At 35.7% G+C, this 141,638-nt stretch overlaps 15 protein-coding genes, 1 long non-coding RNA gene and 1 pseudogene across 22 annotated transcripts in view; 7 read left to right on the top strand and 10 right to left on the bottom strand.

Moving 5' to 3' along the window:
- The first annotated feature begins 2,459 nt into the window (after positions 1-2,459).
- Positions 2,460-3,778, top strand: LOC133866657 (uncharacterized). The gene has a single exon (XM_062303257.1). The coding sequence runs from the start codon at positions 2,513-2,515 to the stop codon at positions 3,662-3,664; it is 1,152 nt and encodes a 383-aa protein (XP_062159241.1). The 5' UTR covers positions 2,460-2,512; the 3' UTR covers positions 3,665-3,778.
- A 2,505-nt stretch (positions 3,779-6,283) lies between these two features.
- LOC133865988 (uncharacterized) lies at positions 6,284-14,632 on the bottom strand. Its single transcript, XM_062302533.1, has 19 exons — positions 14,253-14,632; positions 13,787-13,974; positions 13,143-13,247; positions 12,986-13,057; positions 12,610-12,757; positions 11,919-12,001; positions 11,060-11,115; positions 10,577-10,713; positions 10,392-10,482; positions 10,232-10,298; positions 9,863-10,084; positions 9,055-9,156; positions 8,715-8,800; positions 8,505-8,627; positions 7,284-7,353; positions 7,104-7,195; positions 6,816-6,920; positions 6,601-6,729; positions 6,284-6,531 (listed from the first exon to the last, which is right to left on the bottom strand). Exons 1-18 carry the CDS (start codon positions 14,591-14,593, stop codon positions 6,616-6,618), a joined length of 2,202 nt encoding a protein of 733 aa, XP_062158517.1. The 5' UTR covers positions 14,594-14,632; the 3' UTR covers positions 6,284-6,531; positions 6,601-6,615.
- Positions 14,633-22,404: 7,772 nt separating this feature from the next.
- On the top strand, positions 22,405-23,464 carry LOC133867044 (protein MIZU-KUSSEI 1). Its single transcript, XM_062303718.1, has one exon. The coding sequence runs from the start codon at positions 22,508-22,510 to the stop codon at positions 23,204-23,206; it is 699 nt and encodes a 232-aa protein (XP_062159702.1). The 5' UTR covers positions 22,405-22,507; the 3' UTR covers positions 23,207-23,464.
- A 9,815-nt stretch (positions 23,465-33,279) lies between these two features.
- Positions 33,280-34,459, top strand: LOC133866413 (transcription factor MYB73-like). The gene has a single exon (XM_062302928.1). The coding sequence runs from the start codon at positions 33,448-33,450 to the stop codon at positions 34,141-34,143; it is 696 nt and encodes a 231-aa protein (XP_062158912.1). The 5' UTR covers positions 33,280-33,447; the 3' UTR covers positions 34,144-34,459.
- A 2,849-nt stretch (positions 34,460-37,308) lies between these two features.
- LOC133866674 (uncharacterized) lies at positions 37,309-40,731 on the top strand. Its single transcript, XM_062303281.1, has 3 exons — positions 37,309-37,435; positions 38,368-38,938; positions 40,401-40,731. The coding sequence occupies exons 2-3, from the start codon at positions 38,426-38,428 to the stop codon at positions 40,557-40,559; spliced, it is 672 nt and encodes a 223-aa protein (XP_062159265.1). The 5' UTR covers positions 37,309-37,435; positions 38,368-38,425; the 3' UTR covers positions 40,560-40,731.
- A 951-nt stretch (positions 40,732-41,682) lies between these two features.
- Positions 41,683-53,198, bottom strand: LOC133865333 (CST complex subunit CTC1). Of its 2 annotated transcripts, XM_062301725.1 has the most exons (17): positions 52,012-53,198; positions 51,767-51,885; positions 51,359-51,433; positions 51,170-51,248; positions 50,991-51,053; positions 50,822-50,899; positions 50,504-50,701; positions 47,643-47,747; positions 47,225-47,503; positions 46,840-47,060; positions 46,581-46,719; positions 45,847-46,452; positions 45,665-45,756; positions 44,730-44,937; positions 44,464-44,581; positions 42,908-43,242; positions 41,683-42,369 (listed from the first exon to the last, which is right to left on the bottom strand). In XM_062301725.1, the coding sequence occupies exons 1-17, from the start codon at positions 53,125-53,127 to the stop codon at positions 42,184-42,186; spliced, it is 4,017 nt and encodes a 1,338-aa protein (XP_062157709.1). In that variant the 5' UTR covers positions 53,128-53,198; the 3' UTR covers positions 41,683-42,183. The 2 variants fall into 2 exon arrangements, with proteins under 2 accessions (XP_062157709.1, XP_062157708.1); XM_062301724.1 differs by having other exon boundaries at positions 46,581-47,060.
- Positions 53,199-55,294: 2,096 nt separating this feature from the next.
- LOC133866426 (uncharacterized) lies at positions 55,295-66,684 on the bottom strand. 4 transcript variants are annotated; one of them, XM_062302948.1, is made up of 18 exons: positions 65,278-66,684; positions 64,055-64,282; positions 63,189-63,355; positions 62,835-63,098; positions 62,637-62,734; positions 61,925-62,087; positions 61,719-61,829; positions 60,269-61,309; positions 60,017-60,169; positions 59,818-59,917; positions 59,633-59,727; positions 58,451-58,642; positions 58,305-58,361; positions 58,156-58,227; positions 57,842-57,940; positions 56,484-56,615; positions 56,190-56,363; positions 55,295-55,980 (listed from the first exon to the last, which is right to left on the bottom strand). In XM_062302948.1, exons 2-18 carry the CDS (start codon positions 64,074-64,076, stop codon positions 55,810-55,812), a joined length of 3,111 nt encoding a protein of 1,036 aa, XP_062158932.1. In that variant the 5' UTR covers positions 64,077-64,282; positions 65,278-66,684; the 3' UTR covers positions 55,295-55,809. The 4 variants fall into 4 exon arrangements, with proteins under 4 accessions (XP_062158932.1, XP_062158935.1, XP_062158934.1 ...); XM_062302951.1 differs by lacking the exon at positions 65,278-66,684 and having other exon boundaries at positions 63,189-63,304; positions 64,055-64,320; XM_062302950.1 differs by lacking the exon at positions 65,278-66,684 and having other exon boundaries at positions 63,189-63,307; positions 64,055-64,320.
- Positions 66,685-66,851: 167 nt separating this feature from the next.
- LOC133866428 (mitogen-activated protein kinase kinase kinase 5-like) lies at positions 66,852-77,421 on the bottom strand. Of its 2 annotated transcripts, none has more exons than XM_062302954.1 (11): positions 76,716-77,421; positions 75,463-76,164; positions 75,293-75,380; positions 74,604-74,666; positions 74,340-74,503; positions 73,896-73,971; positions 69,148-69,207; positions 68,934-69,059; positions 67,788-67,997; positions 67,558-67,655; positions 66,852-67,451 (listed from the first exon to the last, which is right to left on the bottom strand). In XM_062302954.1, exons 1-11 carry the CDS (start codon positions 77,060-77,062, stop codon positions 67,253-67,255), a joined length of 2,133 nt encoding a protein of 710 aa, XP_062158938.1. In that variant the 5' UTR covers positions 77,063-77,421; the 3' UTR covers positions 66,852-67,252. The 2 variants fall into 2 exon arrangements, with proteins under 2 accessions (XP_062158938.1, XP_062158936.1); XM_062302952.1 differs by having other exon boundaries at positions 75,463-76,224; positions 76,716-77,420.
- Positions 77,422-80,432: 3,011 nt separating this feature from the next.
- Positions 80,433-82,722, top strand: LOC133866801 (uncharacterized). Its single transcript, XR_009899923.1, has 4 exons — positions 80,433-80,590; positions 80,689-80,750; positions 81,479-81,563; positions 82,170-82,722. It is a non-coding gene; the product is annotated as an uncharacterized LOC133866801 (long non-coding RNA).
- Positions 82,723-84,000: 1,278 nt separating this feature from the next.
- Positions 84,001-85,675, top strand: LOC133866429 (putative F-box protein At5g55150). The gene has a single exon (XM_062302955.1). It carries the CDS (start codon positions 84,362-84,364, stop codon positions 85,466-85,468), a length of 1,107 nt encoding a protein of 368 aa, XP_062158939.1. The 5' UTR covers positions 84,001-84,361; the 3' UTR covers positions 85,469-85,675.
- Positions 85,676-95,093: 9,418 nt separating this feature from the next.
- On the top strand, positions 95,094-98,386 carry LOC133865984 (probable disease resistance protein At4g33300). Its single transcript, XM_062302527.1, has 5 exons — positions 95,094-95,895; positions 96,189-96,577; positions 96,729-97,084; positions 97,181-97,383; positions 97,475-98,386. The coding sequence occupies exons 1-5, from the start codon at positions 95,211-95,213 to the stop codon at positions 98,305-98,307; spliced, it is 2,466 nt and encodes an 821-aa protein (XP_062158511.1). The 5' UTR covers positions 95,094-95,210; the 3' UTR covers positions 98,308-98,386.
- Positions 98,387-102,042: 3,656 nt separating this feature from the next.
- LOC133865789 (nucleobase-ascorbate transporter 3) lies at positions 102,043-108,749 on the bottom strand. 2 transcript variants are annotated; one of them, XM_062302263.1, is made up of 15 exons: positions 108,596-108,749; positions 108,192-108,441; positions 107,301-107,398; positions 106,969-107,145; positions 106,405-106,505; positions 106,163-106,238; positions 106,013-106,072; positions 105,740-105,930; positions 105,541-105,637; positions 105,224-105,310; positions 105,035-105,093; positions 104,213-104,304; positions 104,016-104,093; positions 103,759-103,922; positions 102,043-102,652 (listed from the first exon to the last, which is right to left on the bottom strand). In XM_062302263.1, the coding sequence occupies exons 2-15, from the start codon at positions 108,343-108,345 to the stop codon at positions 102,434-102,436; spliced, it is 1,653 nt and encodes a 550-aa protein (XP_062158247.1). In that variant the 5' UTR covers positions 108,346-108,441; positions 108,596-108,749; the 3' UTR covers positions 102,043-102,433. The 2 variants fall into 2 exon arrangements, with proteins under 2 accessions (XP_062158247.1, XP_062158246.1); XM_062302262.1 differs by lacking the exon at positions 108,596-108,749 and having other exon boundaries at positions 108,192-108,551.
- Positions 108,750-113,566: 4,817 nt separating this feature from the next.
- Positions 113,567-118,469, bottom strand: LOC133866762 (serpin-ZX-like). Its single transcript, XM_062303393.1, has 2 exons — positions 117,955-118,469; positions 113,567-114,604 (listed from the first exon to the last, which is right to left on the bottom strand). The coding sequence occupies exons 1-2, from the start codon at positions 118,342-118,344 to the stop codon at positions 113,822-113,824; spliced, it is 1,173 nt and encodes a 390-aa protein (XP_062159377.1). The 5' UTR covers positions 118,345-118,469; the 3' UTR covers positions 113,567-113,821.
- Positions 118,470-119,883: 1,414 nt separating this feature from the next.
- Positions 119,884-121,999, bottom strand: LOC133866961 (serpin-ZX-like). The gene is made up of 2 exons (XM_062303628.1): positions 121,520-121,999; positions 119,884-120,844 (listed from the first exon to the last, which is right to left on the bottom strand). The coding sequence occupies exons 1-2, from the start codon at positions 121,910-121,912 to the stop codon at positions 119,963-119,965; spliced, it is 1,275 nt and encodes a 424-aa protein (XP_062159612.1). The 5' UTR covers positions 121,913-121,999; the 3' UTR covers positions 119,884-119,962.
- A 3,933-nt stretch (positions 122,000-125,932) lies between these two features.
- On the bottom strand, positions 125,933-128,582 carry LOC133867153 (serpin-ZX-like; annotated as a pseudogene).
- Positions 128,583-133,413: 4,831 nt separating this feature from the next.
- LOC133867397 (serpin-ZX-like) lies at positions 133,414-135,881 on the bottom strand. Its single transcript, XM_062304144.1, has 2 exons — positions 135,342-135,881; positions 133,414-134,397 (listed from the first exon to the last, which is right to left on the bottom strand). Exons 1-2 carry the CDS (start codon positions 135,732-135,734, stop codon positions 133,582-133,584), a joined length of 1,209 nt encoding a protein of 402 aa, XP_062160128.1. The 5' UTR covers positions 135,735-135,881; the 3' UTR covers positions 133,414-133,581.
- Positions 135,882-140,258: 4,377 nt separating this feature from the next.
- The window catches only part of LOC133867127 (serpin-ZX-like), a 2,456-nt gene continuing 1,076 nt past the window's right edge, over positions 140,259-141,638 (bottom strand). Inside the window, exon 2 of the mRNA XM_062303817.1 lies at positions 140,259-141,240. Within this exon, the coding sequence (XP_062159801.1) occupies positions 140,368-141,240 (873 nt within the window). The 3' untranslated portion in view covers positions 140,259-140,367. The remainder of the gene's footprint in view (positions 141,241-141,638) is intronic.

Genomic DNA, 141,638 nt, shown 5'->3' on the forward strand with positions numbered 1-141,638 from the left:
TAATTAAATGGTCAAATCTATTAGTTGTCCTAAAAAATTAAACTATAGAAAAAATTAATTTTAATTATTTAATTAATATTTTAATAATATTTAATTTATGAAAGAAAATAGATCTGAATAGAAGAAAAGTTACTCAATTGTATAGAGTTATGGGTGACCATCACGTTTGCCACGTCTTTCATGACCATCACATTCTAGAAGTGTTCCCATGTTTCTCTTGTGCTATGCTCCCAAACAAAAAATTACTATTAGGGTGAATTTTTTTATTTTATTTTTTTATTTTGGTTAGTTTTAAAATCCATCTGATCCGATGATTTTGTAACTTATGCTCCGTTTGTTTTGATGTAAAATGATTTTCGTCATAAAATGATTTCGACGAAATTATTTTCAGAAAAAAAAAAAAATGATTTTCTCGAAAATATTTTTCAGTGTTTGGTTCGCACGAAAAAAATTACGAAATGCAAAAAACAGAGTTTGGCAAATGTCGCCGGAATCCGACAACGTTCGGTCGCAGTTGCCAAATTCCGACGAGAAAGTTTGACCAGATCCAACCAAAATGGCCAGATCAAGTCATATCCAGCCGGATCAATGGCTGGATCCTGTCATATCCGGCCGGATCCTGGCCGTTTTGGGTGACCATCACGTTTGTCATGTCTTTCATGACCATCACATTCTAAAAGTGTTCCCATGTTTCTCTTGTGCTATGCTCCCAAACAAAAAATTATTATTAGGGTGAATTTTTTATTTTTATTTTTATTTTTTAATTTTGGTTAGTTTTAAAATCCATCTGATTCGATGATTTTGTAACTTATGCTCCGTTTGTTTCGACGTAAAATGATTTTCGTCATAAAATGATTTCGACGAAATTATTTTCAGAAAAAAAAAAATGATTTTCTCGAAAATATTTTTCAGTGTTTGGTTCGCACGAAAAAAATTACGAAATGCAAAAAACAGAATTTGGCAAATGTCGCCGAAATCCGGCAACGTTCGGTCGCAGTTGTCAGATTCCGACGAGAAAGTTTGACCAGATCCAACTAAAATGGCCGGATCAAGTCATATCCAGCCGGAATCTTCGGGATCCGGCTAGATCAATGGCCGGATCCTGGCCGTTTTGGGTGACCATCACGTTTGCCACGTCTTTCATGACCATCACATTCTAGAAGTGTTCCCATGTTTCTCTTGTGCTATGCTCCCAAACAAAAAATTATTATTAGGGTGATTTTTTATTTTTATTTTTTGGTTAGTTTTAGAATCCGTCTGATCCCATGATTTTGTAACTTAAACCGTTAAACGCACGTTTTTAATGTATGTGAGATTTTTATTTTTATTTTTTATAATCGTTCAAATAATGTGAAAGTGACAATTTTCATGTATATATTACTCACGAATTTTGCTTGTTAGGTAAATTTTATTTCCTCTCCCACGGATCAGATGGCCTCTAGGCTCTAGCCATCACCTCGCACCCCGTCACCTCTATATAAAAAGGACAGCTCCTATCTCTATACTTTACCGTTCTCAATACTCTTCACATCATTCTCAATTAGTTATTGGATAACCCTTTCATTACAGACAATTTGCATGAAAGAGAGATAAACCCTTTGAACAATATTTTCTGTTAGGGGTATACATCTATGCGGATGTAGATGGATAGTTATTAACCGCATCTGCATACCAATTATATATATAATATATTTAATAAATTCCTCAAAACGATATCATTTTTTTATTAAGTATAAGTTATGTTTACATTCATTTGGTTGGCAGCGTTGTTTTTTTTGTTTAACACTTGGGCAAAAAGTTAAATGTAATGTGAAATCAATATATTTTCAAAATATTAGACTTTAAAAAATTTTAAACAAGTGAAAACACTAAGAATTAGCTTAAATTATTTAAAAAAAATTGTGCCCAACAAGGGCTTAAAAGACTAAATATGTTCGTTACCCAATATGTAAATCGCGGATAATAACCGTGCAAATACAATCAATAAAAATAAAACGCAGATGCCTTATGCACACCCATATTTGCTGTCATCAAATATCGTTTGCCAAGAAAATCAATATTATTCCTCTATTAAAATCAAGTGTGGTGGCGAAGGAAAGGTGATGAAACCCTTTTAACGTATCTATCATTTTCAAACTTATATCCTTTATAATTCCACGTCTACCCTCTACTTCATTGAAAACTTGTATATTAGTGGGACCCCATAACCCATTCTCATCACCAACATTGTTTTTGTTTTGGTGGATAGTGCCAACAAAATTAGGGATGCCCCATGTGAAATAAGAATCAAAAAAGGATTATATATATATATATATATATATATATATATCTAATATACATCACTCTCACCCAAAAAGGACAACTATCTTGAAGAAAGTATGAAAGGGCGGCTGTCTATTGAAAGGTTTATATGGCTCAAATGGTCAACAATCTCAGCCTCTCTCTCTCTCTCTCTCTTTCTCTGCCCCCCTTCCCACCTCCTTCCTACCAGCCTAAATAGGCCTCTCTATAAATGCGCAGCTCCCACGCCATCTTCAAGCTGTCACTGCTTCCAAGAAGGAGAAAGGGAAAAGAAAATAAAAACATTGGCAAGGTGACGGAGATGGCCGAGGTGGTGGTACCAGGGTCTGCCATGGATTTCGACTTCAACAGTTCACGATCTTATTCACCATTCTTGAGCACTCCATCTTCGCCTAGACGTTTCGGTGAACACTTCTACAGTGCTCCCACGAGTCCAACACGTGTCTCCAAGTTCTACAAAGACTTCGACGAGTTCTTGGTGATGAATGATCGCTATGAAAGAGAAGAGAGGGAAGAAATAAGGCCAGGTGCACCCAAATCATCCAAGGTGAGGACCATTAGGGAGGAGGATGATTTCGCGTTTGATGTTGGTAAAGAATTAGAGAGGGCTTCGCTCTCAGCTGAAGAACTCTTTGATGGTGGCAAAATCCGGCCTTTGAAGCCTCCGCCGAGGCTGCAACTTGGAGGAAAACTGGATGCATACACAACCCCAAACAGCCCGCTTTTGTCTCCCAAATCGGCACTATCACGAGGGAAGAAGACGATTCTGGGGGCTTTTTCGCCTAGACTAAAGAAAGAGGAAGAGAAAACAGAGCATAAAAGAGGAAGAGAAAGAACTCCAGCCTTGTTATCTTCAAATTCAGGCCGCAGAGCCACAAGGTCACTCTCTCCTTTCAGGGCTTCCGAGTCTGCATCGGAAGAAGAAGAAGAAGAAGAAGAAGAAAACACCAGACAACTGCAGGTGAATTCAAAGACTGCGTTTTCATCTACTACTTCGTCTTCGTCGTCCTCTTCAAAGAGTTCTAAGAAATGGAGTCTGAAGGACTTTCTGTTGTTCCGGAGCGCATCAGAAGGGCGAGCAACAGACAGAGATCCTCTCCAGAAGTACTCACCCTTGTACAAGAAGCATGAAGACAAGAACTCGAGCATCCGGTCCACTGAAAGCTCCCGTTCAGCGACAACAAGCTCGAGAAGGGGACCAGTTTCGGCTCACGAGTTGCATTACACCAAGAACAAAGCGGTGTCAGATGACTTGAAGAAGAAAACGTTCTTGCCATACAAACAGGGGCTTCTGGGAAGACTGGCCTTCAATCCGGCCGTCCATGCTCTGGCTAATGGCTTTGGCTCACTTGCACGTTCATGAATCTAGATAGATTCTTGAGAAAAATCTCTATTTTTTTGTTGATGTAAAAACAGTTGTTTAATTCCAACAAGTGTAGAATCTCATACGAAGAAAGCAATTTGTGGTTCATATTAATTCTTTTTTTCTTTTTCTTTTTTATAAATATTACTTTTTATTAAGAGGATAAGCCAAGCTCACATACATCAAAATATACAAGAGAAGCATCATCCTAATGTGGTCGAAAATCTAAAACTGGTTCATATTAATTCTAGTGTGCATTGAAAAAAAATAGCAGATTCATGAAAATATCAAGCTTACTAATGTTCTATTTCCTTACTTATCGGGAAACTTCACTTAACCCCTTGAATCGTTACCATTTTTGTAATTACTCGCTTAAATTTCAAAAATCTCACTTTATTGTATCAATCTTTCAAAAATAAAAATTCAATTTCATCAATCCGTTAGGATTTTCCGTTAAATCCTATTAAAATTCTTAAAATACCCCATGTTTTTATATATATATATATATATATAAATTTATAAGATTTAGGTATAGATGTTTTTATAAATTTCGTTAAATCTTAATCAACGCCAAAATCTTTCTCTTTTTTTTTTTCCTAAAAAAATTAAAGGTATTTTAGAAATTTTGACACCCCTCCATTAAAATCTAACAGAAAATCCTAACCGATGGATAAAATTGAAAAGAATTGAAAGATATATACTAAATTAAGAGATTTTAAAGTTTACAAGAATAATTATAAATGTGATGAAAGTTTAAGAAGTTAAGTAAAATTTCTCCTTATTTCCTTTAAGTGCACGACGGATTGTCATTCCATAGGTACTGTAGCAGAGGTAACAAATCACCTTTTACCCCGACTTTGTGGCATCCATGCCTCGAGTCAAAGGGTACGCAGGTATCTATTAAAAAAAAAAAAAAAGTCTGTTTATGTTTCTGTTTCTTCTAAACAGTATAAATTTTTTGGAATATCAAGAGAGGAATTATTGGAAACATACATGATTAAATGTTCTATCAATCTCCAGCTCGATCATGTTTACAATTTACCAGCAGCCTGTTATTAGCAACCCCCCCAACAAGTATCGCCTATAATTTTACTTCAAACAAAACTCCAGAGTTTTAGGTCAATGCATGGGCATCACGTACTGCGACAAAATTGGAGACTTACCGGCGAAACCAGCGATGAAATTGTCCGGTAAAATAAAATAAATGATGCTATATTATAAAATATTATGCAAATGGGTGGAAAATGAATTCTATATAACGTTGTATCTTATGGACTTTTACGTGCTCAGGCTGCTTCAAACCATCTAGAATGCCAGATAAGTCCTAACATTAAACATTATAATAGATACCGCCCAGGAAAAGAAAAAAAAATGAAATAACAACTATAAAAAAGAAGTCGGTCGAAGAAAGACATTGTCAAAGTTCTAGAAAAGGGGAGGCTACATCTGCAAAGCCCAGTTTGGATGAAGGAATGCCACACCACAAACCCCAAGCTAATCCAAATAGATCGTTCAGCCACCCTCAAAGTCAAACTTCCCTTAACTCATTCCCCAGCCCCTCCCGCATAGCAATTCAATGGTGAGCGAGCCTAGTGGACCCAATATGAGACAGCCAGACAGGCCTTCTTAACACACACCCCTCCCCTGCTCAACAAAAAAGATGGGAATATCTATGGGTTTTTTTTTTTTTTTTTTAATAAGGTCAATTGCTGTGGATCCATAAATGGATCTGCAGCCTAAATCCACTATGGTTGTTGCTGCATAGGTTGCAGAGTATGAGATTCTTGGGTACTAATTTGGAGTGGGGCGGATCAGGGAAAATTTGCTCACACCTAATGGCAGCCAAATGGATAGTGTTTAAGGCTGCCTCAAATATCTTAAAATTTGCTTATAGCAAAACTAAGCAAGCATATATGCCCCAAAAAATAAAAAAGCACTTACGGATCTAGAGTATTGATGCGGAATCAAATGTGACCCTTACTACTACTCCAGTTGTGTCTCAGAAAAACATGCCAAACAGCATGGCTTGAAGTTGCAACTCTATGGTCGGGGAATTTCAAGAGTAGAGGTCTCTATGGTTCGGAAGTTAAAATAAAAAGAGAGAAGTGGCGGCTCAGAGGAGAGGCCACTCCTTATCTAGTGAGGCATGGCCGGCCACTCCTATGTGAGGGCAGGCCTCCCTCGCACATGTCATTCCAATAATTTTTCCTCTTTTATTGAGGGTAAATTTGTAATTTAAGATATATTTGACATGTGGGACATACCGTTAGCACATGGGGTGTCAAACACGAGCCATACATCATTGAGTTCGTAATCTAACATGGCACGCATTCAATTAATTGGACAGCAGATTGATGGAAAGACCTATTTAAAACTGAGATAAAACCTAAGGACCTAATCGTCAAAATTGAAAACTCAATTACTAAATTGAAATCACAAGAAAACCAAGAGACTAATTTTGATTTTTCTCATATATAATTTCAATTCCACGACCTAAAACATCCTAGAAAATGCCTTTGCTGTATCTGGAAGGCAGTTATAAGGTTCTGCAGAATTGCACTTCTAGCAATTTGACACTGAGCTGTCCTTTCTAATAGCATGTAATTTACTGAAAGCAAGTTAACATAAATTCAAACCATGCATTATAATTCAAATATATATGCCACATAATTGACAAGGAACAATAATCTCCATCTGCTCAATTTTCAGGCTTTCAGAATTAATAGATATCAAGATAAAGGTATTGCAAATGCGTGTAGCCACTTCATCGATGCCTGAAGTTTCAAACTGGTTTATTGTAGTCAGAACTTAAAGCAGATCCACAAGCTTATTGAAATCAACAGATTGATTGCTCTTGTCAGATGGCACTACACGCACACAGCCAGTAAAGTTATGACATATTAAAGCAAATGCAAAAATACTCTGGAATAGGGTACCTTTTCACTAAGAGCTTAGTCAAAGTTATCAATTTTGATTGGAGTAATCTTGTCTGCAACATCGAAGTGTCCAACCAATCGTGCAAAGAAAACCATTTGTTGTTCCAGCGTGAACTTAATGTTCTCAGCCTGTGTACAATATCAGATCAAAAATCTTACTGTTTCCCTCACATACAAATCCCTTATTAGATAATATATGATATTCTTATACATACCTTACGGAAACCATGTTGTTCACCTTCATACTCTACCAGAGCAACTGGTAGACCCTTTTCTTTCACTGCCCGGTAAATTTTACGAGCTTGATCAGGGGCTACAACCTGCAAGAATAGAAAATAAATTCAAAAACTCAACCTTGAAAATTAGTTTTATAGTCAGAACTACAATAATTTATCAAGAGGACTTTGAACGCCATTAAACTCAATTACTCTATCCCATGTTCTGTCATTCTTACAGACAAAAAATATCAAGAAAAAGAAAAGGAAAGGCCAGTATCAGTTTACCTTGTCATCCAATCCTTGGAACAAAATTATAGGGCAGGAAAAGTTATCAACAAAATTGATTGGAGACCTCTCGAAGTAATCCTTTTCACTTCCTGCAATCAATTAAGAACTGCCTCAACATATATTAGGTAAATAAATCAATGAACAAAACAAGGTGTCAAATGTCACCTTTTAACTTACCGACAAGATTATCAATATAATGAGATTCAAACTTGTGAGTTTCTGCTCTCAACATACTTAAGTCAGCTACCTGTTCATAGAGCAAGTTGACATTAAAAACCATCGGTTTTCTGTTTTATGCAGAGCAAGTTCACACTTTTATCATTGTATTCCACCATATAAACCAATTAATTCATTTTCAAATTTAAAATAATAAACTAAGTTCTTTTTAATGGAAAGTTACACACATATCTAGTAGGTGTTGGACTTACTATCTCACCCTCTACCCATTCCTATGGGGGGAGATGGTGCCTTTTGAGGGAAAGCTCATTGGCCAAAGCAAAAAGGGAAAGACCATTTGGAAAAAATTGAAGATTTAAATATATTCACCGAAGAACAACCAAAGGGACTCGAAACAAATTCTTAAAGCACAGCATACTTGTAAATACTTCAAATTGTTTACCCTTACAGATAAATTACAGATAGTAACATAACCAACAACCCAAATTGCTTACAGTGTGCTTCAACCCAAGACTATTATCTGTTTCAACATCACATTCTGCCCTTCAACACAGTTTGGTGCTCTGATTAGAAGAATACACCTAACCCCTAATAAGACCTAAATAAGATAATGGCTCAAATGTCGCATTCATATCCAAAAATCCTTGGAACAGCAGCAGTTTGGGTACTTGGTCAGAAATAATAAACATTTTAAATATGAGGTTCATTTGATATATAAATAAGTGTTCTTGAAATCACAAAAAATTGAGGAGGAATTCCCCATCCTTCCTGAGCAAGGCTAGGTGAGGTTCTCTACCTCAACCTATGCCTTCTTTCTGAGAAGAATGTGACCCAGTTACCCATGGAGAATGAACCCAGCTCCTTAATCAGACAATATTAGCATAATAAGCAAACAAATCTTGTTATACTCTGTATTTCATTGAAAGGGGACACAGCTACAACTCCGGCAGGCAACATAGTCATTTCCTTCAACGGAAACACTATTTGTTCACCAATGTAACACCTCATAAGCACATCATGAACAGAAATACATTCTGCTACTTGTAAGAAATAAGAAACACAATATAGACAGCATCCTTCAGTAGAAACTCATAGCAACGCATCATAGTAAACCAAAGAGGTGATTCATGATCTGTCTTAACCAGTGGCACAATCTTGCTAATGGCTGCTTTCAAAAACTACAGAAAGAACCATATCCCAATTAAATAATATAACACTTACACCATATAAGGAAGCTCCAGCCTTAAAAGTTTCTTTAAAAGCAAGAGCAGCTAAGGTTGTATATCCACCAGCAGAGCCCCCAGTTATACATAGGCGTTCACCATCTACCTTTCCAGAGTCCACCTAAACAAAAAATGTATATTACCATGGGTTGGCAGGGTATACATAGATCACAACCTGAGAGGAAACTAACGCATAGAACATAATTACCAAAAATCTAGCACAACTACAACAGTCATTGACATCAACAATTCCCCAGCGCCCCAAAAGCCGATCTCGATATTCCCTGCCATAACCTTCAAAAAAACGTCCATGCAGCAACAGGATAAACAAATGTAAATCAAAATGCATTTTTTTAATAGTTCAAACTAACTGCTAAAAAGGCTACACGTGTGAAACAACAAAAATTTTAACATCGAGCAGGATCAATTACAACTTGGTGTTAGAATCAATGATATTACTATGTGAATAACCAATCCCATCAAGATTTAGTAGTGTTATCTTTTAAATAAGGAATTCAAAATTATGATATATAAGGTTAAGGACAAACCAGTGCTTCCACCATAATTGACATCAACAAATGCCCAACCTCGACTAGTCCAGTACTGAATACTCAGATTTAACATTCCACGTGTTTCAGCTGTGGGACCTCCTGCAATATTTCACGACATTTTTGCTATTACAAAATCTACTTGATGAAATTTCGAGACTACATTTCTCAAGAATTTTCTACTACCTTATTATTACGAAAGAATCTACTGCAGTTCCATTTGCACACACATTTAATTGCAAACAATAAAAGCAATATTAATATATGAAATTTTCCTAATACCTAATCACCATACCACAGTGTTACCATGATAAGATCAAAATTTTATAACTAGCTTAAACATGTCTCTACGTATGTAATTCCAAATACAAAGCTTTGAAACAAGCATACGTCTAAAAACATTATTCATAAGGCCTATTTCATACTCTCTCAAGCTGCTTTATCTCCTATATATATGAATTGTTTTATCAAATCCACAGTTGATTACATGATCTCACCATGTCAACTCTCCAAATATCAAGATGAATGAGTCTCTTATATTTTAAAATTAAGTATATGAGTTCCATATTGAATAAAACATGGAATCGGATTGATATCAAGTTTGACATGTATTGTGTATGGGGGATATGTAATCCAACAGTGGCCTTGCGAAAACATTAATTGAATGAAAATAGTATAACATTGCAAAGAGTTACACAAGGTATAACTTAAACATAAGTCTATACATGTGTTTAATATGGGGGGGGGGGGGAGAGGATTGATTCGTCAATAAAGGCAATCCTAGTATGAAAAGATTAAAACAACATACCATGACTTTTCAGTAGCAATGGGGGCTTTTCTCCCTGACTACCTTGGTACACGGGATTAGTTGGTGGATAAAAGTAGGCATAGGCATTTTGACCAGGCACTTCTGTTGGGAATTCAATTATCTCAGGCAAACTGAAGTAGGACTTGTACTTTAAACTATCAGGAGAAGAGCACCAAATAATCTCAAATTCAACTGCTTTTGATTTATGTTCATCTAAAGTAACCTGAAAGACAAAAAGTTAATGTCACAAGATGTTAGACAAAATAGATGATTTTAATCTCTCAACAATAGCCTTTGCCAATATTTCTAGCTATTAAATAGCTGAATTTACAATAAATGGAAAATCATGAGTAAAAGGAGGAGGCAGTTCCTTAGCTACTGATGATGGATGAACTGCGGATGCACCCTCCACATACAAGCAATGATTCCCTGAAGTCTGCATATAGATATAGGCACATCTTACAAAACCGTTATCAAGTTACCTTCTTAACAAATTTGCAGCATAGTTAGGATAGGATTTAGAAAGTACAATATTATCTATATCTGTGAAAGGAATATCAAGCAGAGATAACGAACTCTGAACATCATCCAGAATTGCAAGATATGACCTCCCATTCTGCCTGCATGCACAATATTTTGATTACAATTACCAAAAAAAAAAAAAAGAAGAAGAAGAAGAAGAAGCATGTTAACCAGTAGCTATGTTGAGGCTACCTATAGCTACAAGCAATTAAATTTTTCTGCTCATTGCTTTGAATGAATTCATAAGAATTCATGCCGAATATCCATAATGGTCTGGCAAACTCAGCATCCAAAGAATAAACTGCTACTACCTCATTCTCAGACTCAATCTGTCACCAACAACAAAAACGATAAAAGATAATCAGCTCTGCATGATGTGCAATATATGATGTCTGACCTGATTGCAACTAGCTATCCTTCAACACATTTAACAAAATATAATATGCTAATAAATTCCAAATATAAAAAACAAGCTCCCATAACATCCAGTGAACGATAGTAAAAACTATGACTAAAAACAACTAAGTTGTTTACTTACAAATCCCCAATGGTAATGCCAAATTTACCAACTATTTGGCCATGCATAACAAACTGGAATATCATCATTCTGTGTACATAAAGAAGATATGATATAAAAACGTTGGATACATGTACTATTCAACATAAGTACTTTACCCATTTGTAGATGTTCCAAAACCCACTTTTTCTATCAGTAATAAAAAATAGTTCCCCTGCAAAATTTCAAACAAAACGGATTATCTAAGCAATAAAAGCCACTAAAAGTTTAGAACTTCTACCTATATAAATTAGTTAAATTATAACATATTTAGTAGCAACCATTGAGTGTGTATTTATGAATTATTATGTTCTATAAAACCAACATAGGACTCCAGAAAAAATAATGGATTAATTAATGATTCTAGAATCCAAGAAAGCATAATAAAATCTTGGAGAGTATTTTATAGCACAAAGCTCTTTTTCCAAGAAGTTATTCCATTAAAAAAATGCACAAAAAAAGGGGTGTAACCCTGGTACACAGAAAGTAGATAAGAGAAACATCCAAAGAAATTATACAGCACAAATTAAGAACCAGGAATTGGTCTTAGAGTGAAGGATTAAATATTGATATCATAGGTTTGATTACAAGGTTGAATGAGCTTATCCTCAGCAATCCAAATGTGAAATTTGACCATTATTGTCCATGCATGCAGTTAGATCCCATATGGACCTACATGCTTCCACATCATGAATGGTCCAAAACCATAGAATTCCTCAAATGGATGGTAGGCGATACCTTCACAAGATTATTGATCCCACAACTATATTCAGAAAAAGGATTCACTTTTCTCCGGGGAAGAAGAAATGGATGCAAATACAACCCCCCCCCCCCCCCCCCCCCCCCCCCCCACGGCGCAGTAATAGAGAATTTGAGGAATTTGTCTGTTACATGTTCAATTTTTTCACTAGAATGAGAACTTCACCAAGGAGTTTTGCGTATAAGTTTGTTCATCGACCAAGAAGATTAATACAGTACCACTAGGGGACCACTTCGGTTCAGTTGGAGACTCCACAAGCATAGAATCAGTGCCAGCAACACAGATGCGTTTGTAGACCTCTCTACATGACAGCATAAGGAAAGTTAACGCTATTAACCAAATGATAATAACATTTCCGTTAATATGATAAAAAAAATAATTAAAAAAAAGAAACCTTCAACACATAGAGGTGTCAGCAAAACTTCTACATTGAGGTGCCAATAAAACAAGGAAAGCAAAGAGTACAGCAGAAGGGACTAATATGTACAAAAAAAGTCTAGCATGCCTATACACAGCTCAAAAAAAAGGTGCTTGTCTACCTATATATGCAATGTTTATGTCACATATGCAAAGATTTGACAATAACCATAGAGCCTCATTCTCTTTAAACAAACTTAATGATTAAAATGCATAAACATAATCAACATAGAATGAGAAATTGAAACCACTTCCAATGATTTCCAAGAATGGCTCTTGATGCCATTTATTTTTGCCTTATGGATTTCATGCCTTCTACATGCCAACAAACCTTCCTACCGCAACAGGGTTAGCAGGAACTTCCTGTTCCCCTGCCAGCAGATAACAGTTCTTGGAAAGAACATTTGATACCTAATACAAAGACACTTCTTGGAAAGAGATTGATACTTAACATTGAGCTAGCTATTATCTCATAAAAGGAATTCTGCTCACCCATTTTCAGAAATATAGCCAACCCAGATTTCTGCTTTATCCCATGGCATGTGAGGGTGACGCCATTCAATCCATGCCATTTTTTCACCTTTGGAGTCCAAACGTGGGAAAGCATAGAAGTCATTCCCACCTACTAATACTTCTGGCTCTGTGTATATTATGATCCAAGTGGGAGGAAATGAACATCAAGTATTGACAACAATAGATAGTAAAAAGATAAAATGACAATATGAAAACCTAAAACCAAACCCCTTGCAGACACAATAAAAAAAAAAAACACATAATCTGCAGTATCTTAATTGTTCTCAACATATACACAAACTTGAATAAATATAAACCATTAGTTGTGCCACTGCTGGTGCATTTTGCATCTTACCTTGAATATCCTTGTTGCCAATCTCTATTGCTACAATTGTAGTGGTTGGATTCAAACTATTTTCACGATGATCTGCCATGTAATAAACAAGTATATAGATGATGAAATAGAGAGTTTTGTATATAGAAAAGTTAGCAACAGTATCTCAAAAATTTACCTTCCTTTACGGTGACATAACGATTAAAGCGTGCATCAAAGACTCCGTCCGCATAACAGACTAGTGGTCCACCATAATCCGGAGTAAGTGGTAGAGGAGAAGAATCTGTTTGGCACAAAATAGTTATATTAGCAGTTTGCAATGAAACACTTTTTAGCAGAATGCTTCACATAAATCTCTAAGAACACAGAACCCCGGGTTTAGCACCCTCCCAAAAGATAAACTAGTCTTTGTGGGTTCAATTAGGCGTTAAAATTAATTCCTCTTCAAAACTAGCATTAGAATTCTCCGCTTGATTTCCACAAAAACATAAACAAAATTTTTTTAAAATCCCATTAAAGGTTGATTTTCGAGCTAAAATTCCCCCTCTTCTTATTCTTTTTTTTTTTATTATTATTATTTTAGATGAATCAAACTTTATAGAACAAGAACAACAACAAACAACATGCCAGAAACAAATCTGGACCACGTCCAAAGAACAAGACTCACAGGGAAGCAACAAGCAAAGCAAACACCTACTGCATCAAAGCTAGCAGATTACAACAGACAACAACCAAACAGAAACCGAACTGACATGAGAGATTTATCTACCAAGCTTGACAGAATACTACACTTCTGCAGAGCATAAGCATGACCAGACATACCTTTAGAATTCAAAGACTGCTTGTACAGCCTTTGGTCCTTGTAATTTGAAAATATGACTGTATCATCATAGACCCTGAAAGCGCCACCTCCATATTCTTGTGCAACTGTCCGCACCCCAAACTCCTTCGGCGTGATGTCAACAGGCTCATCCCCTGCTCTCTCTGGCTCTTTCACAAGAACCCCGCGTCTGAATCCATTACAACAATCTCCAATAACTCAATTTAGACAAAAAGAAAGGATCCCGGGGTGTATGAATGAATTGAATGAAAAATTAACACTTATCAAAAAGCTTAGGCTGATCCATGGTGAATTTAATCGGTTAACTCTTATTCTAATACTCCCACTATGACTAAGCCTAGACTGATAAAAAACAGTGAATTCAACCATTTAACCATTATTCTGAAAATTGAAAGATATAGGAAGCATATATTCAAATAGATAGTGTTATATTTCGTATCTACGGACCCTGATTCAGCGGGGCGTGATTCGAGCCAGATGAGGCGGCCGTGGGAGTCAGCGGCGGTGCCGCCGAGCCGCTTGGAGGCGCCGGAAACGACGTCGGCGGTGATCGGGGAGTTCCAAGAGCCGTACGGAGCAGTGAGCTTGTTTTCCTTGGTTGGAACCTCTTTCTCGAGTGAAGAAGAAGAAGAAGCCATTCTCTTACAGCTCCAGTGCTGCCTTCTAGCGGAGACAGCAGCGACGAGTCTTCGACTGATGTGGTTGAAGCGGAAAATGGAGTAAGGAGAAGTGGACGAACTAGTAGAAACGTAGAAGCGAGTGAGGCTGACTATAGACGAGGCAGCCATTATTTGGAGAGCTTACGTTGGGGAAGTTGACGTGGCATGAATAAGTTAACCAGGTTGGTCTGGGTTTAAAAAAATAATAATAATAAAATTGAAATCCAGTGCGTGTGAATCGGCGTGATAATATTTAGGCTTAAATAATCTCATCAAGAGAAATGCTAGACATGAAACTTTCTTCCGTCTCATGTCCGTCCCTTTCCAGCGTGGCACAGCTAATTTATTAAAAAAATGAGAACATTTGGGAAAGAGAAATACGGAGACAGGAGAAATGGAAACGAGGCTTCAAGACATTTCTCCCCATTTCTCCCAATTTTCAGTTTCCCTCCATTTCTCCCCATTATCGGCGCCGACCACCGCCCCCCTCACCCACCGTCCGGCTCCCCCACCAAACGGCCGACACCGTCCAGCCCTCTCAAACCACCGTCCGACCCTCCCCTCTCAGACCAAAAAACTCGACCCGCGACCCATTTCTCTCTCCCTCCCCACCGAACAGAGCGTCAGCCACCAACCCACCGACCGAGCACCGCCCATCTTCGACCTGGTCTCTCTCTCTCTCTCTCTCTGGTTCCTCTCTCACCTTTCCTCTCTCGTTGGTCTGAGAGGGGAGGGTCGGACGATGGTCTGAGAGGGCAGGACGGTGTTGGCCGTTTGGTGGGGAAGCCGGACGGTGGGGGAGGGGGGCGGTGGTCGGCGCCGATAATGGGGAGGAATGGAGGGAAACTGAAAATTGGGAGAAATGGGAGGAAATGTCTTGAAGCCTCGTTTCTATTTATCCTGTCTCCGTATTTCTCTTTCCCAAATGTTCTCATTTTTTTAATAAATTGGTTGTGCCACGCCGGAAAGGGACGGACATGAGACGGAAGAAAGTCTCATGTCTAGCATTTCTCAATAATCAATAGGGTATTGGTTTATGTGGTTTAAAGGTTTTTTTTTTTTTTTTATGTACTTTAATTTATATCCCAGATGGTATATAAGTTTTGAAAAAAAGACAGAAATGATATATTCGTTAATTTTTTTGTCAAAAAATTAACGGTTGTCCACGTGTCTACTATCATGTATTGACATGTGTCTTATGCATTAAAACATTTTAAAAACTAAAATTAAAAAGCTTTAAAAATTAATTAAAAAAAAATTAAAAAGGCATAAAAAAAAATATCATCTCCGTCTTTTCCCTAAACACATGTATCATCTGTGATACGAATTGAAGCACAGGAGGAAAAAAATAAAATTTTAAACCACAAGTACCAAAAAGGTGTTTGACCCTAATATTTAAAAAAAAAATTAAAAAAAAAATTGCACTATTAGTCTTTGTAGTTAGCCTAAATTATAAATCATTTTCTGTGATACAAAAAATAATTGTAAGGTCCTTGTGATAGGCAAAAATTACAAATTACTCTTTGAAATTGTTTTCCATCTACAAACTTAACAAAAACCGATAGATGTCACGTCAGTCCAAAAAACATACAACAAATGTCACTCTTAATTAAAATATATATATATATATATATAAATTAAAAATTAAAAACCAACAAAAAAAAAAAAATTGGGCGGAGGCCAAAGGGGAAGTAAAGGGGGAGGGAACAACATTACAACGTGGGAGAGAAAGAGAGGAGGAAAATCAGGGGGAATTTGAAAAAAAAAAAATGAAATGAAACCTAAATCATGCGTGCTTTCAATATTTTTTTATTAAATACCTCACATGCACATATGGAAAGAGCCAAAATCAAACTGCTATCTCGGTTTAAAAAAGTATCATATTTAGTACCAGTCATTAATGAAAATGCACACTTGATACTTCTGTCTACGCCCTGTTCATAAAAATAAAAAAATGTTTAGATAATTTTTTAATATTTTTTTCATCCTACATGATAATAAAAGCATAAGTATCACATGTGATACACGGCTACGTAGAATGATAATTTGAGTTGGCTTAAAATATGTGGCAACCAGAGTGTATAAGTGCCACCACTTTAAGGGGGGGTGACGTAGGCTGTAGGCAGCTATCAAAAAAAATGAAGGAAATTATACGAAAGTACCAAGTATGTATTTCTATTAACTATAGCTGACAGATACCACATTTAATGCTTTTTGAAACCGAGAAGGCTATTTGATTTTGGCCCTTACCGCAGCTAAAAAAAAAAAAAAAAAAAAAAAAAAAAATACCAATCTGGGTTAACTTACCAATGCCACATTAACTTTCTGTATGCTTTAGGCCTTTTATTAATTTTCCTATCCTGTTTGTCCAAGCAAAAGCTTTTTTTCGCACAGCCTCACCGTTCCGCTTGTCTTCGTTTCAGCTGCTCAGGGAGGAGGGAAGGACCCCATCTCTTCCCTCCTCTCTTCCTCCTCCTTTCTCTATGAATATTTTTGCTTTGTTGCTTTTAACCTAGAGGTTTCTCTAACCCTTTTCACATCTCATAAGGTTTTATCTGTCATTTCGGACGACTTTTTCCGCCCAGCTATGAAACCTCATGGTCTTGGTTTCTCCATCGGGCTGGTCTCTTCCTCCTCCATGTTTGCTGGTTTCTCCCTTGCTTTGGTGACCAGTTTCAAAGATCTTAGATTTAATTTTTTCAAAGCTAGATCTACATTCTTCCATTGGTCCCGGCATTCCACACGCCACTCCACCGCTCTCACCGGCGATCCAACTTCCCGATGCTACCAACCACGTCTTCTTCTGCCATCCACACGCCAATGCGTGGACCTCTTGCACCAATGTGTGGATCTCATGAGCCAGAGCTCTTCGCCCTGCCAATCCCTATTGTTGCAATGTTTTGAGTTTTTTCTTTTTGCAGCTTGTATGTTATTTTATTTTACTTGGGTTATTGTCTTATTTTAGGAAAAACTTTTGTATTTGAATTTGTGTTGGTGCCTCTATTTTCAATCCTAGATTTGAACTTTAATAGTACTTTTACCACTTCAGTCTCATTCGGGTGGTTGTTATTCTCAAGTGGGGGTACATATAAGTTTGTCTTAATCTGTAGCTTATGTAACTACCTTGTGCAGCCATTTGAGAGGACTAGGTCATTTGTTTGACCAATTTCTTACAATTTGTAATTATTTTTGCAATTTTTTTGGTCTGTTTTGAGTTTATTGTTGGGAAGCCCACTACTTTTTCGTTTATAGGATCGTCCACTTCTTCTTCATTTTGGATCAGGAGTGGAAATGATCCTCCTATGTAACATTTTCCCTTAATCAATTAAAAGAAGAAAAAAAAAATCTGTATGCTTTACGAAAGAAGAAATTGTCCGTAGCATTACTCCAAGATCCTCACCGCTAGTTTACTATTATATATATATATATAATTATTTTTTTTCCTTAAGTCAAAACATTTGCTAGGACCGTAAATGAACATAATTGCTAGCAAACAATTTTGGGCTTAGCTCATTTATTATATAAACATAGGCTTGAACAATAATTTATACTCATTTGTTAAACGAGGTGAAATTGTATAAGTTTGTATAACTTCATTTTTATTATTTTAATAATATTAGTTTTTACTTTATAATGAGAATATGTTAAGTATTTAAAATGATAAATAATAATTATTATTATTTATAATATAATAGATATAACTTGAATTTTTATAATTGTGAGCTTGGATATATATGTTGTGTATTAGTGTGTATATGTGTGGGTTTATGTGTATGTATATATATATATATATATATATATGTGTGTGTGTGTGTATGTAATGAATATATATACATACTATAACTCTATAAGATAAACATATAAACTCAATATTAGATTGTTTAAAATTTGAGTAAACTTTTATAATTACTCAAATAATAAATTTTAACTATAATTAAATAACTACTCATTAATAGGATTTAAAAATAAAAAAAATAAAAAACAAAACAACAACAATTACAGTTTTATCTTTATATATGAAATAAATAAGCTAATTGAGCTTGTTCGAACTTAAACAAATTATTTAGCATAAGTTTGCATGGGTTAAACATGTCAGTCATTCATTTCATTGCATTCAATAAAATTCAATTCATTATGAATCTAGATTTGTAGGCCCAGAACTGGCCTACTAAAGCCTTGGGCCGCACTTGGGCCTAAAATAACAAGAATTGATTGGGCCTCTTTATATGGTTGCTTATTTTGTGTGTAGCAGCTCTTGTTTGTTGCTCTATCTGAAATCCATGTTAAAGATCATTCTCTTCGATTAGCTTCCCTAGCCTTGCTAGTTCATGACAACGATTTTATTGCTGTTAACTTTTATGTACCCTTCGAACTGACAACGTCCCGTTCAAATACAATTTTCTCAAAAAGTCTACAAAAATTTGCCAATGTCCTATATAATAAAAATTGTGAAAATAAAAACTATATATTGAATTACACTGAGAATTGCAGAGGAAACACCTAATATATAGAGGCCAACTAATCTAGTAGTAACTAAGGGTGAAAATTTGGTTACAGTTATTGGTTATTGGTTAAAATCGGTAACTGTAAGCAGGGTAGCCGGTTGGCCAAAATCGCTAACCAGCTCCGGTAAATGAGTAGCCGGTTAATCGGATATTTAATAACCAACAGTTACCGGTTGATATATACCCAGTTATCGGTTATAATTAGTTTCACTATTTTTTAAAATCGACAACTGCTCCGGTAGAGGCCACTTACTGATTATTTTCAACTGAATATCAAATTAGTTGATCGGTTATCCGGTTATCGGCCAGTTATAATCGGCCGGCTTTATACTCTTAGCTGCAACCTAATAATATACTCAGATAGTACAACAGTACAATGTAGAAGTACCACAGAACACTAGGCTTGGGCCAATATAGTCTAACATATAATATAACAAAAATACTGTATATCCATTAAAATCCATGAAGCATATCATTACAATGAAGCCCAATAGCAATTCCAACATGAGTCCATGATATTTTTTTTTTTTAATTTAAAACAAAAAAAAAAAAAAAAAGAAGAATGAAACCTGTTGGACCCATGGACCCAAGACGCCACCCTTTAAAAGAGGCCCTTCGGTTTAAGGCCCAATGACCCGAGAGCACCCTGGTGATACCACACCGAATTCGCTCCTCCACCACCGAATAGGCTCATAACCCATTTGCATTTTGCACTGTCTACAAAATAAAGGAGAATTTTCAGGAGAATTTAACGCATACTTAAATCAATTATTTAGCATTTCTTCATTTTCATTTTTCTCATGCTAAGAAGATTATTTGTACATGTCGATTAGGTGTTTAGGATAAAATATTTAATTAAAATGTGAGGTAAATTACGAAAAAGATTTGAACTCAAAATCGCTGCTAGTAAAGTATATTAAATCACCATTCATTTAAAAAATTTAAGTTGATTAAAAGAACGAATTTAATAACTTTATTAATTAATATTATAACTATTGAGTATGTACGTGTAAATATAAAAAGATTTGAATCCCAGGTCAAAACTTTCCAAAGTTAGAATTTAGGTTCCTAAAACTAACAAAAACTCTTAAGCAAACCTTTAAACTCATCACAACTCACATTAATCATTGCGTGAGAATTAAGTTAGAAGCTTTCTTAATTAAAGAGTATGTTGGTCTTTTCATCTATCAATATACAGGGGTTTTTCTTTCCAAAACTGGACTGTCATTCAATTCCAAATAAACCAATAACATTTAATAAATGAAGTGGGATTCACAATAATTGTAAGGCAACGACAAATGCAGCTTATCTTGGAGAATTATTTTAGGTCACTTTTGTCAGTACAAGCTCCTTTTTTCCTGCTTTAAATAATTCCAAACCTTAAAAAGTAACTTCTAGGGCAGGGATTAGCTAGAGATGATGAGCACCAAACCAGCGGGACGAATGGGAACGTACAGTGAGAATGAGAGAGTAGAATCGACCATTTTTAACACGATTATCAAATTAGTAAGTTATAATTTAGGAGTTTTATACCGTTAAATTAAATTGGTCGAATTAGGTTGATTTATATAATATTGTACTTATGTTTCGATAATTAAAATCTGACACATGACATTTATGATTGACGAATTTTGTCCTCGTAGGATCAAATATACACACGTATAACCGATGCCGAGGCAAAATACATTATCATGAAAAATGTATGACTTCGTATACTAATACCTTTTCTCTCTCTCTCTCTTTTTTTTTTTTAAGTGTTTAAATTTTTTGTTTCGTATTATGATATATTATTTTATGTGCTAACAAATTAAAAGACCAAGTTAAGGCAATAATATCTTTTTTTTTTAAGTACAATCCCGCGCGAACTGAACCAAACCAAAAAAGAGGGGGGGAGGGGGTCGTAATTACCTCTACGAATAGGGAAGGATGGAAAGGGGTGGTTGCGGCCTAATAAACCATACGATGAGAACATATGAGAACATACAATAAGTTATATTGATCAGATGGAAGAATGGCAGGGAAAGCCGCGGCCAATAAATCACATGATGAGCCCAATAAGCTATATTTTTATCTTTCTTTCGGTCTTCTGTTACAGTAAACATGTAGAAACTGAGCTTTCCATTATGCAACTAGAGATGAAAGAGGTTGGCAACTCTTAAAAGGTACCTACCTAACACAGTAAATATTGTTCGATCAATCAATCAATCTAATGCTCATGATACACCGTACCGTGGTGGTGATGCCAACTTCTTCTTCTTTTTTATCAGTCATGTCAAAGTAAGATGACATGCATAGACCCCTTTTGGTTGGATTGTTTTTTTGGTCAGTCAATAATTGCAGGCTAAGCAAGAAAGGACTCCTTCCAAATCCTCCCCCCCCACAAGACCTCTCCCTTGGGGGATGGTTTTGAACATGCTTGTTAAAGATGCACGGAATCCTTTGAGCAATTAATTTTATTAGCCTTTAATTAGGATTTACTGTAGGGATAACTAACGTTTAATTTTAGTGTGTTGAGAAAAGAATATTATCGGCTTCTGTTTACATTTGTTAGAACATTTATTCTCTTCTCAAACAAAGACCAATTCATAACTATAAAAGAGATAATAAGTCAGCAATGTTGGATCAGAAGTAACTCTGATGCTTAAGTTAGTAATATGTTTAAAGGAGATCGAAATGGAAGAAAGAGAGACCCTAAAAGACTAAGCAACAAGAGCATTAATAATAAAAGAGAATTTCCCACATGATTATAATGTACCCTATGTATAGATTCTCTTGATATCGATCTATTGCGCGCCTAACGTGCCTCTGTCCAGCGCTGAATAAGCCTATGCTGTGTCTGACGTATAAGAAAGGGGGCAACTAAAAAGCGCCACAAGAATGAGAGAGTCACTTACAAGCAAAAGAAAATTCCATGGATAAACAGAAGATATGTTTGGGGAAAGATGAGCTGCACCTCAATAATTAGTTAGTGAGGGGTTTGGAAAAGCATAAAGCAATTGATGTTGATGCCCTTTTTAATGATCAGAGAGGCACATGCGAAACCAACATTGCCAGAGTCCTTTTTTCCTTCTTTTTTCAAATTTCTTCCTCCCATTCCCCACTTCTTGTGGTCCGACCTCCCTTATCCTATCACATTCAACCCCTTCTCTTTTCATCACTAAACTTGATCACATCAAGCTTTAGTCCCCATTTTTCTTTCTCCCATCAACCAACTTGATATGTTTTTCTCTTCCCATCCCCACCTCAAAGATTCCAAGGACGATCCAACCTAGTAGTGACCAACCGCTCTTGTCCTTATCGTCGTTTGCCTCTCATTTAAATTAAATATTTTATGTGTGGCTTCCCAACGACACGCTTGCGTGAAGGGTATTGTTGAAATATTCACATCAGATGACACTTTAACACCCATTCTCCTTCCCTTTATAGATCCCAGCCCAGTCCACTCTTTATAATTATCCTACCTTCCTGACACCCGTATATCTCCAACAAAAGCCTCTCGTGGTTTCCTTGAACCAATACCTTAAACAGAAGTCCAATAATGCCTCCTGTACACTCCAGCCCGTTTTACCGAATGGAGAATCCGGCAATACTGTCTTTCCTCCGGCATAGTGCTCCGGGTCCGGGTGGTGAGAAACGCACAAAGTCCACCGGCGGGCTCCTAAAAATGTTCAAGCTCTTCCCCATGTTGACCTCAGGGTGCAAGATGGTGGCACTTCTGGGAAGACCCAGAAAGCCTTTACTCAAGGACAATGCGACGACGGGGACCATTTTCGGTTATCGGAAAGGGAGAGTAAGCCTAGCCATACAGGAGGACCCTCATTGCATGCCGATCTTTGTCATAGAGCTACCGATACACAGCAGTGCTTTTCATAAGGAAATGTCGTCGGATGTAGTCAGAATCGCGCTAGAGAGTGAAACAAAATCTCACAAGAAGAAACTGTTGGAGGAGTTTGTCTGGGCGGTTTATTGTAATGGGAGAAAGATAGGTTACTGTATTAGGAGGAAGCAGATGTCCGATGATGAGCTTTATGTCATGCAGCATTTGCGAGGGGTCTCAATGGGTGCCGGGGTTCTTCCATCCCCGTCGGAGAAAGAAACAGCCGATGGGGAATTGACGTACATAAGAGCCAGATTCGAGAGAGTTGTTGGATCAAAGGATTCGGAATCTTTGTACATGATAAATCCAGATGGTGCAGCAGGGCCAGAATTGAGTATTTTCTTTGTAAGGGCTCATTAATTAGAGTATTATGTTCCTTTCTGCGTCGGATTTTCGGCAATTTGCTGCTCATTAATAGCAATTTCAACAGCAAATGTGAGAGAATTTTTATAAAGTTTACTTACTAGCTCTCAACAAGTAGGCGGACTATTTGAAACCTTTGGACAAATAGAGCCGTAAAATCTCTCTCACCTTTGCAATTCGCAGCAAAATTGTTGTCCTTCCTTTCTATGTTTATATATATATTTTAAAGAAAGCTTTTTAAAAGTTACATAAAAATCATTTTTTCAAGCTTTTTGCTTGTTCAATGTGATTAGTGGAAATATTTCGCCACGGGTTTGTGGTCTCGCCTGTATATATATGGTTAATTAGTCGTTGCCGCTTGCATGGCCGAGTGTGAAATTAAACGCCCGGCTTGTTTAATTGGAATTGATTTCCAGAAGCATATATATGACTGAATTTTCTTCAGAATTTACAGTTTGTTCAGTGATCTTCGGGCTACCATATATACCTTCCCTGCAATTGAAAATTTGTTCATTGCAAGTATAAGTGTCATGTATCTTGATTGAATCAGTTTAGGGTTTAGTCCGGGTCCGTTTGGTTTAATAGTTTCAAAAATAGAAATTTCAAAACGTAATTAATAAAAATTAATGCAGATAAATATTTGATAAAATTGTGTATTTTGTTTAAAAATACAATTAAACCTTTAAAATCATGGGTTTTTAAAAATGTACATCTTACTTAGCACAAAAACATGAGTTTTAATTTTCTCATTTTCAAACAGTTCTCTATTTTTTTAATTTTATTTTTCAAACAAGACAATTTCTGCAATTTCATAATTAATATAATGATGTGTGTTTGGCCAGTGAGATAGCTAGCGGGGCCAAAGGCACAGTCTCTGAAATTAAACATGGGGTCTTTGAAAGGAACAACAGCATGTGATTGAGTAGAGCTAGCTCTCATCTCTCATCTATATATGTAGAACTGTATGGATTATTCCGCGCAGAAATTGAGGTAAGTGAAAGCTTAAATATTGTATGTGAGCACTAATCTAACACTTTTTTAAGTAGCCGTAAAGACGATTAATGATTGATAATGCATTTTCTTTGCACAGTCAAACTGGATTGTGATCGAGTACATGCAAAACAAGGAGAGAATCACCGGAGTGGTGCCGGCACGAGGGACAGCAGAGAAACCTCATTAAGCGAGTAGAATATTTTGAGAGGAAATGTATGAGCATTCACGATGGTTTCTTCAAATTTTAATTTCTCTAAATTTAATTCTAAAAAACTACTAATTTAGCAACTTTTCAAATCTACTAAACATCAAACTCTCTAAATATTTTTCTACTTTAACTAAATATTATTTTTTTTATTAGTGAAACTAACTAACATAATTTAATTTTTTAACCCAACTACAACTTTAATTCAAACCCTAGCTGTGCATAGGGAAGAAATAATATTAATTAATATTAAGAAAAGTTAACTTTTATTTTTTAAGCTCTTTACATTTAAAGAGGAATTATGACCGGTATTAAATATAACATTGGCTAAAGAGCATGTTATATGATTTTTTTTAGGGATAAATACCCCATTGGTACCTGAGTTTTACGTGTTTTTAAATTTAGTACCTCAGTTTTGTTTTGTATCATAGGTGATACCTGAATTAAGGGTAAAAACCCATTTGGTACCTCTGTTAGATTTTCTGTCCAAATTTTAACGCAACGCCTCGCCACGTGTCAACCGCTGAGGTTGACACGTGGCACTACATAAAAAAAATTAAAAATTAAAAATTAAAAATTAAAAATTAAAAATTAAAATCTTTAGAAAATGATTAAAAATAATAAAATTTTAAAAAAGAAAATTAAAAAAAGAAAAAAGAAGAGGGGTGGCTGAGCCACCCCCCTTGGCCACCATGGGGGTGGCCGGCCACCCCATTTTGGCCAAGGAGGTGGCCCAGCCACCCCCTTGGCCGGTCTGACCGGTCTGGGGTGGCCGAACCACCCCATAGGGGGTGGTTCGGCCACCCCACAGTTGAAAAAAAAAAAAATAATAAAAAAAAATTGAAGGGTTTTGGCCCTAGGGGGTGGCCGAACCACCCCCTAGGGCCAAAACCCATCAAAAAAAAATTGAGGGTTTGCCCTTGGGGGTGGCCGAACCACCCCCGTGGCCCTAGGGGGTGGTTCGGCCACCCCCTAGGGCCAAAACCCTTCAAAATTTTTTTTTTTTTTTTTTTTTTTCAACTGTGGGGTGGCCGAACCACCCCATAGGGGATGGTTCGGCCACCCCAGACCGGCCAGACCGGCCAAGGGGGTGGCTCAGCCACCCCTCTTCTTTTTTCTTTTTTAATTTTTTTTTTTTAATTTTTTTTTTAATCATTTTCTAAATATTTTAATTTTTAATTTTTAATTTTTTTTTATGTAGTGCCACGTGTCAACCTCAGCGGTTGACACGTGGCGAGGCGTTAAAATTTGGACGGAAAATCTAACAGAGGTACCAAATGGGTTTTTACCCTTAATTCAGGTACCACCTGTGATACAAAACAAAACTGAGGTACTAAATTTAAAAACACGTAAAACTCAGGTGCCAATGGGGTATTTATCCTTTTTTTTTTTTTTGTTGTCAAATTAGAGTAAAAATCAAATGTAGAGAGCCCATTAAGAATACTTTAATGCAATGGTACTGGTACTAAAAGCATTTAAAGTCGACAGTTTGGATTTGTAAGGTAAGATTTTATTCATTGATTAAGAGTTGAACATAATTTTCAGTAAGGTCACATCTAATTTTTTAAGAGTAGATGTAAAGGTGCGACTGATGTTACTGAGATGACTATTATCGCTTTAGGAAAGGCCTTCAATAAAGTTCTTACTAGTTCCTTTTTGATGCATTATTATGTGCCAATTTCTAGTTATAAAGTTGAGAATTGAGATATAACACCTCAATATATTCTTGTGAGTGAATTTAATCATTTAATATTTTTAACTTTTCTTTTCACATGTGGGTTCATTTCCTCTCTCTCAATAATTGAGATACAAATTTGCTTAAATCACCAATTATTTCAAAAATTTAAGTTAATAAAAAAAGTATGAATTTAATCGTTTAATTTCTATTTGAAGTTAATACTTTTCTTAATTTTATGTAACCTTTTGAAACTCATGAGTTTGAGGCTTCGAAATAATAATTCACAGGGGAACAAGAGTTGTGATTGCTGAGAACCTTATACTTCTGCTTAAATCACCGATTATCTCAAAAATAAAAATTAATATAAAAAGAGTAATCCAAAAAACAAATTGTTGAAATTCAGATCCGCAGTCTCCTTGCCATGTATTGAAACAGGCCCTTTTTTTTTTTTTTTTTTTTAAACCAAGAAAAAATTCCTATAGAAATCTTCAAAAACTACAAATCAGGATCCCACAACAAGAGATCTAGGGACAAAACTCTTTTCCCTAAGCACCAAATTAGAAATACATACAGGTATCTCTTCAAACCAACAACAATCTAGATTATACAAAGCTGCTACCTTGGCTAGAACGTGTGCCACGCCATTCAACTCTCTGGGTACATGAACAAAATCTGTAAATTAAAAACTTTTTAGCTCCAATGATACACTCTCTGTTATATGCCCAGCCTTGGAGAAATGTGGAGGAGGAGAATTAATATCAGAAATAACTTGGGCAGCATCTCCTTCAAGATGACTTCACTAAGGCCCAGCTCTTTACAAAACAAAACTGCCATTAAAGCAGCAAAGGACTCTGCAATTCTGGAGTCAGTTTCAATATTCTGCATGATACTACTTCCACCCACAAAATCCCCCAAACTATTTCTAGCCACAATGCCCACCCCTATGCATTTTTTCTTAAAATTTATAGAGGCATCCCAATTAACTTTTACTCGTCCATGGGGGGAGGACTCCATCTATCCATCCTGGAGGAGGAAACACTTTCTGACTGCAGAACATTAGATTCCTCCAAGCTGTTCCATTTTCTAAAATCCTCCAACGATAGGATAGCTTCTTCTAACACCTCTTTTGGATGTCTTAACACCCCTTCAAAAACCAAAGAGTTTCTACGAAGCCAAACTTTCCTCGCCACAACTGCCAAAAGCTCCACTTGATCCTTGCTGAACCTTTGCAAACTATATTCCAGTAAATGCACAAAGCTCGACAGATGGGTATTACATTTTTGGAAACAAGAGAACTTTTCACCCCACACGTCTTGGGCAGCAAGACATGACCACACAGCGTGTATGGTTGTTTATTCTTCTGAGCCACAGCAGGGACAGGAACAATCATCCACCACCTTGCGCTGAAGCTGAAACTGATTAACCCTTGAAACAGGCCTAATTATTTGGTCGATCCAGCATTCCAGAATTATTCATTATCAGATTGGGCCTATATTTGAGTACAGAGACACAGAGAGAGAGAGTAGCATCGATCCTGACAAGAATGTCCTGCTGAGCCATATCATATGACTTTCAGACTATATATATTCCCATTGTTCTTTTCTCGCCATTGTATGTTCAAACGCATTGTAAAAAGGTCTACAGGAATCGGAGCAAGGCCATTCTTATCCTGCATGAGGCTAAGAATGTTCAGCCAAATGGGCCTCATCAGGATCTCTCACCATTCTAGTCAAGATAACAGCAATCTGAACAGAATATTGTAGCCAATTAATCCCGATTCTTAATTGGTAGATATACGAGGTACATAACGGTAAAGAAATCTTCTCATTTTTATCTTTTGAGCAAGTGTTAAAATGTAAATTAGCATGTGCCTGTAGGCTTTTAACTCAATTTCTCGTTGAAATACCACGTGTACTCTTCAGTACATGCACACTTGGTCACCTCTTGGTCAGATAAAAATAAACTGGTATTCGGTCCTGGACCAAAAGAACAAGCTTATGGTTGTAGGAATTATAGCCCGAGACCACAATGGCCATGTGCGGGCTTCCATGTGCACCATCGCACCTTATGTATTAGACTCAACAGTAGCAAAGGCTCTCGCAGCGTGGCAAGGAGTGGAATTTTGTCACGATTTTGGGATCCAATTTATCGTGCTGGAAGGTGACGCAAAGGAAATAGTTCTTGTCCTGAAAATTGGAGGTGACTATTTAGGAAGGTATGCAAGTATATCTGCAAATGCCTGTCACCTCCTAACATCATTACAGTCATGGGCAGTCACTAATTTGTAAAGAGAGATGGGAACGGTGCTGCACATAAACTTCGAGAATGACTGTTTTTCAGCGCCTACACCATTTAGTTGGGTGACCACCCAATAAAAAAATTTAGTTTCCAAATGATGTGTCATAATTGCATAAGATGGTGACATATTTTTCAAAATAATTAATCACATGAGATTAATTGTGACACTTTTTTTTTAATTTTGTCGTATTTCTCTGACTTATGTGCAGAAAAATAGATTTAAAAAGAGTATCGGACATGCTAGCCTAGCCCAAATTAATCTGTGGCAACTACCCAAGTACTGTTTTTGGACCAATGGAATTGCCACTCTGAACCTGCCCCAGAAACATATATTTTCTCCAATTTCGTTTTGGAAGGTTACATTTATTCCCGATCACCTTACTGCAAAGATTTTCGCTTTTTCTTTCCTTTTTATTTATTTTTTGGTTGAAAGCGAGAGCTTGAGACAGCTCGATCTTGAAACTTGACAAGATTTTAGTTGTTTATAGTAGCATAATGCATGGTACCATGGCTTAATTGGATCAGTATCTTTAGTCTTCAAAATATGAGCACTTGGCGACATACATTCCAAGCAATACAACCAAAGCAAGAATATCACACCGACAACTTTTTTAAGATTCTTACAGTTCACATATATATATATATATATATATATATATATATATATATATATAGAAATTATCATCAAAAATGGTAGAGGTGTCAAATCTTTTATCAATTGATAGGTACCAAGATGATGTAGAGCTTATTTATTAGAAACTATATTATTTCTTTTTATTAATTGTTTCGATCTCTTCCAATAAATAAGTTTCACATTATCTTGATACTCTTGATAAAAGATTTGGTACTCTTCGGCTCTTAGCATTTCTCAATTATCACGGTCCGGTCAGCAGTTGTCACTCTAAACAAAGAGTCGAAAAAATTATTATAATTCAGTATATTAAATTAATGTTTGTTCTTAGAGCATGTGATTTTTCCATACTAATATATGTAAGTAAATGACACACACACACACACACACACACACATATATATATATATATATATATATATATATATATATATATATGTTACATGTTCTATTATTCTTATTAAAAATAAATGTAAAATTTACATACTCTAAAATTAAATATTATATCAATTTAATAGAATAAATCAAAGAAACATAAAGTCAATTTAATACCAAGGTGAACGAAAACTTTGTACTTTCTTATCAGTGTTCTGGAACAAACAAGCAGCAAGCGAAAACAGGCAGAAGAAAACAAACAATGAATCAACAACCATGAACCAGTAGTTTGAGTCGTCTGACCGGGACGAGAAGGACAAATTACCCGTTCCCACGCGGTATTGGGCAGTGCTTCAGTGAATCCAGTACTCAGTAGGACCAAACCAACCGGCAAACGGGTTGGAAGGGAGCAGCATGGGCCCCACTGATCACTGCTGATCCAACGGCTCAGCCTTTTTTAACAAAGATATTTGTTTCATACTAATCATTTAAAATTTTAGAGTATATTACACATGAGTTATTAACATGACAGAGTTTTATCATTCAATTCAATTTATTAAAATAATCTTTCTTTAAAGCATGTAAAAATAAATAAATTTTAATAAAAATTATTGTAGTATTTGATTTTCACATGTTCTACGACAAATGTTAATGTAAAGAAAAATTCTGGCCTTATCAGTTATCACAATGACCATATTTTAGAAAACAATAAATATTGATGCAATAAAATATTAGTTTATTTAATTTAAAAATAATTATTAAAATGAAAATATGCGTAATACGTACAAATTTTGTAAGAAGGTCCTACCATATATATAACCACTTGTTGAGAATAATTGGCGTCCAAGTCTCTGAGGGCGGCCTGTCCTTCTACTGATCTTTGAAAACTTTGAAACAAGTCGGTGAGTTAGGGTTTGGTGCCAGCTGTAGTATCAACTGCTCAACTGCTTCTCGCTAAAGCTGCATCTCAGGGCAACCATAAGACTCCAAAATTCCATAAATAATGCCACGTGGGCCGCTAAGATGCAATGATGGATTCCACTCCCTGTTCACATTGTGGTAAAGCCCGTACTGTACAAGCTCCGAGACATGATGAAGCTCACATCGCTAGAATGTCACAACAGGTTAGGCAAACAAACAACCCAGTTTAAGATAAATATTCACATGGTATGGAGCTATTTATGGGAATAAAAGAAAAAGAAGAAAGATTGCATTGCTATATTTATTTTATTATAAAAGAAAAGGTACACATAATTCCCTTAAATTACTATCCCATTGTCAATGTCTTTTTCAAACTACTAATTGTGTTAAGAAAAATGTTAAAAATACTAGTAGTGCCCCCATTGTATCAATTTCACATAAAAAAATGTCATTGTCCTTCCCTAATGACAAAAATGTCATTTATAAATTTTTTAATTTTTTTTTTTAAAAAATATAAAATAACAAAAAGTTATAAAAAAATAATAAATTAAAAATATAAACGGGTTTTTCTCCTTTTATTTATTTTTTTATTTTTTATTTTTTTATTTTTTAGTTATTTTTTCATTTATATATATATATATATATATATATATATATATATATATATATATATATATATATATATATATATATATATATATAATTTTTTGTACTTTTTGTTGGTCTTAAAAAGATGTTGACATGTTTTGATAATTTGATTAAGTGGTAATTTGAGAGAATATATGTATTTTTTCCTATTATAAACAATAATGTAAATTTATGATTAGTATTTTTAGCATATTATATTTATAATGTAAACAATCTCAAAAGGATAAAGATTTTTTATAAACAAATGAATGTCAAATTTACTTGTTCAAAACACGAATGTCAATTTAATAAAATAAATTAGTAAAAAACTGCCCGACTGAATTATTTTACTAATACTAATCTTATTGTTCTAGTGCTCTCACCTTTACGTTGATGGTAAAGTGTCAAGTTCTCGGTACGCTTAAAAAAAAAACAAAAAAAAATGATTGTAATACTATAAATTCCGTATAAACTTGATGAAATGATTAAGCTACTATATATACCCATTTGAAGAGTGAAAAAGTTAAACCATTTCACAAATTATGAATTGACACATTAAGTTTATAAGAAATTTATAATAAAAGTTATATTATCGTTAACAACACATAAAAAAAAAAGAGTATAAAAAGATAAAATAAAATCTTTTTTATTTTATTTGAAATAGAGAAGAACTGATTAAGTAAAAAAAAGTTCAACAAAATTGTCTCGACCTTAAAGTCGGACTAATTAAACTTGGACAAAATTGGACGTCCTCTTTTAAGGTTGAGACAATTTTGTCCAACTTTTTGGCCTAACCAACTCGTCTTCATATCAATCCTATTTCCAGATGGAATATTAACCTATTTCATTTGGAATTATGAGACGAATATTATTGGTCTCATAATTTATTTTATTTTAAAAAAAATAAAAATTGTCACCTCCCTGACCAAAAATTTTAATCTGGCCAGTGGCCACTGCCATCAAGTTCAAACTTCAAACGACGAAAATAACGAGGGGAAATGCTTTAGTTCCCAACTTTTTATCCCAAAAAGTGGTTCCCAAATGATGTGTCATCATCCCATGAGATGATGACACATATCCCAAAATGATAAATCACATGAGATTGTGACACATCATTTAGAAACCAAATTTTAGAAAAAAAATATGGGATGTGTAGCACTCCTCAATAACGAGTGTCCAATAATTGTGGAATGTGTGTGTGACGCTCCAGGAGGACGAGTGTGGTGAGTAGCTTTCTTAGATTGCACAAAAAAGTCAAAGGGATTCAAACTCGAATCACGTGAGATTCTTACAGGCTGTTAGTGGGGCCTTCCTACGTGGAAGACGTTGAAGTCATCTTCAAACTAGTTATTTTAAGGGCTTACTTTTAACAGAGCTACTTTCCGTTGGTTGATTGTGGCCGTCGATTTGGGTGACCCTGGCTATGGATTTGGGACTTACAGCTGTGGGAGTTCGGCAAAGTAGTCAAAAAGGTTGCGGTCCCACATGCCGTTTTATAACGTTTATTTATGTGTTAAACAGCTCTTCCTCTCCTGTCATGTTTTAAACGCTCCCGATAAGTACTCCCCAAATCAGAGTACGATTAACATTTTTATTCACTAATTTTATCTAACTGATTTCGTTATAATCTCATTTTTGCCCCCCCTCCCCCATCACTTCACCATTTTTTTTTTGTTTGACATTTTTGCAAATTTTTTTCAGAAGTAAATAAAAAATATGCAAAGATAATAAAATTAAATATATCTTTTTACCTATATTATTATTTTCAAATTTAATGATTTAGATCGGAACAAGATTTTCTCAATTTAAAAAAAAATAAAAATGAGCCATTTTATTATTTAAATTATATTTACAATATTTAATGTATATAGGTTGTTTACATTGTTACATTATTTAAAATTTATTGATATTTTATATCATGTATATCTATTAACAGTGATTGCACACACCAGTGACACCACTTAACTTTGTTTAGCTAAATTGGACTTTATCATTTTGGTGTCTGTCACTAATGTGAAAGTATTGATGAAACTAAATAGGAAGAGAAGGAAAATATTCGTTAAGAGAAGAAGAAGAAAAAAAAAAAAAAAAAAAACAGAGAAAGAAATGATTACCAGATCTTAATGAATCTCGCGGCGGGCTAAAATCGTCAAATCCAGCATTCCAGACAAAGCAGAAGCAGAACTGCGACAAGATTTGCTCGCCGAAAGAAAAACTAAAATAAAAAAACGAGGTGCGTAGATAATCAGAACCCCCTAACCACTTTAAAACAATAGCCAATTTCCTAGAAGTATCCACTTGTGCTCTAGAGAGTCCCATTGGCGCCCAAGAAGTTCATGCACCTCTCTCTCTCTCTCTCTCTCTCTCTCTCTTTCTATGTGCGTGTCAGCGTGTGTGTATAAAACTGAATCACTTCCTTTCCTATTTCTGTACATGCGCCTTGCTTCTGAGAAGCTCGCTTGAAATCGAAATCCCACATTCAATTGCTCTCTCTTTCTGTGCTTTCTTAGATGGAAGGCATGCACAGGTGCTCTTCTACTGCTACTACTACGACTACGTCTGAGTCTTCCTCTTCAGACTCTTCTTTGTCCAGTAAGACACCAAGGGATTGTAATAAACCAGAGAGAATCAAAGGTCCATGGAGCGCCGAAGAAGACCAGATTTTGAAGCGTCTTGTCGAACGATATGGCCCCAGAAACTGGTCCCTGATAAGCCGTTACATAAAGGGTCGGTCGGGCAAGTCGTGCAGGCTCAGGTGGTGTAATCAGCTGAGCCCCAGCGTGGAGCGCCGGCCCTTCTCGCCGGCCGAGGATGAGACCATCTTGGCTGCCCATGCGCGGTTCGGGAACAGGTGGGCCACCATAGCCCGGTTGCTCCCGGGCCGGACCGACAATGCGGTGAAGAATCACTGGAACTCCACGCTGAAGAGGAGGATCGGAGAACAGCCAGTGGACGGTGGTGGTGGTGGTGGCGGCGATGGGGGCGCCTCGGGATCTGTGCAGTGCATGGGACTTGAGGAGGATGACCCATTGACTGCGTTGACCCTTGCGCCGCCGGGTATCGGTGGTGGTGGTGAAGGTGCGGTGGCGGAGCCGAGGCCGGAGCATTTGCCTTCGGGGTTTTGGGATTTCATGAAGGACGTCATTGCGAGGGAGGTGAGAGATTATGTGACCTCCACCTCGTACGAAAATTCGGGTTTTCATTAATGATGTCTTTTGATCGTGTATCGGTTGGTCTCAGTTGGGCTTGGATTAGTTTGGTGTTAAATTGTTAATATAATTTTAATTCGCAAATGGAAAATGTACCATTTCCATTGCCTAGGCTCCGATTTAAGCATTTTAAGGAATTTTCTCTGACAGCTATGGTGAACTGAAGCCGAAGGAGACAACTGCAGTGCTTTGTCATTGATCAAAGGAACGAAAAAACAAGCATGACATCTCAGTTGCTTTGCCACCAAGAAACCGTTCTAAACGTGTCAATAATTCATTGCCATATGAATGGAATCCGTATTATTTGTGCACAGATTACTCATAAAAGAGTGATTCTTCACTGTACTTTTGTTTTTTTTTTTCCTAACCTTTGATGATCAAGATTTCTCATCTCTAGATCCGAAAACATGGAAAACAAAATAAGTAATGCTTATTATGTAAGCGTAGAAATATATGTAAAATATAAAAATAAGGGAATAATAACTTAACCAAATAAAGAAAGTGAACACAAATTAGAGAAATTAAGGTGTGGTAATCAAGGTAAGGTAGGCCAAATAAGGTAGGTCGTCAATTAAATCAACCCTAAGAAAATAGTAATTTTATAAATTATATTTTTATTAAATAATTATTACACAAAACTGGCGTGGCAGTTTCAACCAACTCATACAGTGTCCAATAACAAAATGAATAAATAAATACCATTTTTAGGTTTTAAAAAATTGCCATTGTTAATTAAGAACTCCCCCCTTACCTTTTTACTTTACATTAATTGTTCAATGTGCATATTACCTAAGCATCTATAGACTATATATATAATAAATTAGACTATCAGAGCAATGCTATATACAAATCACATTTTTATTCTAAAGCTATTTGTAAAAGTGTTGAAATAAAAATCTTTGTAGTTATTTTTTTAAGTGTTTTGTATTTTATTTTTTGAGAAATGTCTTGTGAAAAGCGTTTTTTTTTTTAAAAAAAAAAAAAAAATTAAATTAAATTAGTGATTTGTTTTTAAAATAGTTTTTTACGAGGGGACGGCATACAAAACGTGTTAATTTGAGAAGATTTTTCAGTATTTGAAAGCTGAAACAGTTTTTATAATTTTTCCAAACAAAATTGATCATTTTATTTTGTTTCTGAATTTTTATTTATTTTTTAAAATTTAATTTCAGTATACAAATTTAAGGTTGTGAAAACAATATTAAAATCCAACCACAATGACCACTCATTATAGAAGGAGCTTTACTCAAAGATGTGTCCCACTTTACATAGACACTTTTGAATTTTATATTCCATCATGTCATGCATGTTTTAAATGTGCAACATTCAATTAAGCAACCCTGGGAATCAATTACACTACATCCAGTACTCCTTTACATTTCTTAAGCCAAATTCATGGTATGAGCTCGTTGGTTGACAAGCACATTTAAGGTTTCAATTTGTAATTTTAAAAGCTGCGATTTAAAAAAATGCAATTAATTGTTTAGTAATATTACAGTTTAATTTTTAAAATTGTGCGTTTTTTTTTAAAAAAAAATCATTTACTTGCGTCCTGAAAAAATAGATTTTCTATGTTTTCAAATTTCAATTTTTTAAAAACACAATTCCAAACAATTTATTTTTTATAATTTAATTTAAAATCTCACTTTTTATCTATAAAATTGCTATGCCCAAACGTCAAAATTTCGTTAAGTGTCCATTTATGAAATTAATTAATTAATTAATTTTTTTTTTTTTGACATGCATTCATGAAAAGAAGTTGGTGTTAATGGCAATGATTAGTGAGGCATTATTAAGGTCATCCAAAAAAAAATTTGGGGGGTGGGGGGTTGGTGGGCCTTTGTAACGCTTAACACAAGGTTCTCCGGTCAACCAAGGGGAATTTCCTTACCACACTTGCGGGCCGGCCCAAAGTTCTCCAGTCCATGTTATGCTCCAGCCCAAACTATCTTTAGGCCCAAAATCACCTAAAGCCCACCAATATACAGCAACAACAAGGCTTAAAATATGAACAAAGTTTTCACTTTCTTTCTACTTAATTTATTAAATGAGAAAAATTAAATTTAGTCCTTAAATTTTTAATTTTAACAATTAAGTCATTAGATTTTCGTTTAGTTTTAAATAAGTCCCTCCATCAACCTCATGTCTAATTAATTTAGGATATGCTGTGTCAGACCAATCAATTAATGTCACATAAGTGTTATTCGACAAGTCATCTTGTGAGAGGTGGCCCTCTCACCAATAAGCGGATGTCAACCACTATTTTTTTTAAAATTATTTTTTATTTAGGATATATTATGATCCGTTTGGGTGTTGAATTCGAATATTATTCGAATTCATTGTGTGAATTACGAGGTTTGATTTTGTGAGATAAAATTTTAAAAAATATGATTTTATTTTTGAAAAAAAGTAGAATATCATTTAGAATAATATTCAAAACAAACACACCTTTAGTAATTTAAAATAATGATGTCAAACGTACAGTTGGCATCTGACATGTCAAACAAGAGCGTTGTGACATTGTTTGATTGGTATGACGTAATATATCATTAATAAATTAGACATATACGGATAGAGGGACCTATTTGAAATTAACGGAAAACTTAATTGTCAAAATTAAAAACTTAAAAGATTAATGCTTCGTTTGTTTCAGTGTAAAATGTTTTTTGAAAAATATCAACAGAAATTATTTTCAATTTGACTATTAAAGCCTATTTAATTTTTGGAAAACGATTTACGATTTTGTGTATTTAAACTCTTCATTATTGTACACACATTTGTGGGAATCCATCACCGCGGGGTACTGGAGTTTGTTGTTAACCCGACTCTATCGTTGAAGATTCTAGAATTTTAGTACCCAATTGTCGGAATTCAGTGACACTGGTCGGAACTCAGTGACGTCGCCAGCTTTCGGCCATAATCTGGAAATTTATTCCGGAATTTGACCAGTATAGCTGGAATTCGGCGACGGTTGCTGGATTCAATTTTACATCGTTGGTGATTTTTTTGTACGAGCAAAACGACGAAAAATATTTTTCAAAAAATTAATTTTTTCTGAAAAGTAATTTTGTCGAAAATAGTTTATGACGGAAAATATTTTACGTTAAAACAAAAAGAGTATAAATTAAAATAGTGTAAAAACTGAATGACTAAATTTAATTTTTCTCAACATTCGGACATACAAAAGAAGTAAAATAACAGCAAGGCCCTTCTGCCTAAAACCTCTCTGTGTTTCTTAGTGGCCGTACAGTTCTCTTCGTTCGAAGGCCAAGGACTGGAATTGTAGAAGGTACGTGTATATACGTTCTTTGAAGCGTCATTATATTCTTCACTGATTTTTCCTTTGATTTGTATTGTATTCTACAAGTGGTTCTCAAAGTTCTTGATTCAATTTTGGGGTTTGTTTGGTTTTCTGGGTTCATAAACGTTAAACCCATTAAGATATTTCAGTTGGAAAGTAGTGAAGGCACTTGAATCTTCGGTATGTAAAGTAACTAATTAAACTTGAATTTTGAAGATTGGCAAATTGGGGTTGTGTTGAGCTCTAAATTGAATCATTCTATTTCCTTTTGAAACCAAATGATGCGTTTGATTTTCCCCTTCATGCTTTGATATTGTTCCATATTGAACTGTTTTGATTTGGGTTCCCTTTACTGCTTCTTATGAATGATTAACAGAGCAGAGATACAATGTTTGTTGTTGATTACACTTTCAAGTTTGTAAATTTGAACCGTCGGTCGGTCGGTTAGAACTTATGGGGTTTTATTTAGTTTTTTCATCAACTTACATCAAAGCAAAAGGCTCATTTGTCAAGCTATAAGGTTTGTACGTATTATTGATGTGCTTGACAAATGGGGCTTCAGGTTCCAAAAAGCTTTTGAAATCCCTATTATGCAAAGTATCCTCCAGAAGTAGATCAAATTTGCTTGTTTTTGTAGTCAATGATACCTTAACCAGCTTTTAGTCACGTTTTTTGGCCATTATGCTCTTAAAAGAAATTTGATCTGCTCCACTGAGTCTTAGCTCAAATGTCACCTCCTCCAATTTTAAGATCAAGGTGGAGGATGATGTCGTAGATTCAAACTCATTAGGTGCTTGTATTACTTGTGATTTTTTTTTTTTTAAAAAAAGAACTATTTGCTTCAAAAAGATGTTGTTATCATTAATATTATTTTTGAAGTGCTGTGCATTTCTCTTACTTATTTTTCTTGTTCGATGCAGACCATTGTCTCCCCTTACTGTATTTTTCATTTCGGCTTTTGTCTACATGGGATAACAGATGAAGGATCTTGAGGTCCCACAATCCATGAAAGGAAAATTTGAGAAAATGGGTCCATTTCCCAAACAACCTTTGTTTTGCCTGAAATGGCCATGGGACATCCATCAAAATCCTAGAAATTCCAACACTTGCAGCTTTGAGGGTCCTTGGATATTCAAATCCTTGCAAAATCTTGGATCTGTTGCTTTCAACTTCGCCAACTCTGTTTCAAAATCCTCGTATCCTTGGATCAGTACCTTTAAACCCTTCCAATTGGATGCTGGAACCAACCAAAGTCAGAGTTTGAAGTCAAAAAAGAAGATCTTGACTCCTGAAGAGCAAGGAGAGGCGGAGCACAGAGCATTTGCCTCAGCTTTGGCAACTGGGAAAGAGGCTACGGTGATTGAGTTCTACTCACCAAAATGCAGGCTGTGCAATTCTTTAGTTAATTTTATTACGGAGGTAGAGGGTAGAAACTCAGATTGGCTCAGCATTGTCATGGCAGATGCAGAAAATGAGAAATGGCTACCTGAGGTACTCGTCATTCCTCTGATTTTACATTTGCACATGGATATAGTCTCAAGGCTAGCTTTTAGCTTGCTTGTTGTATATTGTTGTCTGGCATCAATGGACGGAACTCTGGAGTTTCTCTAGATATTATTTTGAACAGATTGTCTATTTAGGTTTTTATGTCTTGGCTAACGCTGTTCGAGTTGAGCTGTTACTGGTAGTCATAGTTACCAAGTAGTTTGTCCTCACTGTGTATGATGCACTGCAATTTTGAACTGCAACAGTAACTGAAGTTTTTCCTAATGAGGAGGCACCAAGAATATACATCTTGAAACCATGTTGTTGGCAGATCTGAGACAGATGAAAAAGTATTGAGAGAAATATCTGGTATCATTCCTGTGATTCACTTTTGTGTAGTGAACTCTTCCAATTCTTGAGAGGCGAATGATCACATCTGATATTATTGCAGTATTTCCCTTCTCCATCATGGCCAAGACCTATTTGGTTTAGGTTTAACATATGACCACATCTTTTTTGGATTTTACTCTTATTTACCGGGTTGAAGTCTTTGTGTCAGGATCTTGCTATTTGAAACTGATATAACTAGTTCAGTATGGCTTGCTCTTTACTACATCTTATCTCGTTTCCAGATGAAGACACTGCTGATAATATGAGATAGTTATTGAAAATGTTTGCAAAATTTGGAACAAGAGAAACTTATGTATGTTGGGGACAATTTTTTCTTTGTGATGAAAATGCGATTTTTGTTCTTGTACTACAGGATTCTTGAGGAAACTGGGTATTAATCTCTCAACCACTTTTGTAGTTAGGGCTCTATCCTCGATGATATTGGCTCCATTCTAGAGGGTGGCAATGCTATAGAAATCAAATGACTTGATTTAGTTTCCATGTGATGCCCAAAAATGTTTTTGGTTACGAGGCTCATGTTTTGCTGGTTAAATTATTAGTTCGGATGTTTAGCATGAAACGCAAAGCAGCTTTAATTTATGAATTAGGAACATTTAGCTTGCATGTTCAGCATAAACACGTGTTGGCAGAATGACAGTCTATATGAGGGTACCATGGCTGGTAGAGGTTTATTTTATGAATTACATTTAACATCGGTTATATTGATCTGAAATCCCAACTGTCTTCATTTAAGTGGACAAAAATTGCTCTATTGGATATAATTGAAGGTGTGTAGGTCAATTAAGGTCATTAGTTGCAATGTAGGTTGAAAATTAGATCGAGCTCCGATCTTATGTACTAGGATAGTTGAATTATGTTGTAGTATATGAAAAATACACGGTATATCTATTGCTCGACTCCATCATGTATTTTGCAGTACAATTCTTCTTCTTTAAGCTTCATTCGGTATCATAGCGGGATCATAGCTTACATGTTTGGCTTCCTGCATCCTCTGTATTATATTAAGTGATTAGTATAAAGCTCTAGCTGATCTCTCCATATTCATTTGTCAATGCAGCTTCTTCATTATGGTATTACATATGTACCTTGCTTTGTGCTGCTGGACCAAAAAGGGAGGGCACTAGCAAAGACAGGCGTTCCAAGCAGTCGGCTACATGTAATAGCAGGTCTCTCTCATCTTCTTAAAATGAAGCGTCCCCAGAAACATAATCGCTAGACTGATACAATGATATTGTGCCAACTCGAACAACAACTATTAAGTTTGTATTCATCATGTTTTTAGTCACAACGCATTAGATTTAAGTTTAATGGATGTTTCGAAGTCAGCAAGCATGTTTTGCACATAAAAAGTATTATTGCAGGAATTTAATTCTGCTAGTGTTAGCTCATATTCTTGATGGACTTCTCATTTCGATGCACATAATGCAAGTTTACTTGTATAAAATCAGGAGTAATGTTAGAAATTATCCCACCGCTATCTCACCCTAGTAACGTGGCATTGTCAATCAACCCTTGTTAAAAAGGAAATTGTCTGATGGAGTTCTTATTATTGATGGATTCGAGTTATCTCTTTTTAGTTTCAAATGGAGAGATTTAATAGAAGAATTATAATATAGTCAAACGTTGTCTCATCTCTCACAACAAAGCAATCAGTAATTCGTTCATTTTTTGTTTATTTTTTAAAAAATATACAATTACCATACTTGTATAAAATTGATTCTATGACTCCATTTGTGCCCGAGAAATTATATAAATACATCTATTTGCACCCTATTTTTTACAATGATGAAATGACATTCAATTCAAAAGCCATTAGTCTTATCATCAAGACCCTTTACTCCGTTATTTTCTTTCATTTTTTTATTTTTGGACAACCCACGTGTTCATTTATTCCTTTGACTTTATTATACTTCTTACTTTTAAGAAGTAAATGTCAGCCGAGAGTACGATAGCTGTACAGTAAAAGTATAGTTTCTAGTGTTAACTTTAAAATTAAATGACTTGGCCATTGCTCTTTAGCTCAAATGGTACTTCTTCCTTTTTGTAACAAGGTGGAGGGTGAGGTCGTGGTTAAGTCCCATCAAATTCGCGTTAACTTACCAATAAAATATATACAGATATATATATATAAATCAAATGGCTTGAGAGGCTGGGGGGTGTTTAGTAACCAAAACTCTATTTCCTTTTCTTTATTTTTACTTTTTTTCAAAAATAATCAACTTCAAAACATTCTAATTTTTTTTACTTTTTATCTCACATCAATAATTTTTTATTACTATTCAAATAAAAAAAATTCATTATAATACAAAATTTTTTCACTTTTCCATAAAAATTATTTGTACTTTATATGACATTTATTACTTCTTACAATTATCCAAAATAAAAAATAAAAAAAAAATCAACTTTACAATCTTTAGACTTGACATGTGGGGATGGTTATATGATAAAGTCAGGCACTACATATCAGTATGTCTTGTTAAATGCATGCAACTTATAGAAACCTGTACGTTTCTACTAGGGGTGAGCAACTTATCCGACTACCGCATACCGACCGCTTATCGAATCGCAACCAAATCGACATCGACCGCCTACTGACTCTACCGACAAAGTTAACAAACTTAACCGAACCGACTTTACCGACTTAACTACCTACCGAACATTTTGTGGGCAAATTATCAAACTACCGCCTACCGACCGCTTACCGAACCGATATCAACCGCCTATAGACTCTACCGACAAAGTTTACTTAACCAACTTAACCAAACCGACTTAACCGCCTACCAAACTGATGCCTACCCCTAATTTCTATCTCGTTAAATGTATGTTAATGTTCGCATGCACTATATAGTGTATTGACCATTAAGCAGTTCTTGGATCATTTTCCTTCCATCAGCAAGCGGGTTCGGGTAACAAACTTCCGAAGCCCATATGTTTGGGATGGCATGCCCAGGCATCTCCATTTCTGTAAGGTGTTCTTTCCCCAATTGCCAACAAGTACTTGAATCCATCATACCAGCAACAACCGTCTGCCAAGATGAAAGAACACGGATCAGAAGATTACAGAAAAGTCAAGATAATAAATTCAACGGGCCTGATCAAAGGAATGAGCACGGGCAACTCAGACTACATAGAAATGCCAGGCCAACAAGAAGAAGATCAATCCTGAGTTTCCAAGCAAAGTAAATAATCTACACTAATCAACACGCGCCAAAATTAAAAATTGCATAAAGGGAATTCACACAGAGCACCAGTATGTGAAATCAACGTGCTTTGTTTTTCAAGAAACAATTTATAAGCATATAATTCCCACAACTCTTTGGAAGAGTTGGCTTCAATTTTTTATACGGTACATTCATGTCACTTTATTTATTTATTTTTTTTTATTTTTTATTTTTTTTATCATTTTATGTAAACATTCTGCAATGGGTGACTGACTAGCAGGTTCAAACTTAAATTTCCAAGCCATTAGAACTGAACAAGTCCATAAATCAGATTATCATTCCATCTGTGAGGAGGTAGCATCAGTTTATTCTTTAAGCTGTTTCAAATTGGATGTAAACTCACCCAAAATGTGTTGAAGGAAGCATTGAAAATTATGGACTTAAGGAGGTTCTCATCCGAGATGCTGAGTGCATTATCTGGACTGTAAGAAACAACAAGCTCTTGATAAGAAGAATCAAACATCGATCCATAGTTCTTCACTGTAATTCTATCATGGTTTTTGAAAATTCTCTCAAGATAATAAGTACTGGTGCTGCAGGCATTGTCATCTGTCCCAGCCGACTTCAGTGTCCAGCTACTTGTTTCAAAAGCTCTCCGTGGGAGTTTTTCATGCAGCCTCAGCAAGGTTGCTGCTCTTTCAGCATTAGCCCAGCAACAACATGAGGATGACCCATCATCTGCAAGGGGAAAGGAAAGAAAAGATATGTACACCAAAACGATTCAAAATCACACCAAAGAGTATGCTGGCAAATGCAGACGAATTACTTGCAAAGCTGGGAACTCATGGAAAGTGGAGACTGACTTGTTAGGAATTGGAAATTTTGGTCATTTACTAATCATAGGAAACAAAAGATTGCTTCTGCATGTTGCCCAGAGATCAGTGTAAACGCTACAATTTAAGTGTCATAACTAGCACAAACATCATGCAGCTCTGCTTCTGTATTCGAATACATACACTATGTTTTCTGCTAGGTAGTGTGTGATGCAGTAAATTTGACCATGCTTGTCCATAAAATTACAAGACTCATAGCAATCACGCATTTTGAAATCCCAATTAGATTACAGCTGCTACAAAACATAGCAGAAGCTCAGAGAAGAACTTAGGAATAACTACATTCAATAAGAGACTGTTTCGAGGGTATGGGGTACAGTGTGAGACTTCATGCATGAAGATGTATTGCTCATTGAGAGATATCCCTTTTTCTTAAAATAGATGAGAGAACCCTAATATAGATTTGATTAAAGCTGTTTTGTGACAATAGATAAAAATTCCTTCAAATAGTGCTGCGCTAGTCTAAAAATGGAAAAAAATAAAAAGGAAGGAAAAAAAAAATTCAATTTGATATGTGCTTAGATGAACTGAAATGTAAACAAGATACTATTAGCACATACCCAAAATTCCCGTGATTGGAAAACTCCCACAAAATGTAAACACAGAATGAGAAGAACAATACTAACACAGATGAAGAGAAGCCTAACTGTAGAAATCACCGAAACTAGAAGCTGCACAGAACCCAATGCAGGCTCTTGTCCGGCCTACGAGAAGTGGTGTCAAGTAGCCACTGCTTTCATATCACAGACTACACCTAACCCTCCACAATTCCATCATCTTAAAAATCTTTGAAAATAGACACATAACTTACCCAATGCAGGCTCTTGTCCTGCCTATGAGAAGTGGTGTCAAGTAGCCACTGCTTTCATATCACAGACTACGCCTAACCCTCCACAATTCCATCATCTTAAAAATCTTTGAAAATAGACACATAACTTACCCAATGCAGGCTCTTGTCCTGCCTATGAGAAGTGGTGTCAAGTAGCCACTGCTTTCATATCACAGACTACACTCCCTCCACAATTCCATCATCTTAAAAATCTTCGAAAATAGACACATAACTTACCCAACACAAAACAAGCTAGGGGAATGTCAATGTGGGGTGGCCTGGCAGGAACCTTTGATTGTAAATCATCATATTTTACTTTCTTCTTCTCCAAAACCAGTATACGGACAGCAACAACCTGTAACAACCAACAGGTATGTCCAATATGGACACAAATGAATAGGCTTCATTCATGTGGGAACAAGAAGCAATTGGAGAAAGTTTGAAAAGGAGACAAACTATAACCTGCATAAAAATCATGAGTACATAGATATAAAGAAACTTACCCTGCAGTGAAACCGCATTGGCTTGCAATCCAAGCACTGAGACAAGTCAAAAAACAGACCAGAAGAAACAGAATCTAGAGAACCTTTATTGTAAGCATCTGATGCAGGCCAAGACTTGAAATAGGTGTCTCTGTAGGGTTCACTGACTACATGGATGGACTTGATTGCAATAAATGTTACAGGTGTCAACATAAAGATATTATTTCCCCTGGAAAGACGAGGAATAAAGTTAAATTAGGACATACACCAATGCAAAATTGGAAGTATGGGAGTACAGAGAATTTCAAAGGTTAGATCTGGCCGCCACAGCTCAAAATTTTGCAATTATTAGAGACAACAGCTCACCTCTCTCAAACACATGCACCACAACTAAGGAAGAAATATAGAAAGATCTTAGAGCCACGACTCAAAAAGTATACAAAGGGTACGAGGCAACCTTGGATGCATAAATGTGGGCAATTGTTCCTGTTGTAGCAAAAAGTGGTCCTTAATGTCAAATTTGGAGTGACTAAATTATCATCCCAATATACATTCAACATCTGCATGCCATGTTTTGAAGTCAAAATCCATCTCAAGCTTCATGTGATTTAATAACTATTAACACAACCCTTTTCTCACCCCACCGACTCATGTCGTTTTTGAGTTCTGATTCAGTGTGAATTTCCCATACTTGATTGTTTCTTTAACCCCATTAACCTCAATTTCATTTGCAATATACGATTGATCCTGGATCATTGGACATTATGTTAAGCAGAAACTAAAAAGAAACTGGCAAACAGATGCCTTTGTAAATTCTTACCTGTGGACATTACACACATGACCTACTGATTCACAGAATTACAAACAAATAACAAAGGCATTTAAAAAGAGAAATAACAGGCACTGAAAAAAAGATAGTAGAATCTATAATATTAAATCACCAAAGAACTGCATACCCCAATTGAAGAATTCGGTGAAATGTCGCATATGTACCAGGTCCGAATCCAGTAGGAAAAGCATGTTTATTCAGGGAACCAAAAATCCTTACCTAGTTAATTTAATAAATGCAATTAGATAACATACTATATGTTCAAATTATGTTCAAGGAAAGAAGAAATAGAGTGAAACAGGAATTTACAAAGTGATCGTCCACCAAAACATGAATACAAAAGCTTCTTATAGTTTCCTGAAAGGATCTTGACTGGAGACCCTCACCAAGGCTTTCATGGCTCAAATGTGCACCAATGGAACTATCATCAATGCCATGAACTGCAATCACATGCCCCCGAAGAGAAGATAAATTTCCTGCAGGAAACAGGCGATTACAATCAGGAGGTCCCATTGGCAGAGAAGCGTTAGAAATCTCTTTGGGTATCACATATGGCTTGACCAGGCCTTCTTCCAATCCCTCAAGATTTGCCTCCAAGTGACCTATTACTTCGGCTGGGAGACAAAGATGAACATCTAAACAGGTTCTAGCAGAATTTTCGGGGGACACTTGAAGCAGTTCAATTTGATCTTCGGAGAGAACCTCATTATTTCTGAAAGAAGAATCGTCTAATATAGGGTGGTGTGATGAATTACTATTGCGGAGAACCTCATCAGAAGCATATGAAAGACTCCAGAAATGTGTTCCAGAAGTGATAAGGACTTTGACACCATTGACACAAACAGAGTCCTCAAACTTACAGAAAAGATCATCTCCATGATGCTTTGTAATGTAATAACCACCAATCTGCAACAACTGGAATTTAAATACAAACAAACACAAGTTACCTCAACTTGGAAGAGAAAGTGCAGTTACATCATCATTTCTCACCCTGCACTAGGAAAGTACTGTTGGAAAAAAAAAAAAAGGGACATCAAACATACCTGATAATTGAAAATACTTTCAGACTTGAACTCCATCAGTACCTTATATGAACCAGATCTGCACCCACCAACAGAACTCGGATTGGCTCTTGTGCAGTACAAGATACCTGAAGTAACTAGGTCATTGCCATCAACACCTCTAACATTTACCAAACAAGAAATTTTGTAAGAACTCAATTTGCCAAGTCTCGGCTCCTCACTGGATTTAGTATAAGGATTTTCACTGCCAGATTTGCAAAAATCATACATTATGCCTGACCTCAATGCCCTGATCGAAGAATGGTTGAAATTACATCTCTTGAGGGAGACACGCTCCTGGTAATTTTCACCAGCAGAATGTTCCATGGGTTCCTCCAGTTGTTCCCTTGAAACCGTTGTTGGATTCATAAGCCCATCCGCAGCAAGAAATAAATTCCAGGGCAAGATTAAGGCCTCAACAAATAGACTCGACGTGTTCAATACAGCTGGATCACCATGAAACTGTGAAATTCATAAAACTGATACTTAATAATGATGAAAGTAATGGAGACAACTTTACTTGTTTGTTTTTGGCCTTTCTTTGTTTCCCATGTGACAACACAAATGAAAATTACTTGTGCAGCTTTTGACACAGCAATGATGTAGAGAATACAGTCGGAAAATACCTTGTGCGGCACAGGAAATTTGTGTGTTACGTAAAGCAGATGAAATGTTCCATCTTCAAGTTTCTTGAAATCATTCTTCCAGTCAATACATTGATAAAGGGGAATATTTCTGCAAGCCACATTCCTAAAATGAAAATAAACGAAGACTGCTAAGTTTGTCTCTCTTGCTAGCGAGATGCACTGAAAGATACTTCTGCATGAGACTGACTCGCTGTCAGGCAATCCAAAATGATCTACCATATTTGGTACGCCTTCAACAACAAGACTATAGTTAATGACCTGAAAAGTGAAAAAATACTGAAGTGACTACAGAGACTGGAAAAATAGAACTGACATGCAGAGAACCTGTTATTCCAATCTAAAGAGTGCATATCAAGAGAATGGAGAATAGGTTGGAACATTCATCACCGTATATGACCTCAAATATGTTGTTGGCATTCCAGGTTGAAGGAAGGTCTGGTATAAGAACATCAATACTACCAGTCGCATCAACCAACTGTAATCTTCCAGAAGAGGGAGAAATCTGAATAAAAGGTTTTGACGTAATGGTTAGCTCTTCCGTAGCTCATAACCCAATTCATCTTAAAATTTGAGTATACAATCAGAAGTTTAGACAACTTGACGTTCAATGAGAACCATGTAAAATGTGTAGCTAGGGTTATATTCGAGTCGAGCCAAGCCGAGTTTTGCATTTTTGGACTCGGCTTGATAAACTCATTTAGGTGCTCAAGCTTAAGCTCAAACTTGAGCCAAGCTTGGGACCTTTGTTCGAACTCGGCTCAAATTTTCCTTGAGGAGTTCGAACGTGACTAGAACTAGTATAAAAATCCTAAATGAATCGAGCTCAAGCCTGAGCCGAGCTCAAGCGCAATTAATTTTTTAATATCAATTCTGATTCTCAACAAATAATAAAAAAAATTAATTGGTTAAAAATAAGCAAACAAATTTTTAATTTTTACTCATTGGTCACCACAGACGGTGATGAGGAGTGCTAAGTGTGAGCTTCAAGACAAGGAGGCCCCCATTTTTATAGATGTCTAGTCTAGGGCTTCTTCCTTTTTTCTTTTTTCTTTTTCTTTTTAATTTGGTGTGGGACTAAACGAAATGCTCCTTTTATAAATGTCTAGTGTGGGGTTCTTTTTGTTCTTCTCTCGGAATGGGACTCCCAAAATGGCCATTGCTTTTGAATCAAGACTGAGCGTTGTATTGGAACAAACAAAAAAGATAAGGCAGTATATGCGTATTATACAACAGTATACACATTATACAACAGTATACACATTATACAACAGTATATATTAACATATTAGATATGGTTATTACTTACTAGTACATATAACTACTAAGTACTAACTAGTATACATATTATACAATAGTTACTATAGTATATAATATGTAAGTTCTACCTAGTTAATATGTAAGCATAAATAACTAGGTTACATGTTATATATTTAATTATATAGGTTAATATGCTCACATTATTACATATATGATATATTGTATATACTAAGTAGTATATAACTATAGCTTATCATGTATAACAATCTTATATTTATATAGGAGGTTACTATTTATGCTTATTCACACACACACACATATTCAAGTAACCTTTATAACATACTTAATAAGTAATAGAACCTATTTACTTATCAAAAAAAGTAATATAAATACTTATATTTATAACCTCTTTTTATTAATATATATACATGTATATTAATATATATATGAACAAGCCTAACAAGTCAAGTCAAGCTTATACAAGCTATGTTCACAAGCCTAAACTGAGCCGAGCCAAATTTATACAAGTATGTTTCGTTTAATAATTGAGACAAATTTTGTGTTCACGGTTGACTCATTTATTAAATGAAGCAAGACCAAGTTGAGTCTATACAAGCCAAGCCCGAGCTTGTTTACGAGCGGCTCTATTCGTTTACAGTCTTATGTGTAGCACAGTATTGGCAGCAACATTGTAACGGCTAGAACAATAATTATAATACTTGCAGCATTGGGCTTTTGAAAAGGGTTTAAAAGGCCCAAAAACATGCCCGAGTTGCAGTTGAAATACGGGCCTAGCTCCAAAATCATAGCTAAAGTTTTTCGAGCAAGAAGGTAAGTCCATTTTGGGTCCTGCAAGTTCCAGATTTGTTCTGGAAGCAAAAGTGCTACTAGACTGCTAGAATGTTGGTCTAAATAAAGTGAAACACAGCTGATAGAACCTAGTTGATTAGAAAATAAAGTCTTTATTGGATAAAATCTCATTAGATCAGGATAAACAATCACATTATTTTGCCGTATTATTTCTCATATTTACTTCTCAAAAAAAAAAACAATCACATTATTGAAAAATATCTCTTTGGCTGGAGAAGCTGGATTTATTGTCAACCTCCACCAGCTTTTGCTCTATAAATGAAGGGTTGTATTCTGAGAGAAAGAAAGGGCTGAAACTCTACCGGAATTTCGTTAGAATCCACTGCTGCTACAAAGAGGCTTTGTGAGGAAAACAGTGTGAAAGTTCTGCCAAAATAAAGAGAGAAACCTGAGGAAAGAATAAAAAGGGTTTATGTTGGTCCATTCTAAAGGATCTGAGAAGGAAGATGTAGAAGTCTTGCTGGTCCCAAGGTCTGAGAGCTTAAAAAAGATTTGAAGCATATATTTTTAAAAGGTAGATTCCAAGGATGCTAATAAAAAAATCTGTGGAATTTAAGGAGAGAAAAGAAGAAACCTCTGTTCTTTTCATTGTGTTTGCAAAATTTGCTGTTCTCTTAATTCCTAGGATCAAGGATATATACAAATGTATCAAAATCAATAGAGAAACCGTAAATTTTCTTTGATATTTTTTATCTTATGCTCTCATTTTTTTTTTCTATTGTAATTTCTTTTGGAATTGGAGGTTGCTACTATGTAACAATTAAGTTTTACTTGATTGGAAGTAGGGTCCCTCATCCTCTAAAAAAATGGTAGATTTGGTTGTACAAATTTTATGCCTACCAAACCTATATCTGAAATTTGTATCATCACATATCAGCCTATGCATATGCTCAAAGCAATTTGACCACCCGAAAGTATTATATCAGCTTTCTTTCGTAATCAACAACCTAGCCTTTCAGTCACAAACAATCTTTGGATACACATTCCAACCACATTGCAACCACAAATACGTCCTGTACACTTGCGTGTACAGTAACTACATTCAACTTTGACGAAACTCATATAAACAACTTGATAACGCTGTCTTACAAAAGATGCTAACATAATTTAAGAGAAACAGAAATTACTAACCTTTAGACTTCCAAGCAAAATAATTCCAATATCTTGACTTGCAAATATTTTCCTTACCGACCGACCATAGAATCTCCCTTCACAGGGTAAAAGGCTAAATTGGTTCTTCTCACACAATTTTTTACAGTCCTTTTCCAATCTTAGCCTTCTCATCCATGTGGCCTCACAATAACGGATAAAACTTGATATGGGCATCACCTGAAAGAACAGCGAGAATCTTGTAACTTCTATACAAGCTTTAGATAAGATGCACCCTCCAAAAAGATGAAGCAAGCTAATCCAAAAGTATTCTACACAGAATTCATGGCACTGATTTACCAATTTCAGGTTATCAGAATACAGTTCACTACCACAGCCACACCGGTCGTGCTTACATAGCTCCATGAATACTCCATGCTGCCAAAAGAAATTAATTATGGAAGATAAGAACAAAATAAAACAATAACAGAGTTGTATTCAATTATCCAACTGATCATTACCAATTTACCCGAGATCGAAACACTGACATTGGTAAATGAAAACTAGCAAACACCTGAACCAGTCCTTCCTTCTGGTAAGCAAAAACCAAACCTAGCTTATTGCAAAACCATATAACAATGACTACTGAAAAGAACAGAAGGCTTTCAAGTAAAACAAGAAACTGTGAACCCAAAGCTAGTAAATTACATGTTTCGATCCCAAAATCTCCTTGTCAGATGTGATACCTGCAAACTTTTTCCTAAAACATGAAACAACAAGTAACACCCTGAAACGCAACCATCCAACTACAGTAAACCAATTGGGAACATCACATATATCCAAAAAATCGATAGAAATAACTAAACAAGGTATAGAAGCTTTAAGACAATTTTATACCATAGTCTGGCAGAATATACTAGAGACTCAACAAACTTCCCCAGCATACTCTGTGATTGTGAAACTACATGACACCTGCAGCATACAATTGGATTATTTTTTATACATGTGGGGCATGTATGGACATCCCAAGGAAACTGAAATTTTTTAAGGGACAATCCCATCATCCAAAATGAGGCAATAAAGATAACTGGGTTCATGATAATATCTGATGGTTTGGGATCATTTTGAGGCAATCTTCTGGTATGGTAAAATGCCCAAAAAAACACAAAGAAGGAAAATGAAAAACCAATATTTATATACAAAACAAAGACGGGGTTAAGTTTCCAAGGGTTGTCCAAATATGCCTTAGATGACTAACCAAACAAAATGACGTGAGGAGAATAATATTAACTCAGCATCCCGTACCCAGTTTCCAAAGGGGAGAATGACTCCACAATAATGCTAGTCTTGAAGCAAGCCCCAAGTAAAAGCATTTTCTTCCAGGAAAATTTTGGATTCACGAAATGGACATTTCTCACGGATATCTATAAACAAGCGAACAATTAAAAAAAAAAAAAAGTGTCAAACACTAATACATGTCAACAATTGACATATCGCATACCCAAAAAGGAATTTGAGGCCAGGAAAACAGTGAATTAATTCTCACTTACAAGAGCACCAACCCTAAGACTATGCGGTGCAGTTACTTGATGATCAGTTAACAAGAGCCACACTTCATCATCCAGCTCGACAACCATCCCTTGCATGTACACGCCTCTGACTACGCCCTTATATGAACCACATTCGCCCTTCCCCTTAACATTAATTTTTTCATGCGGTACCCATTTCTTTGACAGCCTTGGTAAATGCAAAGCAGATTTATCCGTAGTTACATACATCAAACGAGACTCTTCCTTTCCAATATACACCAACTTCTTCTTCAACCCCGAGACCGTAATAACATTCCCAATAAGTTTCGTAATCACAGGATGCCAAGACGAAGTGGAACCACAAAAATATACGAACTCAGGCTTATTGTAACAATGACAACCACTACCCTGACCATGTTCTACAATTGAATCATTCAAAACCATTAACGAAGCTTTTGAACGACACAAGTCACACTCACAAACCATAAATTGGACTAAAAATCCTCGAAGATTCGCCGAATAGCTTGAATTTAGACCCTTATTGCATGGAACTACGGTCACGGGGCTTACAGACTCTAGTGCGCCGTGGATTCGATACCGAGCCTTGGAACTATCCTCAAAAGTAGATCCAGAACTTGAAACCAATGGAAACGAATCGACCGAACACCGAACAAGTCTGCCGATCGATTCCGGAAACCTCCATTTGATGATCTCCAAGAACCCGCCGCCACGATTCTTCAAGGGAACGAAATTCCAAGCGAGAACGTGGATTTTCTTCCCGATTGTCCTCACGTCGAGGTCGAGAATGTCGCAGCAGGTCGTAGCCGAAGCGTCGGAGAATTGGAAGCAAGTTCTGTACGGGCATCGAGGATTAAGGTTTGGAGCGGGGGTGGAGTCGACGGTCGGGAGGGTGAGAGTTCCGATGAGGATGGCGGGGTGGTTGAGGGGAGTGAGAACTCTAGGGTTAGGGTTAGGATTTGAGGGGGTGGGACCGGGGGGTTTGAGTCTATGGTTTGATGCGGAGGGTTTGGGAGAGATCGGACGGCTGCGAGGGGGTGAGTGGAGAGAGGAAGTGGCGGTGAAGGGATGTCCACGCTGGACCAGCTCTAAGATCGTAAAAACCTTCGGGTCTTCCATTTCTGTGGCTGCTCGCTCATGGGAGAGCAAGAAGAGGAGGGAAAGTGAGAGCAGCTACTAGCTAGCAAGGCGGGAAGAAAGGGGGTTGGGTTTCTAAATGCTTTTGAATCGTCTGGGATTTTGTATGTCACTTGTTGGGCTTTTCTTTGGGCTCAACCTGGGTTCATCGTTGGACCACACGTAGAACTTGATAGGTCTTTTTTTATTATTATTATTATTTTTTTATTTTGTGAACTTGATAGGTCTATTTAGACCAATGGAGTAGCATCCTAATTCCTAAACTAGTACTAACTCATTCGTTAGCAGGGTCTAGTAGTTATTTTGGAAAAGTTTTTACGTGGGTTTGGTATTGTGGTGGTGTGATTTTGGAAAAGTTTTTACGTGGAAAATGTGAATGGTGGGATTTTCATTGAAATGAGACTACCTTTGAACACCTCGTTCGCACACGCAATTGAAGTTCATTTGAACTCGTTAAGCACAAAAAGGTAATGGAGATTCAGAATTATAGATTAAAAGGAAGAAAGACATGTCGAAGGAGTTTAAGTAGGTAGGGTATGGAGAATCACGGGGGAATTGTTTACTTTACCGCGAGGGAGAAAAGAGAAGTACATAGGCTATACTAGAGAAAAAGAAAAGGATATATATAACGGTGTTTGCTTTTTCATAGTGTGTGTGCATTTGGGTTTCGATTGATTCTTTCATTTGTTTTATATGTCAAAGTGAAAACGTTGGAATATTAGAAGAAGATGAGGAATCGTTGCTTTCGTAATGCAAGTAAACGAATCTTTGTCCAATGTTTCTATTTTACACTAAATATGATAAAAGGATCGTTTCTTTTTGAAATTCAAGAAAAAGTAATGAGTTTTTTTTTTTGTTTATGTGCTCGTCTTTTGTGCTACTTATGCTCCGTCTATTTCGACGTAAAATGATTTCTGAAAAATTATTTCGGCATTTTACGGTGTTTGGTAGGGGCGAAAAATAATGGTCAACGAAAATCATTTTCGGTTTGATCGTCAAACCTTCTTTAATTTTTGGAAAACGATTTACAGTTTTTAAAACTGTAAATCCTTTTCCGAAATTAAACTCTTCGTCTTTGCACGTACATTTGATATCCGATTGCCAGAATCAGACAATGGTCAGTCGTCGGAATCTAGGCGGCACCAGAATCCGGCAACATCCGGCTACCACCGGCCGGATCTAATGGCCGGATCCGGCCAAACGTGCTCGCCGGAATCCGGCAACAGCGACCGAACATTGCCAGATTCCGGAGACAGTTGCATTTTCTCCCTTTGTAATTTTTTCGTGCGAACCGAACGTCGAAAAATATTTTCGAGAAAATTATTTTCTTCGTCGAAAATATTTTACGACGGAAACCATTTTAAGTCGAAACAAACGGAGCATTAAACACATACACGCCTCTTTTTTCTTTTTTCTTTTTTTCTTATTTTTTCTTGTTTTATTTGTTTTGTTTTTTGTTTCAAAGACAAACATTAACAAACAATTCAAAATATAAGACTTTTTTTTACTAGTTTAAACTTTTAAAATAAATAATGATTTATTAAGGTATCATAGCTATAATTTTGAGTTTGACCTATATCTCTAAAATTTGATTTTCATTTAAATTAAATATTACACGAGGTGAGTCTCATTTATTTAGGAGAAGTTTCAGCCTACACGTGAAAGAATGTTAGAAGATATCATAGAAAAGATTATGAAATTCTCATCATAGAAATTTCATGAAGGTTGCTTGTGCATCGACAGGCAGTGGAACAAATATGAACTTTGGTCAAAGTTCATGTTTGTTTCATAGCCTGCGGATGCCCAAATGCCTTTAAAGGCTTCCACATCAAGAAGTAGCAAATCGAAACAGATCGAATATCATGATGTGGAAGTTTGTCAAGACCAAGACTCTATGCTCATAATCAATCATTTCCTGCACAAAAACATGAAAGTTTCTTTGCACGATATGATTGGTCAAAGCTGTTAATGCATTTTGCATGCTTTTTAGCTCGAGTTTGGCTTGCTTCCAGTCAAAAATTCAGTGGAGATTTCCTGTGCAAAAATAAATGATGGAGATTGCAATATTGAGAGAAAACTTCAGTTTTTTTTTTTCTTTTTCACGAGAAAATCTCTAGTGATTTGTTCATGGATCTATATAATCTTATAATAAGCTTCACACCAATACATGTCTATTGCTTATGAGCTATATCAGAAGATGACACTTGGGTCCTGTCACAGTATCAAGGATCCTGGTTAGGGTAGATGCGCATAGAAGCAATAATCTTGCTTTCATGTTCACTGTAATACACATATATCATTTGCCAAAGTAGCTGTGATATATATTACAATATGTTACATTTGAATACCTTTTAGATGTTCTATTTGGTGCTTGGGAACCAAAATATCATGACCTGAGAGTCTTAGAGGCACATTTTTGCAGAAACACACAGGAAGGCTATGAAGCATAACATTACAAAGGAAGCAAGATATTTCCCAGATCACTCCTGCAGCCAAATGGGGACTAGAAAGACATAGGTGGCAAATTCTGAGATCTGTCAGGCTCCTGCCACAACAGCTGCTTCCCTCAACAAACCCAAAGTAAGGGGGAAAATAGGCCTTTTCAGATTCTGTGCAAATGATAGGACATTCTCGCCCTCAAAAGAATTCAGAGAACAAAATTAATTACTCTGTTCTACCACCAAAGGCCTTCCCCAGTCTCAACCCAACAGTTTCGGAGCTAGGAGCAACCATCAAGTTTCCACCATCAGACATGTAAAAATAGTTATAGTTGATCCTAGTAACCAAATCTGCCAAATGAGGGAAGTGCCCCACATTGAGCTTGAAAGATAGCACCTGCATAGAACACCACACAATATAATATGCATGTATTTGTGAAAGCATGCATGAATTTGTGGGTGCAACTACATGAGGATGTACATCTACTTGTGCATATATTTGTGCTTAGAGAAAGGATGTTGACTGTTGGTTATGAGTTTGATTCAAACTTCGACTGTCACATAACAAACAGTCAATACTTTTTTGATGAGCGAATAGAAGTTTACTCTGAGTAGGAAAGCAATGCAATCATCAAACTGTTTGTCAATTCGGTCCACTTCCATTTCACATCTGGCCTTTATAGCAGAAACTGCTCCACCACTACTTAGTGTATGCTGTATGGAATAGAAATCAAGTGCTAATCCAAGAATACTGTTGATTCGGCTTGCAATCAGAGCCCACTGAATGAAAAGAGAGCATTAAAAGAACTCAGCATTTCTTCGCAACGATCACCAATGTAAAAAAGATCCAAGCATATATAAATAGATCAAAAACACCCAAGAAAGGGCAAAATTACCCACCAATTTATCTGGGACAACAAAGCACTGGCGCTGAATCGATAATAAGTAGGCCTCATGTACTTCTATGACTTCATCCAAGGATCGAGCAGCTGCCATACCTTCACATAGTTCAAGCCATGCACTATGATATACCTGCTTACTCAACCTCGTCAGAGATCAGACAAGTTCATATTCTTCTGAAAACAAAAGCTCGGATGCAAAAGGGTATAAGCATAACTGACAATTCATAATGTGACATAACGATTATGAGGAAAAGAATATTATGCATAATTAATAAAATGACACTTTAGTATATTATGAACAGCTTTCAGAGACAACTTTAAATGTTAAAATTAATTACCATCATAAATAATTTAAGAGGAGCTAGTGCATGGAGAGGAGCCTTTATCACTAAAATGAGTAGTAGCTATGTATGTGAATTTGGATTTAAAAAGCTAAGATGCATTAGAAATTCATTCATCACGTATCCTAACCAATATCATCGTCCGTAATCCCCAAGAACAAATCAGTTTCTGCTAGGAATCTTGACAATGCATTTAAGGAACACTATGAAACCAGCAACAGAAGCAACCATATAACATTATAGTTCGATAGGAAATAACATTGAAAATGTAAAATGAGTACAAATACTAACATGATCAGTAGAAACATCAAGTGAAAATAAGAAATCTTAAGAGACTTATTTGTTTCTTTCTTTTGGCTAAGTTATAGTTTTTGGAACATTTCTCAATACTGATGACTACACAAACACAATAAAGCTCAATCCACATCAAATCCACCAGGGAAAAAAGGACATTGTTATGCATAAAATAAATAAATCAAGTTCTCTGAGACTATAAAATCTAAAACAGGAAGTTACACTTGATCATTTTTGCCGTTATATTTCAAGAAAATGCTTTCCACCATGGAACACAATGAAGTACTGAACCAACTTCATTAGAGTACAAACATATCAATAGAGGTAAATAGTACTGACTTTATTCACTAGTGTCCATAACGACAAAACCAACAGAACAAACATATAAATGGGACAAGTTAATTATAACTAAATATGTATATGTTTCAAATAATAAAAAATATAGGAATAGTAAGGTGGATGAGGGTGGTGGTGATATAAAAAGATCAACAGGACAGGTGAGTCAATGGATGTAGACATGGCAGAAGTAGGTTGACAAAACCACCATATACACCAAATAAATAAGTAATATGAAACTGTTTGGTTAGCTTTTAAAAGTTATTTGTCAAGCATCCTTAAGTCATAAACTACGTTCTTGTCCATGTCCACAGGTCAAAGATTGCAAATAGTAATAAAATCCCCATGAAAGTAAGGTCCATATATACAGTGGGACAAGCCTTACTCTGTCCATTACGTATTGGTGAAAAGCATCCACGAAATGGAGGAGTTTCTGCTCCACTAACCAGTGGTGCTTGCGGCTGTTTGTCACAGTGCCTCTACCCTGCAAGAGGCGTAATAGAGATCAAGGTAATTGGAATATCATATAAATTGGAAAGCCTTAAACATGTAGTCAATAAGAAATGGCATTGTCCACATTGATCCTTAAATTATATTTATGCATGTGTCTTCATCTATGGTTATATGCTCTGTTCAAAAGGAAAACTCATGGCATACGCTAGAACAAAAACACTGGAGAAAAAAGTGGCAAAAATTAACCTTCCACATCAACCTCCGAGCCTTATCAAGAACAAATTTTGCACGCTTGACCTTCAATAGGAATCCCATCACCTACATAAAACATGGGAACAATTAGAGAGCACCAAGAAGACGACACCTTGGACAAAACCAGAGGTGGAAAAAATTACTTGGTTATACTTCTTAACAGCCTCTGTGTTAGCAATAAGTTCAAGCGGCCAAGAGACCTGTCACATCCAATACATGTATAGATAAAAGTTGATTCAAAAAATGGAGCTAAAAGATAATAGAAAGTGAACCTAAACATATAACGAACCTTGTAGGTAAATTTCATTAAATCAAGCCCATCAATCCCAAAATTGTGAGTACGACTTTTACGAGGAGTCGAGGCAACAGTAGCTGCATTAGGTTGCTGATCACCATCGAAACCTTGATTTTTAGTGATGGACACAACCAATGAATCTGGAGAACTTAGTAGCATTCCATCGGCAGAGTTTGTAATAGATTCCTGCATTCAATAAACACAGACCATTACTATGATATGAAGTGGCAAGAGAAATGAAAACCACATTAAGCCAACAAACAGCACCAGTATATGCCAACTTAGCAGTGTAGTTGATCATTCAATATAATTAAATAGCAAACTCTGTTATGGAACTACTGATTCATCATATGTTGGACATCATGTTCTTTCTACATTGGTGGCAGAGTATGAGATTGTTAACCCTAGCTCCATATACCCAATAGTTCCTGCTGGGTAAGAAGCAACCAGAAAAGGGGCACAACCCACGCACATAGGAAGTAAACAAAATGGTGCCCCCTCAAAAAGCAGAGGAAAAAGCAAAAAGAAATGCAAAAGGATAATACCGATACATTTCCAAAATCTAAAATCAATAAAGCCCAAAAATGGGCACAAAACTGTATAAAAGGATGAACGAAACCCAATATAACTAGGCCCTGAGATATTCTATTTTAATCTCCAACATGTAGTGCCCATTACACTCAAAAGCTCACCTATTTTTCTCTGTCCAAAAGTTCCAAAGTAAAGAAGAGGACACAGCTCACCATGCTATCAAACCCTTCTATTACCTATTTGTAGGGGGGGGAGAGAGAGAGAGAGAGAGAGAGCACTGGACTACACAGTTTGAGATGTAAAAGAAGTTTCACATGAATCTAACGAAAGTATGACTTGGGAAAATAATTAAAGAAATTAATTTATAAGATTTTCCTTTTATGGTAAAAGGGATCTCAGAGATAACAGATTCCAAGTATTCTTAAAATATACACTTCTCCAAACATAGAGGAAAATGGATATAAATTAAAAGCAGTTTTGTTACGTTGACAGCTGTCATGAAATCTTTGATCAAATCCTTGTAAACAAAAATCCTAGTAATTATCCCAGATGCAAGATATGGCTCCATAACAAGCACTGAAAGTAGAATCCCTAAAGCCTACCACAATGGTAAGCACACTATTCTATTGCATGGAGTAACTTCACCTGTAGTATTGTATTCAACTCAAAATCATCATCCCAGGTTTCTCCCTTGTCCAGCTTATTGAAAATCACAGTCAGAAAGTGCTGCAGCAGATCACCTGAAAATAAAAATCTATCATTGAATATGTCAAAGAAATTTGAGATGTCTACTGACCAACATAGACCAGATTCAACTTGCTAAAAAATACCTGAACCTAACAAGTATATGGCACGCAATACTGCAAGCTCATCCATCAATCTCCAATCAGTCATCAACTTTGACAATATATGCCTGCCGATATAATCCACCTGTGACATATGAAAGTGATTTTTTAAAAAAATATATGAATTGCATGCTTACCACACAACAAGAAAATAAAGTTCTATAAATTCGTTTGAGCTGTTTACTTGCTTCTTAATGTAGACAGTAAGACATTCCTGCATAATAACCACAGGAAGTGGAGTAGTTCTCGGTTCAACATTTTGAACCCAGCTAAGAACTCTTGATGAAAGGGTGCTGTTTTTCTGGAAAGGTAACAGCTCCGACATGTGGAGATCATCCTGTTCCCAAATTAGATAAAGCTCTCAGGAATACTCTTAAGGAATGCTAGAAAAGCTATAAGTAGAAAGCTGCTAAGAAGACTACCAGTCCAGTAGTACCTGAAATGAAGGAAGAAGAGTAGGAAAAGGAAACAACACTTCTAACAGATCTGTGTCATTTTGTGAACGAACATATTCGGATTCACCAAAATGAAAACCAAAGGTATAGCTTGTTCCTTGAGTAGCATGAGAAGATCTGCTCTCACCACCAAATATGGCCTGTCGTAAAACCTCATCGTTTAACGGGGATAGATAGAAATTTCTAGACAAGTTAAATGTTTTCCAGGCATCCATATTCTTTCTAAGCATTGTCTGACACACAGTAATAACTGGATTTTCTGCACAGAACGATTCCAAGAGGGGCAATTTATCCAAAGTACCCGCAAATATATAATCTGCATTTGCATCTTGAAAATAACTTGCATCCTTATGTGCAGACTCTAAATTGGTCGTTTTTTTCTGCAGCAATGTATCAACCAAGAACTTATACCAAATCTTCTCTGAGCATGCTAAAAGTGGCAAAGTTCCACTACCATGATTTTCCACTTTTAGCTTGTTCAAACAGGATTCATCAAATGATGTAGTAATCTCAGATTTGCAGTGGTCACCTTGCCAAAAGTATCTAGAGATATGATCACCATGGCCTATAAGACCTGCTAAGGACACGAAGAAAATTTCTGATAAGGTCAACCCTGCTATACTCTGCCCACAATGAAGACTATCACCAGAACTTTCAAAACCATAAAACTGAGAATCACTTCCTTTGCCAGATGCTGCTGAGAATGAGGTCGGAACATGTCGGACAAGCTGCAATGATTTTCCAGCAGATAAAATTGATTTAGATATGTCCTTAATAAACAGAGGACAAGCTTGGCAGTCTCTAATGCCCCGCTCTTTTCCTTTGATAGAACTAGACACAGCGATGGAATCCCGTTCACTGATTTCCTTCTTGTCATTTGTTAGAGGTACACGATCAGTGGCACGTGTTGTGGTAGAGAGCTCATCATCAGACTTCTGAAACTGTACTAATCTTAATAAATAGCTCTTCTCCCAAAACTCAGCTTCATCAACAGAGATTGCTCTGTTAGCATAAAAGAACATCTGCGAAGTGTACAAGGATGATCAACACAGTATTTACAGATAATAGAAGAAGAAAATGAACAGTAATAATAGAGAGTCCTCTGTCAATACTGTGTAAATAAATCATGAGACAACTTTTATTTCAGAAGTACATATATCAGGAACATATGGCATACAAACATTCAACTGATTAAAGATCTTATGGGGTATCAAACATGATGTTCCCTCATATCCACTCAGACAACACAATGAAAGTCATCTGCAAAAAAATTATTAACATTGTTGCACCAGGGAAACCTTTTCGGAAAGAATTACATGAAATGATCTCAATCTTCAGAAGTGTAGAGTTACATCAAATGTGTCCTTGAGCACAAAATAAACAAACTTTTCTATGCTTTTGGATATAAAACAAATTGTTAATCACAATTACCTCCTCAAAAGGATCATCTAGTGTTCCTTCAAATAGCCAGGAATCAAGACCCTCAATATATGGCAACAAACTCCCAACAAATATATGGAGTAGCATCTGATAAGCTTCCTCCTGAAATTAGCAAAAGTTCTAAATTTTAATGCATATACTAGGCAAAACACAAGAAATTAAATGCCAAGCACAATGAATTGCACAGTAGTAACAACCTCACCACCTTGCACTAGACACACTTCATCAAGCTTCTTGTAAAGATAGTCAAGCACGTGAACAGCCAATTCAGCAGCTGGAACAGAAGATTTAGTTTCAAAAGACTCTTGGGGAATAGCTCCATGGACTATTTGAAATAGGTGCTCAGCACCTGAGCAAAGACTAATATCAATAAAAGGTAATCAGTGATTGTCAACACAAGAAGAGGATAAACAAGACTGAGACCATAAATGTGATTACATAATGAATACCTTATAGAGGAGGGAAAAATAACCTATGTAACAAGGACACTGAGATTAGTGTCACCTGTAACTCAAAATGAAAGATGTCTAATGTAGTGACCCCAAACAAAATGAAATATGATAAGCATGTTGGACCTAGAGACAGAGTCAAAATGCTTATACATGATGATGTGTCTAACACAGAAACTTATGATGTTTTAGGGCTGCCCTTACAAGGATGAGAAGCGATGGTGGTGCAAATTCGAAAGATCAAACCATTTTCAGTTTATGTTCCTCCTCCTTTTTTATTTTCTTTCTCTTATTCAGTAGGCTCCTTGACCCATAGAATAAAACTTTCAAGATAAAATTGATAAAAGAAGATCTCAACACAAAGTTGAGAAACTATGGATAGTATTAGTGACCATCAGGATAACCCAAGCTGCAACAAGTACCACATTGCAAACTCCAATGAGGTTTAACAAGTACGAACCTTGATAAAGAACTCGTCAAACCTAATAAGGTCAGAGTGGTCCCAATGTCAGCATCATGTATCTTCATTTCCTCCTTGAGAGCAATATCCCTCAACCTCTGCTCTAAAAACAGGTAAATTTAGTCATCATGATAGTGATAAAGATCATAGATTGTAGAAATTATATATTTAATCCAGTGATTGGTATTAAATACATGCCTTAAGCCATGCAGAAACAGAGCATGTAAATGCCCTCAAAGTAGGAGGAGGTAATCTCACAGATGTCTCAACTTTATTGACTACTATTTCTACCAGCTGTAAGCATGTCGCAGCATACATAAATTGATTCAGAATGGTGACAAGGCTTGTATGGGAAAGGTGAGCCACATATATTCCGGTTTTGGCATTAAAACCCCCTTCACTCTGGTCCCAATAAAACAGGGAACTAGAAAGTCCTTGCAACATCCGCAAAACACCTTGTACCTAAGACGAGAAGACAAAGATGGTATCTTTAAGTTAAAAGCAGATATGGAAGCAAAATTAGGAGCATATTATGCCAAGACATGGCCGTACCAGGTCAACTTCATTTGTCCTCAAGGAGGAAATTGGTGTTGCAAAATGTATGCCATCAGAGAAGACATCATAGATCCTATTGATTAAACTTTCAGAAACTTCTGTCTTTGCCCTCTCTGCTGATTGGCGGTAATGCAAGTCTATGAGAGGAAGAAAAAGCATAGTTTCTGTACTGCATAGCCTGACTAAAATTAAAACCATAATACAAAAATCCCCAAAACTAATATAGTTCATTCTCAGGAGAGAATTTCAGAACATTGAGGACAATACTTCCCCTATGTATTCCCTTTAGCATCTATGAATGATTTTAACTAAAAACAAATTGGGTATAACTCCTATTAGGTTCCTGAGTCAAGTTCTTTAGATTCTGTTTCAAAGAACTACTATATCAAAGGGAAGAATAGAGAATCAAGATTCATCATGCACCAAAGGGCTCATTTGGTATGAAGTTTCACAAGGAATAATCAACTAACCAGTAGATTTCTATTGTCTAGTCTTTAAATTCTAATATTTCAATTCTATTGATTGGAAAAACACATTTGACCCAACAGATAGAGGCATTCAAGAAACTAATCTACTTGTTATCAATGTGGGTTCAATTAATGGGCATACTCATTTAACTACATTCCCAATTAAACAATAAACTCAACTCAAGTTTCAAACTTGATAAGTCTTTTTTTTAATTTAAAAAAAAAATCTTTTTCCTGGGTGTTACAACAAATGAAGCTTGGAAAACTTCAAATTAGTTCTTCTATTTAGACCCATTTACACCGTGTTTGGGAGTCTAATTTGGAAAGTAATAAAAAATAAATTAAACAAAATAAACGCAATAAAAATTAGTGAACTAGATGTGGAAAACGTATTACCATAGCAGAGAGGTTTTCCCATTGAAATAATTTACGGATCAACCAACGATAGCAGGGAAAACAACACTTTGGCTACTGTGGTTTCCGTCAAGGAATTTCTTCGTTTTGCCCTAATTCTTCTCTGGGGCAAACTCAAATGCGCATAAGAAGAGCACAGCCCTGCTCTTGCCGGTCGCGTTGCGAGGCATTGGGGTTCAGCACTTTGGCTACTGTGGTTCCGTCAGCTTTCTGCAAATCGGCGCGGTAGTGAATTTCAATTAAAAGTCTCTGATGTGTTTTTTTATTAAGAGTTTCGAAAAGTGGTTTTTGGGTTTTTTTATTAAGGTCTATTTGGGTTTGCGATTTCAAAAAGTGTTATTTATAATTATGATTTTAAAATGTACGATTTGAAAAAAGTAATTTTTAAAGACGCTATTAAACGTTTGGTAAAATCACAGTTTAGCCTTTAAAATTCTGCGTTTTAAAAAAACCATCATCTTACTTGCAATTGAAAAAGCATATTTTTTACGTTTTTAAATCGCAATTTTTAAAAACGTAGTAACCAAACGATTTATGTTTTGTGATTTGGCTTAAAATTGCATTTATTGTCTACAAAATCGCAATCTCAAACGCACCTTAAAAAAAAAATGTTTTAAAATGATATAAAATGAGAAATGTTTTTTTATGGGATGTTTGAAAAATATTTTGCATTTCAGAAAAAACTTTAAAAATTATTTTACGTTTTAAATTAGAGAAATACTATTTTGTATTCTCTTGTCTTCCTTCCATCATTTTTTACTAATGTGATATTGGAAATTCCCTATATTTTTTTTTTCTTTTATTTAATATTAATCTAAAGGTAAATTGGCAGACAATACCATATCAGAGAATGATATGAAAATGACCATAGGAAGATGCATAGCACATCTTTTAAAATTATTTGTTAATATTTTAAGAAAAGTAATAGGCGTCATTTAACAACACCTTTTTAGAAAGCTTTTTACATTTTAGTAAAAATATTATTAAATAATTCAAAACCAAATCACTCATAACTATTTTTATCTTTATTTCACATTAAAATACTTTTTCAAAAAAAAAAGAAAAACGCATTCTAAAAAGTTTTATCTAACTTTTTTTCTTTTTTTTTTTTGAAATGAGCTTATAATCCCATGCAAGAAAGTCACAGCCTAACACTCAGAAAGAACAATGCTTGACAGATAGACCGGGAAAGAACCAAGCCATACATGATTCCGCTGCTGAAGAACAGCCAGTTTAGCCAACTTGTGAGTCGCCATGTTCCCTGTCCTTCTCACATGACTAACATCCCATCGATCGAAAAAAGACAGAAGATAAAGCGATTCCCCTATAAGATTGTCGAGGTAGCCAGCATCGGCACTCTTCCTGGAAATGGCCTGTACCACCTCCAAGGCATCCCCTTCCAGCACCACAGACTTCAAGCCCAGAAACAGTCCAAATTCGGCACACAGTCTAGCTCCGAAAGCCTCTGCCACGGACGAGTTGGAAATGTTACGGTGAAAAGAGCACTTAGCCCCCAGGACCTTACCATTGGAGTCTCTGGCTACAATCCCCACCCCTATCATCCTCTGCTTCCTATCTACCGCTGCATCCCAATTCAACTTATAAGTCCCCTGCTGAGGTTTAGACCACTGTATAGATAAAGGGGATGGATTTTGATGAGAGAAAAGGAAAGAAGAATCATGGGCTTCCTTAAAGGCCGAAAGAGCTTCCTTTGCGCTTTTGATCAAACAGCTTGGGGGAGTGAAGACACCTTCGAAAACAAATCTGTTGCGCCTGTACCAAATCCTCTGCGCCACCATAGCGAACAACTCCAAATCTTCCGAACTCAACCTTCCACTCAAACTCCCAAATAAGTTCAGGAAATCAACATTCCCAGAAGTACTTTTATGGATCCGAGGAGGGCATCCAAACCAAACCGCCTTAGCAGCCTCGCACAGCCATACAGCATGGGTACTGGATTCTGTCTCTAGACCACACAAAGGGCAAAGCGGATCCTCAACTAACTTCCTTTTCCATAATTTTTCCTTAGTAGGAAGAATCTCATTGCAGACTCTTCAAATAAAAAGTTGTGTTGATCTGGGAATCTTCAAATTCCACAAGAGTTTCCAACACTCTCTGGTATGAGGGGAATTCGAACTGCTACCCCGATACCTGTTCACCCGCTCCAAGTCAAGAAAATAGGCACTGCGCACAGAGAATTGGCCGTTTTTGTTACTCGCCCAGACCAATCTATCCTTCATCAATCGGGGGCTAATGGGGATGTTGCATATCACTTCCACTGTATCAGCCGAAAAAAGTTGTGCCAAAAGAGGTACGTTCCACCAATTAGTATCAAAATCAATTAATTCACACACTCCAGCTTCCGGGTTCAGTACCTGCACCTGAGCTTGAAAATGATGAGGTTGAGGGTAAGGGATCCATTTATCGTCTCTGATTTTTATCTTAGTACCATCCCCGATCCTCCACATTATACCCTCCTTCAACAGAGGAATAGACTCTCATATGCTTCTCCACGAAAAGTTTTATCTAACTGTTTTTTATTTTGAATGTCGTTTTTTTATTTTTAAACATCAAAATTCTTATATTATTCTTCCAAAAGTTAAAAATAAGTGCCTACTTTTTTTTCGAAAGTTTTTTTAAAATTAATATTCACTCTTTATAAGTAAAAAACAGGAGTTTTGACATTTTTATATACTATCTTTATTTAAAAAAATGAAAAGAAAATTACGAAAGGAAACAAGCTTTAGCTGCCATTGGGTAGACAGCTTGCAGAAATCTATTGTGAAATGAACTGATTGACACAAGATGGAGCCTCAATATTTACAAATCATCCGAGCCCATCATTTGTCATGTGTAAATGTGACAACATTATCCTAAAACTTTGCCTTCCTATTTTTGTCTCTGTTGGATAATATCATTTCCATTTTCCAGAAGTATGAGCTCCTAGTATGAGTCCAAGCCCTAAGAGGCAGCAAAGATTTCCCGGTGAAGGCCTCGTAACTTCAAAAGAGGCAACAAAGATTCATCCATGGTAAATTGAGCCTCTGTTGGATGGAAGACAAAAGAAAGCTCTAAATGGTTATGCGAAAACCTCCATTAGAGTTCCCTGCAGGCCTCTTCCTGGCTGTACTCTAAGAGCACCATAGTTCCACATCAATCTAAGTCAACCACAAATTTATTTCAGAGGTGTGAGACTTCCCTTCCATGAGTCCTTCCAAGGGGCACATTGCTGGAAATATTTGAAGGACTGCAACTATGTGAACTATGAATCAACTGTCTGGTAGATAGAGAAGGCCGGACTTGAGGCATAGAGGAGTGAGGATGATGGAAAACCTCAGTGCAGCTAGAAAATTTAGAATTATAATGTTGAAAGTTTCCACTGAAAGAAACAGCAACAACAAATTACATTGCTTGAAGCCAAATTGAGTAGCCAAACAGGAGCAATCCAACAATTGCAATCGGAGTAGTTCGGGAAGTATTTTTACCAATTACAAGGCAGATTTCCGTTCATACTCCGTGCGCCAGCTGAGACTGACATCGGGTCTTTATGCTTTGTTCCATCTCCTACAGTATGTCGCTTATCCTAGAAGATCCCACACAGATACAAAACATGTGAGTAAATCAGTCATATATTTGTTTCTCTATTTCTATTCAATTTTTTAATTTACTGGAGGTCATGATGGCTAATCACCAAGGACTGGCAGTTCATACTTACTGTAAGATTAACTGCAGAAAATGCCTGCACACAGACTGAAACATTTTGATCATGTGAATTTTGTACAAAGGGATGCTCAAGTAACTTGGAAGCTGTTGGCCGTTCTCCAGGATTCCTCCGAAAGCAACAATGGAGGAAATCCTTTCCCTCTGGGGATAACGTTTCTGGAATGGGTGGGGATCTATTCAAAACTTTGAACATAGCTTGTGGCTGGAAAATTGAAGATAGTTAGAACACTTAAAAGAGATAAAAGTTAAAAAAACAAACGCAAGCCCAGCTTTTTGCAAAAGTAATGTAATTAAAATGCATGTTGTCATGTCCAAGGGTGACATGGATACATGGTTGAATAAAGAAAGCATATGAGCACACATTGTCTCATAAATGTTGTATAACATGTAAGAAGAGAAAAAAAAAATTGAGAGAACTAGTTAAGAGTCCATTGATACCATGCAAATTGAAGAGATCAGCACACGTCGAGACACATCAACAGTTGCAAGTCAATAATATTGCGAAAGGAAGATGCTATTATATAATAAGAATGAAGAGATAATAACAATCTCCTTATTTTATGTGCAACCAGATACTGCTTTGCTGGATCCGAGAAAAATATTCCAGTGCCATCAGGAAGTAGACCATATTAATCCTACCGGAAATCAGTACTCACAGACTAATAGAAAAGAAGACTACGAATTCTCCTAACATTTTAATTATAATACAAGCTACCTCAAACTAAGTAAGAAATGAGAACTATTCATACATGGTATCACCTGCTTTCAAACGCACCTCAAGATTTTTTCAATCCCTAAATGCATTCTTGTGGAATTAGGGTCATGTTACCCAAAAAATAATAATAACGTTGCAAGGTCAAATAAAAGTTCCTTTTATTTATTAATTTATTTTCTTAGCACAGCTCCTTGGATTTATTTGTAAATTTTCCCCACAAAAACAGGATAGTACAAACAAGCAGTTATACATGAGAAAATTAACCACGAGAAATTCCTCAACACAAGCGTGATTGTTTAGTAAATCCATAAAAAATCAGGTAGGTTGAATAAATACTGAGCACATGAAACAGTGGCATGTAGACAACATTTACAAGCCTAGATAATGATGAATAAAGGGTAACAAGCTTAATCATGTCCTCACCCCTGTAAAATCACTCCAAGGAGGTTTTCCATTCAACATTTCAATGATGGTACAGCCCAAACTCCATATATCAACGGCCAGAGCAAGTTCAGGATTGGCATCATTTTGCAACGCAGCTTGCATGACCTGCACAGCAGTAATCAGAGTCAAGAAAAGAAGGGAACGGCACAAGCTGTATACAAACTTATGTCCAAGGACTTGCAATGTGAAGTACCTCTGGAGCCATCCAGTATGGACTGCCCTTCAAAGAAAGATTATAAGATTGTCCTGCAAGCTGAATACAGACAAGGGTTCAAGTATTGAACAAAAAAAAAAAAAAAAAACGCTTCAGGGTCCGTCAAAGAATTGAACTATAGTTATTAAATAACAGACCAAAGAGTAACGTTTGGTCCAGATTATTGGATTAGACTTGTCCGATAATGATAAGTGTAAAGTGTTAAGAGTTAGATCAAGATTCTTCCTCTATGGATAATCTTTAGACTAGTTATATTCTATTAGTCTAGGTCTCTTTAGTCTTGTGATAAGGTAGATAGTTATCAGTACTAGAACTCGTCATGTAAAAGATATCTAGTGTAACCTAGATGACCTATTCTCTATATATACTAACACTGCCATACAATTGCAGTATGCAGTTTTACCTATATATCCTAAAATCCTATATGGTATCAGAGCCAGTCAAGACTAACGTCTCTGGTTGCTCCCACCTCTAAAACCGATTCTACCACCACCTCAAACCCACCTACTATCTCCATCCCAGTTACTTCTCCTATTCCTATTCAGAATGTGCACCATCACATCTCTGAAAAACTAACCCAGGATAATTACATCCTATGGCAATTCCTCATGGTTCCGAAGGCCACAACCTGTTCAGTTATGTTGATGACATCATAATCACAAGCTCCCATCCAGCAGCCATCTCTCATCTCATCAGTGACCTTCACGAATCCTTTGCCCTTAAGGATCTTGGACCTCTTCACTTTTTTCTTGGAGTTGAAGTTACATGGCACAATGATGATCTTCATCTTTCCCAACAGAGGTATATTCATGATTTCCTCACCACGACAAACATGCTGCTTGCAAAGCCAATAGCTACTCCTATGTCGGCTTCCACTACTCTCAGCCGTTTTGAAGGTTCTACCATTACGGACTCTACTCAATACCGAAGCACGGTGGGATCTCTTCAATATCTCTCACTTACTCGGCCTGAAATTGCCTTTGCAGTCAATAAAGTATCACAGTTTATGCAAGATCCTAGCGACACTCATTGGTCGACAGTAAAACGTATCCTTCGGTACTTAAAAGTCCACAATTTCACATACCTTCTGCATTTCAAAGAATTCTACAAAGCATCTCAATGCTTACTCAGATTCCGATTGGGCTAGTTGTCCTGATGACTGGTGCTTTACTTCTGGGTATTGTGTCCTTCTTGGTAAAAACATCTTATCCTGGAGCTCCAAGAAACAACCCACGGTGTCCCGATCTAGTACCGAATCTGAGTACAAGGCCATTGCGAATACAGCTGCAGAGTTAACTTGGATCCAAACACTTCTTCGTGAACTTGATGTAATATCTCCAGAACCACCAATTTTGTATTGTGATAACATTGGCACTACGTATCTCGCTTCAAATCCTATCTATCATGCTCGCACAAAGCATATAGAGATTGACTATCATTTTGTCCGAGATATGGTCGCTAAAAAGCTCCTTAAAGTATGCTTCATCTCTGGAAAAGATCAATTGGCCGATATCCTCACGAAGCCACTTGTTGCTGCCCGGTTCATCATATTCCGATTCAACCTCAACGTTCATCCTCCCACGTCGAGTTTGAGGGGGCGTATTTAGACTTGTTATCCGATAATGATAAGTGTAAAGTGTTGAGTTAGATCAAGATTCTTCCTCTATGGATAATCTTTAGACTAGTTATATTCTATTAGTCTAGGTCTCTTTAGTCTTGTGATAAGGTAGATAGTTATCGGTACTAGAACTCTTCATGTAAAAGATATCTAGTGTAACCTAGATGATCTATTCTCTATATATACTAACACTGCCATACGATTGCAGTATGCAGTTTTACCTACATATCCTAAAATCCTATACAGATTATGCAGAGTTGAAAGTATCCAGGAAATGTTGGTGGAGCACCATTCACCAAGATAACAGCAGCATTCTGAAAATCACATATGACACTAGCTTGAGGGAGATTTTTTTTTTTTTTTTTTTTTTAAGTAATTGAAAAATATCATTAAAAGTATATAGGCGCCCCTAAGTGTACATGGAGATGAAGGCTGGGTTGGGGAGGAAGGAGACTCTTCTTACCCTTTGGGTGTTTTTCCTCCCGACATGCCCTTGGATTGGGTGTCGGATGGTGTTGAGGATGAAGATACGTCCTTTGCGTTGTTGTATGCCATTGAAGAGGTTTTCCATTGGGTTAATAAGGGTAAGCGTATTAAGATTGAAGGGAGGAGAGAGATACAGAATCTGAAGAGCTCCATCAACTACGGCGATGCGAGCGTGCCCTCTAGGAGTAGGAAAGGAAAGGCTCAGACTTTGTAGCGTTGAGTGCTCCTTGTGGGTTTCAGGTTTTAGGGTTGGTCCTTGTGGGTTTGTTTGGGCTTTTCTTTTAATGCTTTGAGTGCTCTTCGTGGGTTTGGTGCTTTAGGGCTTAGGTCCCTGTGGGTTTGTTTGGTAGGTTTCTTTCTTTTTTTGGGTTGTTTCCTTTTCGCTTTCTAAAACGGTGCTTTTTCTTGTATACTCCCAGTGTACTTAAGTGTGCCTTACGCTTTTAATAAGACCAATTTATTACTTATCAAAAAAAGGAGCAAAAAGAACAAGAAAATCACTATAAATAATTGATAAAGAAGAAATATAAGCAGAAGTCCAAAGATACAAAGTTTTGAAAAACAATGACGTAATCTCTTCCATAGTCTTCTCTCGGTCCTCAAAACTTTTGTCATTCAATTTCCTCCATAAAACATCATAAAAGGCACATAAGCACCATCTTTTGCACAACCGTATTTCGCGTACTGCCAATAGTCCACCAACAAGCATACAGGTTGAGTAGTCGACTACACGTCTAGGCATAATCCAAGACAACCCAAACCGACTTAATTTTATTTTATTTAAAAAAAAAATAAAAAAATCCAAATGGCATAAGCCACATCACAGTGAAGAAGAAGATTGTACACAGACTCCCTATTCCTCTTACACATGCAACATCTGTTCACCACAATAACATGCCGCTTCCTGAGGTTATCCGCAATAAAGATCTTACCTAGAGCTGCCAACTACGCGAAAAAAGCCGCCCTCAAGGGTGCCTTAGTTCGGAAAACACTCTTCGAAGGGAAACAACTACCTTCAATTCTGACTTAGCCAAGTTAATATTCAAGCCCGAAGCAGTTTCAAAGCATAAAAATAAGCACCACATATGACGAAGATGATTTGGAGTAGCACTGCAGAAGATCAAAGTATCATTAGCAAACAAAATGTGAGAGAGAACAAGCCCACCAACATTGCCCACAGAGAAGCCAGACAATAGCCCCCTACACAGCGCAGCAGAAATCATTCTACCAAACGCCTCCATCACAAGGACAACCAACAAAAAGGACAAAGGGTGCCCCTGTCTCAAGCGCGAGAGCTACTAAAAAAGCATGTTGGAGTACTGTTCACCAAGACCGAGAAACACACCGAAGAAATGCTGTGAGTTATCCAAAAGCACCATTTTCCCCCAAAACCACACCTCCTCAGTATATACAACAACAACAAAAATCCCAGTTTACATGATAATAGGCTTTTTCTAGATCCATTAATCTCCTATCAAGGCATTTATTGGCAATAAGAACAAGATCTAGGATTTGCTTCCCTCTTATAAATGCATTCTGTAACTTGGAGATAATCTTCTCCAACACCATCTTAATCTCGTTCGCTGGAATCTTTGCAATAATTTTTTAAATACCCCCCACAAGACTAATCGAGCTAAAATCCTTGAGGTCAACAGCCCCTAGAAGCTTCAGAATGAGGGTGATAAAAGAATCATTAAGGCTCCTCTCAAACTTGCCTCTAGCATGGAGGTCACAGAAAACCTTTATAATATCCTCTTTTACAACATCCCAGCAAGCTTGGAAGAACACCATAGAGAAGCCATCAGGGCCTAGCGCCTTGTCACCATTCATAGCTTTCACTACTCCCCTCACCTCCTCTTCCTCAAAAAGTCTCTCCAACCAACTAGCCTTGGCCGCCACAATGGAATTGAAGGAAAGGTCATACACCAAAGGCCTCCAACTAAATTGTTCGGTGTATAACTTTTGATAAAACTGGACAATGTGCTCATTGATCTCCGCTCGGTTGGTAGAAATAGCTTGAGGGAGTTATAATAAGGGGATAATACATTTTACCCCCTTGTAGTTAAATTGTTAAACATAGAACGTCTCTAAAGTTTAGTTTGCAACTAAAACCTCTCTGTGATTAGGTATAAAATATAAAATCAACACATCAAGTTTATAACCAATCACATTATGTAACATAATGAATTAATTGTATACATTCACCTACATCATCATCATGTATAGTCAAATTGATTTTCTTTTTCCTTCATGAGAACATAAAATTATATATATTATTCTTTAGTTTTTTTTTTTTTTTTTTTATGAAGGAATAAACAACAATTGAGGGAGGGTGCAAAATTGTATAGTGACATGACATGTTCTGATTGGTTAGGAGATAATGTGTAGCTTGTGTTGACATTAATACTTTGAAAATAAACATGAAGGGGTTAAGTCATACAAACTACACTTAAAGGAGGAGGTTCCACCTTTTAAGACATCCTCTACAAGAACCTTGTTTAAGACCACATTTAGAACAAATCCCAAACGACCTTTCCCACAGCCCAACTACAGAGGGCTAAAATGTATTTTTCCCTTACAACAACTAACAAATTGTAAGGCTCGATAGAAATCTAACACTTACATGTTTAGCCAGCCCAAAATCTGTAAGTTTAACAACGCCAGATGCATCAACAAGCAAATTTGCACCTTTGATATCCCTGTACAGCACAATCATCCAAGTCACCAAAACTTCATATCAACAAAACAACCAAACTTCTCCAACAATGTGCGTTATAACCACTGGAAGTAGCTGGCAAATTAAAATTGGAATTGGCACAATTCACAGAATTAGAAGCCGGATAGATATAACTAAAAAACTTAGTATTCCTTATAATCTTCCTAACAAGGCCTATCGATTCTCTTATATTTTTCAAAGAATGCCCATTACATAATCATGTGCTTGCATTTTACAAAATTCAGTTTATCTATAATTTTTTGAAATGTATTTTATGAAGTACAGTACATGGTTAACGGAGAGGTAAACTACAATGCAAGTTTTTTCCATCTTATCGAATATGATAATTACCTGTGGATAGTCTTTGTGCCATGCAAGTAGGCCAACCCCTTGAGGATATGGCGAGTGAAATTCCGAACTATAGACTCGTTAATGGCTCCAAAATGTTCATGTACATATCTATCAATTGATCCAGGATGAACATACTCCAAATATATGTAAAAATGATCATCAACCTACCCATAAACATTGTTCCCTTAATTGGTCAGGTCTATGAAAAATCACAAGCAATCAGTTTAACCAATATAATATAACAAGAACCAAAGAAATACTCACTATCTCACTGCCATAATACTGCACAATGTTTGGGTGGTTCAGTTGCCGGAGAACTTTTATTTCCTGATGAAACAAATATGAGTAAGAACAGAACTACAATTTCTGAAAGACAAGCGGAACATCTACAAAGCTATAACTGAATTTCCAATTATTAAGATAAGGTCTCCGTGCATGCCCTTAATCAATGAAATAGAAAATGTTAAAAGCATGAACTGAAAACCCCAAACAACAATGGTTATCATTGTGATTTATCATGCAGATTTTTTCTGTAGAGAGACAAGTGGTCTTAGGTCCTTAGCACCAGTGAAAGGGGACAAAACAAGTGTAAATAGTCTTAGGGAATGCCACTTGTTGGAGTCTAAAGGGTATACAGGTAAAGACACCAGCTACGTGGGTGCAGTGAGGAACTTCGCAAGAGCCAAAGGGCCATTACGCAGGTTGCAGACATCTATCTCCTTCATGTATTAGGAAACAATCCTCAAGCCCTTCCTACAATTTATTATAGCAACTCAACTCAATTAAGCCTCAACTCTAACCGACTATGGTTAGCTCTATGAACCCTTCATCAACTACTCGGGGTTGGACACATGTATCTTCTTTCGCCATTATTACCTTCTTGGTCCGTTTTTGCATCTCACTTCACTTGACAGCAACTATGCCCCAAATTAAATAAGAACTCTAACAAGTACCTGCTCCAATTGCTTTACACATTCAGCAGCTTTAGGATCATCAGGAATGAGATCAACTTCCTTCATTGCGCATAAAGCTCCAGTCTCTCTGCATATAAATATATAAGGAAATGTTAAGCGCAGAAGAAAGTCAAGAAACAACCATCATAAAGATTCAGAAACTTGCGTACCGATTGGTGGCAAGGTATACAGTTCCAAATGTACCACGCCCAATGCGTTTTCCTTTTATCCATTGACCTTTAAAAGATGATGAGCGTGGTTGTTCCATAACATGATGTGTGGGAGTTGATTGTGATTGTGTAGATGATTGTGATGGTAATATTACTCCTGGGGGAAGAGGCAAAGGGTAGGCACTGATCTCAGGCCTCTCCATGAAACATTGATGTTGTGACTGAAATACAGTTCTTTTTGGACTTTTGGGGGTGAGCCGGGGACTTTGGACTGTTGGGCTACGTAGAGGAGACTGGTCAGGACTATGCATGGTTTTTGCTGGTGACACTTTTGAATCAAAACCTACAAGGCTATCCTGAAATTCTTGAAAAGCCACAGAAGAAGGAAAGAGATCTCCAGAGTTCAATCTTCGTGGGCTCGCAGCAGGACTTGAAAAAACACTAGTCGGAGCGCTCCTGGCAGGAGCTTTAAGCCTCAAGTTGCAATTACCACGTTCAACATTTAGATCTTGAGAGAATCCCCTAAAAAAATTGTCTGGAGACTTGGCTGAACTTGTGGTAACAGAAGAAGGCAAAAATTCCCTAGTGTTTGGTCTTTGTGGGCTAACAGGACTTGAAAAACCACATGTCAGACTTCTCCTGGCAGGAATATTCAGCTTCAAGTTGTAACGAGCAAATTCAGTAGGTGCATCCAGGGAGAATCTGCTATGATGGTCACTTGTAGGTTTCATTGAAATTGTGGCAACATTATCTATGCTCTTCCTGATAGTTTAAAAGAGCAAAAATCACTATAGAAATGAACAGGGTGATAGAACAGACACATATGCATATACATATAGCATGTTATTTTGTTAAGCCTTCTACTATCCTGTAATCCAACCATGACTCTGAGAATTATAAGCCACAATATAACTAGATGTAATACTCTTTGTCAATTCTAGATTAAAGCACAAACAAAAGGAACCAATTGAAGGATGGAAATGTTAAAATATTAATTAAATAATTAAATTTATCATTTCTTATCCAACTTTATATGAGATCATGAATTCAAACCTAACTCTACCCTTTAGCCCTATTTTCAATTCTTGGTTTAGACTTTTGAGACAAGTGAAAGTTTTTCGTAACATCAGAACTGGTGATCTGAGTCCGAATATCCAATCCACTCTACATCTCAAATCCTATTTTAGGCTAGCAAAACTCGGGGTAAACATGTAATTAAACCTAACAGGAAGGCCAAGAAGAACAAGCTTTACCTTCCTAGTTCTTGAGGCGACCCGAGATGAGCCTGCCCGGAATTCAACGCCGTTGACTCGGGTCTCCGACCCGACGGCAATTCGGGAAGCGGCAACGGTTGCGGCACCGCCGAGATCGACCAGTGCTCCGATTCCCCCGGAGACCGCGACTTCCGACTCGAATGGGGCGAACCCTGCAACCCGATTTCTTGCTCGCCCACGTGCCGGAGCTTCTTCTGCCGCGTGAGCCGCCTCTGGGTAAACGACTGTATTCTCCCCCGATTCTTATCCAAATTACTGGCATTGACATCGGAAGGCGAAGAAGAAGAAGAAGAAGAAGAAGAAGAGGCTTTGTGGAAGTAATTCATTAGGTAGGTGAGGGGAAAGCGAAACCCGTCATGTGAGAAGTGTACCCACACCTATGTGTAGGTAAGCCATGGGAAACACCTCGGTGATTTCTCTCTTCGCTTACTTCTTCTATTAAGTTTGAATATTTATATGTCAGTTTGTTTGACTTGAACAACTCAGGGACGAGGTCGGAGAGATCGGAGTCAGAAACACGATGCCTAGATTGTCCACCAACTAGAATAAGAGATTTATGCTTCTGAATCACACGAACAAGGTCAAGGTTGACAACATCTACCATGCGCCGTGTGCGTACGACAAACTCTCCACCTTCATGTTTTTTATTCAAATGGTCAACCGTGGGCGCTGTCGCCACCACCCACAGGCCACAACGGTCTTAACCTTTGCAGTGTATTGTTGTTAGCTAGTAATTGGTCTGAGCTCTCTTTTTTTCTTGTCCTTATTTTTTTATTTTTTAATATTTAGTACAATTCTTAAGATTATCTACCGTAGTACTTTCAACGTTCATAACAGCTTTTTAATCATTTTCCCTACATACCGGGAACAAAATCATTATTTTTTTCTTAGAAAAAAAAACACTTCATAGTAGCTTTTTTTCATTTTTTTTCAATATCATTAAAATATTATTTTTTTACTTTTACTTTAATTAAAAGTAGAAAAAACAAGATAATTTTAGAGAAATTCTGTGGAGAGGTTTTTATAACTTTTTTGAAATTTTTCCTAAAATATAAGGAACAAACCTCCTTTAGAAAAGTTGCTGTGAATGCTTTAGGCCTTATTTGACAAATTACTGTGCAGAACAGATAATGAGTTGTTAATTTTTGAGTTATTAAAAAGTGATAGATGTGATATAAAGTAAAAAAAAAAAAATTGTATAAAAAAGTGAAAATAAATTTGTATTGTAGTGAATTATTTTATTTGAATAATAATAAAAAATTATTGACGTAATATAAAAAGTAAATAAAGTTTAAATATTTTGATATGAATTGTTATTGAAAAATATAAAAATAAAGTAGAAAATTTTTGTGTTGTTTACCGACCAATGCCTTAATTTTAGTTAATCCAATACAGTAGAAATCCTCTCAAGATTTATCAATTATATATAAAAAGCTATTAATGTTTGTTAAGAGATAGTAATATAAAATGATAAGAAATGTTAGGAGTATTAAATATTTTACTATAAGAGATTGTTATTAAGATAATGTGGAGTTTATTCATTAGAGATTATGAAAATAATTAATAAAAAAAAAATACTATGAATACCAATAAATAAGCTTCACATCATCTTAATAACAATTTTTTAATAAAAGACTTAGCAAATTTTCTAAAATGATTGTTTGCTTCTGCATAATTTTACATGTGATTTTAATCAAATAGTTTATTGAAGTACACATAAATCTTCTTTGTTAATTAATTTTGTATTCGGCACATAAAAGGATAAATTGCCAAGTGTCATTAGTTGAACCATGAGATTCACTCTAAAGGAGATTGACCTTTGACTTCAATAAATTTTCCCTAATTTTGAACTTGTATCAGTTTTATGTCCTTTTATGACTTTTCTTAATCAATATATAATAACTATACTGTCTATTCCGCATGATATGACTCTCTATTTTCTTTTAACTTTCCCCTCCCAGAGCCGAAAAGTCAATTCCAAAAATAAGTTAAAGCTTCCTGTTATAGCCTTTTTGTCCAAGTATAGTCGGTCGCATGTCCAAATATTCTAAATTGAATGGTAGATGACTATCGGTGGCGGACCAGCCTTGTAAATATGAGGGGGTCAAATTGAAGGAAAAAAATTTTGGGGGGGAAACTAAAAAAATAAACAAAATTTAAGGTAAAATTTTATATATATATATATATAGGTTTTTTTTGTTTTTTTGGGGGAAATTTTGGGGGTTGGGGGGGCCAAGGCCCCCAGCCCCATATAGGTTCGCCAATGATGACTATTATATATATATATATATAGAGAGAGAGAGAAAAAGAAAAAGAAAAAGAAAATAGTACTTCAAATTCGTGTATATATATATATATCTTGTTGATTGATCGAAGTTTCTAGGTATACAATTTGTTGGAAGCAGGGACGGAGCCAGAAGTTCTTATGGGCAGGGGCCAATGGCCGAAATTTTTTTTTGGGTAGGGGCCAAGTAAGCTAAATTTTTTTTTTTACCTTAAATTTTTTAATTTTTTAGATTATTTTTTTTTTCTCACCTTAAATTTTTTTTTTTTTAGGAAATTTTGGGGGGGGCCATGGCCCCTGCCAGCCCCCCCTCCCTCCGTCCCTGGTTGGAAGGACAATTTATAGGAAATTTAATTCAACTTATATATAAGATTGACATGTGTCATTTAATATATGAGAAACACATGTTTTAATAGTATATACTTCTCACGTGCTTTTTTAATAATATTAATAAATATATATATATATATTTACATATTTAAAATACATATGTCACTCTTATATGTATGTTATATGAAAATTTCTATCATTGTTGGAATCGAAAAAAAGAAAAAAAAATATGGTAAACTTCCAAAGGCTTCAACGTGAAGAAAGTAGAGAAGCATGCGCAAATATTGTTCTTCTTTTAATTAAAGAATAAATAAGAAGAAAAAAAAAATGTTTTTAGTCATTATTGAGGTCAGAGACGGAGGGAGGAGGGCTGGCAGGGTCCATGCCCCCCAATTTCCTTAAAAAAAATTAAAAATTTAACCTATAGCTCCTATTTATAATTGTTTTTTGCCACTGGCCTCTGCCTATAAAGACTTCTGGCTCCGTCCCTGATTGAGGTTTTACCTTTTTATCAAGTCGCTCCTTAAGTTTGAACTGTTCTCATACTTTATACAAATAGAAAAAGAAAAAGAGAAATAATGTACTACCATGTAGAAATTAGCTGTCGAAGTCCGTCACAGTCGGACTATTCAAATTATTTGCCAACTTTGATAGGTGCTGCATTTATTTTCATGGGTCCAAACTCAAGTACTCACTTATTAATGTTGAAATAAAAATTAACACATATAGCGTTAAATATTAATTTTTACTATCACTTAAAAAAGTCGGTACTTTGAAAGATGTTCAGGGTGTATTTAAGATTAGGATTTTGAGTAAAAAGTACGATTTTAAATTAAAATAATAAAAAAATAATTATTTAAAAATTATATTTTTAAAAATGTGTGATTTAAAAATGCAGAATACTATTTTTTCAAATAGCAAGAAATTGGTATTTTTTTTAAAAAATTAAATTTTAAAGACTAATTTACAATTTTAAAGATCAAATTATATTTTTTGTAAACACTTAATTATATTTTTAAAAATCATGTAATTAAATTATAAATTTTAAAATAGTAACTATTTTAAAATTGCAAATTTAGACTTAAAGTGGACGGAACGGTTGGTGAACTCCTAGAGCTTTATCGGGTCGGTGAACTATCCATTGAAGATCATCGACCCGAGGAAAAACGCTCGTTTTGGCCCTCACACTCTGCTCTCCGTCAAAGCCTCTCCTGAGTCCTGATTCCAATTCCACGATTAGGTTTGATTTATTGGGTTATGTGTTTGTTCTAGGGTTTGGTACTATGCATACTTACGTTGAACGATTTGTGAAACCGAATGATTTTGTCTATGTTTCAGGCCGTTTAGGTCCTATCTTACGCAGAGGCTTACGAGGAGGGAGGCTCAGATCATATTACGAGGTCCAAAAGCTAATTACATTTTCTAACAACTTATTTTCTTTTGTTGTTTACATGGGCTTACTCTGTTTTGTGTTCCTAAAAGATAGATTGTTACAGATATCGCTAAACTAATGATATTTTGGTGCATAATGGGTGATTAAAATTGTTTACATTTTATGTCTAATAGCTGTTCAAGCTTTCAATTTATGATTGTGTTGCATTTCTTTTGCATTTACTGATGGACAAAGTTTTCCTCACCAACCCATCTATCTTCTTAGAGCATATAATTCTTACATGCATTTTTAATATGAACCGACATATGTAATGTGAGAATTACCTGCTCTAAAGATATACGTCACTTTAATAGACTGAGTTAAAGGAGTTTGGAGGAATTTTTAAAGACTGATAAATTATCAGTTATCGTAAATACTAGATAGATTTGAGTCGATGTTTGAACTCAGGCCAACTAACTCTAGTAGCACTATGAATTACTAATTATCTTAAAAGCGTAAGCTAATGAAAAATGGTAAATTTAATTACTTGACTATTATTTTGACAAGATTCAATTGTTAGACGATTGGGATGGACCTATATGGGATTGAAGCTAACATTCTATGATGGCCAATAGATTAAGATCACAAACTAATGTAGATAAATACAACTTAGACCTTTACTCTCTTCTGATGATTTCCTGCTACTGATAAATATTCACAACTTCTCCGTATAATAATTTTGTTGGTTATTTTTAGGTCACTGTAAAAGAATTGAATTGTGTTGACCAAGGTTTTCGACGCCCAAATCGTCACAAAGTTGAGGAGTCACAAGCAGGAGCAGGTACAATTTCTACCTCTAGTTGAAATGTATTGGACAATTTTGTTCAATGGGTTATAATCTTTCTGGCTCAGAGAAATCTTTTTCTCTGGAGTTAGTTGGAAATGACTAGAAAACTACAAAGCAAGTAAACGAGATATGTCTTTAAATGGAGCGAGTTGTCAGCACAGGATTTATATGGCTGACCTAGAAACAGTTTGAATGATGTGTGCAGATGATGGTGATTATAATAATGTAATATCTGTGCTTATGCACGTATAATTACATCAACGCTTAGCACAAATGATGCTCAAAAGGTTTTGGCATTTCAGTTTTGAAGTTTAAGAGTTGTAACCTTCGAGGTTGCTGGCTAATCCAACATTTTGTCAAGTTGTCTTATGCAGCACATCCTGTTGCATGGGCCTGAATCGCTCAGTTTGAGTCATTTGGGTTCAGCTTTTTGTTTAATTGGCCACGGCTCATGAGCCATTCAACTGCATGGTTATGCTTCTTTTCGCCATAATCAATACTACATTTTTTTATGACACTCCTTAAAAGCTATTCATTTTGAGTTATTTTCCTTTTTTCCATGCTCATCTGTCTATATTCCTTATCTTGTCGCATTTCTAGGTGAAGCCGGCTTGGAAGTGGATGAAAACCGCCTCCACTTGTGGCAAGTCCTTTTCACCAATCCATATGAATGGTGGGTAACAGGAAAGATAATGTAAATCCAAGGCAGTAGATTTCAAGGACAAGATAGTGGTGAAGCTCTCTGGTTGAGTCCAAATGATCCTCCATGGATTAAAAGACAACTCCAGTTGCTTGATACACAAATGGCATAACAAAGCCAAGGAGATCGTGTAGGTTCCCATTCGGGTGTCTCCATGTGGGTGTATGATGACTCTGGGATGAGTCTACAGGCCTTGAAAGAATTATCTGCTGCTATATGCAGGGTTCTGCAATCTTACTCATAGCATCTAACTGGAAGGACAAAGAATAACTGAAAGCAATACTGATACCAGACAAGAATTCAAGATTGAAGATAGTTTTATGCCCCCAAGCACACATACTAATCTCAGAGATTGAAGCATATCAAGCACTGAAAATTACTGTATCCAGTTCTTTAAACAGCAGGTACCAGATACATGACAAAATATGAATACAAGGTCACTTTATTATAGCATTTTTGCAATGTCTTGAGCACATAATGAATCTACGTAAACTTGTTGCTTCTTTCAAAGTTCAATATGCAAACTGTCTCTGAAACTTTTTGCCTAGATTTATTGAGAATTTCTGAAAGTTTCTGTTTAGATTTAATGAGAATTTCTCTTCGGGGAATGTTGATTGACTTTCTTTGAAAGTGTGTGTGCGCGTGCGCCCGCCCCTTTTCATTAGGCCTCCCCACCTTGTCTGCATGCTCGCAGCATCAACTAACTCCCATATTGTCAAGTGAAATGAGAAAAAATCAGAAGAATGTAAGATGGGAAGAAAAGAACTGCTTTTAATCCCTCAAATCATTGATCAAAATAGATACAATAAAATCTGGGTGATTTGGGAAACGGGTAGGTTGGTTCTTGTGAGGGAATCGCCGAATCAGCCACTTGTTTCTCCTTTTGGAAGGTTATGATTCTTACCCAACTACCCTGAATTATGGTGAGGGCCTATAAACCACCATTCCGTGCAATTTGACTGCCTCACTGGTTGCATAATCCACCTATCCGGAACAACTTGAAATGGGGGGTTCATGTAACAAGTATATTATGGAATTAGGGATTTGAGAAGAAATTGTGAAATTGAGACAGAATTGTGAAAGAAATGCGAAGAGCTGCTTGTATTGATACTGGATCGTTTACACCATTACAATAGCTAGAGCTATGGACTAAGCTAGATAGTTAACAATTCATCAATTCACCGAATACCTCCAAACAGAGAGACTTAGGCTATTTATTCTATAACCACTGGGCCAGTAAGCCACATGGATAGCCCATTGGCCATGAGACTAGAATTAGCTAATACTAATATCAGAGCCCAATGGTATAACAACCCAATTGGCCCAAATGCATAAAAGACCATCTTGTCCTTCAAACACAAGTTGCGTCCAGCTGGATTACGCTAACTCTAGAGATCAACTTCTTCCTTCAACGTCTGATTCACCTTTTCACTCCCGAACCAAGACCAGTGACAATTCACCTACATGAGACAAGTGGGTTATTAATGCTGTTCGGCCCTACTTACTCGGGCTGTCCAGCAAGTAGTCCAAACAAGTGGTTAATACAGCCTCTCTCATATGAGGATGTCCAATATTGCATCATTTCGCGGAATCCCATCCATAACAAAAAGTTGAAAGTCAAGTGGTAGATATAATTTCAATTATTCCTCGTGCTTCTTTCCAAAGCAGGATCATAAACACGTGGATTACAAGTATTTAGAGTTGAGATCCTTCTTTTTAAATTAGGAAAAATTTAGGACATAAGACCTTGTAGGAAGGAGCTGGAGAGTATCCTTAATATACACGTAAACATTTCCTCTATGAATTTCATGGCCTAAAATAAATTATGGATCCATGATTGTTTCGAAATTTCCGGGAAAATTAACTTTTATGGCACAATTTTATAAGCGCTCCAACTTGCCACCGTAGTGGCGGAGAACGATTAAACTATATTCTCGGTGGGGGTAATCTCCGTTTTTCTTGTCCCGCAGTACTGTTCCTTCCCAATAAGGCAAGTTTACATATTGACCAGTGCTCATATTATTTCCTTCCTTGCCGCCATTTTCTCTTTGTTCACTTCTCTGGTCTTTTTCTCCGAGAGAAAAACAGAGACATGGCGAGGTGGTTGGAGCTTCCTAAGGCACTATGGGAGCTAATCTGTAAAAAGCTTGACCCGGTGGCCTGCCACCGGTTTAGTGGTACGTGCTCATCCTTCCAATCACTTGCAATTGAAAATCAGTGTTGCCTCCTTTCCAGCCCACTGCTAATGCTTCCAGGGAAGGAAAGCTCGATACCCAGAGAATTCTACAGCGTTTATGACGGCAGAACATGTGAAATCAACCTCCCAGAACTTCATGGTAAGTGGTGCCTTGGCTCATCTTATGGCTGGTTGTTCACAGTAGATTCAACTTCTGGTGAGATCAGCTTATTGAATCCTATAACGAGGGCTCAAATTCAACTTCCACCACTCTCTACTTTCAGTGATCCCCCCGGCCTACGTGAGGAGGAGCGAGGAGAAAGGAATATCAAGTACATAGAGAGGGCCACCATATCGGAAAATCCGAGCATTAGCAATGATTTTGTTGTGATAGCCATATTTACAGACCTCAGAGTTTTTGCTTTCTGCAAACCCGGTGACAAAAATTGGACTACTTTAACAAAGCAGGGTGATCACTGTGAAGATGTTATTTTTCACAAGAAAAAGTTTTATGCTATAACCAATTGGGGCGCTCTTAAAAGATGGGAACATTGTCATGTCGACGCCCCTGTTGAGACAATAATTCCGGCACCAAAAGATGAAGAGTGCCTTCGTCGGTACTTGGTGGAGACTCCCGACGGGGGGCTTTTGAAGGTTTGTAGGCATATAGAATGGGAAGAAGATGATGAAGATGGCGATGTAGGCCATAGCCATACGTTAACCTTCAAGGTTTGTATATTGGACGAGAATGGAAAAAGGTGGGTTCGGGTGCAAAACTCGGAGCTGGCTTTGTTCGTCGGGTATAATCGCGCAATATGTGTATCGGCCATTGACTGTCCAGGAGGGATCCAAGCAAATAGCATTTACTTCACGGATGATTACTTTGAAGGCTATTATGAGAGCCCGTGTGGGTGCTTCGACAATGGCGTGTTCAGTTTGGAGGATGAGAGCATCAAACAGATCTGCAAGAAACCTCCTGTTTGGTCTACTCCATGCATTTGGATTAGTCCTACCCCTCGATGAAGGGGATATTGCAGACTACTGATCATGTGCATTTTAATGTTTAATTAAATCAATGAAATTAATCATCAATATATTTCGTTTTCATAATTTAATTTCTTGTTATAAATTTATCACGTGTTATTATTTTGAATAATTGTCACTCTCAATTATGATGTGTGATGTGAAATTTGAAGAAAATGGACGATTATATAGAAAGGAGCCTACCAACATATGGTAAAAATCACCTTAAAAAAATGTGAGATATCTTTGTCTCAACCAATATATATCTATTATTAATCTCACTATATATTATAGAAGTTTTATATACATATAAAAAGGTATGAAAAGAAAAAATCATTCGAAATTTTGAAGGCACTTCAAATATTCAAATCTCATCTCCCTCTAATACAATTGAATTGATATGGCCGGTATATCAACTCAGTTACATCGGAGTGAGCCGGATTGGAGTTGAGTATGTAGTTAATTATGTTAATACTTAGAGTTAAATACTTTATTGGTACTTGAATTTTCAGCTTTTTTAAATTTAGTACCTGAGTTTTCATTTATTTCATAGGTGGTACATGAGTTTAGAGTAAAAACCACTTTGGTACTTCTATTACATTTTCCGTCCAAATATTAATTGTCTATCATGTGTCAACTGCTGACACGTGGCCAAGGGAGGTTGCTCAACCACCCCTCTTCTTCTTCTTTTTTTTTTTTCAATTATTTTTAAAGATTTTTTCGTTTATAAATTTTTTTTATATATATATAGTGACACGTGGCAAACCGTTAATATTTAGACGGAAAATCTAACAAAAGTACCAAAGTGGTTTTTACCCTTAAACCCAAGTACTACTTATGAAACAAATGAAAACTCTGATACTAAATTTAAAAAAAAAAGAAAAAAATTTAAGTACCAATAAGATATTTAACCCTAATACTTAATATAGAGCTTTTGAAATATAAATGATAAATTAGTTATGGTAATAGCGAAAATCAACCAGCAGAGGGAATAATTACAAATCAAATGGAGCACAAAAGAAGTCTGAAAATAAATGTCCTAATCAATGAATGTGTGACACAAGTTATCCCTCGGAAATTTTATTAAAAAAATAATAAATAATAAAGGATTAGTAGTCAAAGTAAGACAACTCATGATGGGAGGCCTACAGTTGTTATGGAGATTGTGAAGCCCCCCTAGCAATGAGTTGAACCTTCAATACATGTATATTCACACGTTTATTCCATTCCTAGACCTTTTTTGTATTTCCACTTAGCATTGCTTGTAAGTCTATATATATTACTACATTTCCCTCTCTTTACTCATTGAGATAGAGATATTAATTTCCTACTCAAATTTATTTCTTTGGGTAATTACTTTTTTCTCTCGTTAACGCATGGCAAACCCAGGTTTCGAGGTCCCAAAGGCGGTGCCGGCCACCTCTAGGGATGGGCTGCACCTTTTATATATATATTAAGTTTAATATTTTTTATTAAATTACTGTTTAAGGGCATTTATGTCTTTAAACAAAATTTAACGTCTAAAAATTGAATATTCCGTCTGATTTAACGATATTCTCTAACGGAAGAGGGGGTAACGGTATGAAATGGTAATTCCGTGCTCTCTTTTAGTTGAGGTGTCAGTTCGTGGTGGCATGTTGACAATTGCTGGTAGTTGACGAAGAAAAAATGTAATTACCCCTTATTTCTTCGTAAGTCGAGGGATGCTTCTTTTCGTGAGAAAGGTAGAGAATTTGGCCAATGCTTCTCTAATCCTTTATATGGATTTTCTTTCGAGGCACATGTTACTGTATGTTTGATACATGGAATGACTATTTTATTAAAAAAAATTATAATTATTATGAAAATGAAAAAAGCTATAATGAAATAGGTATTCTTATTCATTAGTTTAGTTATAATACTAGAGTAAAATCATGCATATGTATTTTATTGTTTGGGTGTGACAATGAAATAGTATTTGGCTCGGGTGTTGTAGAAAAAACTACAAGAATTCTTCTGTAGTTTTTCAACCGTCTATATTTAGAATTTGTTATAAGAAATAGAGATAATGAAATTAAATTTAGACCGCCGTAAAAACTACAAAAAAAATCTAATGTACTTTTTTTTTTTTTTTTTTTTTTTTTTTTTTTTTTTAAATAGCACCTAAGCCAAATCCAATGAACCAGGGTCTCTAAAAAAACAAAAAAAATGAACAATGATGTATCTGTTTTATCTTCCAAATTTCTCTCTCTTTTTCATCTGTTGCTTAGCAAAAGAAAAATCTCTTCTATTGCCTTTTTGTCCTTTGTTTTTTTACAAATTTTTCTTCCAAACTGTGTTGGGAATTTTTTCTTCAACTCAGTTTAATAACTAATATATGTCCAAATAATTTTCTTTGGAACTGGATTAAAGAAATTTTTTTCAATACAAATTATTAAACTGACATGTATCTAAAATGCACGCTATTCTCACATACATTTTGAATATGTAATTTTTAAAAATTCTGGTAAGAATTACAAATATTTTAAATACATATTAATTTAATAGACCGAGTTAAAAAATAAAATAAAAATATGACTGAATTTTGAAGAAAACTTTTGTCATTATTTTTTCTCTTTTGCCGCGTTGGAGCCTGTTTTGTTGGGCGTGAGGCCGCCACTGCCTTGGGCTTGACTCGTTCTCGTCCATTTGTAAGGCTGGACTTGTCACACCCTGACTGATTCACAATCCGACGGCCCGCACTTTGACTTCCCACAGAGACACAAAAACCGCTTTTCCATACACCATACTTCTTCCATAGATGGGCCTCTGAACACCAAAATAACATTGGGATAGATCCCCTGTTTTTTTTTAAAAAAATTTATTTTCCTCTTTTTCCTGCTTGTATTTTATCAGGGGAAAAAAAAAATAAAAAACACTAAAGTATGAGCATTTCTAGTAAATTAGCTATTCTTTTAGCTAAAACTTGACTAATTAATTAATTTTTTTTTTTTAACTTTATTTAAATTATGTTCTTTAATTTAACATGGCATCAAAATAAAAGTTTTGAGTTTGAATTATGTCTCTGTTATTCACATCAAATTTCAATTAAATATTTCATATGTTGAACATCACATATTAAGGGAGAGTTAGAGCCTACACGTGATGGAGTGTTAAAATATAAATTTAATGATTAAATTCGTTCATTCCTATGTAAACTTAAGCTTTTGAGATAAGTGGTGATTTAACATTTTTTTTTTTAATTTTTTTTTTCTTATTATTCTAACTTTACTCTTTATTCCAACAGTCATATTCTTTCGGTGTAAAATATAAATAAAACAATTTCCTCTCCAATTTTTATTCACCTTGACACAATTGTTTTTTTTTTGTTTTTTTGTTTTTTTGTTTTGTTTTTTTTTTTTAATTTTATAGAATAAGGAAGATCAACATCACATGGTTTCTAAATAACGTCGCACGTTCATCAAGCGTAATCGTATATTCTCTCAAATGTTTTCAAATGAACCGTTTTCTTTTTCTTTGTATTCAATCTCCGATAAAGATTGATTAATTTTGAACATTGTAACGTGATACATTTTGGACATTCTGAAAGGATAAGAACATCCATACATTATGTTTTGGCCATTCTAGTAGGCTAAGTTTTAATTAGACAGCTTGTAAGAATCAAAACCTTAATATATCTGCATGCAAAACACATCACATTCCTTCCTCAACATCCAAACATAGAATTGAAAAATACCTAAACTTCAAAACCCACACAAACCCACATAAATCATAAAAATAAAAAATAAAAAAAGCGTTACATGTTTATTTGAGAGATTTTTTAAAAAATAAAAATAAAATAAAAAAATAAACCAAACGAGCTAAAGTTTTGGTGTAACCTCAAAGAGTATATATATACATTAATCATACCCTCTTAAGTATTAAACATAAATCCTCGTGTTTAATTTGATTTTGAGACCTGATTAGAAGTGAAGACCTAATAAAAGAACTTTTGAGGTCAATGCAAATCGCTTCATAAAATCTCATTTTTGACTCACTCATTAGCCTGATTGATTGACTGATACCACTGATAGGACTTTTTGCCCTGGCCCCTCTGAGCAACTATGATGGAACATTAACCAAAATAATTATTTTTCCACATAAGAGGCCTAACTTCTGCTATCACCTTTCTGTGGTGGACCACCTGTTTGATTCAAAAGCATAATCTCAAATATTATAATTATATTTTTATGTTATATTAAATTATTTTTTAAACGAAGCCTTTGGGGGTGGCCCGTTACCCCCGATTCGCTTCGGGGGTGGCCGCGGGCCTTGGCCAACCCCGGAGACCACTCTAGGGGTGGCCCCGGCCACCCCCGAAGAGTATTTTGGGGGTGGCCAGGCCACCCATGGGTTTTTTTTTTTTTTTTTTTTAATAATTTGATTTTCTTTTCAATTTTTTTTTTTTAAATGTGGGGTTTTTTTAGTAATTTTAATTGAATTCAAATTAAAATCTATGTATTCTTACCAAACTAAAGATTATGAATAGTCATTTCATTCCGCCACCTTCTATTCTTAAGAATGACTATTCATTTTCCTAATAGAATAATCATTCCGCAAACCAAACGAGGTCTCACTTATTCTTCAAACTCACATAACCTTTTGTTGATAGGGACAATGTGAGGGCGAGTGCTATTTGAGAACTAAGATTTGATAGTAAAAACAAATGATATTGTCGTGCCGACAACGTGTTGTAAAATCAAATAAAATAAGATAAAAGGATTTCAATATGTGAAACTTAGTTATTCAATAACTCTATATGATTCTTTTTCATCATATGTGTGTGCTACATACTGCTCAATACTCATTTTTATAGATATAAAATCACAATAAAAAGTTAAAAAATATAAAACGGTAGAACATGAATCAAAAGAATATATTAATATATTACATGAATATACAAATTTTTTAAAATGTGACATGAATATATAGAATTCAAAAAGATGGAACTAAATTATCATCAACCAAATCCATGAGTGCATTCATAACATTAATATGTTGGTCCATTTTTTTTTAAAAAAAAATGATAGAATCGGTGATTTTCGAACGAAAAAAACAATCGGGAACGAGGTAGTTTGTGGTGCCCGTCATTAATTCGAGCCTTAATATTCCTAATTTCGAAAAAAAAATATATATATTTTGCCTTGTTCTCGCGGTGAGATTTTTAATGAGAATGTATTGAAGGCTTGTGATATTCTTTTAAAATTTTAAATTTGAAATAATTAATATCCTGAGCTATTATATTTATAATTAATCATACAATTTTGAAGGTCTTTTGTTTTAATTTAAAAATTAATCTAAGAGGGCATTACAAATAGGCTTTAATTTTATTTAACAATGTTGTTGGTTTTTTTGATATAATTTTAGAAGGTGATGCTCTTCAAATTGTTAAAAATGTCAATTTTATTGCACCGTTCAGACCATTTCATAGAAGGTATTGAAAAGGAATTGAGTACTTTTAGATCATCCTCGGTTGTCGATGCAAGGAGGGAAGCAAATTGTGCAGCTCATACTCAGGCATAGGAAGCAGTCAATAATGGTTATGATCTTAATTGGTTGAAAGAAACTCCCACAATATTGGTGGTATTGTAATTAGGGAACAAGTTGTCCCTAGATCTTGATTATTCGGATCATCCCTATTCCTATTATCATTTTATAAGATTGAGCGAAATGCTGCTCTTTTTTTTTTTTTTAAAAAAAAAATAGACTTTAATAATTTGTATTAATTCTGTTTTGGTCAATGAGGGGTGAGGGCACAATGGTCATTTTCTCCGTCAACGGGTCTTCCCTTTGTCGGGCATATTATCTCATTTCTTTGGTCAAAATTGCTGCAATGACTTTGCTTCCATATGGAATGCCAAAGACGCCTTTAGGGCCTTAGCTAAATGGGTAGGCCATGCGTGACTGATGTTAAGGCACGCAACCGATTTGTGTGGAGATCAATTTTCAATAATTATGAGAATTCAATTGTGTAGGGTAACTCTTCAGTTGAATTTCTAAAAAAATCTGTCAAGGACGGATTGCTCAATTGAGGAAAAACTAAAAACATCCTTAATTTATCAAATTTTATGCTTGCTAAAAATTAAAGGATAAAGTTCAAAGAATAAGTTGATTACTCATCAAATCATGAATCGACAGAACTTGCAAAAGAAAAGGAAGGTTAAGTACATGGCGTTCCGCTAAAGTCCAGTAAAGAGTTACTTTGACGCTTAAGTCATAATTCGTTCGGATAAAAAAATGAGCTAAAGGAAAAATTGGAGAAGAATGGTGTTTGAATAAAATAGAATGCACCCCTTCTCATCTCTTTATGGAACGTTTTCTCGAGCTTCGTTGGTTAGGGAGGAGGATTCATGGGATAACCGATTTGATTTTGTAGTCTCTACTCGGTTAGGGATACGTTCTTTAGCCTTCAAAAATAAAAGAGCATTAGGAGTTCAATTGGTAGTGGCTACGAGACAGTAAACACAATCTCTTTTTATCGTTTGTGCGCCCGTCCTTCTTGGTTTAATTCAGTTTGGTCAGTCTATAAGACTTATGGAAAGTGGAACTGTTTGGGCCAATCAAATGGGTTGAAGAGACCCACTTCTTGGAGGCTTATTCTATGGTACATCAAAGTTTTTCTTTAAACCGATTAGAGGAAATTTTATAAATTCATTTTATTAAATTGATATATAATATTAGAACATATAATTTTCATATGCACTTTTAATATGATTAACAAAGCATGTGATTCTTACATGTATTTTTATTCATGCACGTGAGAATTATTTGCTCCAAAAAATAACTATAAATTTAATAGGTTGGATTATAAAAAATTTATCCAACTTTATCTAAAACTAAAACTAAAACTTATAACATATATAATTTTTTTATTTTTTTTTATTTTTTTATTTACAACACTTCAGGCAAATCTACTAGTTTTTCATGTAACTTATTTTCAATGCTCCACAATAGTCAATAAAAGCGTACAAAGGAAAAAATATATATATATATAAAGAGAAAATAATAATTAAAAAGAAAAAAAGAAAAAAGAAAAAAGAAAAGATAGAAAGCGTGTTGACTTTTCTGATAGTGGTCAATCGACGCAATAAAAGACGAAGTAAAGAGTGAAACTGTGAAAGCGTCAATCCTTATAATTACTCACCCACTTTTTACTATTTTCATGTGACAAATGAGAAAGCGGCAAGCATGAGTCCAAAGGTAATTATTTTAGTCTACTATAAACTTGGTGCGAGTACACGGTAAAATACTAAACATTGTAATCATTTGCTAAAAGAAAAATATGCAGCCACCCATGACTAACATTGCTTTTAAACGGAGAGAAAAAAAAAAAAAAACAAATAAATAAATAAATCAACTAAATTTCTAATCCATATATGAAAGAGCCCTAAGATTACGTGCCCAAATTTTATTGAAATTTGGGGGCACCCCAAGTAGAGGGTGTGGAGAGATCTACATGTTTAAGTCAACCTAAATTTCGGGTACGAGAGATTTGTGAGGCTTACTTAGGGTGCGTTTGAGATTGTAATTTCGTAGACAATAAATATAATTTTAAATCAAATCACATAACATAAATCGTTTGGAAACTGCGTTTTTAAAAATTGTGATTTGAAAATGCAGAGAATTTGTTTTTTCAAATTGCAGGTAAGAGTGTGCTTTTTTGAAAACGCAAAATTTTAAAGACTAATTTTCGATTTTAAAGGGTAAACTACGATTTTGTCAAACGCTTAACTGCATTTTTAAATATTACTTTTTCAAATCGCATATTTTAAAATCGCACTCTTTGAAATCGTAAACTCAAACAAACCCTTATTTCGACTAGCTTAAGGTACAGGGTTTATCTATCCAAAATAAGTGAGGCTCGTAATTCCTTTTAAATGAATTGTCCTAATTTTAGTAAAAGTTAAGTAGCTTATTTATAAGGGATCCCGATCTTCCATATATGACATTATAACTTTAATCAATATTATCCAAATATAGATTATCGTTTTTGAGATTTTCCACGAAACGTTGTTTTTTTTGAGAAAAATAAGTATAATCAGACAATAAAAGTGATACTTTTTATATCGCATCAATCATCTTTTATTATTATTTAAATAAAAATTTTACAAAACAGCCATTTACCAAACGGCGCGGATGTCTTTTTGTTGATTAATTAAGACACTTGGGCACCATGTGCAATGTATTTGCAAGCTGGGATGGAAAAATTGAACACTTTGGGGTTTATAGGTCCACCATGCCAAAAGCTGAGAGAAACACACTCGACACATCCCTATCTTTCTTTTCTCCTTTCCAAATTATTAATTTATAGACCACCACCACATTAGTTGTACTGAAATTGCAATAAAAACTGTAGGAGTGGGGGTGCTAAGAGTATTGGGTTCGTTTGCTAACGCTTTTTAGATCGGTTATTAACAAATAACTCAACACATAGAACATTCGCAAAACGGTCACAATTATTTGTACTTTTATATCATATTATAATCAAAAAGCCAAAAAAAGAAAACCCTAAAACGCATTAACAAACAAGCCCACAACTTTTAATTATTACAATTTTTTTTTTCGCAGACTGATAGTATATAATTGGTGAAATAATTAAGAAAAATATTTGATTTATTAACTTAATTAATTAGTGAATGACTTATCATCCATATATTCTTAATTATTATTATTATTTATGAAAATGATATAAAACAGATGTTTATATTTGTTAATGCTTTTTAAAGAGTGTATTTTGTTTTAAAAAATGAACTTATGTGAAATAAATGTAAGAATAGTTTTAAGTGTTTTATGAATAATTTTTAATTTGTTATTAGAAAATGAAAGGGATAAGAAAAATAAAACATTGCCAGCGCAAACCAACGACTTTCATTTTTCAAAGAGAAAAATACATATAACTCCTTCAAACTACCATCTAATTGTCAATGTCCTCCTCTAAACTACCAAAAACTGTCAATGTCCCCCTAATGACAAAAATACATTTCATAAAATTATTAAAATAAAATAAAAACTAAAAAAATATTTTAAAAAATATAAAATAACAAAAATTTATACAAAAAAAAAATTAAAAATTAAAAACCTTTTTTTTTCGTTTTTTTTTTTTTGTTAAAACAAATTATTTTTGTAAGTTTCAGTTAATTTTTCGTTTAGTTTTTTTTTTTTAAACAAAAAATCATTCTTTTTTTTTTTAAAAAAAAAAAAATTAATAAAAAACTGGGTTTTCCTTTTTCTTTTTCGTTTGTTTTTTTTAAAAAAATAAATTTGTTTTTATATTTTTCAGTTATTTTTTCGTTTGGTTTTTTTTAAAAAAAACTTTCTTTTTCGTTTTTTTTTTTTTTTTCGTTTTTTATTTAATTTGTTTTTTAAAAAATAATATTTTAGTTTTAGTTTTTTTTTCGAATTTATAAGGATATTTTTGTCTTATTTAAAAAATTTCAGGGTTACTTTTATCTTTTTGTTGGTACTAGAAAAAATATTAACATTTTTTAGTAGTTTGAGAGAGACAATTAATACAATTGATAGTTTAGAAAGTACATTGATAATTGAGTGATAATCGAGGAAGATATGCATACTTTTCACTTTTTCAAACTCCAATCAAACTACAGCATTTTTTTTCAATTTGGGACTACGCTCATTTCAAGTTTCAACTCCCTCTCTCCATAAGCAACCGCAAACCAACTTCACCCGCCACTACTCTGTCTCTCCAAAACCACTGCCACCAGCAATGGCCGTGACGGATCTCTTCGCTGGAGAGATCGCCACGGAGCTTATGAAGATGCTGATGACCATATCACGCAAGTCCTGCCTCTGCAGGTCGAGCGCCGAGGAGCTCATCTCCTCCATAGAGGAGCTCCATCCCATCATCACCGAGATCAAGTACTCGGGCGTCGAGGTCTCGGCGCACCGTCAGTTCCAGCTCGACCGCTTCTCCGAGTTCCTCCGAGATGGCCTTGAGCTCTCCCACAAAGTCCTCGCCTCGCCCCGCTGGAACGTCTACAAGAACCTGCAGCTGGCGAGGAAGATGGAGAAGCTTGAAAAGACCGTTTCGAGGTTCTTGAAGGGTCTGGTCCCGGTTCATGTGCTGGCCGACGTGCATCACATGCGGTTCGAGACGGCCGAGCGGTTCGACAGGCTCGAGGGGTCGGCTCAGCGGCTGGAGCAAAAGCTTGGGGCTATGATGATCGGGGGAGGAGGATGGGCGGAGGAGGCGGTGAAGAGGATGGAGGAAGAGGAGAGGTGGAGGGAGAGTAGTTTGGTGAGCTTCGGGGTGGCGTTGGACTTGGGGAAGAAGAAGGCGAAGGAAATAGTGGTTGAGAGAGATGACTTGGGGGTCGTTGGGATTTGTGGGATGGGTGGGTCTGGGAAAACCACCTTGGCTAGAGAGCTTTGCAAAGATGATCAAGTTCGAAGTGAGCACTTCTAATTTATTTTTTTTTCGTTTCGTTACATGGGATTTTTATTGTTACTGTTGTTGTTTCTGGGTCATGATCTGTTTGTTTGGTTGCCTACATGAGGTAGGAATCTAAGGAGAAAGAAAGTTCAAATCTTTGATTCTTAGTTTTTTCATTAAAATGAGCAAAATACCTCTGTTGTATCTAATTTAGATGAGTCTTTCAGTTTGAGTTGAAGGGAACAAGAGAACATATGAAAGCGAGACTTGGGAATTCCATTGGATTTTGTTCCTAACTATCACCATGTGCAGGTTACTTCAATGAGAGGATCCTGTTCCTGACGGTGTCTCAGTCTCCGAATGTGGAGCAGTTGAGAGCCAGGATTTGGGGATACATTATGGGAAATGAAAATTTGGGTGCCAATTATCTGATCCCCCAGTTTAAGCTACAATATGAATGGAGAATTGGAGCACGAACCCTGGTGGTATTAGATGATGTGTGGTCGCTCTCAGTGCTTGAGCGACTTATATTTCCAGGCTGCAAAATCCTGGTGGTTTCTCGATTCAAATTCCCTACCGTTATCAAGGCTACTTATGAAGTAGAATTGTTGACGGAGGACGAAGCAATGGCTCTGTTCTGCCACTCTGCTTTTGGACAGAAGTCCATTCCTCCTCCTGCTAATGAGAGTCTAGTCAAGCAGGTCTCATTGAACTCTTTTCCAACTGCAATCCTTAGTATATGAAAGAGTGAACTTTTGTTGTTTGTGTGAAAGGGAAATGGGTTATGTAATTTTCAAATTTATAGCTGGTTACCTTATTCTTTCTGATGTACATTATAATCAAATTTAATAGGTTGTGAATGAGTGCAAAGGTCTTCCTTTAGCACTTAAAGTGATTGGAGCTTCACTACGGGATCAATCTGAAATGTTTTGGGCAAGTGCAAAGAACAGATTATCTCGAGGTGAGCCCGTATCAGAGCCACATGAAAACAAATTGCTTGAACGGATGGCAATAAGTGTCGGGTTCTTGTCCGAGAAGGTCAGGGAATGCTTCTTCGATTTGGGTTCCTTTCCTGAAGACAGGAAGATTCCTCTTGATATCCTTATCAGTATCTGGGTACAGATGCATGATATTGATGAGGAAGAAGCATTTGCCATTCTTGTTGAGCTTTCAGAGAAGAATCTTCTCAGCCTGGTGAAGGATGAGAGGTATGCAGGATGCTCTTTCTTTAATTAGCCTGAACTTACGCTAATCTTATTTTTATAGGCAAGCATTCTAAACCCTTTAATTTGTTGATCTGGCAGAGCTGGAGACGTGTATAGCAGTTGCCTGTTCTCTGTTACTCAACATGATGTGTTGAGAGACCTTGCTCTTCATTCAAGCAACCGGGAACGCATAAATGAGCGCAGGCGGTTGCTTATGCCAAGAAGAGAGACAGAACTTCCAAAAGAGTGGGAGAGGAATTCCGATCAGCCATTTAATGCCCGGATTGTTTCAATTCACACAGGTATATTAATATCATCACTCTTTCTTGATTGCTTCACTTTCCTTTTTCTGCTACTCTTCACGCTAACTTTCACCATAATTTGACAATATAGGTGAAATGAGAGAAATTGACTGGTTCCGCATGGATTTCCCCAAGGCTGAAGTACTCATCTTGAACTTCTCCTCAAAGGAGTACTTTTTACCTCCCTTCATTGATAACATGCCAAAGCTCAGGGCACTGATAGTTATCAATCACAGTACAACCAGCGCAGCCCTAGAGAACTTTTCAGTTTTTACTAATTTGGCCAACTTGAGGAGCCTCTGGCTTGAAAAGGTTACCATTCCTCAATTTTCTGAATCTCCCGTCCCCCTAAAAAAATTGAGGAAAATGTCCATCGTCCTATGCAAGGTTAATAGCTGCCTTGGTCAGTCAGATACAGACTTGCCCCAGCTCTTCCCTTGCCTCTCAGAGCTCACAATTGATCATTGTGATGATTTGGTGGAGCTTCCTTCTAGCATTTGTGGGATGCACCCACTCAGGACTTTGAGTGTCACTAATTGCCATCGTCTATCCAAGCTGCCTGCTGACTTGGGTAAACTGGAAAACCTACTGATCCTGAGGTTATATGCTTGCCCAACTTTAAAGACGCTTCCTCATGGCATATCCGAGTTAGGTCGGTTGAAGTACCTCGACATTTCTCAATGTGTTAATGTGGCATGTCTTCCTGAAAGGATTGGCAAATTAAAAAGTCTGGAGAAGATTGATATGAGTGAGTGTGCACAGATTAGGAATCTACCAAAGTCTGCTGCTTCATTGCAATCGCTGCGTCGTGTGGTTTGCGACGAAGACGTTTCTTGGCTGTGGAGAGATGTGGAGAAGGCTATTCCAGATCTTCATATTCAGATTGTTGAGAAATCTTATAATCTGGACTGGCTAGATGAGTGAACATAGTGGACTTGTCACTATTGTTTGATGTACTATAAATAAAAGTAGAAAGAAAAATCAAGGGTGGCTTTTTGTGGCATGTCTTTGATCTTTTTTATTTTATTTTATTTTATTTTATTTTTTTAAGCTTTCTGGCCCTGATAGGATAAAAATGCAGAATAGAATGTAGTTACCATGTTTGGTAGGCAGCCACCAGTCAGTCATTGGTATTTGGTTGGATGAACTTTCTAAGCATCCAAGCAGCGTGCTTAAGGGATTACAGTACAGAATTCTTCCTATATCACTGCAAATCCAACCAATCAACACTCGAAAATTATGATTCTCTGCATAAAACTGCGTTATGGTTGACTACCTCATTCAACTGACTACCAATTACGTGAAATATAGCCCGTCTGAATCGAAGTCTGAAATGCCATAATTTGTTCAGAATTGCACCGCCGCATCGGTCAAATTTCTAGGGTCCCTAGATTTTCTTTTCTTTTTTTCGGCAAAAACCCACCTTCTTATTTACGTGGAAGAGAAGCATTCCTAGCACTGAACTCTCCAATTTGAGCTAAATTTGAAGAGAAAAATCTTTTCTTTTCTTTTTTTTTTTTTTTTGGAGATCCACTTTTTAAATGAACCAAAAATCAAACTCTCTACATTTTTCTTTACTCTAGTTGAATATTATTTTATTTTATTTTTTCTAATTCTTTCTTTGTTTTTATTATCTTATTCAAGCATCCCATCCGGTGCATCCACCATTCCTTTCCTTGCCTTGTCTGCCATCTTCAATTTTTTTTTTTTTTTTAATTTTTTTTTAATTTTTTTAATTTTTTTTTATTTTATGATAGAGATGAAATAAAAAATTCTTAAATAAGCAATAACTTTCACTTTTTTGGCTCTTAGAGATTTGGAGAGAGATATCGACATATGTTAAATTTGAGACAGAGAAGAGAGCTTGTTAAATGGCTTTAGTGCACCGTAAATGGCGTTGTCGGAACCTACCCGATCAGATATTGATGTAGGACGGAATTTATTAATATTTTCAATGAAAAAAAAAATAAAAATAAATGTCAAAAATAATATTGGAGCAGCGCCATTTGATTAGAAATTTATCTGTTCTCAGACAATGAAAGTACGAAAGAAAGACTTGATCTTCAATCCAAGATTTTATTTTAATTTCTTATTTACAATTAAGACTTTATTTCCTTTAGTTACTAGGATTAGATTTGCTTTATTTATTTATTTTTCTTGCTGGGATTAGATTTACTATTGCTACTAAGACTAGGTTAACTATTACTATTAAGAATAGGTTTACTATTACTACTAGGATTAGGTTTACTTTTTCTTCATTTATCTTTTATAAATAGGCTTGCTTATTATGTAAAAATTCAAGCCATTGAATTATTATAAAATTAGATAATTCTCTTTCAAATACTCTGCGGAATTTTATCTTTCTTTTAGTCTACCGTTTTTGTCTTTTTGGATAGAAGACGAAGACAATTCTCATTTCAAAATCAAATATGCTGCTCTTTAATTAAGTACTCTAGTCTTCCGCTAAGTCATGAAAATAATTAGCGACAGACAATGACGAACCTAGATATAGACCGGGGGGGTGGGGCCATGGACCTCCCTTGGTTTTAAAATTTTTTGTTTTATTAAGTTAAATATATATGTATTTTTTGGGACTTAAAAATTAGGTTTGACTCCTCATATAAAAAGAAATTCTACTTCCGTCCCTGGTCCAGGCCGTTTGTCCAGGTCACGCATGTGAGGGAGGGGTTGATTAAATTCTATTCTCAAAGTTGAATAAAAAAAATGAAGACCGGATATTCGAAAATATGCGGCCTCCACTGTCTTAATGGCTAATCCCGAACCCTTTTTTCTGTTTTTCTAGCGTGGGGTTTGCCGGGTGTGAGCGGGACAGTTCCTGCATTATTAAAAGCAAGACGCGGAAAGAGAGTACTGAGTAGGATAAGGCATTTAGATCCTCCATCCGCGGTCGGGAGAAAGAGCTGTGAAGCTTCCTCAGTCAGTTTCTTGGCTTGGTTGTTGATAACTTAACGTCTGTTCACACTTCACGCCTAAGACTCAATAAACCTTATTATTATATATTATATTATTGTCAATCGCAATAGAAGATTAGGGGCAGTCAAAGATGCTGCATGATTTATCATTTAAGTCTGTTTTTTATAGTTATATCAAACCAGAAGTCGAAGAGATAAGATACTCTCCATAAATTAATAGTATCTATTATTAGAATAAATAGGAGTTCAAGAATTTAAGGTATCATTGAAGATTATAACTTTTATGATTAGAATTTAAAGTTGTGTATTAAATAGTGTGCATGATTTTTGTTAAAGTAGTGATTAAATGATTAAATTTATCTTTTCTTATCTGTTTAAGCTTTTAGGATAAATGATAACATGATATCAGAGCCACATGTTTCTTATGATGATAGGTTTTTTTTCCTCTCGTTGTTGTCCATGTGTTTGGCCATTAGTTGCCACACGTGAGGGGGCGTGTTAAAGTCACTTTGACACTTTATAAGTCATGATATCATCTCCTCTCTTAATGCGTATTTTGAGAGTAAGGCCCATGGACTTTGTCTCCAAGAGGTAGCTAAATCGACTGGAAACCGCGCTTCATGAAGCGGAGGTTACTAGTTTGAATTCCACCTCTCGTGTGGACATGTCAAAAAATAAAAAATAAAAAGGTCCTGAGTTCAAACATTGATTCCGTCATTTACCTCCCATTTATTTTTTAAGATAAGCGGTGAATAATTTTTTAAAAAAATGTGTCAATATTGACTTCATATATACCGTTAAATATCAACGAGTTCTTGTCCCGTCCCGTCCCTTCTTTTTCCTCGTGTGTATTTTTTAAAATAATTCTAGCCGTTTGACTGAGAACTTCTCCCCTCAATTTTTCTTCATGTGTACTTTTTGCATATAATTCTAGTCCATTGAACCGTGCGATAAATCCGAACCAAATAGGAAACCATGGAAGAGCCAAAACTACATTATTGGGCCATCAAGCATAATGCTATTATTACAAAATAAACTCATTATAATTGCGAAGTCTTTAGCGTCAAAACATCTTTATATTAAAGTTTTATATCTAGACTTGAGTCCATACATTTTTGGAGCTGAAAGAGTGGAAAATAAAGAAATTGAAGAAATCGTTCGAACGAGATACTATGCTGAGTTCAGAATGCTTTGGTTGCTATCTCGGTCACAAACTTGTTTGAAGTCCGCTTGAACGAAAGGACCATAGATTGCTTCAGTTGGAGTGTGTCATTTGGAGTGCGATCAAATGTCGAATATTCAAAACTGTGAATACCCTACCCTTAGATCTCGTTCGAACAAATTATAAACTTTCCATGATTCAAAGAAAACTTTGGGCTATCAAAGTTTTGATCTAAAGCAGACAAAGTTCAGCAAGGCCAAAGGTTTTAAAACCACTGCAGTGAGAAGTACACGTCATTCACAGAGGTTACAAGATTGGGTCTTCAAGTTTACAAAAGCTTTTTTAAGTTGAACAATGTGTAACTCATAGTTGATGCCTTTGTAGTTACCCTACTCCTAGAATAGTTTTACTTTTTGAAGAATCCTTCAAAAACATTTTCACCTCGTCACCAAGTCATTGTTTTATCTTTTGCTTATTTTGATTGTGGAGATTGATTTCATAATTGTCTGCTTGGTGAATTGAGCTTATTCCTTAATTGGGGTCTAAACCCATAATTTCAATAACTAAAATAACAAACACTCCACTAGTATCAGCATTCCACATTATAAGTGCAAATCTAGCAGTACATTAAAAGCGCATCTGTTGGTGGGTAAAATTTGGACATACAAAAAAACTGTAGAGAATGAACAACCAAAAAGGTTCATGGTGAGTTGGCTTTTGCTTCCAACAATATGCCTCCAGAGTCCAGGAGCCAAATAGCAAAAGAGTTCCTGCCTTTAGCTAATGGGGTAAGCGGGTCATGCTGAAACTTTGGGTAGGAGGGATCGAGTAACCAAGGACATGGACAATCTATGGCAGTCTTATCTATATATTCAGAACACGCCTTGTTTTAAATGTTACAAAACCAATGTTTTGATCATAGTATAGTGCTAATATACAAGCGGGCAAGAGTTATTCAGAAAAACCTTGTAGGCATAAATTCATTTAGCCTCAATGGAAGACGGTAGAACTCGTCATTTCTAGGATCTCCATGCCTATTTTGGAAAGGAGCCCACCATGGAAATCCTCTGTCATTAAAAGTGCGCTTTGCATCAAGTGTGTTATCGAGCAGCGTCCCAACGATTATTACCACGGTTGGTGGTGACGAGAATATTGTGTTGAAAATGTTGTTAAACTGAAACAGTCACAAAAATGATATGAAATCACACAAACATGGCATCATAAGCAACAAAAAATACGATACACATATTATAGAGTAGATGCATGTATTGGCTAGCATTGATTTTTTTTTTTTTTTTAATAATGAATAACTAGAAAGCTGGATTTAGCTTCAACTTGTCTCAGACTAAGGAAGAATTTCAGATAAGATGAAGAGTAAATGTAATCATACTAAATCTACAGGAAGTGAAATATCATTACACTTCGATGTCAAGGCTGATTATAGAGAATAACCGTCCAATCTTTGCTAGACTGACTCTCATGTAATTCATATTTCTAATTGTGCAAGTATTCAATGCATAAAACAATACACACTAGAATAATCACTCAATCTTTGCCAGGACTGACCTATGCCAAATACACACACTGGTGGTGGGTATAAATTTCTCAAATAAGGACCAAAATATCTGTTGCTCACTCGGTAAATCTGGGGAAGTATGAGGCGGAAACAACTAGATTAATCAATTGATTGGAATACAACCACAAAGTCTAAGTGTCAGTTTGGTTTAGTGGTTTCAAAACGTGCAGTTTGAAAAAATGGCGATTTCAAAAAGCAATTAATGAAAACACGTTTTTTAAAAACACAATTAAGGGTTTGATAATACTGTGGTTCTTTGCCTTTAAAATCGTGTTTTTAAAAACACACCTCATTGCCTGCGGTTTGAAAACACTTTTTGGGCTACAAAATCGCAAGGCCCCTAAATCAATTTTGCTAGGTTTAAAGCAGGATTTAGAACACCTGGAAGGTTGCCTCAAGGCTTAACCCTAAAGGCTCAATTCCGCTAATTTAATTCCTGTCGAAGAGCATGAGATTCATATAAGGGCATAAGGTCTTCGGGTACGCATATTTGTATTTTCTGTTTGTGCAATATAGGTGTGGGTTCAATTATTATTTACTTTTGCATAAACTTTTTTATGTCTCAATCTCAAACCTTTACCTTCTCTAACATGCTGAGACAAGATTGTGAAAGATGAACAATGAGGAATTAAATATTGTAAAGATAAATTCAGAGAGAAGAAAAAAAAGAAAACAAAGCAAAGCATATTCTGTAAATGACTTACCCATCCACCATCTGTACTAACTGGTCCATGACCATTACGCATATCGGTGTTCGTGACAAAATATTGAGGTATTGACATCCCAAGGAACAGGGTCAGGCCCAAAACGTAGATGTTTCTCAAGGAATTAGTGTTTGCAAACTGTATGTGTGAGATCCCCACAGCAGCTGCAGACAAAGAAAGGGAGGGAAAAATTTTCCATTAAGAAGACATCAACAAAATTAAAACATATTAATTACAATGATAACAAAATTACTCACCAACGATGCCAAATAAAACACAGTATATGGCAGCAAATATCGATAAAGGAATAGATGCAAAGAACGCACCAAACTTCCCTGAAAGACACGAGGTAACGCAATCAAACTTGTAATGAAAAAGCCAGGGCTGATAGGTGAAAGGTAATAGGAAACAGGTAATGGAGCAATGAAACACGTTGTACAGGTAGAAAACAAACCAAATATAGAAAAGAATAACATGAAAGCAGCTGAAATCTGCACTGCTCTTCTGCTCCCTATGTGAGTCAATCCAAGAAGGCCAACATTTTCACTGCATATCATCAGAACAAGTGAGTAAATTAAAGCAAGTATCTACTTCTTCATACAGTCTGTCAGCAGAGATGTTTTTGTAGACAATAGAATAGCACTTGTTTTTATCTAATTTTAACCATCCAACTTCAACTGTCACAGAGCAGTCATCTCACTCATCTTCTTATACAACATAATAGATATGCACGAACTTTGTGCAAATACAAGGTGTCATGATCTTACAAACTTGACTCTGCGATAAGAAGCTAAGAACCTGGAAATACAAAACATGCCCGATCCTCGCACCTAACAGGACCTTGGGAGTGGTCCGTAGAATGCTCAAACCATTCCAGGGCTCAAAGCTTCTCATCATGGAGCATTACTGAACTACCAGCCTAAATACCTATCCCATTAGACATTGTAAACAGTTATAAATTCAAGCCTGCATGGGCTGTAATATCATTTTTTCTATCTTCTTCTTTATTGCTAGGTGGCCTATAGCATCATAATTAAGGGTAAAAATCCCAAGAATGCTTTGCCAAGCATTTATGGGAACGGTTGCGACTCAAGCTAAACAAAGACTAAAACAGATTAATTAGACATTGTAAACAGTTATAAATTCAAGCCTGCATGGGCTGTAATATCATAAAAAACCCAAGAATGCTTTGCCAAGCATTTATGGTTAAGGTTGCGACTCAAGCTAAACAAAGAAACAGATTAATATATTGATAAATAAAGCATCGCTTTCTTACACAGATGCAGTAGTACCAACAACAGCACCAAAGATCCCTTCAACAAGCATGCCAACACCCTGCATTTGAAGATAAAGCCTTAAATTTACATTCCAAATGGTAACACAATATTAGGATTTATTTCATCAGCTGTCAAAGCAATTTTAGATATACAACTGCAATTTTAGATATGATGGCCTATGGCTGCACCTGCAGGCCAATACTTCGGCTGAGAATATGTGCTGGAGGGGGTGTAGCTCCTGAAAGACGTGCTGCTGCATAAAATGTTCCAGTTGACTGCATAAAAAGTTCAATGAATATTCCATTAGGGAATATAGACAGGACTAAATTTAGATTTGGATTTTATATCACCGAGAAATCTTCCAATATTTAATCAATAACAAGGTTGCTCGAAATCTTGTACAAGGGGTAAGTAGGTCAAATGTTTAAAATGGATCAATATAAGACTATCATTGGAATTTTGGAAAATGATTTAATTAGCGATTTTTCTGGAATAGTGATTAAACCTCTGCAGATGAAACAAGGGCTGCCCCAATCATCCCAAAGACATGGCTTGCTCTGAATATGGGAGTACCCCACTGAAACGGGTAAGGGATTTTAATCCTAGATTGGAAACAGAAACCAAAAATTGCATCAGAAATGGATGATTCTCTGAAAGGGAGAAGTGACTCCATGTGCAAACTGAGTCCTCATATCTGGACATACCAAGGAGCAGATGATATGGGGAAGGAACGATCTGTGCGGCAACTCAGTTTAGTCTGTGCTCGTACATTGTTGTAAGCACCAGCTGCAGTGAGGATAGCAGCAAAAGCCCAGACAATACCAATGCAAAGAAGCAAACCAAACCTCTCGAATACAACTTGGCCCATACGAAAGAGATGGATGTGCTTCAAATACTGCACCAATAAATATAAAGTTCAACAAACTTGCAGAGAAGAATCTTAGAATCAAGGTGGGATTTTGAGAAAGATATATAACCTGCTGGATGAAAACCAGTAGAATAAGCATGGGCAGGCCAATCTCCACACAATTAGCAAGCTGCATAGAGCATGAGAGAGTCATACATTGATTTGATTATTTTATTATCAATGCCACCAAAGCAATGGAGTGTAATTTAAGAGAAATTACCACTGGGAAGCCCCTCATGAACAGACCAAGACCCACTACACAAACCAATGGTGCAATAACAAGGGGACTAAATAATCTGGGAGGAAACAAGCAAAGTTGGAGCAGTTAGACAAAATAAAAATGAGAACCTGATATTTTTTCAGGACTAGGTTTCAAGCCAGAATCCTGAAGATGGAAAGCAGTTGTAACCAGTAAATAAGATGAGTAGAGTAAATTTATTTTACATATCATGATTACATTACCTTGTCAGGTTCCCCCATAGCTTACTAAATCCGAGAAAGATGTTGACAAAAGAAGAAACAATTAGGGATCCTTGAATTGTTCGTATAGTGTGGAGAAACCTCTGCAAGCACCCTCATCATAATCATCAAGTAATCCTCTGCCTTCAAATCTTAAAAATATACTACGTGCCAGACCAATTAAGCAGAGAATAAGAAGGCAGTGCAGTTTGATGGTAAACACAGCAAGCAAGCATGCACCTCAATTGTTCATAAATTTAGTTACTAGCGGGGACAAATGTATGCAATAGTGTAACAGCATCACAGTTTGAGGAATAGAGTGAATATGTAAGGGAAAGAAAACCAATACATGTCACAAAAACCAGACAATCCATGTCATATAAGCTTATTCAGACACAAAAAGGGTACTGCCACAAAGTACAACGAACTCTATAATGATAACATAGCAAAGTATCATGGCTCAACTTAACAAGAGAATAGGTAGAGACACCTAAATAAATTTGTCATTAGGCTCTCTCTCTCTCTCTCTCTCTTTTCCAAGTCACATACTGCTTGTACTTTACATACCTGATGCTCACTCGTGAAGTCCTCATCAGAATAATCATCGATAATTGCCAACACCGGTAGGACGAAAGCAAATGATGCACCCATCACTGTAGGAAGCCTCGTCCCAATAATTGTTTGAAGCAGTGTGTTCAGTGCCGACATAAAGAGCAATGTTTGAACCACACGGGCTTTATCACCCTGTTTGGATTAACAGTGAATTTTGAACAGTAAAGCAAAGGTGCATTTCATCAAATTGAGCTTTGGATTAAAAATGATACGAACCCTCAAATTTAACTTCCATAATATATATATATATATATATATATATATATATATAGTGGACAAAAACTTACATTAGACCCGCCCATTCGAGGCACTAGCGTACTGGCAATCAAAACCGTAGTTCCAAGCATTACCATATAGTGCTGGAAACCCAGTAAGCATGTTTCCGCTGTAAAGTTGACATTGATTATAAGTAATTTGTTGCCGAATATCCATAACTCAGAATCAAGACCAAAATTTTAACCAAATTAATACCCAGCTTTTTTATTTTTTAAATTGCTTCATGGAGTTTTTCAGTGATATAGATATCTTCTAAACCAGGATAAGTTGTGGAATTAGTTATGCAAATCAGACTTACAGAAAGAGCACTTATATACGAGATATAAGAGCAACTAAACATAATTTTTGTTCTAAGTAATTGAAATATCATTAAAAAAGCGTAAGGCGCTACACAGGAATAAAATAAAATGAAAAGAGAATCAAAATCAAGGATTATAAAGAAAGAAACACACACACACCAAAATAAAAATTAAAAAATTAAAAAAAAAAAAAGAAGAAGAAAAGAAGAAGAAGAAGAAGAAGAAGAAGAAAAGAAAAAAAGTGACATGCAAAAATAGAAGATCCCGCAAAGAAAGAAGGTAAAAAAAATATGGAATAAATTTCTGTGATCCTCTCTCAACCCCACCCAACCCCATCGATAGAGACATGCAGCTAAACCTTTTTTTTTTTTTTTTTTTTTAAAAAAAAAAAAAAAAATAATAATAATAATAAATAATAACAGCAAGAACACCAAAAGCATCCACTGATCCACCTTTTATCACAGAAACAATACTCAACTTTATTCAAAAAACTTTATACTTTCCTCTCTTTTGCAGAATTAACAAAAAGAATCACTAATAGATACCAGCTGAACCACTATCAAATCACAAACCAATAAGAGAAATAGAGAAAGTGACACTAACGCCAAGAAGGGTTGGAGTGGATGCAGAACTGGAGATGCGCGAGTTGCTCGGCCGGAACCCAAGTGGGTCCCTTTGCGGCTCCCAGAGGTTGCGCCGGCGGCCGCATCGGCGGAGGTCCTGGCTGTGGCTGCTGGTTGTTTGCCGTTTCCACCATCTTCTTCTTCTTCTTCTTCTTTCTTTTGGTTTCTAACTCTTCCTCTTCTCTTGTATTTCGTCACTGGGGTCGGTGCTATTCTTCTCTTATTACAGACTACAAATCACCGACACAAGAAATATAATGGAAAAAAAAAACATAAAAACAAGGAAACTTTGATAAATAATAGTACGTTCAATCGATTTCTTCAAGATAAGAAAGTCGATTAGGGAGTTGTGTGCGAGTTATAGAGGGGTGAGTTTGGTATTACGTTAAGGTTGTCGTGTACCGAGGAGCATAAATCGTCATAATAACGTATGGGCAGAACGCGTGGGAGTTCAGTCTCCGAGGAAGTTACATGTACTCTCTAACAGATAAGTTATTGAATTTCTACGAACAACAACTTTGCCATTGCTTCATGTACTTTCTTAAGCTTAACTTTGTCAAATAAGTTTTCAAGAATTTCTACAAATAACAACTTTGCCATTCCTTCAACATGGATTGGCCCATTCAAACTTCCGGGGCCCAACAATTTGCAAACCCGCAACATGCCGATAGATATTAGAGAAACGTTACGTATTATTATTATTATTATTATTTTTTGTTCTTTTAAAAATTGATGTGATTTTTAAAATTACTATTGGATCAAAATTCAATGATAATCTATTATAAATTCATGGTGATTTTAAGAGCCACATCAATTTTAAGAGAATAAAAAAAAGACAAATAGATAATATATAACATTACTTTAGATCATATATATATATATATATATATATATATATATATATTTTTGTCGCTTACGTGATTCTAATCACATCTTGATATGTTTGAACAAGTTGTAAAACAAGAAAGAATGAGGATGGCATGCGGCCAAATTAAGGGCGCTCATGTGGATATTTGTGGCGTTATTTACGATATTCGTGCACACATATGCAAAATGCAGACACAACTTTTAGATATTCGCATTATTTTTTACTATTCGCATGGGCTTGGTTATTGGGTTATTACCTGCTATCACGCCTATTTTAAATGCTTTTGAAAATGCTTTTGATTGATTTTTAGTCTTTTGAGCTTGTTTTGAAAATATAATGTAACACTAAAAATATGTAGAGCCAATAAAAAAAAAATGATGGATACGACCTCAAAATATTTATGATAATCAATGCTCACAAGAAACACCCTTATATTTTTTTATCCATGATTCAATAAGCATAAAAATGAAGCCAGCAAACATAAAAAAACATAAATTACAAATTCAATATAAAAAAAAAAAAAATTCAAATTAATAACATAAAAACATAAATTGCCTAAATATTACAAATTCGTAAGTGAAATATATACAAAAATTTAATATATATATATATAAAAGTTATGCGGATACGGTTATTATTAGCATCCGCGTACCATAAATCAGCTATTTGCGTTCCTATTTGTGGATAGTGATTTTTACTATCTACATTCGCATGTACAAATAGCAGATACAAACGATTAATATTTGCCAATATATACACCCTAGACAGAATTGTATGATAATTAAAAATACATGGCCTTCAATCGGGAAGAATGAGATATAAAAGGAAGGTAAACACTAATTAATGGTCCGTTTGGATGTTGAATTCGAATATTATTCGAATTTACTATGCGAATTACGAAGATTGATTTTATGAGGTAAAATTTAAAATTTTTTTAAAAAATTAAATTAAATATAATTTATTTTAAAAAAAATTAAAATATTATTCTGAATACTATTCAAAACAAACACACTAAGGTCTCTTCTTCTCTTCCATGAAAAAGATATTTTCCTAAATCTCTTGAAAACTTTCAGTCGGCTGGTCACCTCAACTAGTCTCTAAATTTGTTTTCTTCGTGTTTGCAGGTACCCTTCGCCGAAGATATATATTAAACGGGGATGTGATTAACGAGTATGTCATACGATATGATGAAGGTGCATGGAAAAAGTTTCAGGTTGGCTGGAGGTCTAATCAAATCCTAATCCCCAAATTTTCTTGCTACTTGTCATTACTCTTTTCTCTTTTTTCGTCGTGTCTTTTGATCTTTTCGTTAATATATTAAATAATTTCAATAAAGACCTATATGAAAAGTTGCGTTGAAAAAGTTTCAGGTTGGCCGGAGGTCTAATCAAATCCTGATCCCAAATCTCTCCGTTCAAACTTATCGTAAATTTTAAGTTTGTTTGGTAAAGACATATATAAAACAGAATAATGAGTTGTTAATTTTAGAATTAGTAAAAGGTAATGATATGATATAAAATAAAAAAAATTATATAAAAAAATAAAAAAAATTTGTATTATAGTGAATTTTTTTATTTAAATAATAATAAAAAATTATTAATATAATATAAAAAGTAAGAATGTTTTAATGTTGATCAATAGTAAAAAATATAAAAAAAAAAAAAAAAAATACATAAACAATTGCTGTAATGTATTGTCCTATATTATTGCTCGACAAACATGCCAGAGATTCCGATAAATTTGAAAGGTGAGAATTTGGGATCAGGATTTGATTAGACCTCTATTACACAATTTACATTCAACGTCAAAATCATTGTCTAGCTATAATTGCATTCTCTTTTACCCTAGCTCTTTCACTTTTGGGCGATTCAGGTGCCCTCACTTGACTCCCTATGCTCTACCACATTACTAGTTCTTCCTTCTTTTGGTGGATCGAGTGAGTAATTAAGCCAGTTTGGGATTGAAAGTATGAAAGGGTTTTTCAGAAAAAAAAAAAAAAAAAAAGTTTTATTTTCAAGTTTCTTCGTTTTAAGCTTTGTTAGAGTTTGTTTGGAATTTGTTGGGAAATTGAACTTTTGTCTTAAAAAAAAAAAAAAAAAAAAAAGTCTGAAATAGCTTTTTTAAAAATAAATTTTATTTTCAAGCTATTCTCAAAACGTACTTTTAAGCTTTCTTTTAGAGCAAACAAGTAAAAATAAAAAATAAAAAAAAAGACCCATTTTTGTTTGGCATTTTTTTTGTGTTAAAAATAATTTTTAAACTCTTTAACGCAATCTCAAATAAATTCTAAAACCCTTTCAAAGTTTTTGATAAAAAAATCGACTCTAAAATTAAAATTAATATATATATATATATATAATCACACTTAAATTTGTACCCCTCGACCACAAAACTATTGAGCCGGCCTTGACTCTGACCTAACAAGCTTTGTTATACTCGATTGTCCTTTCCACCACCGAAAGTTTTGGCACTTCATTTCACTATTTTGTCCTTAACGTAAATGATCAAATTGTTCTCTTATATTGGGAGAGACCAAAAAAAAAACACTGAAAATGACTTCCACTTTGTATTGAGTTTGGATTGATGCTGCAGGCAGAAGATAAGAGTTTTACCTTTCGCCTCTCTCTGGCAGATGAGGATGAAATTCTGTCAAAATTACTGTCTATAAAGCATTAATATCTAAAAGAAAATGTTTTGTTTCTTTTTTTTTTTTTTTTTTTTTTGCATGTCTTTTCTTTATCTTTGTGTAAGAGCTATGTAAATTCACCATTAATTACTATCTATATGGACTTGACAAACAATCTATCAATATCTCCCCCATGAACCCTTGGACCCCATCTATTATTGTTGAGCAATATCACCGGACCTCACGTCCATCTCATAACATGAATATGATATAATTAAATTTAAGGTAAAACTTATTCTTAAAAATTAAATTATAAGGGAAAAATACTTAAGAGCTTATATATATATATACATAATTAAAATTACATTTAAGTCGGTTAGAACTTAGATTAGTAACAGAATAGTTGTTTTTGCTGCAAATTAAGAAACAGTTGTAATTAATTAAGGCTGCCACAAATTTTACAAACGGATTGATAATCTAATAGAGTTTACCCCGAACATATATATGTTTGGTTTTCTGATCGAGTACTTGTTCAAGCTGCTTAGCATCAATCTTCCTTAGGCATCCTGGAAAACAATTTCTGAACTTGGTCTGCATGCAGATCAATAACGTTGGTCTTTTCATATATTTTTGTTCTAACGATTTGTTGCAGTGGTGCTAATTGTAAATTTGGAGCAAAACCGGTGTGCTTTATTTGGCAGGAGATCTAGAGACTACTGGGCAGCCGTTGAAAGATTCAAAATTTCGCGCCAGGCCAGCCATGTGAAAGCCCCATGCAAAGCATGGGACAACTCATGACAAAGATAACTACAAGTCAACTATATAACACTTCATTTAATTAACTAATCGCATGGATTCCCGTTAAATAAATTAAGGTTGTTGAATAGGTTGTTAAGTACGTTAAATATATAATGTACTAAAATACGTAGCCAAAAAAATATAAACATGCATTACCTCAGCAGCACCAAAATAACCTTTTGTAGATAGATGTCTTAATTCTTATGACCTATGCCCAATAATATAAAACACAAAGACAATTTGAAGGTCTTATTTAATTATTCTTCTCATCAAAGAAAAAAGAAATCAATTCTAATTATGATTACACAAATAATTTTTTATTTTGAATAAGTTAGCATAAACCTTTTGATTTGTGTTTAATAAGGATGTTAGATTGATTGCAATGAATTGTTTGTATTGTATATAATATAGGCAGTTCACCGGACCCTTGAAGAAATATAAAAATATAGGCAAGTTGCAGTCGATCCCTTCGTCCAAAACCCTTGCAGGTGTAAAAGTTGCAACCAACCTGGGAATGAGTAGATCGAGTCATGAACTCATTTTTTTTAATCTATTTTTGTTTGATAACTATTGTCTATTTCTGCTCTTGAAGATACTTGGGATTAATTAATTAAACAAGTCATTTTTTGTAGTAACTTTTTTATCCAACTTCCAAGATTCGTTATATGGTTATAAAAAAACATTAAATAAATATGGTGTACCTGACTCTCAGATCAGAAACATGTGCCTCATAAAAGTGAAAGTGTACAAACGAATATTCTTATTATAACATCCCTCCAAAAAAAAAAAAAAAAAAAAAGCTTATTATAACAAAAAAAAGAAAAAAATGGTTATTTTTTACTGCTACTACTTGGAAGTACATGGACAGATCCAAGCCCCCAAAAAATAAACACTAGCACAAAATCTTCCCTTGGCTACGAGTTTCATGGGCCTGCAAATAGAGCAATTTTATTGCACGAGATTAGAGTCCAGATAGGTTACCACAAATGATCACGATAAATAAAGCCATCCCAACAACAAAGAACATTCACCACATGGACACAAATACAAAAGATATGGAATCTAACTGTCAAAACCATAGAGCTTACATTTTACTAATCATTCAAAGAAAGAAGGAAAAAAAGAAAGAAAAATCACAATGTAGCTGATGATGATTTTTTTAAGTACAACACGTGAGGCAATCACGTTAAACCACAGTGGGCTTTTCTCTGATGATAGTAAAATACATCGCATTAACAAAGACAGTAATTAATTATGATGGTCTCATGCTTGTTAGGTTTCATCTACCTACCCATTTTCCCCAGCATGATGTATTCATTCAGCCTGCAAGAGGATTGAGCACATGTCCAATAAACAGCACCGACCCAGTCAAATCTTCTCTGATTAGAAACAAAAATGGGTGGTCAGCCACAAAGTCTATCTTTTCATTGAGGGGCAGGCCTCTCAGTGATATAACAGCGGCAGAAGCAGCTGCAGCTTCTGTTCCTTCTTCATTAACTTCAATGAAAGATTTATGGAAGATGCTTGAAACATATAGGTTCTGACCTACTTGTGAGTCAACCATTTCTGTCAAATCTCCTTCAGCAGAGAAAGGCAACACCAGTCCTAATCCCTTCATGATATTGGAAGCTTCAAACCCAAAAGATATCTTAAACCTTGGGAGCCTAAAGTCACCCACTTCTATTTCTTGGTGTGGAAGGTGGCGATCCAAGAAACTAGATTCAGAACCCACTTTCTCTACCAGAGCTGGCAACCCATCTTTTGGGTCTGGAAGAAAGAAGTACATGGTAAAGCGGCGCTTATCCTCACCTTGTTTATAAGGAAGTCCAAGAACTTTGAAACCATCAAAGGAGCTAACAAACTGCTTCTTCTTGCTAATCATGAAGGGCACTTGAACTGAGCTCCCATTGAGAAGGTGGAAATCATATTCTTTTGTTGCTGATGCATCAAACTTCTTATTCCAAGCTCCTTTGAAGTATAGTGCATTTGCAAAGATGAGCCTTGTTGTGTTGTCAACAGACCCAGAAGGAAGAACCTCTTTGATAAGGCCGCTGGTCTCCTTTTCAGCCCACATATTCACTTGACTAGTCACTTCAGCAGCCTTCAACACCACCGACAAAATTAAATACAATACTATTAGTATATTAGTACATTAATACTGAAGAACTAGCTAGTAAATGCTGATGAACATGACAACTAAAAAAAAAGTATCATCACCAACTTATAGAGACTTCAGCTTGGAAATTGAATCAATCCATTATGTAGTCTACCATGCAAAATGAGTTTATTGTTTCTGTGTAGCAGTTTGGCGCACATAAAATGAGTTTATGCATCAAGATCCTCAATATATCTTAATGATGAGAATAATGCATGTCAAAAGAAAAGTAAATAAGGATCCAGAGTTTGTCTAGGCTTAAGAATAGAGCACATATTCATATAAAGAGCACAGTAAGCATTTTGGGTGATCTAGATCTTAGCATAAGAAAAATGAAGACTTCAGCCAGTGTGGTAAGTTACCATATGCTTTTAATAGAACCACCGTAAAGCAGTCTTCATCATATGGGACTGTGAAGACTTCAGCCAGCAAAGTAATTCACAATAAACACAGAAGTTGCCAAATCTTATCGTTTGAAAGACACACACAGATACAGACAAATCCAACCTAGAATAATGTATAAGGTTCTTATCCAATTCATTTCCATTTCAGATATCTGATCAGCTAAATCTGATAATTCAATAGAACAGGACAGTTATGGTCATTCTTTCTTGATCAATTACCAGCATCAATGCATGGAAATATTGAGATAGGATTCCACATGGCCACAAAAGACTATAAACTGGCACTACCACAGGGGTGAGCAAGCAACAAAGAAGTACAACTAGACAAAACTAAACTCCTCATACTATACCATTCACATTTCCCAACTCCTCTGCTACCAATACTCTAATATTTCCATAATCATGTACTCAAAACCTATACTATACATAGGTCCAAGATTAAGAATTCAAAAGATAGAATTCACCTTGAGCCTACAATATTTGAAAGTTACAGACTTCGCTGACAATTATGAACATGTACATTCCTTTATGGGAAAGAAAAGTAATTTCATCTTTTAAAACGGAAAGCCTCTATCCCTTGTAAATCAATCCCATGGCATGGAGAACTAAATAGAGGATTATCAGGTGTTGGAAATTAATGGAACGTCCACATGGGTTAGTAGAGTTAGAATTGTAATTGAGACCTAAGAGTAGCTGAGGTGGTTATTTGATAACTCCCTATCAATTTGGATTGGAATAGAATTCTACTACAATGAATTGATAAATCTCTCTCTACTAGAACTTCTCCCTTCTTAGAACTCTAGTAGAGAGACACTGCGTTGGTTATAAAAGTAATTGTAACCAACGGAACTAAATGTATGATCACATATACACTCATAAAATTGGAAAAAATTGTGTTCCTCTCTCTACATCCATAATCTCAAGAGTAACCATCAAGAACCCTAGAATTTGAAGTGTGAAAATTCTAAGGATACTCTAGTAGTAGCCTCCTAGGTGACGAAGAAGAGCTCTAATTTGTGAGATCGTGCATTGAATGTGAGCTGTAAGACAAACAACAAACCCGACCTGTGGGAGATCCGTTTGGAGCGAGGCATATCGAATAACGCTTGTTTTACATTGGTACCAAAGCCCTCTTATGCTTGTTTGAGGCACACCTTTATTTTATGGCTCATAGCCCGGGCAATTATGTCATTTTCTTTTTTTGATATAATCATGATCAAATTACAGGGTACGAGGTCGAGCATTGCTTTGAGCCACAAGTTCACGAGGGATAAAAGATGCTTGATCTGGTGTTATCAAATAGTTTGGGGCATGGATGAGATAAAATGAGTGATGTGCTATGTTAGTTAGATGGTAACTTAATATAGCACTCCTACCTTATGCCTTCTTGTCAAATCACACGCTTCATTTTCTGTATGAGGAGATGATTGGATGAGATATCAAAAAGAGACAGTTAGTGGATGTGGTGCCTAATGTGCACGAGTGGGAGATGTTGGAAATTAATGGATCGTCCACATGGGTTAGTAGAGTTAGGTGAGATGGTTATTTGATAACTCCCTATCGATTTGGATTGGAATAGAACTCCACTATCATGAGTTGATAAATCTCTCTCTACTAGAACGTCTCTCTCCTTAGAGCTCTAGTAGAGAGACACTACGTTGGTTACGTATGTTTCACATATAATAATAATAATAAAAGAAATGTTCTTCTCTCTACATCTATAATTTCTAGGGTAACCATCAAGAACCCTAGAATTTGAAGTGTGAAAATTATAAGGAGACTCTAGTAGCCTCTTAGGTGACGAAGAAGAGCTCTAGTTCGTGAGATCGTGCAATAGATGTAGGGTGTAAGACAAGCAACAAATCCAACTAGTGAGAGATCCATTTGGAGTGAGGTATATTGTTTTACATATAGTTATGAGGTGTACCTTATCCATTCATCAACACACACATGAGCACTACAAATTACTAATGTAAACTCTATCCAATTTCAAATATACATACATATATATATATATATATATATATATATATATATATATATATATATAATCATTCATTCAATCAATCATGGCATGTAATGGGTTGTTAGATAGAGGAAAAAGCCAAATCCACCACCTAGGGAAATGGGGATAATAGCCATTAAATTCTAGGATACATATATTTCATTTATACGTTTAATGCTTTAACAAAAAATTAACCCAACCAATCACCATAAATCAATTATCATATAAATAATTGCTTCAATTTTGGGTTAATTATCAAAGCTACTGCTAGAAATGTTTTTCAGACTCATGTAATGAGTCTGGGACTATGTAGGATTTGATATGTGTTGTCTTGAGGATACCTTATTGGACATTTGCAATTATTAGTATCTTTTGCATTAATGAAATTGTTCGTTTTGCTTTGTCTTGTGATTTGATTGATACGATATAGAGCACACATTATTAACCTGGCTGAGATCAGTCCACTCAAATAGATGATCACCCTAGCGCTTGAATAGAGAGTTGGATGAGACAAAATGATTTACTTCGGCGCTTAGAAAGCGAGCAAGTAATTATTTTGGCACTTCAGGAACGTGAAACTAAAGTACCCAAATGGGCTCAAGCAACAACATCAAAATCTTATACCGAGAGGTTTTCACTAAAGGTAACTGGATTGAGAGTCCCAAAGAGAGTTTTCTAAACATAAGAGTAACTTTATGTTCATCAAGGTAATACTTGAGGTTCGCACAAGCAGTGTAAATACACCAATATGTAAACATTACCAATATGTAAACATTACCAGGCCCAATTCGTTAACATCTAACAACAAAAACGAAAGCAATTCAACACCCAGAATAAAAAGAACAATAATCTAAACTTAGGAAATAGTTGAATTGAGTTGCGCTGACCTTGGTCTGAAAATCAACTTGATCCAGAGTGGCCTTATAAAAATTGTCCACAACCTGTTTAAAAGAGGGCTTGAGAGAGAGGGACTTGTCGAGCCAAACCCCATTTGCGAAGGACAAGCGCGGCCCACCGCTGGGACTGCCGTCGGCGAGGACCACGGCTACGAGCTGGGAAGAGAGGGAGTTGAGGTGGTCGATGGACTTGGACTTGAGGAACGAGAGCAGCTGGTCCAGGGTGGAGCCCTTGGCCCCCGCCGCGACCAGGCTCAGCACCACCTGGATCGACAGCGGCGAGAACACCAGGTTCGAGTCCTTGCCTTCGCTCAGCAGTAGCCGCTTGGCGATCCCCAAAGCGACGTCGGTTTGGTTGCTGATCGATTCTCGGAGGTCCATTGTTTGTTGCAATCGAAACTCGAAAGCGCGTGTAAGGAGTCGAAGACTCGGAAGGAAATGGAAAGGCGGGCTAAGCTCAACCGACAACGAGAAGATATCCTCTGTTTTAGGAAATGGGGAAAGGCGTAAATCAAACCGACAACGAGATGACGACGTTTAAGGGTAGGCCCAATTTATGACTCTATGGGCTTTCATCCAATTGAGTGCAGCGTAAACTAGAAGCCCGTTGACGGTTGGAGCTAAAGTCCAAGGATAAACAGCCCGAGCAACAACAAAGAAGATTCACCACGTCGACACACAAACAAAATAAACCGTAGAAAATCAAACTGTCGTAACAATAGAGCTTAGAGTTGTACTAACAAGGCCGAATCTAATCAACGCTCATTTCAGCTCCATACAGCTAGACAGGATAGGAGAGAAAGAGACGAACTCTACCCTCTTTCTTTATCCCATCATGAGAAATGATTTCCTTACAATTTTCATATAATTTTTATACAACCCTTTTTCACATTGTGTAAAATTCACATATGAGACCCACATACACGAGTTCCACACAATATGAGAGGAGTTACGTGAAAATTGTGTTAGAATCACTTTCATTCCCTCCTTATCATTGGCAATGTTTGGCAAGTTACAATATAAAGCAAAATCGTGCATTGTCAAAATAATCAACATATAGCATATTTTTGACTCCCCTCATCCTTCTTATTTGGATCTCCATAGCTAGTGTCCTTTTTTGCCAATGGAGACTTCTTGATCCGTATATAATGTCTACTAAGCGTCCATTGCAAGGCACCTCTCTCATCGGACATCGCGGTGACGCTCATTTTTTACAATCTCGATCTAGTCATTATTAATGTCATCCTTCTGGCGATTGGCTACCAAGTTCTCTTATTATCACAGTAGGCATTTTTTTTTTCAGACAATTCATCCATTAGATTGCTTCAAAAATCGCTAATTCTTACACCCTTTTATTGGACTATGACTATGTGCCAAGAAATATTGGGTCTAACCATTTATTTCTCATTCTCAAATGGTTTTTTCTTACACTAACGTTTGTGTTGGTGTCTTTGTTGGAGTGTTTCCTCTCCTCCTAGCATTTTCTTTTCTTTTATTAATGCAATCTCGCTTATAGGTTATGGTGATTTTTTTTACAATAGCAAATTATAACACATTAATGTTTCGTTTATTTTGACGATAAAATACTCTTTATCGGAATATGTGTCAACAAATTCCAATACATCTACCATGATGTATTCGATTAGCTTGCAAGCACTTGGATAAATTTTGAATTTTAAGTAAAATATTTTTTATATTTAAATATTAATCAAATAATACTTATATATTACATTTTTTCTTTAAAATTCATTTAATTAAATAATATTTATATATAAGTTTCTAGATTATAATTTTTCTTTAAATCCATTCTTTTCCTTTTATGAGATGTAAAATTATAATTAAATTTTCATCTTATTCTATTGTTATAAATCATAGATCTCCCAAAGTGGATAAACCAACAACTTAATTATAAAACTGTCATAGAGAGAAATTGAGAATAGAAGCTACAAAGTGTCGAAACACCTACACTGGGAAAAGAAAAAATGCACCCACAATTTAGTTATTTTCTAATATGTAAGGCATTTTTCTTCTTATTGTTGTTGAGATCTTTTCTTTTTCTCTTCCCTTTGGGAGGCAACGAGCTGGCCCTGCCTTCAGGAGGATTGAACACATGTCCAATGAACAGAATCGTCCTAGTGGTATCTTCTCTGATCAGGAACAAAAATGGGTGATCAGCCACAAAGTCTATCTTATCTTCTTTAATGAAGAATGGGCAGCCTCCTCCCACCATCTTTGTGACAGAAGTTGCTGCAGCTTCTGTGCCTTCTTCGTTAACTTCAACGAAGGATTTATGTAAAATACTTGAAACATAGAAGTCCCGACGTCCTACCATTTCTGTTAGATCTGCTTTCGTACTAGAGAAAGGCAACACCAATCCTAATCCCTTTAAAACATTTGAAGCTTCGAACCCAAAAGATATATTAAACCTTGGGATCATGAAGTCGCCCACTTTCTTCTTTTTGTGAGGGATGTGGCGATCCAAGAACCCAGATTCAGAACCCAATTTCTCTACCAGAGCTGGCAACCCATCTTTTGAATCTGGAAGAAACAAGTACATGGAAAAGCGGCGCTTATCCTTAAGGACCTTACCTCGCTTGTAAGGTAGTCTAAGGACTTTGAAACCATCAAAGGCACTAACAAGCTGCCTCTCCTTGCTAGTCATGAATGGCACTTGAACCGAGCTTCCATTAAGAAGGTGGAAATCATCTTCTTTCGTTTTTGATGCGTCAAACTTCTCCTCCCAAGCTCCTTTGAAGTAGAGTGCATTTGCAAGGATGAGTAAGGTTTTGCTGTCAACAGACCCAGGAGGAAGAACCTCTTTGATAAGCCCATTAGTCTTCTTTTCAACCCATGAATTGACTTCACTTGTCACTTCTGCAGCCTTCAACACCACCATCATAGATTCATAATAATAAAAAATAATACTATTATAGAGTTATTAGCTCCATTCTTTAAATATAGAAAAAAATGTCAAATCATAAAAAATTACTATTCTTTATAGATTCTCTAAGCATCGAAAATTTGACGGTGCTTCACAATACATAAAAAAGCTCTTTATTATAATCATAAACTCGATTATCTCACCCCTCTCATCTCATTTCTCTTTTCCTTCTCTTCTCTCACATTGTTTGACCTAAATAATCCCATATGTATAGCGTGCTATGCAAAACAAGTTAATTGAAAGAAAAGTAATACATCGTTCGAGCACTTTTTTCAAGTACAAGCAATTTATCTTTTTGTAGTTTTTTTTTTCCCCTTCCATTTCTTTTGTACTGCTCAGAAAATTAATATATATATATATATATATATACAAGAAATTTACCTCCCCTAATCACAATAATGCCAAAAGAAAAGTCAGACATAAATTTTTTTTTTTTTTTTTTTTTTTTTTTAAAAAAAGTCTGTTTTCATTATAGAAAAATCCCATTATTAATATCAGACGCACATGACAAAATAATAAAAGAACAAAAACCACTTCTCACAAACAACATCAGGCACTGAAAAAGAACAATTATCATATTAACATTACGGAAGAGTTTAGTTCAGTTGCGCTGACCTTGGTCCGAAAATCAACCTGAGCAAGAGAGGCCATATAAACAGTGTCCACGACCTGTTTGAAAGAGGGCCTGAGAGACGCGGACTTGTCGAGCCAAATCCCATTGGCGAAGGACAAGCGCGGCCCACCTCTGGGACTGCCGTCGGCCAAAACCAAGGGTACGAGCTGGGAAGCGAAGGCGTTGAGCTTGTCAATGGACTTGGCCCTGAGGAACGAGAGAAGCTGGTCCAGGGTGCTGCCCTTGGCCCCCGCCGCGACCAGGCTCAGCAACGCTTGGATCGACAGCGGCGAGAACACCAGGTTCGGGTTTTTGCCTTCTTTGCCCTGCAGTAACCGCTTCGCGATCCCCAGAGCGACGTCGCTTTGGCCGACGTTCAATTTTTTAAGGTCCATTGCCGTAGTGGATTGGAAAAGTTAAATTGAGAGGAATAAAATTCCAATTAATCTGTTCGAAACTCCAATATATAAAAGCTTCTTAAAACTTGGGTTAAATATGGAAAGAATCAGTAATCAATCGTCCTACGGTGACTGAGAGTTTATTGGAATAAATACATTAATTAATTGCATTCGATTAGACCGACCTCATTTAATTTAAATAGGGCTTCCTTATTTGAGTGGTACTAATATTATTAATTTCCTTGTTTGTTTTCTAATTGGACACGCTTACATTTATTCTCTCCAAATTTAGAAAAACGTACCAAAAAGAAAATTTATTGGTAAATTTTTTTAAAAAAGAAAAAGAAAAAGGAGGAGACCAACAATTATGCCGTGGGAGTACGATTTTTATTTTTTATTTATTTAAAAAATCAAGAACATAGTTCGTGAGTTATAATAAATATTTTGTGTCACACATGGGTCATGTAATGCGCTTGTTGTATAAGTTAACGGAAAATCCGAACGATTGGACTAAGTAAAAGGGCTAGATGGTTTGAGAAATGACATTATAATTTTTTAAAAAATTTAAGAGAAATATTGTAAATTAAGTTGTAATTTGAAGGGTTAATTATAGTTTTTCCTAAATTTAAATTGGTGTCATCGTACAACATATTAACATGATTATAAATTAAAAAACTAAATTTTAAGATCCAAATAACACAAATATCAAATACCTAAAAATAAAATATCTAAAAGAGTTTTAAGTGATAAACTCAGTGGGGATGGATACATGTAGCATAATATAGGATAGCTTTAATTAATTATGCTATAAACTTTTCAACCCCCCACTCTAAATTCGGACAGTTTCATTCAAATACCAAATAAAAATAAAAATAAAAATAAAGGAAAGGGAAGCGAGAAGAAACTTGCTTCTCTTGCAAGTTTTCTCTCTCAAAAAATCTAAAATCTCTTTCTATGGAATTATGGGAAATCTTAACACGTATTCCTTGTTGGGTCGGATAGGGAATCTCTGGATTTTACCAATAAATTTTCTTTTTGGTACGATCTTAATTACAAGTGGGGGGTAAAATTACGATCTTAATTATTTTAATAGGTGGTAATTATTGATTTTTAATATATTATAATCTTTTAAAGTAATGCTATACATAAGTTTTTTTCTTTTTTCCGACGGTTGACAGATGTTAACGAGTAATTGAAGCTAAAATTTAAAGGATTTATTTGACAAAAACTTGTACAGAACAGGACAGAACAAAATAATAGTTTATTAATTTTGAAATTAGTAAAAAGTGATGATGAAATATAAAAATTTAAAAAAATGTATAGAAAAGTGAAGAATTTTTGATTGTAGTGAATAAAAAATTATTGATGTGATATAAAAAGTAAAAAAATAAAAATATTTTGATGTTGATTAGTATTAAAAAATATAAAAAAAATAAAAAAAATAATTATACGTAGAGTACTCCCACTATTCGGTATTGTACCGTCCTTAACAAACAACCCCATAATTACTGAACACGTACCCTCTCACTTGTTTTGGAGGTAAAAGGGGACGAAGGATTCGGCTTACATCCTGTAGGAAGAATAACCGGATATATATCTGCTGTAGTTTAAATGAACGGCCAGGATTAAAACCCTCATTAAAAGCATTAAAGCCATGTCGTCCTTCTAAATGTGACTAACGCCTAACGGTGAGGTTTAAACAACGTTTGTTGCCAAGCCCAACTTGAAATTTAAACTACGTTTGTTGCAGAGCACCAAGAGAAGAATGATTTAATTAAGTCTTTGAAAATGGTGGCTCCAATCCACCCATTTAATTCTTAGCTTTTATAAGGGGATGACATTGTTAGTTTGTAGCCTGCTGAGACTACAATAGGTTAGATGTTACAGACCGACCCCATTAGGTTGTAGCAGATGTTGAGCAAGTCTGATGGTTGATAAACCACTTTTCTTCCCCTTACCTCCAAAACAAATGCAATCCTCTAACAATTAAGGTGAGTGAGATTTTAGGTACGCCTGCATTCAAAATAGTTTTCAAAGACGCAAACTCTTTGCCAAATTTACTGCATATATGGTATGGGGCATGAGCCAGAAGCATTTGGGGTTCAATTCGGATGTTTCATTGAGAGTCTGAGACGGTTTGCATTTGCATAATTCAAATGCGAGGGATTCCTCTCTTGCCATCACTTGATCCCACCATACGTACAGAAGAAACACTTAAGGTAATGGAGGTTGTTAGCCATAGCAAATCCGATGAGTTCTGAAAGAATTGGTGGAAGAACTGGTTTGGTTAACTTACCAAAACCAGAGAATTGTCTTTTATTTATAGAGCAACACGTACATGAGTTTTAAGGGATATCAATACAAGGTTTACATCCTAAGAAAACATAGAAAACATAATAAGATACAAAAGAGGAAAAAAGGTGAATGCTGAGTTTGAGGCGTAGAGAGAGCATCCGGAAAACATGGAGCACAGGATTCAGCAGGAATCCAGGAGAGATTGTGAGCTTAGCCTGCAGTGTAGCTGGTGCTGTAAGGGGACTGGGTCAGCAGGAAATGTGGAAGTCTCTTGCTTGCTGAGTTTCATGCTGGAGGAGAGGTGAGCTACTGATTTATCCTCTAACATTCATTTTTTTGGCACGCAATTGAGTAGAATTATATTTAAGGATAGAATTTCACTTCCGGTGGGAGTTGAAACCACATACAACTGCAATAGATTTTTTTTAATTATTATTTTAGATGAATAACTGCAATAGAAATTAATTCACTCGACGAAACTCACAACACAATATGAAAACTCTTAAATACAGTACTCCTGACAGTTATATAAAACTTTCCCATGATAACATGTTCTATCCATGAGAAACATGTTTAGGAAACTCACTACAACACAATCGCCCAGCTGCCCCATAACTCCCAATCGATCCCCACGTCTTTATTCCCTCGTTATCATTGACCAAGTCCTCTTGCTCTACCGTGAAGCCCTTTTTGGAAGCCAAATTTATTGCACATCCGTCCACTCCTTTGCCCACGCGCGGCGCGCCACTCCATCATCTTCGTCTGCCTATGCTCCATCCATCGCTGCCCCATTTTTAATTACCCATGGGATGCCCTGGCGAGTGTGAGCTACACATGCACTCCGATGCCATCTTTATTTCCTGCTGCGTATTTTTGACTCCCATCGACCTTCTTATTTGGATCTCCATATATAGCTAGTGTTCCTTTCTGCCTATAAAGACTTTCAAATCCGTATATAATGTCTACTAAGCGTCCATCGTAAGGCATCACTCTCATCGGACATTGAAGTGACGCTCCTCTTTTACAGTTCCCATCTAGTCATTATTAATGTTATCCTTCTTCCAATGACTATCAAGTTCTCTTGTTGTCACAATAAGCATTTTTTTCAGACAGACCATTCATTATACTACCTCAAAAATCACTAATTCTTGCACCCCTTTATTGACAATGTGCCAAGAAATATTGGGTCGAACAATTTGTTGAACTCATTCTCAAATGGTTTTTTCTTAAACTTTAATGTTTGTATTGGTGTCTTTGTTGGAGTGTTTCCTCCCCTCCTTTTGTATTTTCTTTTCTTTTATTAATACAATCTCGATTATCAAAAATAAGCTATGGTGGTCTTTTCTAACAATAGCAAATTACAACACATTAATGCTTTGTTTATTTTGACGTAAAATACTCTTTGTCGGAATGTGTCAACAAATTCCAATTCATACAGCACGATGTATTCGTTTAGCTTTCAAGCACTTGGATAAATTTTGAATTTTAAGCGATAATTTTAAGTAAAATATTTTATATATATATATTTAAATACTAATCAAATAATACTTATATATTACATTTTTTTTTCTTTAAAATTCATTTAATTAAATAATATTTATATATATAAGTTTCTAGATTATAATTTTTCTTTGAAATCCATTCTTTTCATTTTATGAGACGTAAAATTATAATTAAATTTTCATCTTATTCTATTGTTATAAATCATAGATCTCCCCAAAACCAACAACTTAATTATAAAACTGTCATAGAGAGAATAGAAGCTACAAAGTGTCAAAACTCCTACACTAGGAAAAGAAAAAATGCACCCACAATTTAGTTATTTTCTAATATGTAAAGCATTTTTCTTCTTCTTCTTCTTCTGGAGATCTTTTCTTTTTCTCTTTCCCTTGACAGGCAATGAGCTGGCACTGCCTTCAAGAGGATTGAGCACATGTCCAATGAACAGAACTATCCCGGTGGTATCCTCTCTGATCAGGAACAAAAATGGGTGATCAGCCACAAAGTCTATCTTATCTTCTTTAATGGAGGATAGGCAGCATCCACCCATCATTGCAATTGTGACAGAACATGCTGCAGCTTCTGTGCCTTCTTCGTTAACTTCAATGAAGGATTTATGAAATATACTTGAAACATAGAAGTTCCGACGTCCTACCATTTCTGTCAGATCTGCTTCAGTAGAGAAAGGCAACACCAATCCTAATCCCTTCAAAACGTTTGAAGCGTTGAACCCAAAAGATATATTAAACCTTGGGATCATGAAGTCGCCCACTTTCTTCATTTTGTAAGGGATGTGGCGATCCAAGAACCCAGATTCAGAACCCACTTTCTCTACCAGAGCTGGCAACCCATCTTTTGAATCTGGAAGAAACAAGTACATGGAAAAGCGACGCTTGTCCTTAAGGACCTTACCTCGTTTGTAAGGTAGTCCAAGGACTTTGAAACCATCGAAGGCACTAACAAGCTGCCTCTTCTAACTAGTCATGAACGATACTTGAATCAAGCTCCCATTAAGAAGGTGGAAATCATCTTCTTCCGTTTCTGATGCGTCAAACTTCTCCTCCCAAGCTCCTTTGAAGTAGAGTGCATTTGCAAGGATGAGCAAGGTTTTGCTGTCAACAGACCCAGGAGGAAGAACCTTTTTGATAAGCCCATTAGTCTTCTTTTCAACCCATGAATTGACTTCACTTGCCACTTCCGCAGCCTTCCACACCACCATCATAGATTCATAATAATGAAAAATAATCCTATTATTATAGAGCACTATTGGTTGCATTCCTTAAATAGAAGAAAAATGTCAAAAATTTAATCACAAAAAATATCATTCCTTATAGATTCCTAAGTATTGAGAATGTTACCGTGCTTCCCAATGTGTAGGGAACCAAAAGAATTTTTCTATAATTTTTATAATCATAAACTTGATTTTCTCTTCTCTCAACTTTCTTTTCTTTCTCTTCTCTAACCTCTTTTCTCTTTCCTTATAAGGAATATATATATATAAGGAAAAAATATATATATATTTTAATAGTTTAGGGAAAAATTAAGAAAAGTTTTTGTGGAGTGTTTTTAGATAGGGAAACAAAAAATATTTTTATTTCCTAAATTTAGAAAAAATAATTGAGTATTTGCTACAAGTGCTTTTAAAAAAAAAAAAAATAGTTAGCATATCACACGCCCTAACTAATTAAAGAATAATCAAGTAAATATGCTCTGAACATTTAAGCTTGCAATTTTGTAAGTCAAATACGATTTCTTAAACAAAATTGTGAGAAGTGTTATAATTAGAAGTTCTCTTTTAAAAAAATGAGAGATCAAAATAATAGGGTGTAATATTAAAATGCATGATTTAAATAGCCAATCACGATTTTAAAGATCAAAATATAATTTTATTAAACATTTAACTGTATTTTTATAAATCATATTTTCATTACTCGCATTTTAAAATTGCTATTTTGCAAATCACAATGTTTGACCTAAATAATCCCATATGTATAGCTTGCTATACAAAACAAGTTAATTGAAAGAAAAGTAAAACATCGTTCGAGCACTTTTTTCAAGTACAAGCAATTAATCTGTTTCGTAGTTTTTTTTTTTTTTCATTTCCTTTGTACTGCTCAGAAAATTAAAAAATATATATATACAAGAAATTAACCTCCCCTAATCACAATAATGTCAAAAGAAAAGTCAGGCATAATTTTTTCTTTTTTTTAAAAAAAAAAAAAAAAATTGTTTTCATTGTAGAAATACCCCATTATTAATATCAGACACACATGACAAAATAATAAAAGAACAAAAACCACTTCTCGCAAACAACATCAGGCCCTGAATAAGAACAATTATCATATTAACATTAAGGAAGAGTTCAGTTTAGTTGCGCTGACCTTGGTCCGAAAATCAACCTGAGCAAGAGTGGCCTTATAAACAGTGTCCACGACCTGTTTGAAAGAGGGCCTGAGAGACGCGGACTTGTCGATCCAAATCCCATTGGCGAAGGACAAGCGCGGCCCACCGCTGGGACTGCCGTCGGCCAAAACCAAGGGTACGAGCTGGGAAGCAAAGGCATTGAGCTGGTCAATTGACTCGGCCCTGAGGAACAAGAGAAGCTGGTCCAGGGTGCTGCCCTTGGCCCCCGCCGCGACCAGGCTCAGCAACGCTTGGATTGACAGCGGCGAGAACACCAGGTTCGCGTTTTTGCCTTCTTTGCTTTGCAGTAACCGCTTCGCGATCCCCAGAGCAACATCGCTTTGGCTGCCGTTCAATTCTTGAAGGTCCATTGCTGTAGCGGAGGGGAAAAGTTAAATTGAGAGGAATAGAATTCCAATTAATCTGTTCTAAACTCAAATATATAAAAACTTCTTAAACTCGAGAAAGAAAAATTTTATGGTAAATTTGGGTTAAATATGGAAAGAATCAGTAATCAATCCTACGGTGACTGAGAGTTTACTATAATAAAATACATTGCCATTCCATTAATTAGACCGACCTCATTTAATTTAAATAGGGCTTCATAATTTGAGTGGTAGTAATATTATTAATTTCCTCGTTTGTTTTCTAATCAGACACGCTTACATTTATTCTCTCCAAATTTATAAAAACGTACCTAAAAGAAAATTTATTGGTAAAATCCAGAGATTCCCTATCCGACCCAACAAGGAATACATGTTAAGATTTCCCATAAATCCAGAGAAAATAATTTAAATTTTTTGAGAGAGAAAACTTGCAAGAGAAGCAACGTAAAAGAAACATCGATCTTGGGCTCTTGTATTTGAGTTGGACTCAAATACAAATGGTTGGATGAGAATTTTGTATTTAAGGAACTCAATTAATATACCACATTGAGTTTTGTTTAAGCTGTCCACATTGAGTTTTGTTTAAAAGCCCATACAGAATTAACTCTGACGTTTTAAGAAAATGGATAATTGCACTGTTGGTCCCTGTGGTATACCATAATTATTTTTCACTCCTTATGATTTAAAAAGTGCATGAGAGGTCCATGTGATATGCAATAATTACAAATCGATCCCTATAGTCAAATTCCGTTAAAAATTTTAACAGATTTCGTCAGATGCCACGTATCGCCATCTTATTGGCAACACGTGGTGCTGATATGTCCATCTTAATAAAATAATATAAATTTATAAAAAAATTAATAAAAACTTATTTTTTTGAAAAAATTAAAATTCAAAAAAAAAAAAATAACAAAACAAAAAAAAAAAAGGAAAAAGGTTGCAAAGGGATGGCTGGGCCACCCCTTTGGGGGTGCCTGCTAGTTTTTTTTTTTTTTTTTTAAATAAATTTATTTATTTATTAATAAATTTATATTTTTTATGAAGATGGACACGTGTCGCCATCTTATTGGCGACACGTGGCGCTGACGTGTAGGGCTAACAGATTCCGTCAAAATGGTGGACGAAAAATCGACCTAGGGAGTAAAACGTAATTATTGCATATCACATGGACCTCTCATGCACTTTTTAAACCATAGGGAGTGAAAAATAATTATGGCATACCACATGGACCAACGGTGCAATTATCCCTTAAAAAAATAAGAGAGAGAGAGAGCTCTAAAATCCTTCTGGTTTTCTTTTTTCTCATGGCGTCGTTTCTGTTGGGGGAGGCTTTAAGCCTCCCTCTCCCCGGCTTTGCTGTTGCATGTTCCCCTTAGCCTCTTGAGCTAAGGTGGCTTTTGGTTCTTCTTGGTCTTATCAGTGAAGGTTAGAGTCTCCCAACCATTAAGGTTGTGGAGTTTTGTCTCCCCGGTGTAGATTCGGTTGTGGTTGTTGTATTTTTCTTGTTTTTAGTTTGTTTTGGCAAGTGAACTCACTGGAGAAGGGGAGAAGGTGCTGGAAGGGAGAGATTGTCTAGTGGGGTGTCGACGGCGGAGATTTTGGCCGTTTTTCAATTGACAGATTTTTGGAAGCTAGATCTGTGAGTCTCCGTCGTTTTCTGCTGGGCACGCACCTTGAACCCTGATTCACCGTCGGTCTCTGGTGCTTCTGCCGCCTTTCACGGCCGTTCGGACATTCTGTGGTTGGCGCGTGGTCATCACGTGCTTGGGTGGTTCTTTGTTTTGGGTTGTGCGTGATGGCCACGAATCGGATTTTTGCCGTGTCTGGTGGTGATCGAAGGTTTTTTATGGTGATTGGGTGTTGTAGGGCCTCTTTTGGTGGTGGCGCGTGTGGTACACGCGCCGCCTCTGATGACGGTTTTCCCAGATGGTAGCTTCGGTTTTTGAGTTTTTCTGTTGTTTTGTATTTGTGTTTCTTCTAACAGTTTGTTGTGCACTCGTATTAATGTAGTTATTGGTTTTTGCCTAGAATGTGTGACCGACTCCTTGTTTAAGTAAAAGTTTATGTCAACGCAAATGCACCATTCTGTTGGTTGGTTTTTTTAGTAGCAACAGTCTGTATTTGGCTGAGTCTTTTAGACTCTTGTTTGGATGTACACCTTTAGAGTGGTTGATTTTCACCTATATGGTGATTGTTGTTGTAATGTTGTTTTTATTAATGAAAATTTAATTTTCCTTCAAAAAAAAAAAAGCCCATATGTACAGCCAAAGCAAACAACTTTTGCGGAACAAACCACTTTACATCATGGAGGAATGGAATTGGTTTCTGATGTTATAATAGAGATTGAAATATCATACGTTTACAACTTTTATATAACTCTTGTAAAAATTTTTTAAAAAAAATTTAAATTAACCATTTGATATGAAAGACTCACATATAGGAAAAAAAAAAAATTAATTTAAAAAAAAAAAGTTGTTAAAGTTGTACATAAATTTTATTGAAGTTATAAACGTATCATATCTTAAAGAGTTTAATCCAAGTCAACAGTTTTCTCTCGTCCATTCTTTTGCCATTTTTTATTATTATTTATTATAATGTATTTTTGTTTTGAGTTTGTTGTTAAAGAGAAAAAACAAGTACAATAAGCAAATAAAGGACGTTTGTGGTCACAATTCTGGTTCTATAAATTTTGTTTGTTTAATATGTGTTAAAATATTAATTAAAAACCATGAGTCCATAATAACAGAAAATGACTACCTTAGACACCATCAAATAAGCTTGCGAGATTAATTTAGTAACCTGATAATCCTTATTATATTCCAAGTGGCTGATATGAAAAATCATATGTTGGCCGAACACGTACCCTCTGACTTGTTTTGGAGGTAAGGGGAAGAATAATAATCGAAAATCTGTTGTAGTTTAAATGAACGGCCAGGATTAAAACCCTCATTCAAAGCATTAATTAAAGCCATGTCGTCCTTAATTTTAAACGTGACTAACGAGCACGCCTAACGGTGAGGTTTAAACAACGTTTGTTGTCAAGCCAGCCCAACTTGAAATTTAAACCACGTTAATTTGTTGCGCAAAGAACCAAGACAAGAATGATTTAAGTCTTTGAAAATGGTGGCTCCAATCCATCCATTTAATTCTTAGCTTTATAAGCGGATGACATTGTTAGTTTGTGGCAGTTGTTGAGCAAGTCTGATGGTTGATAAACCACTTTTCTTCCCCTTAATTACCTCCAAAACAAATGCAATCCTCTAACAATTAAGGTGAGTGAGATGTTGGTATGAGCCAGATTTACTGCATGGTATGGGGCATGAGCCAGAAGTATTTGGCATTCGGATGTTTCAATTCATTGAGAGTTTCAGACGGTTTGCATAATTCAAATGCGAGGGATTCCTCTATCGCCAAATTGTGTACTATTTCTATTTGGTCTTCTCTCATCCAAGCTTTAGGAAATGAAAAATTTCGATGTATAATCATCATTTGTAAGCCTGATTCCCTTTTTTTTTTTTTATTGGTTCAGAAATTATAAAATTGAACTCATGCATGGTATCTCAATATATTGAAATGTTGGGTGTTTGAAGGCATATGGAGGTTGACAGCTCAATTTCTGTTTGCCTTCACTTGATCCCACCATACGGAAGAAGCACTTAAGGGAATGGAGGTTGTTAGCCATAGCAAATCTGATGAGTTCCAATTTTTTGGCGCACAATTGACTAGAATTATATTAAGGATAAAATTTCCCCTCCGGTGGGTGTTGAAACCACACACTAAACAACTGCAATAGAATATATATATATATATATATATATATATTTAGACGAATAACTGCAATAGAAATTCACTGGACGAAACTCACTCCACTAAACTCCATCATCTTCGTCAGCCTACGCTCCATCCATCAGTACTGCCCCATTTCTAATTACCCATGGAATGCCCTGGCGAGTGTGAGCTACACACTCCGATGACATCTTTATTTCCTGCTGCATATTTTTGACTCCCATCAACCTTATTTGGATCTCCATAGCTAGTGTTCCTTTCTGCCTAAAGAGACTTCCAGATTCGTATACAAAGTCTACTAAGCGTCCATTTCAAGGCATCTCTCTCATAGGATATTGCAGTGATGCTCCTCTTTGACAGTTTCGGTCTAGTCATTATTAATGTTATCCTTCCTGCTATGCCTATCAAGTTCTCTTGTTGTCACAGTAAGCGTTTTTTCATACAAACCATTCATTAGATTGCCTTAAAATTGCTAATTCTTACACCCCTTTATTGGACAATGTGCCAAGAAATATTGGGTTGAACAATTTATTTAAGGAGAATGATTTTTGCACTCATAGTGCACAACAAGTGCATTATCCCAAGACACATTGGGGTAGGGCCCAATGTCCAATATGTCTTAGAGTAGTGCATTTGTTGTGCACCGTAAATATTTCTAACATTTCCCTTTAATTAACTCATTCTCAAATGGTTTTTTCTTAAACTCTAATGTTTGTATTGGTGTTTCCTCCCCTCCTTTTGTATTTTCTTTTCTTTTTTCTTTTTAATACAATCTCACTTATAAAAAATAAGTTATGGTGGTTTTTTCTAACAATAGCAAATTACAACACATTAATGCTCTATTTATTTTGACGTAAAATACTTTTTGTCGGAATGTGTCAACAAATTCCAATACATCCAACATGATTTATTCGTTTAGCTTTCAAGCATTTGATAAATTTTGAATTTTAAGGCGATAGTTTTAAGTAATATATATATATATATATATTTTCTTTAAAGTTCATTTAATTAAATAATGTTTATATATAATTTTCTAGATTATAATTTTTCTTTGAAATCCATTCTTTTTCATTTTATGAGATGTAAAATTATAATTAAATTTTCATCTTATTCTATTGCTATAAACCATAAATCTCCCAAAAACTAACAACTTAATTATAAAACTGTCATATAGAGAATAGAAGCTACAAAGTTTCAAGACTCCTACACTAGGAAAAGAAAAAAATGCACCCACAATTTAGTTATTTTCTAATATGTGAAGCATTCTTCTTCTTCAGGAGATCTTTTCTTTGTCTTTCACTTGGAAGGCAATGAGCTGGCGCTGCCTTCAAGAGGATTGAACACATGTCCAATGAACAGTACCGTCCCAGTGGTATGTTCTCTAATCAGGAACAAAAATGGGTGATCAGCCACAAAGTCTATCTTATCTTCTTTAAGGATGCGGCGGCTGCATCTTCCCATCATTGCTGCGACAGAACTTGCAGCTTCTGTGCCTTCTTCGTTAACTTCAATATAGGATTTATGAAATATACTTGAAACATAGAAGTCCCGACGTCCTACCATTTCTGTTAGATCTGCTTCCGTACTAGAGAAAGGCAACACCAATCCTAGTCCCTTTAAAACGTTTGAAGCGTTGAACCCAAAAGATATATTAAACCTTGGGATCATGAAGTCGCCCACTCTCTTCTTTTTGTGAGGGATGTGGCGATCCAAGAACCCAGATTCAGAACCCACTTTCTCTACCAGAGCTGACAACCCATCTTTTGAATCTGGAAGAAACAAGTACATGGAAAAGTGGCACTTATCCTCAAGGACCTTACCTCGCTTGTAAGGTAGTCTAAGGACTTTGAAACCATCAAAGGCACTAACAAGCTGCCTGTTCTGGCTAGTCATGAACGGCACTTGAACCAAGCTCCCATTAAGAAGGTGGAAATCATCTTCTTTCGTTTTTGATGCGTCAAACTTCTCCTCCCAAGCTCCTTTGAAGTAGAGTGCATTTGCAAGGATGAGCAAGGTATTGCAGTTAACAGACCTAGGAGAAAGAACCTCTTTGATAAGCCCATTAGTCTTCTTTTCAACCCAAGAATTGACTTCACTCGTCACTTCCTCAGCCTTCAACACCATCATCATAGATTCATAGTAATGAAAAATAATACTATTAGTATATAACAAGCCTTAACTAACTAAAGAATCAGCAAGTAAATATGCTCTGAAGATGACTAAAATGTGCACCATGGCCAACTTATAGAGAAACTTACGGCTGCTTGAAAATTGAGTCTGTTTGGCATGCAATTTTGTAAGTCAAATATAAGTTCATAAACAAAATCGTAAAAAGTGTGATGGTTAGAAGTTCTCTTTATCGAAATAGTAGGGTGTCTTATTAAAATGCATGATGTAAATGGCTAGATTACGATTTTAAAGGCCAAAATATAACTTTATTAAATATTTAATAGGAGAATTTCACTTAAAGATACCGAACTTTTACTCTTTTTGAAAGAAAATATCTGAACTTCAAAATATCTCAAAGTATTCATTTTTTTGAAAAATCTCTATTAAGGGTCACCCATTAGGATTTTCTGTTAAATACTATCAAAATTTTCAATATACCTCCCTTTTGTTTTAGAGGTATTTTGAAAATTTTGATAGGATTTAACGAAAAATCCAAACGAAGGACTCGTAATTGAGACTTCCTTTGAATGGATATTACCTAAATAATCCCATATGTAGTATGTACAGCGTGCTATGCAAAACAAGTTAATTGAAAGAGGAGTAAAAGTACAAGAAATTTATCTGTTTTGTAGCCCTTTTTTTTCTTTTTCTTTTTTTTTTCTTTTTTTTTCCATTCCCTTTCCTTTGTTCTGCTTAAAAAATTAAAAAATAATAATAAAAAAACAAATTCAGTTTTCATTTGTAGAAATACCCCATTATTAATAATCAGACGCACATGGCAAAATAATAAAAGAACAAAAAACCACTTCTCACAAATAACATCAGGCCCTGAATAAGAACAAATATCATATTAACACCAAGGAAGAGTTTAGTTTAGTTGCCCTGACCTTGGTCCGAAAATCAACCTGAGCAAGAGTGGCCTTATAAACAGTGTCCACGACCTGTTTGAAAGAGGGCCTGAGAGACGCGGACTTGTCGAGCCAAAGCCCATTGGCGAAGGACAAGCGCGGCCCACCGCTGGGACTGCCGTCGGCCGAAACCAAGGGTACGAGCAGGGAAGCGAAGGCGTTGAGCTGGTCAATAGACTCGGCACTGAGGAACGAGAGAAGCTGGTCCAGGGTGCTGCCCTTGGCCCCCGCCGCGACCAGGCTCAGCAACGTTTGGATCGACAGCGGCGAGAAAACCAGGTTCGAGTTTTTGCCTTCTTCGTCCTGCAATAACCGCTTCGCAATCCCCAGAGCGACGTTGCTTTGGCGGCCCTTCAATTCTTGAAAATCCATTGCTGTAGTGGAGGGGAAAAGTTAAAAACAATTGAGAGGAATAGAATTCCAATTAATCTGTTCGAAACTCCAATATATAAAAACTTCTTGAACCCCGAGAGAGTTTATATGGAAAGAGTCAGTAGTCAATCGGCCTACGGTGACTGAGAGTTTACTTGTTCGTTAAGTTTCTTTACACTACACAGTAATGCGCCTGGTCCCAACCCTCTACTTGTTTGTTAAGTTTCTTTACACTACACATTAATGCACCTAGCCCCACCGCAGAGGGCTGCAGTCCACTTTATTTCCAGCCCACGTGGTTAAGATTTCCCATAAATCCAGAGAAAATATTTTAAATTTTTTGATAGAGAAAACTTGCAAGAGAAGCAAGGTAAAAAAGCATCTAATTGGGCTCTTGTACGTATTTGAGTCCAACTCAAATACAAATAGTTGGATGAGAATTTTGTATTTAGGAACTCAATATATAGCATTAAGGCCACATTGAGTTTGATTTAAAAACCCATACAGCTAAAGCAAACAACTTTTGCCATTTCTTTTGCCATCACTTTACATCAAGGAGGAATATAATGGAATTGGTTTCTCTCGTTCATTCTTTTGCCATTTCTTTTATTTATTGTATTTTATTTTAGTTTTGAGTTTGTTATTGGAGGAGAGTCACAACGTTTTATTTTATTTTTTTGATGTCTTTGAACTATTTCTCAATTTGCTTAGAAAAAACAAATACAATAAGCAAATAAAGGACGTACGTGGTGATCACAATTCCGGTTCTATAAATTTTGTTTGTTTTATGTGTAAAATATTATTTAAAAAAATAAGAGAGAGAGAGAGCTCTAAAATCCCTTTGGTTTTCTTTTTCTCATGGCGTCGTTTCTGTTGGGGGAGGCTTTAAGCTACCCTCTCCCCGGCTTTGCTGTTGCATGTTCCCCTTAGCCTCTTGAGCTAAGGTGGCTTTTGGTTCTTCTTGGTCTTATCAGTGAAGGTTAGAGTCTCCCAACCATTAAGGTTGTGGTGTTTTGTCTCCCCGGTATAGATTCGGTTGTGGTTGTTGTATTTTTCTTGTTTTTAGTTTGTTTTGGCAGGTGAACTCACTGGAGAAGGGGAGAAGGTGCTGGAAGGGAGAGATCGTCCAATGGCGTGTCGACGGCGGAGATTTTGGCCATTTTTTCAATTGACAGATTTTTGGAAGCTAGATCTGTGAGTCTCCATTGGGCACGCGCCCTGAACCCTGATTCACCGTCGGTCTTTGGTGCTTCTGCCGCCTTTCACAGCCGTGCGGACATTCTGTGGTTGGTGCGTGGTCATCACGTGCTTGGGTGATTCTTTGTTTTGGGTTGTGCGTGATGGCCACAAATCGGATTTTTGCCGTGTCTAGTGGTAATCGAAGGCTTTTTATGGTGATTGGGTGTTGTAGGGCATCTTTTGGTGGTGGCGCGTGTGGTACACGTGCCGCCTTTGATGGCAATTTTCCCAGACGGTAGCTTCGGTTTTTGAGTTTTTCTATTGTTTTGTATTTGTGTTTCTTCTAACAGTTTGTTGTGCACTTGTATTAATCTAGTCATTGGTTTTCGCCTAGAATGTGTGACCGACTCCTTGTTCAAGTAAAAGTTTATTTCAACGCAAATGCACCATTCTGTTGGTTGGGTTTTTTTAGTAGCAACTGTCTGTATTTGGCTAAGTCTTTTAGACTCTTGTTTGGATGTACACCTTTAGGGTGATTGATTTTCACTTATATGGTGATTGCTGTTGTAATGTTGTTTTTATTAATGAAAATTTAATTTTCCTTCAAAAAAAAAAAGCCCATATGTACAGCCAAAGCAAACAACTTTTGCGGAACAAACCACTTTACATCATGGAGGAATGGAATTGGTTTCTGATGTTATAATAGAGATTGAGATATCATACGTTTACAACTTTTATATAACTCTTGTAAAAGTTGTACATAAATTTTATAGAAATTATAAACGTATCATATCTCAAAGAGTTTAATCCAAGTCAACAGCTTTCTCTCGTCCATTCTTTTGCCATTTTTTATTATTATTTATTATAATGTATTTTTGTTTTGAGTTTGTTGTTAAAGAGAAAAAAACTAGAGCAATAAGCAAATAAAGGTCGTTCTGGTCACAATTCTGGTTCTATAAATTTTGTTTGTTTAATATGTGTTAAAATATTAATTAAAAACCATGAGTCCATGATAACAGAAAATGACTACCTTAGACACCATCAAATAAGCTTGCAAGATTAATTTAGTAACCTGATAATCCTTATTATATTCCCACTTGGCTAACTTCGGTAACCATTGAAGTTGATAATCACTAAATAGTGATACTATTTTTCATACACGTTTACATAAATACTGTTTGACGTAACATGTTTTAAGGGTTTTACTTTTGTTTTTTAAAGTGGCTGATATGAAAAATCATATGTTGGCCGAACACGTACCCTCTGACTTGTTTTGGAGGTAAGGGGAAGAATAATAATCGAAAATTTGTTGTAGTTTAAATGAATGGCCAGGATTAAAACCCTCATTCAAAGCATTAATTAAAGCCATGTCGTCCTTAATTTTAAACGTGACTAACGAGCACGCCTAACGGTGAGGTTTAAACAACGTTTGTTGTCAAGCCAGCCCAAGCCCAAGTGCCCAACTTGAAATTTAAACCACGTTTGTTGCAAAGAACCAAGACAAGAATGATTTAAGTCTTTGAAAAAGGTGGCTCCAATCCATCCATTTAATTCTTAGCTTTATAAGCGGATGACATTGTTAGTTTGTGGCCTGCTGAGACTAGGATAGGTTAGATGTTACAGACCCCATTAGGTTGTAGCAGTTGTTGAGCAAGTCTGATGGTTGATAAACCACTTTTCTTCCCCTTAATTACCTCCAAAACAAATGCAATCCTCTAACAATTAAGGTGAGTGAGATGTTGGTATGAGCCAGATTTAATTACTGCATGGTATGGGGCATGAGCCAGAAGTATTTGGCATTCGGATGTTTCAATTCATTGAGAGTCTCAGACGGTTTACAAATTCAAATGCGAGGAATTCTTCTATCGCCGAGTTGTGTACTATTTCTATTTGGTTTCTCTCATCCAAGCTTTGAGAAATGAAAGATTTCTATGTATAATCATCATTTGTTAGCCTAATTCCTTGTTTTTTTTTTTTTTTTTTTTTAAAAAAATTTTTTATTGGTTCAGAAATTATAAAATTGAACTCATGCATGGTATCTCAATATATTGAAATGTTGGGTGTTTGAAGGCATATGGAGGTTGACAGCTCAATTTCTGTTTGCCTTCACTTGATCCCACCATACTGAAGAAGCAGTTAACTCACCCACCAAATCTGATGAGTTCCAATTTTTTGGCGCACAATTGACTAGAATTATATTAAGGATAAAATTTCCCCTCCGGTGGGTGTTGAAACCACACACAACTGCAATGGAATATATATATATATATATTTAGACGAATAACTGCAATAGAAATTCACTCGACGAAACTCACTCCACTAAACTCCATCATCTTCGTCAGCCTATGCTCCTGGCGAGTGTGAGCTACACACTCCGATGCCATCTTTATTTCCTGCTGCATATTTTTGACTCCCATCAACCTTATTTGAATCTCCATAGCTAGTGTTCCTTTCTGCCTAAAGAGACTTCCAGATTCGTATACAAAGTCTACTAAGCGTCCATTTCAAGGCATTTCTCTCATAGGATATTGCAGTGATGCTCCTCTTTGACAGTTTCGGTCTAGTCATTATTAATGTTATCCTTCCTGCTATGCCTATCAAGTTCTCTTGTTGTCACAGTAAGCGTTTTTTCATACAAACCATTTATTAGATTGCCTCAAAAATTGCTAATTCTTACACCCCTTTATTGGACAATGTGCCAAGAAATATTGGGTTGAACAATTTATTTAAGAGGAATGATTTCTGCACTCACAATGCATAACAAGTGCATTATCCCAAGACACATTGGGGTGGGGCCTAATGTCCAATGTGTCTTGGGGTAGTGCATTTGTTGTGCATGAGTATTTCTAACATTTTCCTTTAATTAACTCATTCTCAAATGGTTTTTTCTTAAACTCTAATGTTTGTATTTGTGTCTTTGTTGGAGTGTTTCCTCCCCTCCTTTTGTATTTTCTTTTCTTTTTCTAATACAATCTCAGTTATGGTGGTTTTTCTAACAATAGCAAATTACAACACATTAATGCTCTGTTTATTTTGACGTAAAATACTCTTTGTTGGAATGTGTCAACAAATTCCAATACATCCAACATGATGTATTCGTTTAGCTTTCAAGCATTTGATAAATTTTGAATTTTAAGGTGATAGTTTTAAGTAAAATATATATATTAATCAAATAATACTTATATTACATTTTTTTTCTTTAAAATTCATTTAATTAAATAATGTTTATATATAATTTTCTAGATTATAATTTTTCTTTGAAATCCATTCTTTTTCATTTTATGAGATGTAAAATTATAATTAAATTTTCATCTTATTCTATTGCTATAAATCATAAATCTCCCAAAAACCAACAACTTAATTATAAAACTTTCATATAGAGAATAGAAGCTACAAAGTGTCAAAACTCCTACACTAGGAAAAGAAAAAAACGCACCCACAATTTAGTTATTTTCTAATATGTAAAGCATTCTTCTTCTTCTTTCTGGAGATCTTTTCTTTTTCTCTTCCCTTTGGGAGGCAACGAGCTGGCGCTGCCTTCAAGAGGATTGAGCACATATCCAATGAACAGTAACGTCCCAGTGGTATCTTCTCTGATCAGGAACAAAAATGGGTGATCAGCCACAAAGTCTATCTTATCTTCTTTAAGCAGGGATTGGGAGCGTCCCATCAACATTATTGCGACAGAACATGCTGCAGCTTCTGTGCCTTCTTCGTTAACTTCAATGAAGGATTTATGAGATATACTTGAAACATAGATGTCCCGACGTCCTGCCATTTCTGTTAGATCTGCTTCAGTACTAGAGAAAGGCAACACCAATCCTAGTCCCCTTAAAACGTTTGAAGCGTCGAACCCAAAAGATATATTAAACTTTGGGATCATGAAGTCGCCCACTCTCTTCTTTTTGTGAGGGATGTGGCGATCCAAGAACCCAGATTCAGAACCCACTTTCTCTACCAGAGCTGGCAACCCATCTTTTGAATCTGGAAGAAACAAGTACATGGAAAAGTGGCGCTTATCCTCAAGGACCTTACCTCGCTTGTAAGGTAGTCTAAGGACTTTGAAACCATCGAAGGCACTAACAAACTGCCTGTTCTGGCTAGTCATGAACGGCACTTGAACCAAGCTCCCATTAAGAAGGTGGAAATCATCTTCTTTCGTTTTTGATGCGTCAAACTTCTCCTCCCAAGCTCCTTTGAAGTAGAGTGCATTTGCAAGGATGAGCAAGGTATTGCAGTTAACAGACCTAGGAGAAAGAACCTCTTTGATAAGCCCATTAGTCTTCTTTTCAACCCATGAATTGACTTCACTCGTCACTTCCTCAGCCTTCAACACCATCATCATAGATTCATAGTAATGAAAAATAATACTATTAGTATATAACAAGCCTTAACTAACTAAAGAATCAGCAAGTAAATATGCTCTGAAGATGACTAAAATGTGCACCATGGCCAACTTATAGAGAAACTTACGGCTGCTTGAAAATTGAGTCTGTTTGGCATGCAATTTTGTAAGTCAAATATAAGTTCATAAACAAAATCGTAAAAAGTGTGATGGTTAGAAGTTCTCTTTATCGAAATAGTAGGGTGTCTTATTAAAATGCATGATGTAAATGGCCAGATTGCGATTTTAAAGGTCAAAATATAATTTTACTAAATATTTAATAGGAGAATTTCACTTAAAGATACCGAACTTTTATTCTTTTTGAAAGAAAATATCTGAAC

This window comes from Alnus glutinosa, chromosome 4 (genome assembly GCF_958979055.1).
Source record: "Alnus glutinosa chromosome 4, dhAlnGlut1.1, whole genome shotgun sequence".
NCBI lineage: Eukaryota > Viridiplantae > Streptophyta > Magnoliopsida > Fagales > Betulaceae > Alnus > Alnus glutinosa.

Excerpts from the sequence above, each read along its gene's own strand:
- LOC133866657 (XM_062303257.1), top strand. The coding sequence starts at position 2,513 with ATGCGCAGCTCCCACGCCATCTTCAAGCTGTCACTGCTTCCAAGAAGG.
- LOC133865988 (XM_062302533.1), bottom strand. The coding sequence starts at position 14,593 with ATGGCTGCCTCGTCTATAGTCAGCCTCACTCGCTTCTACGTTTCTACT. Across the intron at positions 8,801-9,054 it reads CAATTATGGTGGAAGCACTG|GTTATGGCAGGGAATATCGA; the intron begins GTTTGTCCTTAA and ends GTTTTTTTGAAG. Across the intron at positions 6,921-7,103 it reads TCCAAGGATTGGATGACAAG|GTTGTAGCCCCTGATCAAGC; the intron begins GTAAACTGATAC and ends CTATTCTTGCAG.
- LOC133867044 (XM_062303718.1), top strand. The coding sequence starts at position 22,508 with ATGCCTCCTGTACACTCCAGCCCGTTTTACCGAATGGAGAATCCGGCA.
- LOC133866413 (XM_062302928.1), top strand. The coding sequence starts at position 33,448 with ATGGAAGGCATGCACAGGTGCTCTTCTACTGCTACTACTACGACTACG.
- LOC133866674 (XM_062303281.1), top strand. The coding sequence starts at position 38,426 with ATGAAGGATCTTGAGGTCCCACAATCCATGAAAGGAAAATTTGAGAAA. Across the intron at positions 38,939-40,400 it reads ATGAGAAATGGCTACCTGAG|CTTCTTCATTATGGTATTAC; the intron begins GTACTCGTCATT and ends TTGTCAATGCAG.
- LOC133865333 (XM_062301724.1), bottom strand. The coding sequence starts at position 53,127 with ATGGAAGACCCGAAGGTTTTTACGATCTTAGAGCTGGTCCAGCGTGGA. Across the intron at positions 47,061-47,224 it reads AATTTCCTGTGCCGCACAAG|TTTCATGGTGATCCAGCTGT; the intron begins GTATTTTCCGAC and ends TGAATTTCACAG. Across the intron at positions 43,243-44,463 it reads CCTAGCTTGTTTTGTGTTGG|ATGATGGGTCATCCTCATGT; the intron begins GTAAGTTATGTG and ends TTCCCCTTGCAG.
- LOC133866426 (XM_062302948.1), bottom strand. The coding sequence starts at position 64,076 with ATGGGAAAACCTCTCTGCTATG. Across the intron at positions 62,735-62,834 it reads CTGTTTCTGCATGGCTTAAG|AGGTTGAGGGATATTGCTCT; the intron begins GCATGTATTTAA and ends TTTTTAGAGCAG. Across the intron at positions 55,981-56,189 it reads GCATTGCTTTCCTACTCAGA|GTGCTATCTTTCAAGCTCAA; the intron begins GTAAACTTCTAT and ends TGTTCTATGCAG.
- LOC133866428 (XM_062302952.1), bottom strand. The coding sequence starts at position 77,062 with ATGAATTACTTCCACAAAGCCTCTTCTTCTTCTTCTTCTTCTTCTTCT. Across the intron at positions 76,225-76,715 it reads TCGCCTCAAGAACTAGGAAG|GAAGAGCATAGATAATGTTG; the intron begins GTAAAGCTTGTT and ends TTAAACTATCAG. Across the intron at positions 67,656-67,787 it reads TTTCTGCAGTTAATCTTACA|GATAAGCGACATACTGTAGG; the intron begins GTAAGTATGAAC and ends GGGATCTTCTAG.
- LOC133866429 (XM_062302955.1), top strand. The coding sequence starts at position 84,362 with ATGGCGAGGTGGTTGGAGCTTCCTAAGGCACTATGGGAGCTAATCTGT.
- LOC133865984 (XM_062302527.1), top strand. The coding sequence starts at position 95,211 with ATGGCCGTGACGGATCTCTTCGCTGGAGAGATCGCCACGGAGCTTATG. Across the intron at positions 95,896-96,188 it reads CAAAGATGATCAAGTTCGAA|GTTACTTCAATGAGAGGATC; the intron begins GTGAGCACTTCT and ends CACCATGTGCAG. Across the intron at positions 97,384-97,474 it reads GATTGTTTCAATTCACACAG|GTGAAATGAGAGAAATTGAC; the intron begins GTATATTAATAT and ends TTGACAATATAG.
- LOC133865789 (XM_062302263.1), bottom strand. The coding sequence starts at position 108,345 with ATGGTGGAAACGGCAAACAACCAGCAGCCACAGCCAGGACCTCCGCCG. Across the intron at positions 107,399-108,191 it reads CCACTCCAACCCTTCTTGGC|CGGAAACATGCTTACTGGGT; the intron begins GTTAGTGTCACT and ends TCAACTTTACAG. Across the intron at positions 104,094-104,212 it reads GTTATTCTTTTCTATATTTG|GGAAGTTTGGTGCGTTCTTT; the intron begins GTTTGTTTTCTA and ends CGTGTCTTTCAG.
- LOC133866762 (XM_062303393.1), bottom strand. The coding sequence starts at position 118,344 with ATGGACCTCCGAGAATCGATCAGCAACCAAACCGACGTCGCTTTGGGG. Across the intron at positions 114,605-117,954 it reads AAGTTGATTTTCAGACCAAG|GCTGCTGAAGTGACTAGTCA; the intron begins GTCAGCGCAACT and ends GTGGTGTTGAAG.
- LOC133866961 (XM_062303628.1), bottom strand. The coding sequence starts at position 121,912 with ATGGACCTTAAAAAATTGAACGTCGGCCAAAGCGACGTCGCTCTGGGG. Across the intron at positions 120,845-121,519 it reads AGGTTGATTTTCGGACCAAG|GCTGCAGAAGTGACAAGTGA; the intron begins GTCAGCGCAACT and ends GTGGTGTTGAAG.
- LOC133867397 (XM_062304144.1), bottom strand. The coding sequence starts at position 135,734 with ATGGATTTTCAAGAATTGAAGGGCCGCCAAAGCAACGTCGCTCTGGGG. Across the intron at positions 134,398-135,341 it reads AGGTTGATTTTCGGACCAAG|GCTGAGGAAGTGACGAGTGA; the intron begins GTCAGGGCAACT and ends ATGGTGTTGAAG.